This window comes from Abramis brama (genome assembly GCF_963993115.1).
Source record: "Abramis brama genome assembly, chromosome: 25".
Taxonomy (NCBI): domain Eukaryota; kingdom Metazoa; phylum Chordata; class Actinopteri; order Cypriniformes; family Leuciscidae; genus Abramis; species Abramis brama.
The window spans coordinates 5,070,246-5,214,424 of NC_139987.1; the positions used below are offsets into that span (position 1 = coordinate 5,070,246).

Below are 144,179 nucleotides of genomic sequence, written 5' to 3' on the forward strand. Positions count from 1 at the left end.
TGGAAAAGCTTTCATATGTGATGAAGCATACAACTAACATTTTACAATATGGGGTTTATTTATAACATGCAATTTTGGGGTTGTTGTGATATCACTGAATTATTAAAATTGAAATTTTCTTTTTTTATTGAAATATAAATAATTATTGAGTTATGTCTGAATTTTTTTTTTTTTACGTTTTAAAAAATGACATTGTACACTTAATCCGTGTTATTAAGTTATTTTTTCCTAATGTTATGTTTTTAAATTCTGTGCAATTTCATTTCACAAAAATGTTTATGTTTTTAAGATCTGTAAGAACTGAACTTGGAACAATGTTCTTCATTCCACACACTCTTTTACAATTAGAGGGTGAAGTCACACCGTTGTGTGTTACGGGTCAAACCATAAATAATTAGAGGCTGAAGTCACACAACGTGGTCCACGAACACAGTTTGGAAACATGATACAAATGTGTAATGCCGGCAGAATGTGACAGAGCCAGAGGACGCTGGATGTCGGGTTATCTGAACTCAGCGGATGGATGGGATTCTTGACCACATGAAGAAATTCCTCTGGGAATGAACTGAATACGCCATCACTGATTTCAGAATTGACATCTGTTTCAAATTAGGTCAGGTATTGTGTTCCTCCCTCTGCATACACATTGTTGATACAGGAATTAATGCTTCAGCAAACATAAACTGGTTTGCGTGACAAGACCTAAGGGTGCTGAGTGCTAACAGACAGCTTTTGCACTGAGAGGTCAAAGTGGTCTACAGTAAATGATAAAACCAAACTCATCTGTGTTCCACATGTAAGCCAGAATCCTCATCTGAGAATGGTAGAAGATATAAAAGAACTATATTTGAAGAAAAATGTCAACGCAAGCTATTTATTAAATACTAAACAAAACAAGACAGTATCATTTACTTCAAATATTTAGCCCTACAGCTGGATATAAAACAATTCCTGTGTGAGCAGCAGGCCTATGTGTGTAACATTTTTATCCAGTATTGTTTACTAGTGCCACCTGCAGCATTTTTCATTTCATAAACAGAATAAAATATTTGCTATGCGGCTACAGTAATGAAGTGAACGAGTGAATCCGTGAACTGTATCAAACATATTTTGATTTCAGGATGTGTATGTTCCCAAAGGGTCTCGATGGCCTGCTGCTTTCTGACATCGAGCAATTATTTATAGGCTTTCCCAGAACGTGACATGAGTGGAAGCATGAAATGTAGGGTGACAATTATAAAAATATATACCGTTTTATAGAAAAAAAGACTGCCTTAGTTTAGTGTTTTAGGTTAATTTAAATTAGGGCTGTCACGATATGATATCGCGATTATCGCATCCAAAATAAAAGTTTGTATTTTCATAATAAATGTGTGTGCACTGTGTATAATTATTTTGTATATTTAAATACACATGCGTGCATGTATATATTTAAAAATATTTATATTTAAAATGTTATTTAGATATACAATATTTATATTTATATAATATAAATTATATATAAATCTATAAACAGTATATACATGCAAATATTTCTTAAATATATACAAGCATGTGTGTGTATTTATATATAAAATAATTATACACAGTACACACACACATTTATTATGTAAATACAAACTTTTATTTTGGACGCGATAATCGTGATATCATATCGTGACAGCCCTAATTTAAATCATTACACAAAGTGATATCATAAATAATTATAAATAAAAAATAAACATATAAATTCATATATTTTAAATAAACAGTTGAGATTTGTTTCTTTCTCAATTTATAAATAATTGTGCGATTTGCACATTTTGGACCAATGAGATTTCACTGTGGGCGGGGCTACCTAGCGCAACCCTACTGTAATAAAAACAGAACAAAGAAACAGTTTACACAACACCATTTTTTAATGCGTTTTCGCCGTTCATTTGCATGACAACAGCATTTTGTGGGCCTGAAAATGCAAACTTTTGGAAATGGGAAGATTTTGAAAATTATTCCATTATCGTCTCAGAAACGTGAATTTGTGAAAACGGTGACATCGCCAACTACTGGCCTGGCAGCAGAATACAGCGTTTTTAACTGTTTTCGCGGATCCGTGGGAACGGGGATCGTTTTGACAACGTCATCTATACCCGAAAAGCGCAAAGGAAAAAACGTTTCTGTTTTTAGCTCGTGTAAATTGTCCCAAATGCTGTTTGTATGCGTCTGGCAGACGGCCGTACGCAAGACGACTTACACTAAAAGAGAAACCCTTGAACTTGACGCACAACGTAATAACGAACGCGGTTGCCCAGCCCTGTTTGAACCGCGGTTGCCCTCAAAGCTTACGCTACTACATCCTACGTCATACATCGTCGAGTGTTACTCTTTTGGCGTAAGTCGACTTGAGTACGGCCGTCTGCCGGAAGCTATTTTAGTTGAAGTTTTAAATATGGATATTTTTCTTACACGAATGCATCACTTCGCTTCAGAAGGCCTTTATTAACCCCCCAGAGCCGTGTGGAGCACTTTTATCACGGATGGATGCGCTTTGATGGACTTCCAAAAAAAGATATCCATTGACTAAGTAAAGCTTGGAAGAGCCAGGACATTTTTTTTTTTATACAACTTTATATATGTCATATACACCTAGTATGGCTTCAGGGTGAGAAAATCATGGGCTAATTTTCATTTTTGGCTGAACTATCCCTTTAAAGGGAGTTTATCACTGTGATTGAAGGACAGTGTGAACATCCGCTTACAGTCCGGAGTTCTTATATGAGAAAGTGACATCTGATCTGAACATTAATAACAATCTGCGTATCTGCAGAGGAAGTGTAATTGAGTCAAAAGCACAGACAGATGGTGCGGGTTGTTGCGGGATGGTTTGGGGGCAGGGAGGGTGTTTACTGGTGTGTAATCCGCTCTGATGTCACCGTGTGCTGAAGGAGGGGTCTGAGATCCGCTCGCTTAATCCCCGTGTGCTGATAATATAAGAACAACCGACGAAGATGAAGGCGAGCCGAACAGCTCTTCTTCATCGCTTGGGCTCATAACAGGTAGGAGTAACGGATGAGACTGTAAACTGCTGTCTGTTTGTCGTGTTTTACTGAGGACACTATAGCTCGCACAGGAGCTGCACCTGCTGGATGAATTCACTGGGGAGGGAAGATGCGTTTGCCTCAGCGCAGGCCCGCTACATTATCAAACAACACGCTTTTAACTTTTATTACCGACGGAAAGTTTTTAAATTACACCGTTAAATCTTATTTTGGTGTTTTACTGTGTGTTTAACTACAGAAAATCTTTATTTTATAAGGTTAGGAGCGACGAAATGTCCATATGGTTACCTGGAAGTGACTGACTGCTGCAGTCAATAAACAGAGACATTGAGACAATACAATCATTGCGGTTTTATGCTGAGGCGTTTCCAAGGTTTTAAAGTCGCTTCTGATATTAAGACGAATAAGAAGCAGATTGTTAGTGTTAATGGTGAGCTAACAATAAAACCGTCTTTTGTCCAATATACAGTGAAAAATACAATCGGTTTTACAGAACATTAAATGTAATTTACAACCTAGCCTACTGTTTATTGTTATTGATAAAAAGTATGAACAACGTTATAATTTACAGTGAAAATATACTGCTTTGACAGTCCATCCAACAAGACATGTGCATGCACTTTTCAGAATATGAATAAAACGTTGGAAACAATATAACTTAGCCTACAATTCGGCAGGCTTGTGATTTAGAGTGAAATATTTACAGACAAATTTGATGATATTTTATTAAAAAAGTTAGTTTATTTTAATTTTTTATCTCTTAGTGCACATTATGGTGTTTTATTTTACAAAGTTAAATTGTTTAGTTTGCATCTTTAAAATGCATTGTTTTAAAAGCTGTGGTTCATAAGGCCGAATAGGTTTTGATTAACTTCATCATGTGATTTTAAGTTTTACCACCTGTATTAATATGGTTATCAGTATTAAAGATAGTTGTTCAGTTATTGGTATTATACAAGATATTTACAGTTATGCACTATAAAATGTATATGCATCAAAAGGTCTTTCATAATGCTTGAAACATTGTCATTATAGTCTTTGATGAAATTCTAGCAACCACAGCTGTCAAGGTTTTTTTTGTAGCATTACAGGGTTTTACAACTGCAGTGGGATTTACATTTCACTTTTTTTTTAAATTACTCATTCATTAAACCTCCTGTGCCTTACTGTACCCACTGTACATTAAACCTATAATTTTTCTAATTTCTTACACAGTTATACTCTAATTGTAGAATGTAAAAAAAAAATATCATTGGGTGGCACCACTTTTCAACTCAAAGTGAGTGACACCACCTGCCACCGGAACTGCAGAGTGACCCTAATATGCATGCATGCTCTCAGCTGTAAACAATACAAAGAGGCTGCATGCATGGTGAAAGTGAAGATCTCTGTTTAAATAGGGAGGTAAATCCCCTGGCTTTGGGTTTTTATGGGAGGTTTGACAGATGAATCTGCTGAACTCCAGGACTGGTAGAGTATGCAGCATGACGACTGCCCACAGTGAGGCCATCTGTGACAGTGCTACTGCCATGATAAACCATGTCTCTGCACAGGAACAAGAACATGCAGTGTGTTACTCTGTCATTATACAGACACATTGCTTGATTAGACATTAATTGCATCTATAATTTACACTGCCTGGCCAAAAAAAGGTCAATGTTTGGATTTTGCTTTGGGATGTACTGGAGTAGACTTTACAGAGTGCTTGACTATAACATCACAACATTTACTTCCATCAAGAGGTGCATCAATTTTTGGTCAAGATCTTTTATTGACAATGCAAGAGTCCAGCACTCTATAAAGTCTCCTCCAGCACATCCCAAAGACTTTCAATGAATTTAAAGTCCGCGTGAACCGGAAGTTGCAAACGACTTTTCTCCAGTGCTGTGACGTATTTCCCAGTGAAAGGGAATATTGAACAGAGGGCAGGGTTTTACTCTAGTGCTCCTCCTCTCCATCTCTCACTCATAGCAGACTAACGGTTTGAGGGGAGTGGTTAAGTGTTTCCCAACCCAAGCCGTCAAACCTACATCATCAGAGAAGGAACGCCATTCCAGACCAGAAGTAACTTTTCAGACTTTGATTAAAGATTACGACGGCAAACAATTTTTTTCTGTGTATTAACTTGCACGGATTAATTTTTCACCACAAGACTAGTAATATGCGCTAACAAAGTAAACAGGGTCAATTTTGATTTCAGTTGGACTTTAAGGTCTGGACTCAGAGGTGCCAATTCATGTGCGAAAATGATTCTTCATGCTTCCTCCCAACCATTCTTTCACAACTTGAGCCTGATGAATCTTGACATTGTCATCCTGTAATATAGCCATGATGAACATGGTTGTTTTTTTTAAATAAAAATAAAAAGCTAATGTAGTGGCAAACAATTTTACATCACTGAATAAGAGACAAACATGGATCAATTGTCTTTAACAATTATTTATTCCCTTGCAAGGAAAGGTCAGCAGTCATACAGTCATTACAAAGTGCCTGCAGAGTGTGACAACGAGTGGGGGATATCCTTCATTCTTTATAGTTGTTCCTCCTCCAAGGTTGTTTTCCCGAGGCTACATCAAGATATATCTTAGCCATAACTAACATATTGTTTAGATTTGTCTATCAAACTTAATCATATTACACCCTTGAATGGAGACTCTCTGTCTCGGTCATACATTCAGTCACATTAACTTTTGTCCGGTCATATACAAGGACATACACATACATATATTAATAATAATATGTATCGACACCACATTAATCTAATTACCATCATATTTCTAAGATTCTATGAATATAATTGAGTGCAAAGTGCAAACATAATAGAACATTAAATTTCTTCCACACTACACACTCCATCTATTAGGGTTAGAGAAGTACTGCTGCCAAACATATAACATGTTAGAAACATAATAATCACTGCAATAATAATCCAATCATAGACTCTTAAGCATTTGCCAATTTAAATCCGGGCAGTGTACATGGATGGTACTTTTAGGACATGATACACATATATTTTCACGTTTTCACAAATATGTTGTAGGATATACTCCTCCTCTACTACCTATGATTTCTGTGTCATTCAGGCAGCAGCATCTAGACAATGAGCAGTGAGTGGGTGGAGCCATGAGCCATAGGGAGGAGCCAGAGGAGGCAGGTCCCAGAGGTCCTCCCCCTCATCGCAGCAAGCAGCCCAATGGGACTTCTCTCGAGGGAGGTCGCCCCAGATGGAGGCCATGCCAGCTGCACAATCCCGATGCAGAAAGCCAAGGCCACCACCATCATCGCCATCAACAAGCCAACCAGCACCCATCTGGATCTAGCCAAGCTCCACCACGCCACCGTAGGCGGCATGTTCCCGGTCAAGCACAGCGCAGGCGGACTGAGAGCGGAGACACAGAAGTTAGAGCTGGCCAACAGCCCAAGCTGGGGGCGTCAAGACATCGTCGGGGTGGAGAGAGACTCCATCAGCACAGATACAGACAACAGCACAAAGAAGAAGAACAACAGGTGGTCAAAACTCCTCCAAAAGAACAAGCTTCAGAAGCATTATCTCCAGAAGATTCCTCTCAAGAACTGCTGACTCCATCTCCTCAGGATGAACCAATCACTGATAGACTGGATGGAAACAGTCCAGATCTCTCCCATTCATCTGATACACAGATTGATCGTGATACAGATCCAGAACAGCCAGAGTCTTCAATGGAACAGTTGGAGGAGAAAGTTCAATGTGAAGAATCAAAGTTTGGCGAAGAGGAATTGGTGAAAGAGAACAAAGAGGAAGAGGACTATTCCAGGGAAACTCATGAACAAGACTATGTTCCACCTAAGATTACTTCAAAATGTCACCCTGAAAGTAAAAGAACCAGTCCGCAAAGAGTAGATGTTCCTCCGTTCGCCACATCTCCTCACAAAATGAACAAACCTTTTTTTCAGTCTCCACGAACCTTCCCCGAGACTCTTCGAAGCTACAACTCTGATCCCAAATCATACCCTACTCATTTTAACACCAGTTACGCTCATACAAACAAGAATAAAGGGTTTGATAGTCCCATGTCCCATGTTGTGGACCACCAAGATGATCTCTCAGACTCTAGTCCTGAAGCCCGCACTGATTCTTACCCTCAACTAAGCCCAGATTCTCACCCTGAAGAGACTTTACCAGAATATCAGACAGAATCATCCCAATGCAACCTAACAGATCCTAATCCAGCCCTTGAGGGTCCTCAGATGTACAAGAGGAACGAGAGCATGACCATGGACGAGTCTGATGACCAGTGCGACCCACAGGAGGACATGGGTCAGCTCAGTTCAGTGGGCTCCAGGCTGCACCACTATGATGAACAGTCAGAAGATGAAGCCGAAAACTCAGGGAGAAGCAGAGCCCAGGTCAGGAAGACATCAAGCTCGACTAGCCTATCACTGGACGTTCGCCCCCAAGAGGAGACATCGGAAAATACTCAGCTTTCACCTGATCTGCAGGTTGAAGTAGTGGAAAGACCTGATAAGTTATACACTTCAGCCCAAGATCAAATAACAGAGTCTTGCAGAGCTACAGGAGATGCTGTCTCTTTGGCCATCAAAGATATTAAGGAAGCTATCGAGGAGGTGAAGACCAAGACGGTGCGTTCTCCCTACACACCTGACAAGATCACGGAGCCCGTGTGGGTGATGAGGCAGGACGTGAGCCCTGTTGAGGAGAACCATCCTCAACCACATCCTCAGATTCACTCATATCCACAGTCACCATGTCAGCTATCCCAGTCTTCTCCACTGTATGCGGTGAGTGAGTTTTCCTGCATAATTAACACAATTCCTTATGATGAAGTTCCTTAAGAAACTTTATTTTAAAGTACCCCTTTTATGCTATTTTAAAGGCTTTCTTCTACAAAAGGTTTACATGCATCCAAGGTCAAAAAACACTTACATTTTCTCATAATATACATCGCAGCATCACCTCTTTTCTCACAGTGTCTGAAACGGTTCAGTCAAGGATTCGGTCTCTCTAAAACCCATCTTTCCACGAGCCTACTCTGCTCTGATTGGTCAGATGGCCCAGTCTGTTGTGATTGGTCTACTCTACTCTGATTGGTCAGATGGCCCAGTCTGTTGTGATTGGTCTACTCTGCTCTGATTGGTCAGATGGCCCAGTCTGTTGTGATTGGTCTACTCTACTCTGATTGGTCAGATGGCCCAGTCTGTTGTGATTGGTCTACTCTGCTCTGATTGGTCAGATGGCCCAGTCTGTTGTGATTGGTCTACTCTGCTCTGATTGGTCAGATGGCCCAGTCTGTTGTGATTGGTCTACTCTGCTCTGATTGGTCAGATGGCCCAGTCTGTTGTGATTGGTCTACTCTGCTCTGATTGGTCAGATGGCCCAGTCTGTTGTGATTGGTCTACCACTTACAGAGCTTGTCGGAAACCAAATTCAAATACCTGAATTTCAGCTCCAGAAAACAGCGTCTTCTCCATGTCAACAACACGAACCGAAGTCTTCCAGGCCTCAGCTACTCAGTGTTTGAGGGTCAAAATAGACGTTGTTAGTGAGCAGCCAATGTAGACATAGGCTGGCATTATGCAAATCTGTTACAAACCTAAGTTGGTTCGAGCAGTAAGACTAATTATGCTTGGATTTAAAAAAAAAATCATTTTCATAAGTGCAGTGTCTATAAAATAATCTTTATACAGTAATCATGAATGCTCGGAAAAGTCATGGAATTTCATTTGACAACACACTCTGGACAGTAGGAATAGTTATACATATACATATATACATATATACATATACATATACACAGAGATGTTAAAAAAGATAATGCAACTTCTGATATTTAATAGCAGTGTTTTTTTTACAGGCTCCAGTTCAAGATGCTGAGCTTCCTTTGGGAGCAGAATCCTCTGGAGTCCATCATCAGGACCAGGTTCCTGACATCAGTCCCTGTGTGTCATGTCAAGAGGTTAATTATTCTCTTTGACTTGCAGCTGATACATTTATGATTTATTCTTATACTTATTCCTTATGCCTTTACTGTAATTGTAACAATACTGTGTTTTTGGTTTGCAGCCTAGGAGAAATTTGGCCTCTTTCCCTACATATGTTGATGGTAAGTTTAAGGAAACCAGACTCTTATGATATGTGTCAAATAAGACTCATAAGGAATTTGTTATACTGCATTATCTTGTAAGATTGTAAGCCATTTGAATTTAAGGCTGTGACCCATGAAGCTTGTCAAGAATGTGTCCAGGATATATTTCACTTTTTCATTTTTTTTTTTAAACACGTTGGCCACAGTTATTGGCACCCTTTTATTCAATACTTTTTACAACCTCCTTTTGCCAAAATATCAGCTCTGAGTCCTCTATAATGCCTGATGAGTTTGGAGAACACCTGACAGGAGATTAGAGATCATTCCTCCATACAGAATCTCTCCAGATCCTTCAGATTCCCAGATCCATGTTGGTGCTTCTCCTCTTCAGTTCAGCCCATTCACTTCCCATAGGGTTCAGGTCAGGGAACTGGGATAGTCATGGCAGAAGCTTCCTTTTGTGCTCAGTGACACATTTCTGTGTTGATTTTGATGTTTGTTTTGGATCATTGTCCTGATAGAAGATCCAACCACGGCCCATTGTAAGATTTCTAGCAGAGGCCGTCAGGTTTTCATTTTTTTTTATCTGTTGGTATTTGCTAGAATCCATCAGAGGTGTAAAGTCCAGGTTCAGAAAGTAAAAGCCCTCCTCAGTATTTTGTTCCAATCTCCTGGATTTGCTAATTAGCACAGTTTTTCAGCCAGGAGATAGAACTAACTAGTGAAATCAGCTGGCTGAGTTCATGGGTGGAATAAACATATGGCAGGACTTTTACTTTCTGACCCTTGGACTTTACACCTCTGGAATCCACGGTACCATGTATCTGAACAAGAAGTCCAGGACCTCCAGTAAAAAAATAGGCCCTCAACATTAAAGATCCAGCAGTAAATTTAACCGAGGATATGGAGTACTTTTTATCCCTGTGTGCACTAAAACCATCTGGGTTTGCTGCCAAAAAGCTATTTTTTTAGCTTCATCTGACAACAGAATCTGGTCCTGTTTGAAAATCCAGTCGTGTCTTACAACTGAATATGCTGGAGTTTGTTGTTGGAGGAGCGAGGAAGATTTTTCTTGAAATCCTCCCAAACAACATGTGGGGATGTAGGGGTTGTTTGATGGGCTTTATGACCCCAAGACTCAACTAATCTCTGCAATTCTCCATCTGTGATCTTTGGAGAGTCTTTGGCCACTCAAACTCTCCTCCTTGCTGTGCATTAGAACGATATAAACACACGTCCACTTCCTGGCAGATTCATAACATCTTTAGTTGATTGGAACTTCTTAATTATTGCCCTGATGATGGAAATGGGGATTTTCAATTATTTAGCTATTTTCTTACATCCACTCTCTATTTTGTGACGCTCAACAATCTTTTGCTGCACATCAGAACTGTATTCTTTGGTTTTACTCATTGTGATGGATGATTAAGGGAATTTGGCCTTTGTGTTTCCTCATATTTATACTTAACAAGAAGTCATAGCTGGACAATTTCATGTTCCTTGTTACCCTGGTGTGCTAAACATTTTAAAAATGAATGGGAATATACTTCAGAAATATTTGACTCATACAAATTTCTAGTTGTGCAAATAATTGTGGCCAGCATATTTTGGAGAAAAACAATTATTTCATAAGGTGACCCCCCCCCCCTTCTATTAAAGGTTAGATTTTTGTAATTTATTTGAATGAATATTGGAAGGATAAACAATGCATATTATATTTTACAGCCATCTTTGATCATATTTACCAGGGGTGCCAATAATTCTGACCAACTATATAGACATATTTATAAAAATATCAACTATTAAAAACCACTAAAACACACAATACAATTGTTAAAACTTTTATTAAAATTAAAATAAAAACAGAAAAATATAAAAACTGATTCAAAATATTAATAAAAACTATAATAGTATCTCAATAATACTAAAACAACTCTGATAAATACAAACATGTTTTTAATTATTTTTAACACGCTTACATTTAAGTTTTTTTTTGCATATTTAGATTTGCATTTTGACATTATTTTCATGACAATTAAGCACATTTCTCCTCACTTTTCATTACCATTATGCAAAATAAATAAATGATTGTAAAGTATTTTTTCAACATATTTGTAATTCTGCTTTCATTATGAAAATAAATGATATTAAAAATGACAGGATGATTTTCATTACAGTATACCAGAACTCCAATGAGAATTAAACATGAGAGTAAAACATTGAGAGCATTTACAGTGATGCGAATCCTAAAATAATGCAGAGCATCAGGTTCAGTGTTCTGCTATCCCTATGGTCTGTCTGTTTCCACAGTTCCTGGCCCATGTGACCCTGAGGATTTGATTGACGGCATCATTTTTGCCGCAAACTACCTGGGCTCCACCCAGCTGCTGTCAGAGAGAACGCCCACGAAGAGCGCGCGCATGCATCAAGCCCAGGAGGCCATGAGCCGCGTCCGGGTGAGAACACACACCCATACACACAGACCAGATGCTGTTTCTCTGGTGGAATAATTATTTGATGCTCTTGTCTGTTCTCATTTTAGAGCATGCTCACACCAATACTTCACTCAATCACTAATATACTGATGCATCTAAGGTTATGTGAGGTTATGGATGAAAAACATGTCACATACATCTCTGAATATCTAGCCTCTTAACAAACAAATGTGAGTGACAGGTAGTTGATTCTGAGAGTCAGTTTTTGTCTCCGGGCCCGCTCATGTCAATCTGATCAGAGCTGAAATTTTGATGGTGTTTCCTAAAAACCTTCAGCCTATCACAATACCATAACATCCCACGCACCCCGTCCCCCCTTCAGCCAAATTATCCCGTGTTGTTTCATTTGGGCGTATCCATCTTTTCCAAACCAATGGCATTGCGTCTGAGCTGCCCACCATGCCCTTTTATGTTTGTAGGCTTTATTTGACCGTTCTCTGTGTTTATTTGTCCCTTGCCGAGCAGACAGCCCAGACACAGGCCAAAATCAGAAATAAGGTACGGTGTTTGTTCCTGTAGACATGCAGGTCTTTAGTAAGATTAGCACCTGCAGTATTTATGCTGTTCTTTTTCCTTTGTCTTAAATCAAAATGTGTTGTTTGACAGGCTTTTATATGATTACAAGTACCAAGGGATTTAAATGTAACAGCGTCTCTGATGGTGGACTAGAGAGTGGTGTATTTGCTAGTGCAGGAAGTGATGCGCTGCTTTAAGAGTGATAACAGTTTTTCTTGGCTCACGGTATCAGCAGGGCACTGAGAGCGGGCCGCCGTCCAGCACAGAAGTGGACCTCTTTATATCAACGCAGAGGATCAAAGTGCTCAGCGCTTTCACACAGGTGCAGAACACACTTTCATGCTGGTCTCACTTTGAATTTTCTTTTTAAAAATGCAGTGAACGGCTTTGCATGTCGTGTGCTAGACAGACTTGTGACGATAGGCGAACAGGCTGGTCCTCATTGCTGCTTATTCTGGCCAAGAAATGTAACGTTTTTACAGCATCATTTTCAACTAAAACGGAAAACCTTTAATGCGTTTTGGCCGTTCATCAACAGCAACGTTTTGGGGGCCTAAAAAAGCAAACAAGTGTTTTCAAAGTGCACGTTTTTGACAACGATATCGTTATCGTCTCCATGTAAACTACAAAAACGACAATTTGTGAAAACGGTGACATCATGCGCATGTGTATTACTTGGTCAATCTGTAGACGTTTCTTTACAAAGTGACATCGCCATCTACTGGCCTGGCATTAATAATACAGCATTTTTAGCCGTTTTCGTGGATCTGTGTGAACGGGGAACGTTTTGACAACGTTGTCGCATGCAAAGGAGAAACCTTTAGGTTTTTAGTACATTGTTGTTGTTTAAATGTGAAATTAGATAGTCTGAGCGACAAAAGTACATTGAAAATGCAATTCATACATGCAATGATTTAAATACATATCTTCTAAAGATGAACATGATTTATTTATTAATTAATTGTGATATTTTTATTGGAGCATTAAGTAAAAATGTTCAGGGTGACTGTCTTGGTATCATAATGAAGAAAAAAGCCTAATTAAAAGAATGAAATTCTAATTATTATTTTGAAAACTATTTAAAATATATTATATATAATATAATATATATATAAGATATAATATATCTTAATGTATGCAACCATTTTTTTTTTTTTTTTAACTATTATGATTTTTTTGGACATTTCTAAAAACAAAAGGAAAAAGTATCATTAAATGACTGGAAGTCAAATTCAGTGTCATGTGGTGCAACCGACATGCAGAAACAAACATTAAACAGGAAGTGATATCATAAAGAGGACCTGTCAACATCAGTAAGGGCTCATTCACACACAACGCGTTTTTCAAAGCAAAGAGACGCAGGCAGTGGAATGGGGAAAGAACCGAAAGGTCTTGAGATGCGTTTCTTTAAAAATTGAACTTATTTTAACTGGAGCGCTGTTTTTTTAGAACGCAATGTCATGCGCGAGACGCTACACAAGACTTAAGCGCAGCGGTTATACATGTCCGTCTAGCGCATTTACATGGAAAAACAATGGAAAAGTAGTGCATTGGAGAACAATAATTTGTTCTGTGTGAACAGAAGTCTCTTAAAATATCAGATATTTGGACCTTTTCATGTTAGATTAGTTGGGTAGTTCAGGTTGTAAAATGTCATGTGGTGTGACATGGCACTTTTTATTTGTTTATTTGCACAAATACATACAGCAGTGACGGGAATAAACCTCATTAGTTGTGATCAAATGTTCAGAAACACAGACTGACCTGTAGCATCCTTGTCTTGGCAGGAGACCATGATGGACCATCCGCTGAGGACCATCTCGTACATAGCCGACATCGGGAACATGGTTGTGCTGATGGCTCGTGGGAAGATGATTCGCTCTCAGAGCGCACAGGAGAACTTTGACACGGCAGAGATGCAACACACAAACCCAGCACGAGATGACCAGCGCCAGTACAAGATGATCTGCCATGTGTTTGAATCAGAAGATGTGAGTGTTTCAACTGTTACACCACGTCCTCATGGAAGGCTGAAAACTGTTGATGTTTGTTGTATTGCTCGGTTCTTTCTCTCTGTCAGGCTCAGCTGATTGCTCAGTCCATCGGCCAGGCCTTCAACGTTGCGTATCAGGAGTTTTTAAGAGCCAATGGCATTGATCCAGAAGACCTGAGCCAGAGAGAGTACAGCGACCTGCTCAACACTCAGGACATGTACAACGACGACCTCATTCACTTCTCCAAGTCTGAAAACTGCAGAGATGTAAGTTGACCAGTGGCCATAAAGTGACAGTCGTTGAGCAATATTTCTTTTTTTCCAATTTGTTTTTTCCAATGGACAATTATTTCAAATATGTGTGTCCAGCCCTGCAAAGTACCAATGGTTATTTATCGTTGCTAAGCCAAACACTGCAACTAAGTTGTTTCAACCCTGTTACAGTAAGTTTGAAATTCATAAACTTAAATTCATAAAGATAACGAGTCTCTTATTAAATCATGCATATAAAATAAAAATATAAATTCGATTTTCTGTTGATTTCTACACAAAACGTGCAATGACCATTCAGCCCTGTTACATAAAAAAAAATCTAACAGGGTTGAATATCAGTTATATAAGATTAAGATCACACTATACCACATTATTTTATATATATATAATTTGCAGTCATTATTTTTGCCAGGAAATGTATTATATATATATATAATATTGTAAGGACCATCCATTGGCCCAACGACAGAATCCAACGGCCTGGCGAAGGTTTAATGCGTGTATGTCTTTTCGGCGCTCCAGTGAAGTTCACTTAATTTATTGGAATTTAGTTTTAGTATTACTTTAGCTCTATGCGTAATCTGACTCCAATTTCAAATGATAATCAAATTTAGATCGTGTTTCTGATTAGAAAATAATCATAAATATTGATTATGAATTAATTTAGATCTTTGATTATTCTGGGCATCTCATAATTTCAAATATTCGTTCATTACGGACCTAGTGTCGCTTTGAGACGTCACGTCGCGAATGTGCGCTCACGATCACAAACTAGCCAGTCCTGAAATAGTCAGAGGGTGCAGTGCAAGTGTTTTACCCTATGCAGCCGCTCACTGCAGACCCGTAGGTGTAATTTTTTATAATATTTGCAGCGTACAACATGCTAAGTCAGGGAATAGTCAGAAATCGGAAGGTCTTCCTAAGATGTGCCCCATGCTCCATTCATAGTGCCTTCGGTTTGATCTATCCTGGACAAAGATTTGCGGAAACACCAGACTACACATTAATCTACTAAAATGAATGATTTCTAAAACTTCAGAATAAATCAAGATGTAACATTTATTTGTCAGGTAAAAATGTATCATGCCAATTACAGAAGTAAATGATTAAAAACCAGTTCAGAAAATATATGACATCATTTACTCAAAGATGACTCTAAAAGTAAGCAATGTTTTCCTGACAGAGACACACAGTAATGTGTGAGGGCTTTCCAACAGGAAAACACTGAAACATCACTGTGGGGGATGATCCTGGTAAAGAGTCCCAAAGACTGCTCTGTCCCCTCGCCTTAAGTACCAGACCAGAACAAAAGGGGTTATACAAATGTTGTTTAGAGTTGTTTGGGCCAATCCATGTACCCCAGGGGGGTAGCACCTGGTTTCAGGAGATATCGTAAAGAGATATCAGCCAGAGAGGAGAAACAGGATTCTCCTAAGTTCTCAATCTTTCTCATTAAACCAATGACTGCAATGAAATTAAGACCATTTTACCAATCGCACTGAGACACTTAAAATGATACCAAACATGAAAAGGAAAAAACAACATATTCACAAGATACACCATATGTGTTATATAGACATTCTTAATGAACTTTCAGTGACTTGAGGAGGGAGAGGGGGGATGAGTTGAAGTCAAACAAGGGGACAAGGAGAGATAAGTTTGGGCAGGACAAGGTTCTGTGCTCTGTCTTTGCTATCTGCTGTCCAGGGTGCATTTTATGGCTTTATTGCAGGGTGCGTTTTGTTTTAGCAGGAAAATCAGTTCTTACAATATATATATATAATATAAAAGAGTTGAAATATTAAGCTTTGAAAAAATGTAAAAGGTCAATTTAAACATAATAATAGAGAAAAACACCTTGATTGAAACATGGGAGAAATACTTGATAATGTCACTGTTTCTAATATAACACCAGTAGACCATTATTTTAAAAGGGGGAAGTGTATATGGAACAACAGAAATTAGAGACAAAAGCAGATTCTACATTTTCTCATAATATGCAAAAATTCATTTTAGAGGCAAGGCAAGGCAAGTTTATTTATATAGCACATTTCATACACAGTGGAAATTCAAAGTGCTTTACATAGAAGAAATTAAAATAATAAAAAGAAATAAGAATAATTAAAACAGTTTAGAAAAATAAAAAATAAAATACAGTACAGTACAAACAGTCGGACGAACATTGGCACAGTGCTCATTCATTAAATGCATAGTTAAACAGATGTGTTTTGAGTCTGGATTTGAATGTGACTACAGTAGGAGCACATCTGATCTCCTCTGGAAGCTGGTTCCAGCTGCGGCTGGCATAATAGCTAAAAGCAGACTCGCCATGCTTGGAGTGAACCCTTGGTATCTCTAGCTGATATGATCCTAGTGATCTGAGTGATCTGTTGGGTTTATATTCAGTGAGCATATCTGCAATGTATTGAGGTCCTAGGCCATTGAATGATTTATATACCAGTAATAATACTTTAAAATCAATCCTAAATCTAACTGGGAGCCAGTGTAAAGACCTGAGGACTGGTGTGATATGTTCATATTTTCTGGTTCTGCTCAGAATCCTGGCGGCAGCGTTCTGTATGAGCTGCAACTGTCTTATGGTCTTTTTTGGGAAGGCCAGTGAGGAGTCCATTACAATAATCCACCCTGCTGGTGATGAAAGCATGCACAAGTTTCTCTAAGTCTTGTCTGGAAACAAAGCATCTAATTCTTGCAATATTTTTTAGATGATAGTATGCTGATTTAGTTATTGCTTTGACATGACTACTGAAACTAAGGTCTGACTCTAGTGTCACACCAAGATTCCTGACTTGATGTTTAATTGTTTGACCCCTAGAGTGAAGGTATGCGTTCACCTTGAGAACTTCATCTTTGTTTCCAAATGCAATGACTTCAGTTTTGTCTTTGTTTAACTGAAGAAAGTTTTGACACATCCAACTTTTGACTTCATCAATGCATTGGCACAGGGAGTCAATTGGGCTGTAATCGTTAGGCGATAGGGCTAAGTAGAGCTGTGTGTCGTCTGCATAGCTGTGGTAAGCAATTTGGTTCTTTCTCATTATTTGGCTCATTGGGAGCATATACAGGTTGAACAGGAGTGGCGCAAGAATTGAGCCTTGAGGGACTCCGCATGTCATGGATGTCCACTCAGACTTATGGTCTCCTATACTCACATAATAACCTCTCCCATCTAAGTATGACCTGAACCATTTTAGGACTATCCCAGAAAGCCCCACCCAGTTTTCCAGCCTGTCAAGAAGTATGTTATGATCGACAGTGTCAAATGCAGCACTGAGGTCGAGTAGCACCAGCACTGATAATTTGCCTGAATCAGTATTTAAGCGAATATCGTTTATTATCTTTATGAGCGCTGTCTCTGTGCTGTGGTGCGGTCGGAAACCAGATTGAAAATTGTCAAAGTATCCATTCGAGCTTAAGAATTTGTTCAGCTGATTGAAGACAACTTTTTCAATGATCTTGCCTATGAAAGGAAGATTTGAGATCGGTCTATAGTTGCTTAATATGGTCTTATCCAGATTGTTCTTTTTCAGGAGGGGCTTGACAACTGCAGTTTTCAGGGAGTTTGGAAAACTCCCAGAGAGAAGTGAGGCATTTACCACTTCTAGAAGATCTGCTTCTAAACTGTTCAACACACTTTTGAAAAATGATGTGGGAAGTGTGTCAAGAGCGCAGGTTGATGTTTTAAGGTGCTGTACGGTTTCTTCCAAAATTTTGCCATCAATTTCTTTGAAGTCAGACATAGTAACTACTTTCTCAGGTGGTTTGATGGTCTGTCTAACCCCAGGGCAACTCAAGGATGTGCTGATCACCTTTCTGATATTATTGATTTTCTCAGAGAAGAAAGAGGCAAACTCACTGCACTTGTTATCTGAGAGCATTTCACTGCTCTCAGGAAAAAAATATGTTGCCAAAGCATATTTTATTTTCAACAAAAACAAAATGTAGTTAGAATTGGACTTTTTTCGATTCAGACAAGCAAATTGGATGATATTCCAAAGAATAAAAAAATAAAAAGTATTATTTCAAAATTAATTTTGCCATGCACACTTAACAGAGCTAAACTATAAAATAAAATGACTTCTGATTTGACCTGTAATCCTGTAATAATGAATCCTGTGTGTGTGTCAGGTGTACATCGAGAAGCAGAAGGGTGAGATGCTGGGCGTGGTGATCGTGGAGTCGGGCTGGGGCTCGATCCTCCCCACGGTCATCATCGCCAGCCTGATGCACAGCGGACCCGCAGCCAAGTCCGGGAGACTCAACATCGGAGATCAGATCATGACCGTCAACGGCACCAGTCTGGTCGGACTGCCGCTCTCCACGTGTCAGAGCATCATTAAAGTAGGACTTGTTTGTTCTGTTGTGTTTTCTGTATTTCTGATCTGACAACAAACATTTGAGCTTTTAGACTCTACACACACTGATTCCAAGGGAGTTTCATGTTAGCATGGTGCTAAGCTAATAGCTCAAAGCTGTAATAATAATAAAAATACATAATATAGAAATGTTGGGTAAAATAGTCTGTTTTTAAGTAAGTTAAACTTAAAGTCCCCCTGTGTTGAAAATCAAGTTTTTAATGTTGTTTATATGTCTATGTGGTGTTTTTTAATATGCTTAAAGACAAACCATGTACAAATTCATAAGTCGACACCACTGATGAGTATTTTCGAAAACACGGTTTGAAATCGCTGGTGTTTCTGATGTCACAAACTACCTTGTAACCAATCAGATCAACGTGTGATCGTCAATGAGTGGATCTCTGAGCTGGAGTGAGTGAGTGGAGGCGGGGCTCATTTGCATATTCATAGAACTGCGTATACTAATTGAGACAAGGGTGTAGAGTTACATTCAAGCTATTTTAAGGCATGACGAATATTTTTAAGGAAAATTTTGGTGATCTAAGATGAGTTTTAAGGGATAAAATTATTGACTACAGGGAGACTGTACTATTCGGGGACTGAACACGGTAATGTTACTAGGTCCCCAACCCGGCATCGATCCGGCATCAATCCCGGGTCGTGTTTGTGTTCACACAGAAGGCATTCTGGCAATTTGCCGGCAATTTCCCGGGTTCAAAGCGCTGTGTGAAAGGGGCTTTAGATAGATTTTCTTGGATACATTGTTTTTTATTCAGGTCAGTGTGGATTCTGGGATTGCCTCGTTCACAAATAGTATCTTTATAAGAATTAAGGTATGATCACGTTTACTGTGAATTTCCACGGGCGAAATCCAGTCATTTCAATAGGAATCCAGTGAATTGTGTATTTCGTGTGGGGGAGAGATTTCTGCACGCAGATTTGGCAAGTCGATCATGTGAATTTGCCGTGTTGACCAACAGAAAACTGGTTTAAACGTGACGTCTGTGTGAGCTTCATACATCTATTGACAACCCAGCATACAGGGAACTTTGGCTTGTGTTCTGGCAATGTTCTCTCAAAGTTATGAACTAACATTCTTCCAGGAACATTAATCATAAAACATTCCCATAATACTTGCAAAATTATAAAATAGAGAAAACATTCCCTCACAGCAAAATAATGTGTTTTGATTAGTGTGGTTGTGTGTTCAGGGGCTGAAGGCTCAGTCCAGGATAAAGATGAACATCGTCAGGTGTCCCCCTGTGACCATGGTGCTCATCCGCAGACCAGACCTTCGCTATCAGTTGGGTTTCAGTGTGCAGAATGGCATTGTGGGTATTAACATCAAAACACTGGTCAGTTTTGACTGTTTTACTAGGTAGCAGCTGCTAACAGAGTTGATGTTTTGTTGTCAGATTTGTAGCCTCATGCGAGGGGGGATTGCAGAGAGAGGAGGCGTCCGCGTGGGCCATCGCATCATCGAGATCAACGCTCAGAGCGTAGTGGCCACACCTCACGAGAAGATCGTCCACATCCTGTCCAACGCCGTGGGAGAGGTAAAGAGTGTCCTCCGTCAACTACGTTTGTGGAGTCGATTCCTCATCCTGTATTCTGGTGCCTTTTCATTAAACAATTGCTTCTATAGCTTAAAACGGTTATCGCATACCTTGAAGGTTTCCCAAAGATTAACACAGCAACAAAAGTCTAGTAAATTGTTTTGAACAAAAAAATCCTTCCTCCGCCAAGCAGTTAATCCACAGCGACATGCGTGAATGTTGCTATAATGTGTGAGACAGACACACACACACTAGATGTCGCAGTGATACCATGCTGAAAGTCTGAAGAGTCTCTCAGCTGTGTGCTTACAAAGTGTATTACAATGGCGTCGATTACAGCTTAGCCAATTATAATCAAGAACTGGAAGTGTTATTTTTGTCTGGCTATAGCATGAGACAAAATGAAGCATAATGCTGCCATCAAGGCAACGTCTTTTTCAGAGACGTCCGTTTATTTCAGCAAGATTCATTCTGCACGTGTTACAACAGTGTGGCTTCATAGTAAGAGTTCAGGCACTAGACTTGGCCAGCCTGCAGTCCACACCTGTCTCCTCTTGAAAATGTGTGGTGCACATGAAGCAAAAAATATGACAACAGACCCCAGACTGTTGAGTACATAAGGTGTTAGCGTTATAACAACAGTGTAAGTGTAACTGTAATTCAGTGCTGCATCAAAGACTACAACAGGCGAACAAATGAAATATTCTCTTAAACAGTGACCGTATGTGAGCACACAGCCAGACACTGCTTTGTTTACATTGCTGTGTCAGGGAGTGCAGCATGTGCGAGGAGTGAAAACCCGGAATGGAGTTTAATTTATATGGACTGTGAATGAGCCAGTGGACTGGATTTGAGGAAGCAGCAGCGAGGACGTCAAGGCTGTGGCTAAAATGCGGAGTGGAGTTTATTTAGTGGAGTTACATTCCTGAAGTGGAATGGATTTGACAGACAGCGCTCTGAAAAGTGAACAGACATGTGTTGAATTAGAGATGGTAAAAGTGAGTGGGTCCAATATCATTGGTCTTAAAATGTGGCTGGGTCTTGTCCAACCCATATACAGTGGTTCAGCCGGCTATGGTAGGAATAAAGATCGATCATAAACAACAATGATATGCAAGTGCCGTGACTAATCCCAGTTGGTCCAGCACAGTACATGTAGCAAGTGTGTTTATTTTAAATTTTTTATAGATATAGAATAGTAAGTGTTAGTAAGCAAATCTGCAGGACCGGGCCGTTCTAGCAATGTGTTCTGTGAAGTTCAGCTGATCATCAATCACAACTCCACGGTGGTCATAATATTTCAGCTCATTCTGTTAATGAAATCGCTGTATTGCCACTGTCACGAGTCCAACCGTGTCAATGTTGCTTCACTTACATTCACATGACCACTCCCATGGCCTCATGGGATAGCGAAGTGTCCATCATACTGACACTTCAGAATCTCACCAGATCATCCGAGTACTTTTCACCTACTGTTTTACGAACACTATGAATTCGGACATACTTCTACTTTCAAGTTAGCATGTTGCTGAGCTAATAGCTTAACACTATTACACAAGACTCATGTTGATGTCAGATTTCATTGATTTCAAATATGAAATTTAATCGTAAGCTTGGTGGAGTTTTGGAGAATTTGGTGTTTCCTCAACTGAAAAGATGCTGCACTCACATGACTGAAAGAGATGCCCGAGAGGCGTTTCAAAGATGGCCGCCGAGTGAAATGACTTGTCTTAAAGGGGCTTTGTTAATGGTTATCCAGTGAAGGTGAATACTGTAATCATGCGCATCTGTATTCCTCAGATCCATATGAAGACCATGCCTGCCGCCATGTACCGCCTGCTCACGGCCCAGGAACAGCCCGTCTACATCTGAAGCTCCATCACCTTTACACACGCTGACCCTGACTTATTATTTATTAATATATAACTGTTTACAGATTTATTTAACTGGACGTATTTATTATTCCATTAGTGCATAAACCAAACCGTTCCAGCAGCATCTGACCTGCCTTAATCTGTAGGTGATCTCTGACCGCCGTGATCGTTCCACTGGCATCAGTTCAGTGTTCAAACGTACCAAAGAGAACTGAGCGGCCCGACGCACGGCTGGACCTACACTGTCAGAGATCACTGAGCACAGGGACAGATTCACAGACACACACCTGAGTTACTGAGCTGTACTGTTGGCATCAATAAACAAAGTAAAGGTACAAAATATTTGCATATTTTTCATGTCACATTTTCCCGCACATTCGGTATGTTTTTGAACGAAGTCTCTTCTGCTCACCAAAAGCTACATTTATTTGATCAAAAATACAATAAATATCATGTAATACTGTGAACTACTATTATAATTCAAAATAACTGTTTTCTATGTGAATGTATTTTAAAATGTAATTTTACTCCTGTGCTAAAAGCTGCATTTTCACATGATCCTTCAGAAATCAGTCTAATATCATGCTCAAGAAACATTTCTAATTATCAGTTAAAAACAGTTGTGCTGCTTCATGTTTTACATTACAACAGCATTTAAAACAATATTAATCTTTACTGTTTGATACATTTAATGCATCCTTGCTGAATAAAATAATTCATTTCTTAAAAAAAAGTCCTGTCCCCAAACTTTTGAATGGTAGTTTAAATTTGCAAGCATTTAAACAGCAAAACTTTCTAGCATTAATACAATGGCACAATTGATAATAAATTATAAAAAATGTGCATTTTTTTGTAGACAAATTTAATAGTGACCATTTCAGACACTAAAACTATATCCTGTATCAGAACCCTGCTCTAAATATGGCTCAAGTTATTAAAAATAATGAGGCAAAAAGACAAGCAAAGCAGAAATATTAAAAGTCAGGTTTATTTATTTGTCTTTAATATTTAAAATTCCACCATTCTGTGTTTTTTTAGTGGTTAAACCCAAAGCACTGATCATAGACGCATAACAATAGTGTGAACATTACACATGATCTTATCATAAGCCAGTTTTAATCATAATTATAGCATAGTAATATGCAGTAAGCATAAAATAATTTTCTAAAGTTCAGTTAATACATGTTTGATCAATGACATTAAGGCACTCCAGCAAATGCTTGGGAAAATAACATTTCATTTTGGTTTATGGCAAATTTTAGTGGTGTTAATAAGGAAAGTGTAACGTTAACTCCATCTAGTAGCTTTCATTAGAAACAGTGTGGGAAAATAAAACTAAAGATGCACAAAATATCCTGGAAAAGAAATCACTACAAGAAGACATGAAATATACACTGAAATTTCATATAAAAACATTGCAGGTATAAAAAAATGCTGTTTTATAAATTGCACGTGGCGAACAATATCCCATCTCCAAGAGATGATTCCCTCTCACTCACACAACACTCTCTCTTCCTCTCTGATGACATGCGCAGGAGATATCCCAGCACAGATCCCGCTCCACTGCACATCACGGGGAGTTAGAGTTCAGTGTCGTTGTATTTCTTGGGATTGTAATAGCCTCTGCGGTTCTGGTCCACCAGGTGGCGTCGATACTCTTCCTCGTCCTCATCCTCGGCGCGGTAGTGAGAGCGGCTCTCTGAATACTGGGGTTTGGAGGAGCTCTGGGACTCAGAGTTTGAGCTGGAGCTGAAGGGAACAGAGCCATCACTGATGGGACGTGCCATTTAAGACACTTCAGGGATTTATATATGTGTTGAAATGGGAATCAGAGAAAAAAGGAAAGAGAGAGAGGGTGGGGCGAAAAACAAACTTACCCAATTGGTTGTGGCCTGTTTTGGTTTGGTTTGGGTTTGTGGGGAACTGCGTAAATATCTGGATGTTTCTGAGATATTTCCAGCTGTTAACCAAAAAGATGAATACCAGATACATAAAAAAAAAGAAGAAATACCAGCTTTTTTTTTTTTTTTACAGTTGTAAAAATTAAATGTCCAGGTCAAGGTTCACCCCAAAAATTAAAGAAAAAATATCTTCAATTTTATAATTTAATTGAATTTAAATATCTATCTATCTATCTATCTATCTATCTATACGTGTGTATGTGTATGTGTATGTGTATATATATATATATATATATATATATATAAATAAATATGTGTCTGTCTGTGTGTGCACACCATATGACATTTAAGCACATTTCCCACATTTCAATTTGATTTTAATATAATTTGAATCAAATTGAAATTGTGCTAATTGTGAAATTGTGGGAAAATGTGCTTAATTATGACAATAATGAATGAATGGCTTAATTTTCTTTATGCAAAATAAATCTTTTTGTTTTGATTTTGGTGTGAAATGTGAGATTTGTAATAGTTTAGTGAGGTTCTTTCTCTCAGATCTACAGCAGCTTGTGTAGTTTGTGTGATTGAGATCACAAACCCGAGCTAGTTCGGCCTCCTGGAGCTCCTGCATCCTTTTGGCCCGGGCCAGGTTGTCCATTTGCTCGAAAGCCTTCACCTTTCCCCTGAAGGTGCGGTTGGCGGGGTCCTCGGCGGGGTCGTTAGAGGTCGTGTCGTCAGCTGGGCCCGTCTTCACGTTGAAACTGGGCTTCTGGGCTACTGGCGGTGGAAGGGGTTTGGTACTGACAGGAACATCACTGCTGATTGTGCTGCTGGAACGGGAGTCGAAACTCCTGGAGTCGGCAGGACGGGGAGCTGACCTGACCTGCAGGAACACATGGGGTTTAACTGAGGTGCTGTCTGTATCGGGGGGGGGGGTATAAAGGAGATGACAGGACATCTGACCTTGGGGGGTTCAGGAACAAACGATGGAGGCGGGCTGGGGTCCCGCTGTACCTCTCTGCTCGCGGGCTTCTTTGAGCGCTCATGGGGAACAGGCATGGGCCTCTGAGTGGGTGAGAGCATTCATTCATTCAAAAACATTCAAAATACAGACAATGACTGTAACACCACCTAAACCACACTGAAAGCATGTCTATTGTTGAATGAGTGTTACAGACTCAAAATCGGAGAAAAACTAAAATAAGTCTACAATAAAAACTACAATACTTTATGAATAAAGCTTTATGACGGATTTTGGCATATTTCTTGTACTATTATTAATACTACTACTACTACTACTACTACATACACTACTATTTTTGGAAAGAAGTCTCTTTGATGCTAAAAAAACATTTCTGATTATTATCAATGTTAAAACAGTTGTGCTCCTCAGAGTTTTGTGGAAACCATGGTAAATTTTTTTTAGGATAATTTGATGAACAGAAGTTAAAAGAACAGCATTTATCTGAAATAGAAACACTTTGTAACGCTATAAATGCCTTTACTGTAACTTTTGGTCATTGTAATGCATCCTTGCTGACTGAATGCATTAATATATATATAAGCTTACAGACCAAAAACTTCTGAACGATAGTGTTAAGTAATAGTTGTGAAACAGTGAAAAGTTGTCAAACTATTATAAGCATCTGAAACAGAATATCATAAAACAGAAAATTATATCACAGAAAGGCCCCATATATTAAAATGACCTTTTTTATGACATTGCAAGGTTAGTTCAAATGGTAAAAAACAAGAAAACTTTATAATATTAATGCTTCATAATTTAAAATTCTTGCTAGGTAAATTAAAGGGTAATTTTTGCCATAAAAATGTTGGTAAAACATTTTTTGTGTACATTCACACAAAGAAAAAAGATTTTTACTTGATAATCACGCCACTTGACTTCTAGAGTCATTAAATCAAACCCTGTTTAAATGACTGAACTATTCAAAATGTGTGTTGGATGTGCAGTTTCACACGCGTCCTGTGGGGAGCAGTGTGCACAAAGCTGGATCCATGAACCCAATTTTCTCATCACTGATGCTCATATGACGGTCAGTGATAATGATAGCGATAATGAAATCAGGATGAGTGACCTTTACAGATTTTGATAATCAAATGACTCAGTGTTTCCAGGTAGTGCTAGATGTGTACGGCTGGAATCACATGGCCAACAGTGGTAAACGGACAGGAAGCCACACTAACCTCCTCGCTGACAGGCTCAGACGAGCGGCTGATCGCTGACATGGGCTGTGGCTCGTCGGTGGACTCGTCCAGTTCATTATCGGTGTACGCGCCGCCCTCATCCGCCGTGTCCTCGTAATCGCTGGTCAAGCGGCTGTCCATGCTCAGGTAGTCTGCGCTCATGGCCGACAGGTATGACATGCGATCGTCCTGGAGATCCAAGTCTTCCTCAGGTCCATCAAGCTGAAACCACACACACAGTTCAGCTCTAACAGGTCTGATCATTTGTTATTTCACATTTTAATAATAAAAAAAAAGTCTTATGCTTTATTATGTTTTCATGTTTCTTTAGAGTATAAAAGCTCTGTAAAGTTCCCAAAGTCCCTCCAGCAGGAGTTATTCTCTAAATCAGTATCGCCGTTTCTGAACTCTGAAACGACTCCATTGTAATCTTGAGGAATATTGTGACGTGTTTGTTCCCGGAAGAAAACTAATTTAAATAATCCACGCCCAATCATACGCAGAATAAAGGGACGAGGCCTGGTTGAGTTAGTTAGTATGTTGAAACTGGCGGTTATGGTAAGGGGCGGGGCATTTCCCAAACACACTCGAAGCGGCTGACCAATCACAACACACTGATCCAGCCGACCTATCAGAGGACACTGTGCTTTTCAGAAGGAGGGGCTTCATAGAGACAGAAACTAAACAGAGCGTTACTGACAGACCGGGAAGAGAGCAGGGCGTAAATCAGACATGACGATACGATCTGATATTGATTCTCTTAGCCAGCGTTACGTTATTTGCCGATTCCTAAAAAAAATCAGCAATACGATTTGATCCAGAGGTATATTGATCGACATATTGATATTATGTGCCTATCTTACACTCCCAGTTACATTTTTATTAACTTACAAATGCAACAAAAATATTAAGATAACCAAAATAGGGTCCACACCAGCGGTGTTTTGTGTTTGGTGAGCTAATAAAATATTAAAGCTCAAACTTCTGCGATAACAACTGGCTGGATGTACATTATCCCTTACGCTGTATACATTAAATACAGATTAATCCTTATTAAAGTTACAAAAGTTATTCAGACAAGAGCAGTGAGTGTTTTTATCCTTGTCCTTAGTTTACTTTTTGACCAACATTAATGACAAGCGGCAGAAGGTTTATTAGGCTGCTGTCATTTTAAGACCGAATGCACGGATCTAATATACTGTCACACATGCGCTTCCTTTCTTAACCGTTTACATAACCGACTGTGTTTACTAGGATATTCACCAAGACAGGCATTTTGACATAATTTTGTCTGTATTGGTCTATTTTAGGACAACTATCAGTGGGCGCGCTTTGGATGTGCGAAGAAAACAGTGCGCGATTTAAGTTCTCTTTCGTGTCTTGTGCTTGAATGCTTATATTGGCAAGGCTTAAAACACGTGCAATTGATGCATTTTCGTGCCGATTCAGCACTGGCCTGATCGGGATCTTTCACGCTCACCCCGGGCCATCCGGCTGTCCTTATTGTCGAGCCCTGACAGGCAAGTTTATTGTAACCGTGTATATTGTATTATGTCAGGAATAAATGCTTACCTTGCTTTCACAGACCCAGACGGCTTTATCTTGTTGTTCTCGTATGGCTTCCTTGAGACTTCCAAACCAGGCATCATGGGAAGAGTTCAGATCAATGGTAGCTGGATAAAGAATAAAAATGTAGACATTGATCATCTAAAATAGTGTATATTATGAGTATATTTTGACATTTCCTGAGGAACGGCTCATCAGACTTACCAGTGAACAGGTGTGAGCAGGTTTTCCGCAGTTTAACTGCTTGTTCGTAGAGCTTGCGTGAGCTGCGGTTGGAGCCGGGAACCAGGCGGTTTCTCATGGTCTTCACCCCCTGCTTGCTATCTGGGTTGAGGAAAATGACGATGGGATACCACTGGGTGTAATTTAGGGTGTCTACAGCCTTTGGAGTGACGTCAAGCAGAGCGTGTAGATCCTATGAACAAGAGAAAAAAGATTGTTTCTTAGATATTAATGAATTTTTACACCGAGATCCTGAGGGCTGACTGTGGGGTGTTTACCTGCTCGATGATCTGACGAATAGTATTGAGTCTCACCACACCTGACGGCTTCTCGGAGCCCGCGTCTTTAGGTTCTGTCTCTGTCACACGAAAAACATGCACAGATCAAAAATCTCATCCACACACCACTATATTTGCAGAGATCTTTTATAAGGTTGTGAATGGCTTACTTGCTACGATAAACTCATCTGGAAGATCATTGGCAAGTTTTTCATTGGCTGCGTCTGAAATGGGGCCGAATATTACGACGGGTCGTCTAAACCCAGCTGGTGGTGGAGAGACAAAGAAAGAAGTCTTAGTACACAAACACACATAAACGAGATCCCGCGATATTAAAACGAGGTGAGGTTGAAGTGAAGGTGAAAAGCTGTCTCGCGATATCAAGTTCACTAAGTTGAGTTTCTGGAAAATATCAGATTACTTGATTAATCGTCAAAATAATGAACCGACTACTCGATTACCAAAATAATAATTAGTGACAGCCCTAGGTTACTTAAAACATTTCAAAATGCACCTGCATTGTTTTGCATTTTGTGACTTTCAGTCGAATAAAAGGCTATTTTTCCAGTCATATATTTCATCACTGAAGATTTCTTAAAAATGTTATAATATCTTCTCGTTCTCGTGAACCCAATATCGTGTATAACCTCATCACATCCCTAAGGTTTTCATTTTTTAATTTATATAAAAATATTTTTATATAATTTATATAAAAATATTCAAATATTTATAAAACATATTGAATTGCATGTATAAAGAAAAAACAAGTTGAGTGCCTCATCTAACCAGCACTATATCGTAACGTATGTTATAATGTATTATATCTTTTCATAAATAATTGTAACCAAAGTTAAAATGCATAATAATATTTGCAGATTCCTTGTTGGGTCTGAAATTGTTGTTTGTCGTGTTATAATGCATTACACTTTTTAAAGGAGTAACAATGAATAGACAAGTATTATAATGTATTATAACTGGTTACAATTATCATGAAACCATAAAGTGCCTCATGAAGTGGAACAATTAATGCATTAAAATACTTTTATAAAGCATTATATTTAAAGGCTTTAAGTAAAGTGTTCCGAAAAATCTTTGCATTTTAATACATTTAAAAAAAATAAAAAGCACTAAATTATTCAAAAGTATGCATAAACTAACAAAGCATATTAGGTAAATCCTCCTGTAAAATAGAAATAATAATAAAATCTTAAGAAAAGACTTTAGACATTTTTATTTTTATTAAGCTCAAAACCACATTGAAATGTTTTTTTTAAATGCATATTATGTGAAGTAAAGCATGCTGGGCGTACCCTCGCGCAGCACCACTCTCTCGTAGGCTGGGAAGCGTGTAGTGACTGGTGTGGCAGTGAGATCCTCTCTGCTCTTGCGAAGATCTTTTTTCTTGACTGCCCTTTGACCTCTCAGCCTCCAGAAATCTCCTCTGTCATTGGCAGAGCCTTTCTGTGCATTCTGAACATTGGCCATCTGCTCCGCTCTGATAAACAAAGTGATCACACAAACACCTAACAAATAATGTGCTTTTAAAGTCAATGTCAAAGGGTGACTGTGACTAGGTGATGTCAGCAAATAGAAAATGTCATTTCAGGGGTTGGTTTTGATTTCATGTTAACATCAAGAGAAGTTGTCCTTCTAGTGATCCACATACATTCACATGATCTCACCTGCTCTTGCTGGGTATGATGCCTTTCTCCAGGAGCTGATTGTCTTTGTCCGTGCGGATGGCGAGCCAGTTACCCAGCTTTCCGTCGTACAGGGTGTCCACCACTTTAAATATCTCCCCTCTGGAGAAGGTCAAGCTCTGAGGAAGCTCTTTCTCGTACTCAAAATGAGTTCTGATGAAGAAGTTATCCCCTCGTCCAGACGCCAGGATGTCTTTATAAACTAAAATAAAACGAGAATAATTCACAGCACTTTTACTGCAGAGAACTACAAATCTGATTACACTTTAAAAATAAAAACACCTTTTTTTTGTAATATATTTTAAGATGTATTTTATTCCAGTGATCAAAGCTGAATTTTCAGCATCATTACTCCAGTCTTCAGTGTCACATGATCCTTCAGAAATCATTCTGATATGATGATTTAATGCTCAAGAAACATTTATTATTATCATCAATGCTGGAAACTGCTGTGCTGCTTCATATTTTTGTGGAAACTGTGATACATCTTTAGATGAATACAAAGTAAAAAAAAACAACATTTATTTAAAACAGAAAAAGTCCTTATCTTTTGATCAATTTAACGCACTCCTGCTGAATAAAAGTATTGATTTCTTTTTTTACTTATCCCAAACTTCTCAATGGTAATGCATCACAGTTTAAGTAGCACAAAATGTTAAAATATGAAGCAGCGCAACTGTTTTCAACATTGATAATAATCAGAAATGTTTCTTGATCATCAAATCATCATATTAGAATGATTTCTGAAGGATCATGTGACACTGAAGACTGGAGTAATGATGCTGAAAATTCAGCCTTGATCACTGGAATAAAATACATTTGATAATATATTCACATGGAAACCAATTATTTTGCATTCTAATAACATTTCACTATATTACTGTTTTTACTGTATTTTAAATCAAATAAATGCAGCCTTGGTGAACATAAGAAACTTCTTTCAAAAACATTAAAATAAAAATACATATAAATAAAAATACACACACACATAAAAATATATATAAATTTAAATAAATAAATAAATAAATAAATAAATATAAATATATATATATATATATATATATATATATATATATATATATATATATATATATACATATACATACATACATACATATACATATATACTGTAGTGACTACAGAGGGGTGTTTTGAACTACCATCAGGTTTGCTTTGAGACAAGATGGTCACATCCTCTCCTTTGGGAACCTCCAGTAAATACAGAACCGCATCTTCCCGGACCATTCCTCTGAAATCCATATTATTGACCTGCAGGGAAAGAAAAACACAAACGATCAGTCGATAATGTGGACAAAACGTATAAAGGATGAAGGCACGTAATCTTATAACGCAGAGCCAGTGGTGTTGCACCTTCACGATCTGGTCTCCAGTGCGGAGTCCCTCCACCTCGGCAGGGCTGTCCTCCTGAACGCCCGCCACAAAAATGCCCACATCATTTCCTCCAGCAAGACGCAGGCCAACACTATCACCCTTCAGAAAGCGCACCATCACAGTGTTGGGGCTGTGGGATATTTTTCGTTAGAATCACAAGTTTGCCTAAAAATATCTGTAAGTGGCAATAATCGGGATCCAAGCACATGGGGAAAGGGGATCTTTGTGTCAGGAGTGCAAAAATGCTAAATATTAAGGCTTAAAATGGCTACTGAAATTTAAATGTCCATTGGTTCAATTTTTGTTGAGATGTTGATTAGTAAACTGCATGCCAAACTTCAAAATCCCTTTATCAAATATGTTTTCACTATAGGCAGGATTAAATGAATAGCTTTTAGGTTTATCTTAAAATCTGGATTAAAAAGCCAAGAATCAGTCAAGTACAAACCCGTATATTTCCTGGTCCTCCAGACTGGGCCGCAAGGGAACTTTTGGCAGAGGTTTGGCTTTTACTGGAACACTTTTTGGAGCAACATTTACCACAGGATCTGTATATAAAAAAAATAAAAATAAAAAAACCACGTTCTCATCATCTGTCTCTTCTAGTCCAAACAGCCCTGGAGGCCATTGTGGAGTTCAGCTCCAACACACCTGTATGGAAATTTCTAGTGGTAAGACCTTGATTAGCTGTTCAGGTGTGTTTAACTGGGATATACCGATATTAACCGATTTTTAGACTATCGTCTCTATTGTGGTTACGCTTGCGTGACATTGCTGCGCTGCATGGTCACAAAAGCCTATTGTTTACATGCACTTTTTAAGCATATGGTATAAGGTATATGCATGTGCTGGCTGAGAGATAGTTTCTGGTTTCTGTCTGAGAGACGTACGCACATGAAGCCGATGAGCATGTGTGTACTGAACTGTTATTTTTGCCGCCTAAATGGACTTTAACGGTCAAAAACACACACTTATGTGTCAAAATTATCATCTTAGCAAGTAGCTTCATAAACAGTTATTTATGTCTTAAGTGAAGGTAAACAGTTGAGAAAGAAAGTGCATGTGTATCAGTAGGCTATATTAGATCAGTGCATTCGGTCTTAAAGTGACAGTAGCTCAATAAACCTGCTGCTGTCTGTCATTAATGTTAATCAAACAACAAAGAGTAAGCTATGAGTTTTTTTTACTTAGGCTAGTATTGTTTTTTTGTGATATTGAAATTGGTGACAAGAATTATCAATGGTATCAAAACTTTTGATATAAATACCTTATTTAAAGCAAAAATAACTATGTTGTAATATACATTGATTTATTGTGAAATAAAATACTCAAATGGTGATAAAAGATTTTGGTCATATAGGTTTGAGCTGAACTCTGCAGGACAGTGGGCCTCCAGGAGCGGGACCCCTGATCCTGATTCTACATGCTGAAAATGACCAGAAGATTGCATTAAATAATTCCATTTCTGCTGAATGATTGCAGTCTGGAGGAACTGTGGTACCTGGAGACTCGCTGCGAGGCTCGTCTTTCTCTATAGGTGGAGGTGGCAGATCCGCTGGCGCTGCTCTGAATGGAGTCGGCATCGCTCCCATTTTAGCCAGTCTGTTAGGAGGATCATCTCTGCCAACAAAAGACAGAAAACCAGTTTCTCCTTCTGCACCGTTATTAGCAACATTTCTATTGAATGTGATGTCAGTTCATTTGGAAAATAGTCTATCATGCTGTCAAATTAAATTATTTTTAAAATAAAAATGTATATTTAGTTTTATCACCAAGTTTCTGATTAAGTTAAATTTTAAATTAACAAGTACTTTAAATTAGTGAGAAAGGTTAACATGGAGCAGCTAAATCCGAAGCACAACCTAAACAAAGTTGTGTTACATTGTATACCTTTAAGGTCACACTGTTAGTTAATGCATTAACTAACTTTAAAAAACAAGCAATCTATCTGTTACAGCATTTATTAATCTTTGTTAACTGTTCATTGTTAGTAGTCATTAGTTCAGGTCCAATGAATAATATGAAGAAATACAATTGATTTTAATAATATATTAGTACATTTTGAAATTGACATTAACTAAGATTAATAAATGCTGTAGAACCTGTAAATTACTCTAATGTTTGCAAACAATACTTGGTCACAATTGAATTCTTAGTGTATGGTAGTGTATTACCTGTTTTTGTCTTGTAGCCTCTCGTTAGAGGAGTGTGACGAGAGGTCTGAGTGATGGCTCCGCCGATCCTCCTGAGGAGAATATGAGCGGTACGACTCAATCTCGGAGATATCTGCAACACACAGTAGATGTCATTATCACACTGCAACAGGCTTCAGGCATCATTCGTGTTTGCAGTGAAAACGGTGCATGATGGGTTATACACATCCCACTTTTATTTAGGGATTCAAATCTCTAACCCTGTGCAAAAGACAATAAGTTAATAATTAAAACCAGATTTGATTTCCTTCATTCTAACATCTTATATTATGTGATCAAAAAACCAATACGGAGGATTTTCAGAAAAACATAAACGACTTCCAAAACATGGGACGAGTCTCACTAGAGTTGGTAAAATGACAATTTTCATAAGCTTTGGATTATGGGTAGTGTTTATGTAATCCTCCCAAAATCAAAAGCTTTTCTCTCCAATCCAGTGTCAGTACAGCAGATCAAAAAAATAAGTTAAGAGGCCAGAGGTCTCTTAGAAATTCGGGCAAGGCATTGCCAAATACCTCACAACATCAGACACATCACAAGGTAATTACTGTATATAAATGCAAACAATAATTAATATGAATTATTGCTTATTAAATATTTGGATTAAATCAATTAAACTGATGCAAGGATCTTAAGTATTGATGCAATATACTGAGAAAATAATTTATTTTATGCCTGTATCAGCAGCCATAATATAGGGTCTCAACCTTAAAAATAAATAAATAACAGGGCCGTACACACATTTTTGTCCAATCAAATGCTCTGTATTTCCCCCTAATACCACTTCACACCAACAGCAACAACAATTAACAAATCATCATTCATGGCTTTGAAGTAAAGGCTACTGTCCCTTTGATTTGAACAGGAAATACATCAATGGCAAAGAGAAATCTGCTCATCAAGCCATTATTAGAGGGCTTTAATTAAATCAGAAATGTTGTGACTGATTATCTGCTAATGTTGCTCTGTTAGGGTCTGTAGAGCCGCTCACCATCCATCTCCGAGTCGCTGTCTGCCATGGGCGGGACTCGGATGAGCACCTGACTGCGATCCCTCTGCACCATCAGCTGCAGCTTCCCACGAGACTTCTCGATCAGCTTTCCTGCGTCGCTCAGAGACAGATTCTCTGTGACCGTCCCGTTAATCTGACACACCAAAACACACTGTGTTAATGAAGAACAAATGAAGCACTTCAAATCTAAGATCTTATGATAAACAGCTTCAAGTAACAATCATACACTAACATTCAGCAAGGGTCAGCAAGATTTTTTTTTAAAGAACTTTTAAAAACACACAAAAAAAAATCATGGACATGATTTGAAAGGGTTAAACTGTTCACGGTCAAAAATGATTGGAAGACGAATTTCATCTAGTGGAAACGTTTGGTACAGCGGCCAAAATGAATCTTACTGCAAGCAATTTTTTGAGATATCAACGTCAAATTTGGAGCACAACTTGTTTAGATTTATGGCTTTGATTTTCTCACAGTTTTAGAGTAAAATATGTTTTGGAAAATACATATTTCGTATAAAAATTGAAAATGGTATTTTTGTGCATTTTTCATAACAATATATATATATTTTAAGTTCATTTGAAAACTTTTTTTCAGTTCAGCAATAATCTGCCAAACTTTGTGCTCCAAAGCATTCAAGATTTATCCATTAAAGTTAGAAATTTCATTTTCAGGTCCATGCTCAAAAAGTGAATAAATGGATTATAACTACTGCATAAATATAAATTAGTACCATAAAATCCTCTAAAAAAAAAAGCGAACTCAAATATAGTACAATCATTTCATAGAGAAAAAAAAAAAATCTGTCTCCAAATAAATATGAAGCAGCAGATCAGAATCAGAAATGTTTCTTGATCGTCAAATCATCAGAATGATTTCTAAAGGATCATGCGACACTGAAGACTGGAGTATTGATGCTGAAGATTCAGCTTTGATCACAGGAATAAAATACATTTCAAAATACATTAAAATAGAAAATGGTTATTTTGATTTGTAATAATATTTCACATTATTACTGTTGTTACTGTATTTTTAATCAAATAAATGCAGCCTCGGTGAGCATAAGAGACTTCATACAAAAAAGTTTAAAAAAAAATCTTATTCTAAACTTTTGGATGGTAGTACTAGTGTATCATTTTTTATTTTTTACATTTTCTGAAGAGAATTAGTAGTGCATGCTAGAGCAAAACACATGAGACAAGGATAGATGCAGGTCGTAATGAGTGAGCCGAAAGGTACACAAGAACATAAATAACTAACCCCTAAGCCTACACCACACCCTAACAGACCGCTTTCGCAACCAAGAGTAAAGACCGGCACACCTATTACTCCGACCTGCAGATACCCACACTTGAAGGCATTCTGAGTGGTTGCTCCAGACACCTACTTTCAGAATAATGTCGCCTTCTTGTAGTTTGCCTTCTCTGGATGCCAGGCCTGTGCTCGTCATCTCTTTGATGAACAACTGACTGCCAAGACGGAGGCCATATTCTGGACAAACATGGGAAAACAGATTGTTAAGAGGGTGAGCTGCAGGTTGAAACTGGAAAACAAACAGGTAAAAGAACCCGATGCGCATCTACCATCATTGGGCCGGTTCTTTAGAAGAGTAACACTGAGCGGCTTCTCCAAGGGTTCGTGTCGTTGAGGCGCGGGCGAGACATCCAGCTGGTCTCGACTGTTACTCCTCTTCATGGGCTCGTCCTGCCGGTGCTCGTACCTCCTGCGCTCGTGGTCACTGGCTAAATTCTCTCTGCTGTATCCGCGAGCAGGTTCTGGCAGCCTGTGTGTGTCGGGACTGTGCGATCGGTCCAGCGTGCGGTCGCTGCGGTATCGTCTGTCTGGACTGTGCTCTCGGTCCAGCATGTGTTCGCTGCGATAGCGCCGGTCTGGACTGTAGTTGCGGTCCAGCGTGCGATCGCTCCGGTGATGTCGGTCCGGGCTGTGGTCGCGATCCAGGTTGTGGTCGCTCCGGTGACGGGGATCGGGGCTGCGCTCCCGGTCCAGTATCCGGCCGCGGCTGCCGTCTCGTCTGTACGGCCTCTCGGGGCTCACGCCTCTCTCCATGCTCCTCCCGCGACTGCGCTCGTAGTCCCGCTCGCGCTCGCGGTCCAGGCTGGCGCCCCGGTCAGGGTAACTGCGCCCGCTGTACACGCTGCGCCGGTCCTGGTCGTACTCGTAGTCATCGTTGTAGTCGCCGCTGAAAACTCTGTCATCTGGGGATGGGGCGCGTTTAACCAGGTTGATGGGAATTTTTCTAGCTCTCTTTATCGTCTGATGAAGGATGGGAACAAAAATGTATTATTCATTAAACCTTTGTTTTAACTGTCTACAAAAAAGTGCTTGGTCTTTATTGCAATCAAAATGACAAATAATTTATGTTTCACTCACGATTTTGGCTACTTTGCCACATTTGCGGAGAGTCTGCACTGCAAAGGTGTGTGGGGCACCGTCCATGACCACAGCGTTGACCTGCATCACTCTGTCATTTTCACTGGACATCATCATGAAATAGTATTAGTCCACGCTCTTGCACTTCATAAAGTGACTGACTATGTTCAAATCCAACAGTTGAGGAATGTCACTTTGGTGCTGACATTTAAGTCAATATTAACAATTGAACCATGAATTAAACATTAGAATAATTGTTGGTAGACAAAAAAAAAAAAAAAGACTTCATTTGTATTTTTGAGTCTATTGCTTATAAGAACACTGAAAACTTTGTTAAATTTTTCTTGAACATTGAGAAATATCTGATGGTTACTGCTTATATTTAAAAATTCTATAATATGATATGTAATTTAATGTATACGTTTATATTTATATAAATATATTATTTATACATTTAACTTTTCAAATAAAATTAGTGTTCATTAGCATATTCGTTTTCACTGTCGAAACTTTTTATTGGTATTCCTACATAAATGCTGTTTACGTCTTAATTTTCATATTTTCTGTGTCAGTGTCATTGATTGGATGAATGCTGCATGTGATATGTTTACATAAAGGCTCTAGCGCTGCGCATCCTTGGATAATATATTGCTGACCATAATATCAAGTTGGAATGGACTTTTTGGACAATAAAAGGTAAGAATGAAATGGTCTCTTCATTTACAGTTGATGCGTTTTCTGTCACCATTTGACATTTTCCCCTCAAACTCTGAAACGACTGTTGCTAAGCATCTAGTCGTACCATTCTAACACCGCTTCGTTTCACACTGTAATGCGAGGTTAACACAGCAATAACCCCAGGTAAAGAGGTGCAAACCCTGCTTCTAAATTACAAGTATGAAACATCCTATACAGAGGGTTAAAAGCAGGACTTATGATGATAACCCGGTAAGCACAGTGTGAAAAGCCCTTATGGGACTACAATTCTTATCAAAGGTTGTGATGCTTTAAATATTGTTTAATAGCTTACAATAGCAAGCCATCTGCAGGACCCCCTTGCAGCACATCAGATACGACAATTGCCGTGTCTCCACTTTCTTCGTTTGGGTTGTCCCGTCCTCCAGACACAGCGATGCCAAAGCCCATCTTGGAGTCCTATATCAAGGCAAAGTGTCCATTTTAAATGTCTTTGCTTCCATTCCTAGAAGCCCTTCATTTATTTACTATATTAAACACTTTAAATTCATTCAGATGTACAGGCAGCAATAACTATTTAATAAGATACCCCGGAATTCAATTTATACAACAGTTATATTAAAAAAAGTACTATGTGCGATTCAGTTCACCAGGTTGATGATGCAGTGCGTCTTCTGCAGCAATGGATGTATGCCACTGCACTCTTTAGATTACACAATAGATCTAATGCTAGAGGTGCAGAAAATACACACTTGATATTTAAGTAGGGTTGGGAAATATTTTATCGATTTCGATTCCAATTCTGCTTATCGATTCTGATTCTTATCGATTCCTATTTTCAATTACAATAAGGTAAAAAAAAAAAAAAACTTCGATATCATTTCACAGTTATTCTAAGTCTTTTTGCTAAATATTTAGTTGCAGCTGAATACCACGAACAAAAATCTTCAGGCTGAAGAACTCTTGGTTTTTAACAAAAATACTTCAGTAAAAACAACTAGCCTAACTATAGTTATATAGTATATTATATGAATATACTATACTATATTATATTATAATATAAATTTCAGTTAAGATCAGTGAGTGAATTTTCTCTTTGTCTTTTGTTGTTTGATTAACATTAATTATACAGATGTCAGCAGGAATATTAGGCTGCTGTCACTTTAAGACAATGCACGGATCCAATTTACTGTTACACACAATATACAATATACTGTTACACACTTTCTCAACCGTTTATGTTCCATTAAGACAAAACTGACTGTTTATGAGGATATTTTGACATAATTTTGGGTGTATTTGTCCGAATCGATAAGAGGAATCCAAAAAAATGTTTTTTTTATAACTAGTATCCGATTCCTGACCTTACGTATTCAAATCCAGAATTGGAATCGATTTTTGATTCCCAACCCAACATTTAAGCAACAAAAAGCTCCTATAAATACACCAGAATGCAAAGCTTTTCAGTGAGAAACAAAAAGGCTAGAAGTTAGCATTCAGGAGCAATCAGAACTCTGTTGCTCTCCAGACTAACGTCCTGCAGGATGAGGTACTCACCCGCTGTAGGGTCACAGTGTACTGCTCCCACACCGTCTCCTCCATGACTGGGTTCTGAAACAGAATGAACAGGCTTACATGTAGGACAGTGATGGACAGAGTCAAGTTACAGCAGATATCAGGGATATACTGAGCAAAATCTGCAGAGAGGTGCTGCCACAGTGAAAACCTATATGAGCACTTCTCTTCCAACGCAACTACATGAGGTAATCTGAAGACTCAATGAACTGAGGGTCTGAACTCAACAGAAATTGAGAGATCTGCAAAAAAACAACAACTGACTATCATTGGGCTACATGCAGACTGTTGGGAAATAAATTATTAACAAATGTATGGCATGACCCCTTTAAAAAAATAAGCCTACATTATTTGAAAGTAATTCTTTTAAAAGGAAGCCTGGCCATTGAGTTAAACACTATAAATATGGCCTTCAGCTTCAGTCTGAGAGCTACGTGACGTCCTCGCCGTGTTACCTCTTCATCCAGCCGTGCGCACAATGGGTGATTATGATTGTTGCTCTGTAATCTCCTCAGCAAAATATGATTCCCAGTATTGCCCTAAATAACTCTCAACTCACAATCCACATCTGATGCCTTTTAGCATTTAATGTATAAATGATTTCAACTTGTTTTTTCATGCTATAATCTAAAACGACATTATTGCACAAGTTAAATCAAACTACATTTAAAAGTTAAACACTTCTAAGCCAATGACGCACATAAAATAAAAATTGCATCTGCACGTCAGTGAATTAATGGAAGTGTGGGGACATGTTTGTTTGCATTTCATTATGTGATATATAACTAGAAATAATAGTGAAGTATGGATAACAGAGTGGAGTGTGCGAGTTGTGTGCAGGGAGGAAAATTACTAACAATCATAAACATAAACATAAATTCCAGCAATGGAACAACACTTGTTTTACAACACATGAACAAAATGAAAAATCCTGCTCAAAAATGATTATTTCACAGAATTTGATACATTTTACTGTGAAATATTTCACAAAGTGGTGGGGACAAAATCAGCCATGGCAAAAAGTTCCCTGTCCACACTGTACACTATCAGTATAAACGACGCAATATCACATTGAATAAGCGAAAGCTTATTCACATTTTATTTACATTTTTGTAAATAAACAGTTGCTTAAGTGTTTAACCACTATCATCACGGTAAACCACTGATTCTTATAGTTCTCTGAATAGGAAACACCTGTTACATTTACACATCTACCCAGAAAACAAACTATAACACCATCTATTAGCCTACATTTGCACATCTACCCAGAAAACAAACTACAACACCATCTATTTTCCATACCACCACAAATTACAGTGTGATAAACTTTGAACCCCTTCCTAAACCTTGGTTATCAACCTCAAAGCAAGGTCTACATCAAAGTATGAAATGCATCAGTGCATGTTAATGCAAATACCATAATAATAACCAACATTTTACAATTTTCAGTTAGTAAAAAAATTACAAATAGTAAAAGCCCTCCAGTTACAGGTAGATGTGTTTTACCATATTTTTCCCCACAAAAAGCAGGAACATTGTTACTCTAGAGTATACTTACACTTATATACCATACTTATACCACTACTAAATACTATGCCGTTACATTTAAAATCTAAAAGTCAACCTATATGGCAAAACTCGAATGGTCCTAGCCACATAAACAAACTAAAAAGTTAGATTCCAGCCGATCTGTCTAAGACAGGTGAAGTTGTGCAGGCGAGAGAACTGAACGAGTCCTTACGATGCCCTGGAGGATGCGGATGGCCTTGATGGTGTGAGCCCATTTCCTGTGCAGCGACAGGACCGTCTTCATGTTGTCGCCTCTCCGGTGAACACAAAGCGAATCACCCCTCAGCAGCACAATGCATCTGTCTGCCTTTGACGTAAGACTGAAGCCCGCTGGCCTACATTCAGTGCAAATCCCACTGTCCACAGCGAACCACGGCGCAAAAAAACGTGACAGCTGAGGAGCTGTCTACTGCTAAGGTATTAAATTAAAATTGCATTTAAATTCATCAAATGATACAGCTCTATCTGGGTTGACATTAAAAGCTTTGCCTGGCTTACGAAAGGAACGAAGCACCTTCATGGTCATGGGTTGGGATTTTTCTCTGCAAGAAGTGCAGGACAAGCGGGACTGGTAGATTAGCAGTGATTCCATCACTATAATTAAAATTTAGAAGGATTATGGGGTTTAGAGCACCTAAGCAGTGTTATTTTCTAAGAGCAAAGCCGTATAGAATTGAACACCATACATACTATAATAGTGCTATTTTAGTAAATTGCATGGAACTACATGTCATAAATGTTCTTTGATCTATAATGGCTTTCCAACTCAGCCTCAAATCTTATTCAAGAAAGGATTAACATGTGGCATATGAGCTGCCCTCAATTCTTTCTTTTTTTTTTTGCTAACCAGAACAGATTACTGAAGGATGATGTCAACGAACTGATTTCTCACTGTAACTGAGCTTGTATTGTTGCGTTGTACAGCAGCAGGTCTCCGAGCGCTCAGTCCAACACCACATCAGACTGACTGAGGTCACCTAGTAAAGGACCGGATTCAGTTTGGTTTCCTGCGCTCTTCATTAAAGAGATCAGAAACTCTCCATCAGTGTCTTTCAGATATAAACTGGACAAGACCAAGATCTCATACTCACCATCAAATGCCTTTAAAGAGTACCAGCTAAAAAGTTTGGAGAAAACTTGCAATTCATTTTTCTATTGTTCTTAAAGACCTTCTCATCTAAAGACTTTTGCTTGAAAATAAGTTTTTGTAGATAAATTAAACTGTGCATGTATGAATTTCCTCACAAAACAAAAAATTAAATTCCAGACATCTATGAAATGGATGAATTTTTAAGTAAAACAACAAGTAAAATTTGTGTATATATTTGTGTTATCAGTCATAGTTTTGGTAATAATTTTTTCCAAATCTGTACAAATATTTAAGAAAGAGTTTTGACTTGTACTTCACACTACCGTTCAAAAGTTTGGGGTTGGTAGGACTCTATCATGTATGCATTTATTTGATTAAAAATACTGTAAAACAGTAAAATTGGGAAATACTACCATTTAAAATGTTTTTGGTAACACTTTATTTTAATGGTCCCCAAAAGACATTCTATATGAGAAACTTTGAAACTATGTAACTTATTCTACTCAGCATCATTACTCCAGTCTTCACATGATCCTTCAGAAATCATTCTAATATGATGATTTAATGCTCAAGAAACATTTATTATTATCATCAATGCTGAAAACTGTTGCTGCTTCATATTTATGCATAAACTGCAATATATTTTTTTAGGATTCTTCAATGAACAAAGTTCCAAAGAACAGCATTTCTTTGACAAAAAATCTATTGTAACATTATAAATGTAATTTCAAAAAAAAAAAAAAAAAAAACTTGCAGAGATATGGTCACATAAGTATAGAACATTAAATATACAATCCACTTAGTTATGATATCTTCACTTCTCTTTAAGCAAAATGTATAGCCCAAGACTTGAACTTGGAAAGCAAGCATAAACAGATCTTTACACTTTCACATTATAAATACATTGCATTAAATAAATTACATAGGATTGCAGAATGGAATAATGATACTGGAATCAAAACAATTCATCAATAAAACACCATACCTTTTTTTTTTTTTTTTAATTGGGCAGAAAATTTTAAATCTAAATATATATACAGTGAGGAAAATAAGTATTTGAACACCCTGCTATTTTGCAAGTTCTCCCACTTAGAAATCATGGAGGGGTCTGAAATTGTCATCGTAGGTGCATGTCCACTGTGAGAGACATAATCTAAAAAAAAAATCCAGAAATCACAACGTATGATTTTTTAACTATTTATTTGTATGATACAGCTGCAAATAAGTATTTGAACACCTGAGAAAATCAATGTTAATATTTGGTACAGTAGCCTTTGTTTGCAATTACAGAGGTCAAACGTTTCCTGTAGTTTTTCACCAGGTTTGCACACACTGCAGGAGGGATTTTGGCCCACTCCTCCACACAGATCTTCTCTAGATCAGTCAGGTTTCTGGGCTGTCGCTGAGAAACACGGAGTTTGAGCTCCCTCCAAAGATTCTCTATTGGGTTTAGGTCTGGAGACTGGCTAGGCCACGCCAGAACCTTGATATGCTTCTTACAGAGCCACTCCGTGGTTATCCTGGCTGTGTGCTTCGGGTCATTGTCATGTTGGAAGACCCAGCCTCGACCCATCTTCAATGCTCTAACTGAGGGAAGGAGGTTGTTCCCCAAAATCTCGCAATACATGGCCCCGGTCATCCTCTCCTTAATACAGTGTAGTCGCCCTGTCCCATGTGCAGAAAAACACCCCCAAAGCATGATGCTACCACCCCCATGCTTCACAGTAGGGATGGTGTTCTTGGGATGGTACTCATCATTCTTCTTCCTCCAAACACGTTTAGTGGAATTATGACCAAAAAGTTCTATTTTGGTCTCATCTGACCACATGACTTTCTCCCATGACTCCTCTGGATCATCCAAATGGTCATTGGCAAACTTAAGACGGGCCTTGACATGTGCTGGTTTAAGCAGGGGAACCTTCCGTGCCATGCATGATTTCAAACCATGATGTCTTAGTGTATTACAAACAGTAACCTTGGAAACGGTGGTCCCAGCTCTTTTCAAGTCATTGACCAGCTCCTCCCGTGTAGTTCTGGGCTGATTTCTCACCTTTCTTAGGATCATTGAGACCCCACGAGGTGAGATCTTGCATGGAGCCCCAGTCCGAGGGAGATTGACAGTCATGTTTAGCTTCTTCCATTTTCTAATGATTGCTCCAACAGTGGACCTTTTTTCACCCAGCTGCTTGGCAATTTCCCCGTAGCCCTTTCCAGCCTTGTGGAGGTGTACAATTTTGTCTCTAGTGTCTTTGGACAGCTCTTTGGTCTTGGCTATGTTAGTAGTTGGATTCTTACTGATTGTATGGGGTGGACAGGTGTCTTTATGCAGCTAACGACCTCAAACAGGTGCATCTAATTTAGGATAATAAATGGAGTGGAGGTGGACATTTTAAAGGCAGACTAACAGGTCTTTGAGGGTCAGAATTCTAGCTGATAGACAGGTGTTCAAATACTTATTTGCAGCTGTATCATACAAAGAAATAGTTAAAAAATCATATATTGTGATTTCTGGATTTTTTTCACCGTGGACATGCACCTACGATGACAGTTTCAGACACCTCCATGATTTCCAAGTGGGAGAACTTGCAAAATAGCAGGGTGTTCAAATACTTATTTTCCTCACTGTATGTATATATATATATATATATATATATATATATATATATATATATATATATATATATATAAATAAATAAAAAATAAATAAATAAATAAATTAATAATAATAATAATAATAAATATATAATTTTTTTTAGACATGCACACGTATCCATATACTGCTTTGACACTAACAAGTTCTCTCCAAGCCACAGAAATACCAAAGTCAGTCAGTGTGAACTTAGAATGAAAGCACTGCAATTTCCAAGCAAAACCAGCTCATGTTTACAGAGACCAAAGAGGATTTCAGCAGATTTGTTAGAAAAGGTCAGCAGCACAAGAAAAAAGATGATTACATCTAAAATACAAACTGAGAACCTGCCCAGAACCGACCATGCAACAAAACAAGTGTGACTGTGAAGAGCCACAAGACAACCTTAAAAACATCTGACATGTGCAGAAAGATGACAAGAAGATATTCACAACTCCCCTCAAAACATGTGAAAGTCAACAGTTTGGAGGAACATTACTTAGTCTTATGACACTAAAAAAAATACTCTCTGAGCTGTGATACTATACACTCTCTGGCGCAAACAAAACACGGCATATTACACACTGGTAAACCACCTCTACAGAGTAGTGTGATGGGACAGAATCACACCGCCAGGACGTTCCTGTGCAGCAAGGATCGAAAAAACCCAACAAGACAAGAGGACGAAAGCCAAAATCTTCCATTTAAATAGGCCTACATAATCTAATAGGGTGTATACTTTTTATAGACACTGTAGATTACATTTTAAAGCATTTTCAGTTCAATCAAGCGAGGTATACCAGTTGTGAGCCATCAGAAAGCATACTGAAGGGAACAGGCACAATGTGTGCAGACAGAACTCCCTCTGCATTATAGATAAGCAGCTTTAGCTGTCTGTCTGTGTCCCTTCAAAAGAGCTGAAAACAGTGAACGACAGCTTTCAGTCCAAGTTTCTACTGAAATATAAAGTCTCATTTCAGGCGATGCATAACAGACACGTGATGAGCGTTACATAAAAAGCATAAATCCAATCCAGGTCTGGGTACAGCAAGTGTAAACATGGAAGGAGATTTTTTTTTTTTTTGATTTTTTGGCCAATTTTCTTTTCAGTTTGGTGTAAAATAAGAAAGACTAATGAACAAGAAAATGACCTCAAATTAATTTTAGATGCATATTAACCAAACAATTAACAACTAGCCTATAATTCCATATTTTGAAGTGTTGCAGATTGTGAGAGTATGATGCTAATGTAAAACTGGTGTGGTGGTCCCTCTGCTGGTGACAATTTAAAAATGTCTCAATTCATTTTTTTCTACATATTAAATAAAATAATGAATTATGAGTATATACAATATTAAATAATTCATAAAAAACAGCTTTCCTGTGCTTACATGAGAAGCCTATTCTCCCTAAAGCTGCTTATACAAAAAATACAAACATAATATTAATTGAACTAGTCCTTGACTTAATGTTGAACTATTAAACATTGTGGTAGTACTTTATATTTTTTGACGATAAAACAAATAACTAGTCTATTTAAATATTTGATAGTATATTTTATTCGTTAAGTGTCGCTTGTGCCGTCATTATTCTGATTCACAGACTTATACTGCTGTACTCGACACAAACTGATGATACATTTGATCGTGTTACACTGGCGTTAAGATACATTATGGTCATCGCTATTGTATTACTGAAGGAAGCAGGTGGATAAGTTACAGTAACACGAGCAACTGTGTTACTCAGCGAAAGACTAAGTTTAAGTTAAAACGTCCACTCTGTGAAATTAAAATGAGCGAACTGAAGGAGTTTAAACAGTAGCCTACTCACATGACAATAGTCCATAACCTTTCTGCTCAGAAAGAGCCGCCTCTCCATAACAACGGGCATCTCGCAAACTGCACTGATGCTAAACTCTGTATACTTAAAAGAATGAGTTTAAAGTACCACGGGCTGTGAATAAAACAAAGTTAATAACACGGAAACCTCTGTATAGCGACAACACGGGCGCCTAAAACATTCAAACTATTGTACTGTAAATCCCGACCGTACCAATAAATCACGGGGGGCGGCAATGATAGCCAGCGTATTTTAACCTCTATTGAATATGCGACTATTTTCTATCACTTCAAATTACATTAGCTTTATCTTGGCGTGCTTGCACGTGTTTTTAGGAATTAAGCAACGAGAAATGCTGCATTTCTTTCATTGCGTGTCCGACGAGGTACAATGGACGGTTCCAAAACCTCTTATCTATCGACTGTATTTGCATATTATCGACGGAGGCTTTGCTCATGAATATCAATTAGGCCGTGCTGGCATTGCTTAGCAACCGCTTCCAGACACGTATACGTACTCAAAAGTCAAGTCTTCCCCACAGTAGTAACGATAGGCTACTATTTGATTTGAGATGATAATTTAACCAAATGGCTAAAACTTTTGGAATTCCAAACTTACCAAAACCCTACTCGGACGGGATTAGTTTTACATGGAGATGTAGTGTAAGGTAATCATTACCAAAGCCTTCCGGCGATTTTAGTCTTGCCCGAATCGTAATTTACGGAAAGCGCGTTCACGTGGCGGTAAAGATTATAGCGTAATTTGCTTAGTATAACGTTATAGTTGTTCTTCCGTGCCATTAACGACAAAATCGCATGAACAAAAAGTGTTTTTCTGATTTTCCAAGTCTCTGAAATGGATTCATGAAAATAAAAAGAACCAACGCACAACTTATTAAGAAAGAGTATGGCTTTCCTAAAGTATTAAACACTCAAGCACAATGTAAATATAACTGGAGCCAAGCGGGAGAACCTGAGGTTTACATTTTCGCTACAAAATCGCCATCAAAGGCTGACTGTTAATATGTAACATCTTCACATTAAAAAGAGTGACCACACTAGACAAAAACGTACCATAGTATTACCATACAAAGTACTGCATTCAGTGCAATGCTGCAATTTGAATTACTTTAAAATCACCATGAAATAAAAATTGACAATTCTTATTTTTATGGAATAACAGTATTTATTATAAATGATTTATCCGTGCACATCATTATTTTTTTAATTCATGTGCCCTCATAATCTTTAATCAAAATAACAACCTTTAATCAAAATAACTTCCCCTCCCTCTTGCAGCATCTCTTCTCTGATCACATGGGACAATAACCTGTTACATGAGATCCACCAATAGCAAACAACATGACAAAGATTTGTCATGACAAATCGGGTCCTCCCTCGAAATCAGGTAAGCTAGTACATAAGCTTATTAATACAGACATTAATCCTCATTATAACGTAGTTCAAACAGAATTTATCATTACATGATTTTGTAGGACTTGTAATTAGGCGCTAAAGAGAGTACCTATTAAAAGTAATTTGAGCCAGTTGGATCGCTTGGGGTCCTAACAGAGAGGAGGGCCTGATTTGTCACCACACCTGTCCAACAAGCCGTTTCACTCCAATATACGTCACAATAGAGAAGAAAAGACTATCACAACTTGTTGCATAAATATGGTAATCACACACACGCATTTAAAGGACTCCATTTGCATTCAAAAGTCAATATAACTTTTCTACAAACACTGTCAAAAAATAAACCTTGTTTCTGCATATTTTATGTGACGGGGAGGATATGCTTGAGTAATCTTGTCAAGCACAACAAATTATAAATGTCCAATTAGACAAAAAATAGCAGATTTGTGTTTGGTGCAACTTCCTGAATGAATATAAAATACATGAACACAGGAGAGATAAAGTCTGGAAGTCAGCATGAAACTGAAGTTGCGATAGTCTTTTCTTCCCTAGGGAAACAGCTTCAGTTTTATGATCAGCAAATTTCGGACATGCGTGTTTTGTCCGTCATTAGAACAAGCAGAGACGATCCAAACTGTGTGCAGCACTTCATTCACGATAGAGTGGAGTTATGAGGACTTGATGACAGTTTGAGGAGTCAATGGAGTTATAAGGTTTAGTCACAAAATCTTTTTAATAATTTTCAGTGGTCAAATATTTGCAAAACCCACAGACAGATGTAAAGGGTGACCAAAAGTTATTTAAAAAACAAACAAAAAAAAACTAAATACGGAGATGCGAGGTTTCCGCCTGACAGCAATGTTATATACATTATGTATTTTATGATTACTTGCTTTTGAACCAATTATTATTGCCTCATTGTGGTTATATATGTATTTTAAAGACCCCCTGTGGTGAAAATCAAGTTCTTAAATGTTGTTTATATGTCCATGTGGTGTTTTTAATATGCTTTAAGACAAACCAAGTGCAAATTCCTAAGTCAACACCATTGCTGAGTATTTTCTCCTTAAAACTGCAGTGAACCAAAGACAGTCTCACAAACACGCTTTGAAATCGCTGGTGTTTCTGACGACACAAACTACCCTGTAACCAATCAGATCAACGTGTGATCGTCAACGAGTGGATCTCTGAGCTGGCTGAGTGAGTGGAGGCGGGGCTAATTTGCATATTTATAGAACTGTGTATACTAAATGAGACAAGGGTGTAGAGTTACATTCAAGCTATTTTAAGGCATGAGGAATGTCATAAATGTGTCATTTTGGTGCTCAACGATTTATATAATTGTTGCCTACAGGGGGACTAAGCCATTTTAAAAGCTATTGCTCACTTACGGTAGGTCTGTTTTTATTACCACAAAAAATATGATCCGATTACCGATGTAACTAATTGAGCGATTATGCAGTTACCAAAATAATCGTTAGTGACAGCCCTAATTGCAGTGTTTACATGAGGAGCGTTTGTAAAGTGCAATACCTGTAAAAGAGCTGGGTAGCTTGGAGCGGAGAGGCGTCGCAGACACAAATATTGAGCTTCGTAGGTCAAGGAAATCCTTTTCCTGTTGGAGCGGCTTGATCGGAATAACTCTATTTGGGCCGACTGGTCACTGTAACAAGACATTTTTTTGGTTAATAACACTGATCACACACACTCTGAATGTCAACAACAAATATTTATTGTGAAATTAGCTACATCTAGGCAGAATTTTCAGTAAAACTGAGAACGAACTACTATTTTGCTCACACAGCCTGAGTCCTAGTCACATAACCACAATAACGCAGCAGAGAAAGTCAGTATATGCACAGTAAAGCACTTATTTGAAAGTTGATCTGGTCGATCTGTTAATAGCTAAACATGTTTACTAAATGTTAGTGTGTGTGTGCATGTAAATAAAATGTCTAACCCTGCAATTATACCTGACCATGCAGTTTGTTTTGTTGTTTTAGCGAAGCCTGACAAATACACAGCCTAGCTTAACAAAAGTGCTATGAGTACATAAAGAGGCTGTGTTATAATTCACAAAACATGTCAGAAGTATTGCAGGAGTTAGCACCTGCTCTGAATGGAGTACACTTGATCTCTTTGGCACTATTCGGCATAACTGCTCAAACGTGTTCATGAGATCTTTGCCAGCAGAGTAGCCTGGAGTGATAGACTAACTATTGTTGCAGTAATGAGTGCTCAGGTTCAAGGGACTGGCTATCAAAGCTCATAAAGCTTCTTAAATGTTTAAAAGATAACTAGATTTCTGAATTGCATTGCCTGACAAAACTTGCCACTGATGTTTGATTTGGCTTGACAGCTTTTCATTTATTTATCACAACTCTTTGATGGTCTTGAGCTTACATCTGTCAGAGGGCCACAAAAAAAATGTGTCCCAAGTTAAGCCAAAATCCAAGTAAAATAACTGGTTTTAGTTTTTTTGTGAGTGTTTTGCATGTTTTGTGGGCCGATACTGCACTTGTGTACTCGTTAAAATGCTGTGATACCAACAACCGATACTAGGCAGCATGTGTACAGTACAGGGTTTATGACAAAGAAACCGACAACAGAGCAAACAGAGCAGAATGGATATATCAGAGAGAGAGAGAGAGAGAGAGAGAGAGAGAGAGAGAGAGAGAGAGAGTTGAAGCATCTTTATTGCTGTTTACTTGGCACATATGCGTCATTTGAATTAAAACTAAATCATGTGCAAGTAAAAACATGAACCGTTACATGATTTGTATAACGAGTGGTTCCCTACATTATTACAGGAAGGTTGTACAGTAATCACGACATTTTCAAAAAGTTTTCTGTGTGCAAACATCAGAAGCGTGTGCCTAGAAAGCTAATAGCCTATTAAATGTCTTGTGCTGAAAATTCACACACAATTGTGTCTAAATGCTTGTATAGGCAAGTATCCTTGTGAAACATAGTTGGTTATGTCTTAAGTGAATGTAAACAGTTGAAAAGAAATCCATGTGTAACGGTATGTTGGATACGCGCAGCTCTTAAAGTGACAGCAGCCTAATAAACCTGCGGCTGTATTTTGTCCTCAACAGAGGCGGACAGAGTACACAGCTTCATTACTTGAGTAAAAGTACAGATACCACTTGCTAAATTTTACTCAAGTACAAGTAAAAGTACTACAGTCAGATGTCTACTTAAGTAAAAGTACTAAAGTACTTGTTTTTAAAAGTACTTGAGTATCAAGAGTACAAGAGTACATTTTCTAAATATTGCATTACTACTGCCACAGTGCTTACATTGGTAAACACAGCAAACACTTGAAGCGAAAACTATCATTAACTTGTTCAGAAAATTGAAATAATCTGGCGATGTGGGGCCACAGGGAAGACTCATGAATATTCATTAGGGAAGTCATCCCTGATTGGTCTGATGACCTACCCCTAACCCCACCCCTAAACCTACCCGTCACTGGGGGTCTTATGACCTCCCTAACCCCACCCCTAAACCTACCCATCACTGGGGTTAAGACCAATCAGGGATGACTTCCCTAATGAATATTCATGAGTCTTCCCCTACCATCCTGGGAAAAAAAATACTCCCGGGATGGACCTGCTGCGTCTTCATCCATTGTTTCGTCCATGGTTTCGTCTCTTATCTAAATCTGACCATGAAGGCGGAAAGCTGAAGGTGATTGCTGATAGGCTGTCCCAATCAGTGGCGCCTGCACAATCCAATCACATTTGAGAGGGAAACAACAAATCGAGGGTTTCCGAGATGTTTCTTTTTTCCTTTTTTTTATTTTTTTTTTTTTATATATGAGTAATGGGTACTCAGTTATGGATAGAAATGTAGTGGAGTAAAGAGTACAATATTTGCCTCTCAAATGTACTTGAGTAATGTCATGAGTACTCCCCAAAAATTATACTCGAGTAAAGTACAGATCCCTCAAAATTGTACTTAAGTACTGTACTCAAGTAAATGTACTCAGTTACTGTCCGGCTCTGGTCCTCAATGTTAATCGAACAACAAAAGACAGAAAATCACTCACTGCTCTCGACTGGTTGAGCTCTGCAGAAGCAGCTCTAACTATTCACTGCGATATTAAATTAAACATAAAATATGATAGAGCAATAATATGAACAGTGAAAGTAACAGTAGGTCCTACAATACATTTTAACAGGAATAATTAGGCATGAAAATAACTGGGAAAAAATCAATTTGCTAAGCCAACTAATTTGATTCAAATTCTTTTGGTTTCTCTGCCCAATATTTTTACAAATTAAAAATGCAATGGACATACAGGTATCTGTACTTAGTATCTGAAAGTACTAAAAATAAAAGTATCGTATTGGACTTGTCCTGGAAAAAGTGGTATCGGTGCATCCCTACTAATTATATATGATCATGTATCACGATGTATTGAACCGTGACTTTCAAGTTCAGTCATAAGAAATAGCACACCTCTCCTCGACCAGTTAAACTTCATTTGCCAATCATTAGGGATGCACTGATATTTGAGGTACAGTATCACTCATATCCGCAGCATTAATGGCGCGAGGAGAGCTGTGTGTCAAGTTTAATACTTTGGGTAAGGGTTTAATGAGCACCCTCCATAATTCAGTGTTGAGGAAAACTGATTTGCTCAGTTACTACTGAACAACACAAATACTATCATTTGTAGAGTCATTTGCAGAGAATTGGCACACAGAGCAGCTATAATGGTACAGAACGAGCCACAATACTCAAACACATCCGATCATTAGAACCAATTTACCAGCTACGCCTGCCATGGGCACCATCAAACTTTCTTCTTCCTATAGTATCTTCTACATAACTCACCCCGAGGGTCTCCACAGCCTCCGGCCAGGTGGTAACAGCTCCCGCTTGTTGAGCGGCGCGACCCCGATGGCCGCTTGCATGATGGTGATGAATTTCTTGTACTTCATTTTAAAAGTTCTCTGGTTCTTCTCGGTTCCTTCGATCTAGAGAGGCTCTCAGCAACATCTAACCTCTTTGTTCACCAACTATAACGTCACTACATCACTGATGAAGCTGCGTATAATCTCATTCAAACCAGAAAAGAGTCATTCTGTCTAACAGACCCCTCGCCGCACACACTATCTGCATTAGGGAGTCTCTTGGTCTGTGGAATCTCACAGATGCCCATTTCGTTCTCCTCGTAGGATAAGAGGAGGGAAAAGAGAGAGAATACGACAGGCACGTGGGCAAGCTGGCAGAGCGTCGCTATTACATAATTCTAGAGATCTCAAACATTAGTCTAATGAAAACACTGTGAGGGGGGATAATTGTGGCACTAAGCCGTGACAGATCATGGAAGCACCCTGGCCCGTTGCTCTGTAATCCCTCAGGCGCTGCTGGTTTAGCCTCCACCCATTATCACCCATCCACCAACACACACGCACGTGCACATATGTTCAAGATTTGTCCATTCATAAACAGACCACCCAAGAGAAGATTTTCACCAGGTTGGAGGGGCGGAGTAACCGGGCTTCTCCTCCACCCAGTGTGCGATTGCATTATCATCCAAGTGTTTTGAACAGTGGATTATGGGTAGGAGGAGATTGCGCTGCCAAAGTGCCGGGGCTCTAAAATCCCCTCCACACTCCAACTCTTTCAAATCACCCAAAGCCCCCGTAATGAAACCGTCTATTTTTAGGTTTGGTTACAAACATACGTTTTGTTTGAACATGGCAGACTAGTGGCAAATGACCCGAGTTGGCATAACATGATAAAGTAATAGCCAACAAAAAGAAATTTAAACCAAAAAGCCACTGCAAATTACATTCTAAATCTTTAATCTAAAAAATTAATTATAATTATTATTAATATTAGGGATGTGCTGAAATTTAGGCTACCAAAAAAAAGTTGTTCAACTGTTTTGAAAGGCCAAAATCAATAACCGAAACACGTTTAATTAGTGTTTCGTGCACAAAACAGCTACAACAGTTAAACAACTCTAGCTCTAGACTGACAATATTAATTTATCGATTTAAATCGGTAATGATATGGTTTCTTAAATATAAAATCTTTTAGTCTGTGCCGTTTTCTGTTGATGCGTGAACAAAACCTCACCAACATTTGTGGCGCGCCTGCCATCCAATAATCGCAAACAGCTTTGTGCTTTGGTACTTTTAATATGAAGCAAAGTCTCAACTTTAAAGTTCTTTCAATTTATTATGAAATTCAATCAATAAATGTCGTTTTGGTGCTCTTTAATACACCGTGACGAATCGCTGTAGCGTCTCAGTTCAAGCGGGAGCGTGGATCAATCAAGCACACCTGAACCGATCATCTCATCCCCTCTTTACTACTAGTTACAGCACCAAATAAACATTTATGAACACCAGAAGATATCTTAAAATATACATTACAACTTACTGAAATGAATCCTGTCTAATGTAATCGCTCAATCAGTGTTTCAACCGGGGAAAGATGTCAATAAAACAGATTGTAGGTTATACAATTTACCTCAAGAAAGCTATTCAATGTGTATAAACTCATTCATTAGGTAGGAAAATAACTTTAGAGAAGAGCATATTTCTTAATTTATGCACTGTAGGCTAGCCTATTACATATTCATTATAATTTTACTTAGGCTAACCTGTTAGTGAGGTCTTCATTATTTAATGTATATTTAAATTACAGTTTATTGTCATTAAAATGTTTTTTTTTTTTCACCAACAAACTGGATTAGAAACAATTCTGTTATTAAAAGGTTGATATAAAAACTGCCCTATGTGCAATTTAAAAGTTTGTAAAACTCAATTTTAGATATTTGAGTGTTGATTATTAAATAAGTTTGAATGATTAATTGACTTTTAATTTATTATTTATTTTTGGTTTTCCGCCAAAGGGCATCCTGAATTTTCGGTCTCGGACCAGAATTTTAATTTCGGTGCATCCCTAATTACTATTTAATAATATTGTTAATAAATTCATCTTTTATTCAAAAGAAATTAATAAAATGTAAAATGTAGTCAAGTAGACAAGGAGGTTGCAGAACTGCCCTAATTCAAGGTTTCATTCACATATCTATCTCAAATATCTTATTAGGATATTTGGGTAGAATTTTTGAAAGGAACAGTGCTTCTCTGTGAATAAAAAAAGATAATATGTAATCATAAAACAAGTTGCCACATGTAAATGCTATCTGAAGATTTTTTTGGTAAACCAATAAAAAGTATAATAGCAATCCATCAAAGAAAGAAACATGAGTGCAAGCAACTTTCAATATCACCAAAAAAATGACTGAATAACTATAAATTCACCATTACATGCTGAAACCTGTCTCTGAACCTCACTCACACAGACATGCCTCCACACAGTCACAGAACAACCACTCCCATTACACACCATAATAGCTAAACCATACAACTGCAACTACTTCTACACTACAGCAGTTTAAGAGAACCATTTAACCAGGGTCGTAACCAACTGAGTGGGACAAGAAATATTAGAATAGAAATGGCCAAATATCTGATAATCTTGAAGCCGCTCCTCTGCACTCCATTACACACCGCTCTGTTTGTTGTTAGCATTTTTAGGCTGGTCTGCCTTAGCGCTCCTCAATGTCCAAATGATTGAGATGACCAATCAAATAAAAGAAGACGGGTCTTACCGTATGAAGACGAGTGCGATTTCCAACACGATGCGTTTTAGAAAATGAAAGAGTGCATAGTAAGATTGTAAATAGCAGAACATTTAATATTTGACAACTGTTTTACCATAGAAATGTTCAGCGACCAACAGTAATGTCCAGTGATGCAAACTACTATTTTTTTTTTCATGAAATATGAAAATATGGTATAATTTACATAAGGGGGTTTCAAACCTGTCCTGGAGGACCTCGAGCCCTGCACATTTTGTACGTTTTGTTCAGGTGTGTTAGATGAGGGAGACACAAATGTGAAGGAATGGGGGTGCTGCGTTTAACTCCACTTTTAGGGTATGTTTACACGACAACGATGTACTAAACACGGAAACGTTTTTCCTTTGCATTTTTCACGTACAGATGACAACGTTGTCAAAAGCGATTCCTGTTCACACAGATCCACGAAAACAACAAAAAGTGCTGTATTATGCATGCCAGGCCAGTAGATGGCGATGTCACTTTGTAAAGAAACACTACGTGCCTATAGATGGGTTTCCGTTTCTCGAATTACCCATTATCCTCTGCGGCGCGCCGCCATGTTGTGTGTCAAAGCTGTCAGTAAGCCACTGGGAGACACGGCTCATTCACTGTGCTGCATTAATAGAAAGCCAGTTAATATAAAGTATTTTTGACTCTTTTGTGTTGAGATAACGATGACAAATTAAGAAGAAGAAAGTCTCTGGAAGCATACAATTATTTTGTTAGAATGTCCGAGTTAAAATTTTATGTGGTCGCATTTGTGCGAGTGCATGGTCATACACTACTCAGTTAAATTCACGCATGAATTCTCCTGCATTGAACTTGTTTTAGCGCCCGCCAAAGTGAATTTTTGTCCCGCCAAAGTCTTATTTGATCGGTGAGTAATGTAGATGAACTGGGTGCATGTTTAACTGAAAGAACGAGCAGATAGAGAGAGAGCCGGTCGCGCGCGCGCACTCTCTCTCTCTCTCTTCGGAGCCAGGCGAACATGTAAACAAGACTTCACCGTCTCCAAACTAAGCGCTGTCTTGCTCTCTCTCCCTCGTGGAAATGTTAGTCTGGAGCCCTGCATTGACGGTTCACATCGCTGTAGCCAGACGGCTGATATCTGCACAGCCCTTATTATATGGTACATTTAGACTCAGTGTCAAGACAACACCATCTGGGTAAAACAACAACAACAACACAACGCTCCGAGCTAATTTAGTGTAACTTAGGAGAGAGATGGAGAGCAGAGGCACGGAGCGATGTGCTCGACCAGCTGATGTGGCCACAGAGAAAGTGATGAAGGTGGACAATCGTCAGAGTGTGCTTCTGCCCAGCCAACACCTCTCAAGGGCTGTGTCGATAGTAGCCGCCTGGGTACAGCGATTTGACAGCCGATTATAGCTAGCTAGCGCATTTAGCTAGCCCATCTTGGAAATGATTAGATAAAGTGTCACATCTCCAGAGCACAAAACCTCTAAATGTTCACAAGAGCAGCACTGAACATTAACTCAAGCCAAACGGAGAATAATCGTATGATTTTTATGTTCAGAATAATGCCGATTCAGGGTATTATCATGCTCCGTAACACAAACGCTTGACCCACTTGACACACAAGATGGCGCCGTAAGGAGTTGCGGGAGAAATGTGACGTCATCAGAAACCTATCTATAGACTGAACATGTAACACGCATGTGCGTGACGTCACCGTTTTCACAAATTCGCGTTTTTGTAATTTACATGGAGACGATAACATTGTCGTTTTCAAAAACTTGCTCTTTGAAATCGGTTTTCAATTTTTTTATATATTTTGTTAACATCTCGCAATTCTGAGAAAAAGTCAAAATTGTGAGATATTCTGACTTTTTCCTCATAATTGAGATATAAACTCTTCTGTGACGGAAACAAGCTTCCATATTGATTTGAGGAGAACATCTACTCAAATTGTACACTTCTCTTCAGGCAGATTCATAGACCACAATACAACACGATTGTGATGTAGATTGTGCTTATTTACCCCCACCCCACACAAAAGCAGGACTGCGCGCTACCTTACAGTTCCCGCTAGGGCTGAACGATTAATCGCAATAAAACTGCACGATTTGGCAAAGGCTGAGATTATTTTGTGCGCAGCTTGTCAGTGGAGCGCGGCTGATCGGTAGTAAATACTGCCCCATCTGAACGCCAGGGGGCGCTCTCATGTAAACAATAAATATGCCCCGTCGCAGAAGTACAATAATGCGCATCTTTGCAGGAAATCCCTATCGCTGTAGTTGAATAAACAGAAGATTGAAACGCTTTGATTAAACATGACTTATAAATACACGACTGCCTTATTCTGTGTAAGAAGGCACATCATCTCACAGAAGGAGGAGCTCAACTGTCGTTATGAAGTGAGTTTGGAGTAAATGCATGTTATTAAATGTTGTCTGTTGTTGGACAAGAGGTTCATAAATGCTTCTCATGTTTTGGAAAGATGTTTGATGCGTGTTGTTTTTTCAAATGCACGTTATAAGTGACTCAAACGATTTTAAAATCGCGATAAGCCATCTCGATTTAAGTGCGATTACATGTAAATTGCGATTAATCGTTCAGCCCTAGTTCCCGCTGGATTTCATCCTCTGAATTTAAGCTTAATAAAGCCTGAACCTCATCGTCGGTCAATCGGTCGTATTTTTTAAACGACATTGTTGATTCTAATAGCAAATAACTGTTAACCGCACACACCGCAACAGATAAAATGCTGCGTGGAATCAACCAATCAAAATGCGGTATGAGCGCAACCAATCAGAAAGTCCAGCGCCCAAGTCCCACCCATGAAAGCTTCTGAACTTTGAAAAAGTACTACCTAGCAAGCAGGGACTTTCTGAGGGGGAAATATTAATATTCTAGTTCCTGGGGAAAGTTCCTGCGGTGGAAACGCAGCTAATAACGTACATCCAAGTGAACGAGAAGCAGGGAAGATAGTGAGGAAAGATAGTGAGGGAAGGGCATAAAAATGGGACCAGCCCAGGACAGGTTTGAAAACACCTGCTTTACATGATAACTGAAATGCAACAAGAAACATTTAGCATTTTCAACATACAGACATACAATTAAGAGTGAATACATGCATGTTTTAAAATAAAATATTATTTGCAAATAGTTTAAATGGATGACTTCATTACTACAATTAGACGTAGAATTGCTTTTACTGTTTTTATTGCTACACATATTCCACAGTATAAGTATGTAGTAATAAGAAATACTACAGTATCATATCCTGCTGATAATGCATTGTTTAGTTCTAAACTGTTGACCCACATGAACAACTGAACTTTGTCCTTCAGTCTGACTCATGTAAAAGCTGCTCAGGCAAACTCAGTCCAGCCTGAACAGATTTTGAAATAAGCTTGAGGCACATTAAATAGCACCAGAATCAGACGTTTTCCAATAATATGAAAGGTTCAGATGTCATATAATACATATATATTCACCCCTGAACATGTTAATATGAACAATATTTGTAGAAAACACCAAAAATAACAAGATTCTTAAAATCTAGAAACGTTTGCAAGACTAGTCGATGATTTCTCTATGAACCCCCGTCTAACAGATGAAGACACTAACATGAATTCCACAGCATAATGTTTAGAAAATCCTTCAATTCAGCTCAAGTGGATTAAGAACTCAAAAGCATTACGAAACCAGACATAAACGCGGTTTCAGTTTTCTATTTTCAGTCTACTGATTCTGCCAAGCTCATATTAAATGTGAACAAACACCATCGTTTCACCAAACAGAAAAATGATTTTGTGTGTTCTCGTGTATTTCTCCTATTGTCCGAGTCGTTTAATGCCTTTACATAAGCGGCGTGTGGCAGCGTAAGCTAAGCTTTCTTTCCTCTTTCCCCATGTGTTCGGCTAATGCAGAATCAGTCGACATTATGCAATGCCAATGCACATATGTACATTCAATCATCAAATAAAACATGTCACATTTCAATCACACTCAGCTTCACAGAGTTAAACATATAAGCCTGTAATAATAACCAATGATAAAGCAGTTTATCTCAAATAGGCTTTAACATAAATTTAATGATGAATTGAGGATTTTAAGGATTATGTCAGGTTAAAGGGTTCTGTTATTCTGGGTTTATTTCCACAACCAGAAAGTATTCTTATCAGGAGAGCGCTGATTTCATCCGTCCCACTGCTGTCCTCTTATGAGAGAAACTCTGAGTCACAGAACAAAACTATGAGTCCATTACATTTCACACCTGGACATGAGGAATGAGAGTAGGACACTTGCATCCGGTTTCACAGACCAGGATTAAGATAGTCCCAGACAAAAATGCATGTTTGAGCTGTTTTGACTGAAAGCAACTTGCACTGGCATATCTTATCACTGTCATTGTTTTGTCTCAAGATGGACACCAGTAATGTTTTTTCTAAGGCATGTTTATAAAAGCGACTTAATGTCCTAATTAAACAAAGGCCTAATCCTGGCTTAATCTAAACCCTGTCTGTGAAACCAGGCCTAGGGGTGCGAAGTATTGAATAATGTTGTACTGCCACATACAGTTTCATTATAGATCTAGATAGATCAATAGACAGACAGATAGATCTTTTAAACATTGCACAAAATTTACAGCATTCATTTTCATTATATGGATACCTGTTTCCGTAATGCAATGCAATAAAAAAAAAGGTAATTGGAAAGCTTTTTTTCTCACAACTGCAAGTTTATATCTCACAATTCGGAGTTTACAACTCGCATAATTCTGAGAAAAAAAGTCAGGAGTGCAAGATATAGATTTTTAATTCTGACTTGTCTCCCCAAATTGCCAGATTATCTCACAGTTCTGACTTTTTTCCTCAGAAATGCAAGTTTAGGCTATAGGCTCTCTCACAATTCTGCCTTGTTTCTAGAAATTCAGATTTATTTCTTAGGATTGTTCGATTTGAGAAACATAAACTCGCAAAAATCGGTAATCATGACTTTTTATCTCACAGTTCTGACTTTTTTCTTGTATATGCAAGATTTTTTTTCATTAATTATATCTCACAGTTTTGAGGAAAAAAAAAATCTGAATTAAAAGTTTTAATCTTGCAATTCTGAGAAAGTCAAAATTGCGAGATAAACTCGCAGTTCTGACTTTTTTCCCCTCCTTTTTTCCTTGCTTCAATAAAATAAATTTTTTTTTTTAACTTAAAATCACTTTATATTTAAATGTTTATTAATCATATAAACCTTTCATAATTTCTTTTCTCATGAATTGCGCTGCTTCAAACAAAATTCAATAAAATAAATATACTTTTTTCTATTTTCTATTTTTTTTCTTGTAATTGCAAGGTATAAACTTGCAATTACAAGAAAAGTCAGAATTGTTTAATAAAAAGTCAGAATGACCTTTTTTATTTTATATTCTGTGGCGGAAACAAGCTTCCATATTTACACACAGTTTTGAGGGGAACATTAACTATGGAATAACATGGAAGCAATAAAAACATCTGATATTTTGGGAGATTTATTGACCTTGACACAGTCATGAGTGTCCTCTCTATGATATCATTTCCTGACTTTATTTAGTTTTTTTTCTCAATGTAAGATTAAGCAGATGAGTTCAAATTATTGAAAAGCAGTTTTGTTAACCTTTAATACATAAAATAATTTGATGATAAATTTGAAATTTGAAATTGATTGTAAAACTTCTTTCTTTAAAAATAACTTTATCTTACACTTTTTCTGGTTTTTAAATACGTTTTTCCATTTGTTTACCAAAAAAAATAAAAATAAAAAATCTAATTTTCCAAAGGAAAAAAAAGTTTAAAATACGTTTAGTTAGACGTCTTAATACAGCGTTATGACACGAAACCCAAAAGCCCGCGTGAGAGGAAAACACACTTTCGTGAGAAACACACAGGACAAAGTCAGAGAACACACTGGTCTTTCATGACAGGACGGGCTACTGTAGGCCTGAAGAAAAACGCTGCCAAAAACACGACAACTGCATTCAACGAAATTATAAAAGCACACACAAGTCCGTACTAAAGTTCACATTAATGTGTACATAATCTAACAGCAGCTGTTGAACGTTCCTGTGACATTACTTAGATTTTTATCAGCCTCCTCCCCTAAACAATAGACTACCGAAACCAGTGAACAGGGAAATGCGACCGAAACAACAAAACTGCTCCAGTGTGAAGAGCCTAACGTTACCTTTAGAGAGGCCGATACTGAAGATCCGTAAACTCCTGCCAGAAACGTGCGGGGTTCAGGGTGATCTATATGTGGCTGGAGTTGGACACTTCCAGAGAAAGTTTGAACACCTCGATTCAGTGTACAATCCCAGATTTCCTGGATCCTCCAGGTATGGGCGTGTCCGTGAGCGCGCAGGTGAGCCCAGCAGTGACTCAAACCACGTGACCACGCCGCTTCATTCCTGTGCATATCTGACCATTTGATTTAACCAGACTTGTTTTAAACAGTGTAAGAGTTACTCTTTCTGACATGTAGTGGTTAAACTTCTACCCTATTTTATTTTATCATAATAGTCAGAATATATATAAAAATATAGAATGTCGAAAAGATATCATTACGTTTAATAGGCTAAATGTTAAAATGTTTTTAGATGATTTGTAAAATCATATTCCGTGCAATAATCCTATCCATTTTGAGACACGAGCATGATTTTCGGTTCTTCTAGGTTATATGGTGCTGTTATTTGAGATGTTAAGAAAACTGATAAAAAAATAAAAATAAAAAAAAGAGCTGAAGGGGTTATTTTGAATAAGTGTGTACTTAAAATCACTAATATCTTGCCCAAATATGCTTATGGTGACAAATGATAATTTGTACATTCATAATTTCTTTTCACATGAATTGCGTTGCTTCAAACAAAATTCAATAAAATATATTTTTATTTGAGACTAGAAATAGGCATATTATCCTTAAAGAGGGCCTTTACCCCCATCCCATTGTAATATACATTTTGATGTAATAAATACAGTGCATAATATACATAATATATTGGTTTGATCAAAGAGCATATCCTACTGGGACAAACAACACCAAAACACCCCCTAGTGGATTGTTTTTGTATATTGCAAGTAGTTATTATGTCTTGCACAATATTATGGAGGACCAAATCTGCAGAAATAAATAAATAAACATGGAAATAAATACATGTGGCGATAATAAAATAATACAATTATATATATATATATATATATATATATATATATATATATATATATATATATATATATATGAAAATATAAATAAATTCAGGATTAAATTGAATTGAATTATTTATTTTTAATTTCTGCAGGCTTGATCCTCCATATTTTATAACTGCTATTTTTTTATTAAGTTAATTAAACATTAGAATAACTAGAACAAATAATTATTGGTGCATTAATATACCTTACAGCTCTTCAGGCATATTTTATAGACAAATTCATGCGAAGCAAAAAAAGTAAAGTTCTACTGAAGATGCAGCATTTAATAGCAACTAAAAACATTATACATAAAAGCACACTTAATTAATATATTACTCTAATCAGAATATATTTAAATACATATTTATAAAAAGTTTTTTAAAGATTGATGGTTTTTAACTTTTAAACCCATTTAAATCTTTACACAAAGTAACATAGACCATTATAATTGTGCTGATTGTACGTCAAAATCACATGACCAAAACTTATTTTTTGGTACTAGTCATCGTACTGTAATGATCAAATAAATGAATGAAATCATTACTCACACAATACAAGTCAGGAGTCATGATTATTATAGAATAAATTATACATTTCTTTGAATGACACATGCTTTAATCAGGTGTCACGCCTTTAACATGTGTACCGCCCGGTGCATTTATGAGACAGTTACAGTGCACTGGTCCAATGGGAGTGTAACTATTATTATGCAACAAACTTGTGTTTTCGAGTGGGTACAAAGTGCACAGTGTAAGGCACTGCAGTACTATAGTGTGGCAATCACTCTGCCATTGTTTCAAACGTGTAAGGCTTTTCTCAGTCCGTGTGAATTAGCAGCTAGAGATATCCATTGTGCAAAGTTGTGGAGCGGCGGGTGAAACAGCAATGTTTCGATGATCTGGTCCACTTCAGAAAGCCTTACGCATCACTTAAAGAGAAAAATAATATAAACCACAATCAATGATCTGGAGCGAATGACACAAAAGAGTTTGAGTTCCAGGGGAACTACAGCACCAGTCATGCAATGAGAACAGTGATATGTGTGCTTTGACTCGACTCTACTGACCAGGTAGACGTCCAGACCAGACTCGGGTGTGCCTGGAAGAGGAGGAGCGCTGTCGTCCAGAGCAAGAGTCGAGCTCGACGTTCTACACAAAAGAAGAAACAAAACCTTGATAAGTCAGACAGAAAGCTATGGTGCCAATAACACTGTATTTAAGTCCAAGTTCACAAAGACCTTTTTAATTAAACTAATATGTATATATTAGTGTGAGTAAGTGTGGGTGTGTGGTCCATGTATTCCCAAGTTATGAGGACCAAAAATGTGTGAGGAAAACAACTTATAAATCATATGAAATTACATTTTTTTGAAAATGTAAAAATGCAGTTGTGTGTGATGGGTAGGTTTAGGTTTAGGGTTAGTGTAAGGGGACAGTTTGTACAGTGTAGAAGCCATTACGTCTATGGAAAGTCCCCATTAAAACGTGTGTGTGTGTGTGTGTGTGTGTGTGTGTGTGTGTAAGTGTGTGTATGTAAGCGTGTGTGTGTGAGCATGTGTGTGTAAGTGTGCGCGTGTGTGTGAGAGTGTGTGTGTGTAAGGGTGTGAGCGTGTGCGTGTGTGTGTGAGCGTGTGTGTCAGTGAGCGTGTGTGTGAGTATGTGTGTGTGAGTATGTGTGTGTGAGTGTGTGTGTGTGTGTGCAAGTATGTGTGTGTGAGTGTCTGTGTGTGTGAGTGTCTGTGTGTGAGTGTGTGTGTGTGTGTGTGTGAGCGTGTGTGAGCGTGTGTGTGTGTGTGTGTGTCAGTGAGCGTGTATGTGAGTGGTTGTGAGCGAGAGAGTGTGTGTGTGTGTATGTGAGCATGTGTGTGTGTCAGTGAGAGTGTGAGTATGTGTGTGAGCGAGCGTGTGAGCATGTGTGTGTGAGTGTCTGTGTGTGTGTGAGAGTGCGTGTGTATGTGTGTGAGCATGTGTGTGTATGTGTGTGTGTGTGTCAGTGAGCGCATGTGAGTGTGTGTGTGTGTGTGTGTGTGTGTGTGAGCGAGCGTGTGTGTGTGTGAGCATGTGTGTGTGTCAGTGAGCGTGTGTGTGAGTATGTGTGTGCGAGCGAGCGTGTGTGTGTGAGCATGTATGTGTGTCAGTGAGCGTGTGTGTGTGTGTGTAAGCATGTGTGTTAGATAAACACCTGTTTTCTGTTTGCAGTTCAGTGGTCACATCATCTATAGAGTAAGCAGAAGGAAAAGTAGCCGCTGAAAAAGCTGGATCGAGTCTTGTGGAGCTTGGAATAACATCAGGTTTCTGAGAGGAGTGTGTATCTGTCAAACAACAGAAGTAGCATTGGAAGAAATTATCAAAAAATTGTATGGCATCCCTTGTAAAAATAGAAGTACACTTTAGTGTACTTTTAAAAAGAGTACTTATGGAAATACTATACTTGAAATGAATGTAGCGAATGAAATGACTTATGTACACCTTTATATGTAATCTCAATATGCGTGTCATGTATTTAAATATATTTGTAATTACACATTTGTGATGAAGTTGCAATTTAAAACTAACTTTAAATATAATACTGTACAACACTACCACATGTATGTTCTAGTTCCTGTACCTGTTTCCTTTGTTCTCATTTTGCCACCACTCGTTAGTTTCCTTTTTTACTGATTAAGTTACGCACCTGTTTCAGTTTGTGTTGATTAGCCTCAATTGTGTATTTAAGCCCTTATTTTACATTGTTTGCGCTATACGTGGTTGTGTATCTTTACTCCTAGTTATTGCTAGTTTTGATTAAAGACTGTTTGTTTGTTGTACTCCATTTATCGTGCGCTCATTGCAACCACTCAAATCATTACAAAAACACTACAGTTAAAACGATAATCAAGTACTTTGTTAGTCAACACATTAAATTAAGTGTACTTCTTGAAAGCATGACAAAAGACTATTAAAACAATGATTTAAAATCTACTTTAATGTAAAACTATTAATTTGGCATTACATACTTTTTAAAAGTGTACTAAAGTGTGTGAAGAAATAGTCATTACAAGCGTACACTGTTTAAGTTCACTTAAGTGGCCTTTTACAGTATTTGAGTAATACTATGTTATCGGCAAGACTAGTTTTTAAAAAATGAACTTTTATAATCTACAAGTGGACATTCAATAAGTTAACTTCTTTTTCAAGAAAAAAGAGAGATCCATTTTCAAATTCTATGATTATTTGCTCACCCTCATATCGCTCCAAAAATAACATCATCATACATGTTCTGTCGTTCTAAATAATGACAGAATAATTTTTCTTTGGTTGAACTGTAAGATTTTTAAATGTGTGTAATAGGGAAGTACTCTTCTAAGTCGGCTAACAAGCACCTGTATCATCGATGTTATCGAGTTTTTCGAGGCTTTGCACCCTCCTCTCCTCTTGACTCTCTTCTTTTACAGTCGACAGAACTTCCTGTGAGGCTGACCTACACTGGATAGAGTTTTTCTTCCTTTTCGAGGACGCACCACGAAGAGCTAAAAGTAAAGAAAGGGGGAAAGAAAGAGGGAGAAATGTGAGATGTTAAGTTTTACAATCATGTATTATTTTCAAATTTATCATCAAATTATTTTATGTATTAAAGTTTAACAAAACTGCTTTAAATTTCAAACGATCATATTCATTTAATCAAAATTCCATTGTAAATAATAAAGAAGCATTAAACTTACGGTGAATCTTTTTAAATACTGTGCCACCCATGAATTTCAGGAATCTGTCAGCGTAGAAATTAGGTCTATGGACAGATACTGTGTCCTAGCGTGCAAAGTTGCAAAGAGCCATAAATCATAATAATGTTCAAATAGTAGTATATAAGAAAATAATATTTCAGTGTAAAAAAAGGAAAAATACATACACCATCATGCACAAGAGCCTTCCACGAGTGTTCAACCTTCTTTATAAGTCTATGTATATAAGATAGAAATATTCAGTATTCAACATTTAATTATGAATATCAGTATTAGTAATTATGAAGTATTCATTTTTTGTCAGGTGTGTCACAGTCATGTGGCTGCAAACACACATGAAGATGAAGACCAGCGGGGTAATCCACAATATATAGACTTTATTTACCAACTCAAACTCACAGGAGATCACAAAGAACCACAAATTAACACAAATGTAATCTCAGACAAGAACTGACCAAGAGAAACTGAAACACAGGCGCTCCGTCCGAAATCGCATACAGTCTAATAAGTAGGTGCTACATTTGAATTTGAATTTACATCGCGACCGTTAAAAAAGTACGCTCTATATAAGTATGAATGTGTGTAGTATGAATGTAATCTGGACGTACTACAATTGCCATGTTGATACTGTCACATGACCTCCCAGCGTCAGTTGCGTCGCTTCACTGCCATTCACAAATCCTGTCCTGCGGCCTCATGGGATAGTAAAGTGTCCATTGAAGACACACTTCAGAATCTCACTGGAAGTTGTGGGTCATCCGGGGACTTTACACCTACTGTCTTTTCAATACTATGAATTCACACAAACTTCTCTTTTGGCTTACTGTTTTTCGCATACTATATAGTAGGGAAGTATTCGATTTTGGACGCAGCGAGGGAGTATAAATACTAGATACAAACAAAGGAAACTAAATGAAGAACAGGTGAACATAATCAATCAAACAATCAGTTAGTAACCATAGAAACAAACTAACAACGGGAACCGGAACTAAACACAGAAAGGAAACACAGGAACTGTAACATAACCGTTATAAGGAGACTCATACCTGTAGGACTGCAGGATATCAATAATCCCCAAAAAGATCAGCAACTTCTCTTCTTTGTGTTTAGCAGGGATGCCACCCATTCTAGAAAAAAACACATGATTATTTCAAAACTAATCCAAGGTCAGTCATAAAATCTATTGGAAATGTTTTAAAAGAACAGAGGAAGAATTTTACATTTTTTGACATTCTAATACCCCCCTTTTTTAGTCGATCAGATTCCCTGACAACACTATTTTTTCTATGAATCATTTTGTGTATTCAGATTAGCTGAAAATAATCAAATAATAAAATAATTATATATATTTATACCATGGTCTTTCTGAATACTCTATTCTGATTGGCTGGAAGGTGTGCAATAAAACCGTTTAATGCACAGGTAGTTCCAGTCAGTTTAATCACCGTTCTATATTTAATGCACAGTTTTTGTTGAATCGCACACACACATGTCAGTTGGAGATTGTGCTGCGCGCACGCACACAGAAACATTCAGGAGCACAGAAACTTTTCAATGCTGCCCTGCGACTTTTAGTAATAAAATAGCTTTGCAACTGAATCGCTACATTATTATATTTCTCAGAAACAAGGGGATAACATTGCTGGTTTTGAATTAAACAATCAAACAATCTTACAACAACAATCTCTCTCTCTCTCTCTCTCTCTCTCTCAATAATTAATTCAATTTAATTAATTAAATGTAATCTTGCGCATCACTTTATCTCAGTCTGATTCAAAGTGGACAGATCTACGAGCGGTAACTAAAATAACCGTCAATTTTACCCTTCCGGTCAAATAACTTACTGCAAACATCATTAACAGCTTTAAGTTGTCAATGCTGGCAAATGACCATGGTATAACATATATCACCAAGGCTGCATTTATTTGATCAAAAAATACAGTAAAAACAGTAACATTGTGAAATATTGTTACAATTTAAAATAGCAGTTTTCTTTTTTAATATATTTTAAAATGCCATTTATACCTGTGATGGCAAAGCTGAATTTTCAGCAGCCATTGCTGCCTAATATTTTTGTGGAAACTGCTGTATTTTTTTCAGTATTCTTTGATGAATATAAAGTAAAAAAAAATAAAAATAAAAACAACAACAGCATTTATTATCAATTTAATGCATCCTTGCTAAATGAAAGTGTTAATTTCTTTTTTTAAATGAAAAGTACTGACCCCAAACTTTTGAACAGTAGGCTGACAAGTCTTTGAAGGATATATTTTTGGAGAAAGGACGTGTGGTGAAAGTTTGCCAAACAACATAAATTGCTTACGGCATCTTTTATTTCTGTTTACTCTGAAAACGGAGCGATTCCACTCACGTGTCGTCATCGGCGTCAGCGAGAGGCTCGGCAGCTTTGCCGTCTCCTTGAATGGACTCGCGGGCTGTGGAGTACAGGACCTTCTGCCCACCCTGACGCTTACTGTCCCCTCGGCCTCCTCTCCCCCTCATCTTCCTGTCCAGAACATGGATTCCCAGCAGCAAACTGTAGTCCATGATTTTAAAGCTTTCCAGCACCTGAGGAAGAAAATGAATTGAAATCACAACCACAAGTCACTTATAATGCCAAAGGGCCCGATCATACAGCCGGCGCAATGCAGCGCCAGGCGCGACGCAAGGTTTTTTTGCTAGTTACAGCCCAACACAGTTATCATTTTCACGTCCTGCGCCATGTTGTTTAAATAGCAAATGCATTTGCGCCTATTTATGCGCCCATGGGCTGCTGGTCTGAAAATGAGGTGTGTTTTGGCGCATTGTTGGCGAGTTGCTATTTTGAGGCAACTGAAATAGATTGAACCATTGACCAACTGAAACCTGGTTTAAAGTCAATGGCGCAGTGTTTATTTTTTTGTTATTTAACCTTCATCCTTCCCTCGGGTCATTCTGACCCGGAATGTTTTTTGTGGTTGTCACAAATCAGGAATGAATGAAATGCGAGTAATGCTTCAGTACACATAGAAAAACCTAAAAATGCTCAAAATTCAAACTAAAAATGCTAAAACTTTACCAAAAAATGACTTTATAATGTCTACATGTGTATCTGAATGCATCCTTAAGAAAAACTGACTTTAGGACCCAGGGGAAACAGCTCATTTGCTCCAAATAGTGCTATGAAGGCCATATAGTGGCTGGAGTCATAAAAATATAATTTTTATATACATTTTTTTCCACAATAGATATTTTGAGCTGAATTAAAAGGTTTAGGCATACAATTGTGAGTTATTTTGAATTATAAGGTGAAAGAATGTGCTTAAATTACTATTTATTTATTATTTATTGATTAAATATAGTAATTTAAAGGTAAAAAAAAAAAAAAAAAAAAAAAAAAAAAAAAATTGCATTAAAAAATAGAAAAGATATTATCAGATTGAAATAAAATTGTAAGTATAATTTTTGGGCTTCGATCATTTTAACCAGCAAGGGAAGGATGAGCACATTAGAAATATGAGCCTACAGCAGCACACAAACATGTCAAATATTACAAATAAAAGGATTACAATGTAAAATATTATTATTGTGTACATAATGATATGGTGGAATCCGGCTTGTCCCGTAGATGGTCTGCTTGAGCTTAAACCTCGTGCACAAGCAGATCCGTTTGCTCTCTGGAGAAGCGTTCAGTCTTTCCGCTTGCAAATTCCACAAAAAAAATAATGCACATGTAAATAGCGAATCCGCCATGACGTGAGCGCAACTGGCTTTTAAAGGGAATGGGAGATGACACTCTGATTGGTTTATTGCACGTTACGCCCAAAACACACCCATTACTCATTAAGAGAATAGGGACAAAACTTTTAGACCATGCGCCGGGCACGCCGACCATTTTTCTCGTCATTAAAGTAGCAAAAGTGGATTCGGACACGACCTAACTGTGCTTGCGCCCAGCGCTTTAGACCATGCGCTTAGATCGGTAAAATAGGGCCCAAAGAGTTCTACAGTGTTCAACAACACGACTCACCCGACAATCTCTCTGAAGAGTCTTCATCAAGGCGCTGTACGTGTCTGCATCGAAGTAAAGACCTTCGTGCATCTCCTGGAAGTCCAGATCTTTAAAGGTCGGGGAAGATTTGCTGCGCTCCTTCCGTGACGCTCTGCGTTTGTAAGTGGAGCCCTTCAAGTCGTATTTGTAGTGCATTTTCAAAGAGCGAGGCAGAATGTTGTTCATCACCACCAATCTGATATTAACACCGCCACACTGAATGCAGTACAGCCCGTAAAACTTCGGTAAGAGGGTCCTTGGGTTCTGATTCAGATTCTGCAATCGAGAAGGACAGTTTTTCAAAATCGCTGTGAAAAATATGGTATACTTACTGTAAAATTGAAGATAGTGGGGGTTGATTGTTAACTGACTGTTTTATGTGTTTTTAATGTGCAGTGTAGTCCTGTATTTCTACAGTAAACAGGGCCATGAAACAGCAATAAAATGATTATCTTGAGTCTGCATTACTCATTTTTATATTTAAACATTCATTTTAAATGTGAGGAATGTTTTAGATGAAAAAAAGAGTATGAATAGTGCAGTTTCTTCCTGTACTATTGTTACTCTTGTGGCAGGTTGTGTGGCTCACCATGTAATATCCTGGAAGCAGCTTCTGCAGAAATTCAGCTTCTTTGTGTTGCACAGTCTTTATGATGAACTCATCATCACTGGTTAAGTAAAACCATGAGCTACTCGCTCCAGGGTTCGACAGCTCGATCAGAGGTTCTTTACAAATAGAGTACTGCAGATAAAAACATGCATTAATAATGCAGATTCTACAAACACACGTGCACTTTCATTTAAAATGGTCTCATTTATGTGTAGTTAATGTTCACTAAAACTACTTAAAATAATTGAAATAAAATAAAATATAAATATCAGATGGGGGGAAAAAACTTAAAATGAAATGATAATTATATGCTGGCTTGGCAACTAACCGAAGTTTATATTGAAGTATAAAATGACTACTAACTACTAAAACATACTAAAATGACTAAAACTAAAACTGAAATAAATATATAGATTAAAGCTTAACAGAAATATAAAAAACTAAATATATTATAGAAATAAATTAAAAATATATGAATAAATATTAGAATAATAAATAAACAATACGAAAATAACACTGCCTCGTTTGTGTCCCAATGACTTTGCAATGACATAATTTACAGGATGCTAAACTTTATTTTTCATTAGTTATTTATTATTTTTTGTCCTATTATTTAATATATTGACTGTTTAATGTAATGCAACATTTGAAATAAAACATTAATTTTGTTCAATTTAGTAAATTAGCATTTTAAGTTTAAAACTTTCAATTTTAAAGGGGCTATATGTAAGGATTTTCATGTATTAATTGCTTTTTTTTATTGCCAAAATGTGAACAGCTTGTAATGAAACTTCATAAAAAACTTCCCAGATATCCTACTTTGTCTATGAATGTAGACTATTTATTATGTGAAGGAGTCGGGAGATTTTCACTGGAAAAATCCAAAGTATGTGATGTTTACGCTCCCGAAAGCCTCTCTTCTGTTCAATGACACATGAAACAAATGCTTATACAATGTTCAGGATAATGGCGAAAGAGCTATTCCGTACTGAAATGTCAGTGTGTCATACAAAGAAAAGGGATTCATTCAAACTATAGCCTCACATAGCCAGATCTATATAGTCTAAAGTATCATATCAGTGTGATTTTAATGACCTCATCTGTCGACATGATGACAGGGACTCGGAGAACTGGTGCAAACATATCCACATCGCTACGATCAGATGCTGTCATTTTTGTTGTCTGTTTATTTTGTTAATGAGAGGAAAGCGCACTGCACATATTTACATATTCATCTAAACGTCGCTCTCAGCAGTGTGGATGGTGTCGGGATGTTCGTTATCAGTATATCACTGCAGAGGTATTTCAAACTTATTTTTACTTCTAAGCAAAGAACGAAAAAGAACTTTGCAGTGAGTATATCGGAGCACTTAATCACGTTCAGTATTGTACGTCACATGCGCATGAGGGCGAGCAAGAGCAATAGGTTGCTGGCTGCAGTTCACGTAACGGCCACCAGTGTCACTAATAACAAGGGTTTCTGAATTCTACATAAAGCCCATTTAATCTTTTTTTTTTTTTTGAGAATATGATTTTAGCAGTAAATTTGTTTAGATGAAATCATTTCATAAAATTTTCATGTAAATAATTATCTTAGTCTTACCAGATAATCGTCTGGTTTAATCCCAAAGAGCTCCCTAAAGTAACGGAAAGCCAAAGGAGCATAATTCTTAAAGCGAAAGTCAGGGTAATGATGAGCTGGGGTCAGATTACTGCCTTCGCTGAAAGACAAAAGATACAATATTCATAACTTTGTTATTAAAACAAAACCGTGTAGCACTATTTCAAAACCTAGTTACCCTATACAGCCTTTTTAGACATTGACCAATTACTGACCAATTGCAGTAGGAACTCAGCTGTGCTAATTAATCATGCAGAAAATATTACACAAGCTTATGTCAAAACACAACAGAACTGTTGACATTTGGAACAGGGCCATTGTATCTCAGTGTTTGAATAGTGAGTAAATGGCAACCACACATTACATCTGTCGAGTGTGAAGCTCGGTACATGTACGTTAATACTGTACCTTGGGAGAAAGGCACTCTCAACAACGTAAAAGTCTTGCATGAGAACATCTCTGTCTGGTTTGGAGGTCAGGTTGCCGACTGTGTAGCCAATGCCGAGCTGGATGGCTCCTCTCAAGGCTTCAGCTGTGGGCTGAAGAAAATGAATGAAGAAACAGGAAAACACTGACACGTACAGAAAAAATAATCATCACTGTGCAGAGATAAGGCCGCTCTTATCAGTACTACAGTAACAACACACATGGGAGGAAGTCATAGACAAGGAAGTTGAGGCATATGGCTACGTTTAGAGGGCATTTACAAGAAGACATTTATTTGGTATTACTGGTAGAATGTCACAATGTGAGCAAATAAATATAAAAATATACAGTATTGTGAAAAAAATACAGTATTGTGAAACTGTAATGCTCTTGGATTGTGATGGCAGCTGCAAAAAAGTGTAAAATCTAGTGTTTTATCAAACATATATAATACTAGTATAACTCTGAACCAACTAAATGTCTTTCACAGACTCAATTATTTTCACTTTAATTTTGGAAACTAATCCTGGACTTATAATTGTCACGGTCGATGCAGGGAAGAGGAGAGGCTTGGATCTAATTGCAAACAGTATTTTTTAAAGAAACAAAAAGGTAAACCATGCAAGGAAGAAACAAAGCAAACGTGAACAGAACAACTCTACAAACCATGCAAAGACAACAACTGACAAACACTGACTGAAACATGGGGGTATTTATACACAGGAAGACAGGAGGCTAACAAGGAACAGGTGAGGGTAATGAGTTACTATGGAAACTAATGAGGGTAAGTATGCAATCTAACAAGGGTAACTATTGGAACAAATAAGGCAATGGAAACAAAGGAAACAGGAACTAATAACAGGAAGTCAAACAGCAGGAACAATAGGAACAAGAATACACTTCAAAATAAGAGTACTAAGCACGAGACAAGAATCATAACAATAATGACCCTACTGAATTACAAAAAAAGTGAAAATAAGAAATTATATTTAGCATTTTTTTCAATGCAAATAAACACATTTTACTACCAATTTTTTTGTTAATGTAATGTGTCCAGACACATTTATTTGGAATTGGAATTTTTCCTCGATGATTATAATTAGATTATAAATACTGTAACACATTAAGGAAAATAATCTGGTACAGACAAAATTATTATTATTATTTTATTAAAGGTTTTTACCATAAATACTTAATGGTATTAATACTTTAAAAATGATAAGAATCATACTTATTTTTAGTCAGTTTAAGTATAATTACTTATTGCATTAAAAATAACTATTTTAATGCATTATTTTAATATGAAATGAAATATTTTATGAATATTTTTTTTGTGGCACTACAGTAATTGTGGGGAAGGTGGGCAAGTAGGTGCTTAATTTAAATGATAATCTTTGTTTTATTTATTTGTATTCTGTGATTTGGGGGTGAAAAGTGACCTGGACATTTTCCTAAACACTTTATGTAAGATGTATAAGTATTACAATGTATCACGTTCTGTGTGTCTTTTTTCCACGTATTCCTGCAGTCTAATTATTTCTGTCCTCGTTTGTTCCAGCTATTTCTATCCTGGAATTGACAAACATTGGCCCTTAAACCCAGCAAGCCATTTTGTGGGCAAACATCCAGTTCGCTAATATCCTAATATCCCTTATATCATGAGCCTCCTGTCCATGGTACACATTGCATGGCACATGGCTATAGTGTGGTCGCTTTATATAACAGTCAGTAGGAAAATAACATTTCAGACCATAAGTATGACAAATCAGATTGGGATATGCAAAGACCCAATCCTACTAAATCCCTTAAGAGCTCACAGCACAAACCCTACATTGTGCTACAGAAAAATATGTTGGGTTAAGCAAAAATTATGACAATTAATCAATTCATCCCTGATAAGTACAGATAAAACTTAACTTCTGTTATGCATTGCACACACACCTTTTTGTGGTCTTTCCCCCCAGTTTTCTGAGGTCTTCCACCTCCGGTCTCGTCTGTTGTTGAACTCATCTATTATTTACAGTAAATACACAAAATGCAAAAAAAATTACAATAATAAAAAACTGTCTCAAGGCCCCAAGAAAGAGAAAAACAATATAACAATACTGCACTATTAAAATTAAAAAAAGAATAGGTAGCTTTAGTTGTGAGCGCTGTGCACATTATCAAACAGGAAATGAAGTCATGTGATTTTCCTGTTCTTGGTAAAGTTCAAAGCTGCTGATGCAAGAGATGCAACTCTAAAGCAGCTCATTAGAAATCCGAGAATCATGTTTCCTCCTGACACAATTTAAACGTTTCGGTCGGACCGTACCTTTGTGATGCAGCATATGTGGTATTTAATCTCACAAAATTTAGAGAAGTTGCAGTTCTGCTTATTCACAGGAAAGGAGGAAACAAAGGAGGGAAAACACATGCAAAATTAAACACTTTTCCTCTTTATACAACAGCGCTCTATACAAATAAAGCTGCCAATGGCATCAGGGAAAATGAAAGCTGTTTGCCTCTATGGCCGAATGTTACAAAAACAAAGACAGATACTGTAGATAGATAGATAGATAGATAGATAGATAGATAGATAGATAGATAGATAGATAGATAGATAGATAGATAGATAGATAGATAGATAGATAGATAGACAGACAGATAGATGACAGACAGACAGACAGACAGACAGACAGACAGACAGACAGACAGATCGATAGATAGACAGATGACAGGCAGACAGGAAGACTGACTGACTGACTGATTGATTGATTTAGATAGATAGACAGACAGATGACAGACAGACAGAAGATAGATTGACAGATAGACAGATAGACAGATGACAGACAGACAGACAGACAGACAGACTGACTGACTGATTGAGATCGATAGATAGATAGATAGATAGATAGATAGATAGATAGATAGATAGATAGATAGATAGATAGATAGATAGATAGATAGATAAGGTTTTGTGAGATACATAAATCCATATGCTTGATTGTATTCACCAATCTGACCAATTTTGTGTTGAGACTTGAAAATGCTTTCTTCAGATGTAAACAGGTGAGCAGCACAAAAGGGTTCACACTTTCAGGGTACATATTACTACTCTTAACATGCTAATGTGCCCTTTTAGGGATGGATAAAGTGCCAAGTAGTCGCTTTAATGACACTGCCCCAGTATACAATCTGTTGTACCGCTATACCGTATGTACCGGACAGTATAGCGTTCTCCTTACCTTGTAAACCACTCTGTTGTTGATCAGAGGTCAGAGTCACCGCATATCCAGCCGAAAATGACTCCTGCCGTCTACAAGAAGACATAAATAGAACATGAGTAGGTGTCAGGGGTCTGTCAGTGACTGATACTGAAAGTGAAAGACATTAAGATTGTGCACAGGCAAAGGAAACAGAGTGCTAGTGAAAGTAAACAAAGATGGAAAGAGAAATGGAATAAGTGATAAATTAAAGCTATTTATACACACACACAAAAACACATGTGTGAGGCTCATTCGTTCCAGAAATGACAGATCGCATGCCCACACACCACTGAATGTTATGAAACCAACTCTGCAAGATATTCAAATCCAGCAGATGATGTGCACAGCCTATTTCCTGTTAATAAACTGATGGCAGCATTATAAACAAACACGTTTCTGTGCGATATATCCCATGTCTAAGAGGAATCGCTGTAAGGAGAAAGAGTAGTTAGAAAGCATGTTCCCATGTTAAAGCATTGCAGAGAACCATTGCCGGTTTTGATTAGTCTATACAAACATTATTAAATGTTGAACGCTCCTTCTTTGACGTCTATAGAACTCAAGACCCCATATTTGGCATATTAAGGTAAAAAATGAGAAATGAGTACATACCTCAGCCACACTAACTGCTACAAACCAACACGGTAACTAGTTGGGAACGTGGATTCAAGTTCTTACTGTAACTGTACTGGCTGGCTCCTCGCAGTATAGCCTCTAATATCAAAGCAAACAGATTTGCAATTAATCATGAAATCCTTTCTAAGACGGCCTGTTCCTCAACGTCCCTGCCCACAAAACAAGCAAACAAACCAAGCCAAGTACGTAAGAGTCCTGATTCTTCAGGCATGGCCGGTAAGGCAAGGAGGATATTGCTTAAGGCGCTATTGTTTTCACGGATTTGCTGATTTGTTCATATCTGTGTCAGTGCTGCAGATGATCAGATATACAGGGCACAAAGCTATAAACACTGCACTTTATTATACTTTGCACATTATAAAGTAACCAGCTTTTATTACCAACTTCATTTTATTTTGGTATAGGTAGCCATTAGAGTATTACATTTGTTTCCCTTTTCTCTTGAAAATATTAGGCCACATAGAGACAATATACTACAAATATAAAGATGCAAATAGAATAACAACAACCGTAAAAACCTATCAACAGTTATTAGTGCTGCTTGCTACATTCATAATATGAATGAAGGAGGGTCAGTACTATTTTTTTTATTTTTTTTATGTCCAGATATATTCATTTATACAGTTCATGTGCACAATGACTTGAATACATCTCTTCTATGATGAACAAGTTTTGAATTTTTTAATTAAAATTAATTTGGAGATTTTTGGGAGGTAAATAATGTTAAATTCGATGAGTGTTCCAACTTTTCTGGTATTATAATTAAGAGAAAAAAAGGATTATACTTAAATTCTTGAAGAAATAAATCCCCAAAATTGTAAGAATAAGTGTTTTTTTTGTTTGTTTTTTAAAAAAAAAAAAAGCTTTTTAAAATTATTTTTAGAAAACAATTATTATTATTTTCTTTTTTTGGGGGGGGGGGGGTATTCATTAATTTGAAATTCCATGGTGTTCCAACTGTCCTAATAATGAAGAAAAAAATTATTATTATTATTACTTAAATGTTACAAAATAAATAGCTTATTCATTTTTTAAAAACCTCAAAACAAATCAAAGTCATGTGGTGCAACCAACATGGAACAGGAAAAAAGCAACCACCTGAAATATGATTTTTTTTTACTCTGACCATATTATGCCCTAGTAACTGTACAGAACACCTTAGCCGACACATACCAACAGTTTTCAGAAAATATAAAACTCAGCTTCCCTATAAGTATTGCGTAAATGTCCTCACAGCTTGTTGTATAAAGCGTTATACACAAGTGAATGTGTCACAAGGTGTTACGGGTGCTGTAAGGTCATAAACAAGCAGTTTCATAATGACCATGGACTTGTTAAAGATCAGAATAGCTCAAGTAATGTTGCTTTACACAACAACAAACCAAAAAGATTTCGTTATATAAATATGACTCTCAAATCTAAATCAGAGATTTAACAGTAGTTGATATAACTGTTCCCAAAAGGTTTATTGTAAGAAAACAATTGCAGAAACGCAGCATGGTCCGAGGCTTTCCCAGTTTAGATTTCCCGACCCTTAATTCCAACTCCCATGACCCACTGTTATTGCGTAACTGATGACTGGTGAAGAAGCCAGTGCATTATATATATGGGTAGACTTAAAAAAGCCAATCTATAAATCTCTCACCACACAGCTGGTTAGACTGACACATAGATGGAAACTTTCCAGGACGGCCAATTCAAAAACTGGATGTTCTCTTCAGTCTCAAGGGTCTAATCGTGTTCTTCACACACGGAACAAAGGGTTTGCCAGAAATAAGGATATTTGCAAGTCAAATCACAGGATGGCAGGATCAGCAGGGCTGACATTTCCTCAAATCCTGCAACATCCTCAATAACCTAACATTTTTAACCTAACTCTCTCATCATCACTACAGCCTCACACCCGGCCTGGGGTGAAACAATAGGTCTTTATCATCGGGGAGAGGCGTGGATTCGAGCAAAGAAGCGGAAAGCCTGTTTGCATTTGGCGTGGAGTGAGGGGAACGCAAATGACACGAGTCATGACATAAACCGGTCACATGACCCGCTCAGATCGCCACTGTAAACACAGGACATCTATAAAACAGAGCACTGGGCTTACAACTAACTGGAGAACAGTAACTAACAAAGATGATACTGATGTAAACAATAGCGTAAACAGATGAAATTACAGCTTTTGGAGATCAACGTTTAGTCTATGTGATGTTTGTATTGTAAGTATGTCAAAGCATATAAATCAAACCTTAGTAAATTTGCTTTTTCCATACATTAAATACAGCGCTATCTTGGATCTATATAGATGTATAATACATCTATGAATGCTTATTGGCTTATTGAGATTATCTGCAACCGTTGACAATCATGCCTGTCCTTCTCGTTCACTGTAAAATGTGAAAACATGCAATTTTTACATTCGTTCTTTTTTTACCTGAATACAGCAACTGAACTGAAATGTTATGAGATCAAAAATGTTTTACAGTTGTGCATGTTATTTTCGAATATTTTGAAAACTCAAATTTGAGTGAATATTGTGGAAAATAACAGGAATTTTATATCCGTCTCATTGGCTATTATCACGACTAGTGAAAGACAAGCCAATTATTAAAGTCACCATGAAATCAAACATGACCATTCTTAATTTTTTTTATGGAATATTACCGTTTATTATATACCAAGATTTATCCGTGCACATCTTTATTTATTTATTTTTTTTGATTCTCATGTCCTCGTAATAATTAATCAAAATAACTTCCACTCCCTGCAGCATCTCTTCTCTTCTCTGATGACGTGTTTACTGGCACAAGGGCGGGACAATAACCTGTCACTCACATGAGATCCACCAATAGCAAACTACAACCATCCAACTATCCAATCAATTCCTGATGGACAAAATCAAGTCCCGCCCGACATTTGTTCTTGTTCAACAAGCCGTTTCACTTGAATATGCGTCAGAATAGAGTGGTGCAGGTGTGACATCACTGTAGGCCAAAGAACAGAAGCGAGTTAGCATTTTAGCATTTCCATCGTCCCGACGTCAATGTTTTTTTTTAATGGGATTTTGTTTAATTGGTTGAAATAAGGTCTGTGGTTAACAAGCTCAAGACACTTTCACGTTTTATTCTACGACTAATATTACCACACTCCTGAGCTTTTTTGAAGCTGTTACGCGTCTTGAAAAAGGCGGTTGCTAACAAGTGGCTAAATGGGACTACAGAAGCTGTCGGGGAGATTAAACGTCATCACGCCGAACAGGTAAACTCAGTCCGCTTTTACTCATTATGCTTATAATTGTGCTCTTAAACTATTCTAACTCAAGCGTTCTGGGAAAATGTTTTTAGATAAAAACTTAAGCGAGTTGTCAGAAGCTTAGGGATGATGACGTTGAATTCGTAGGGCCGTGGTGTAGTCCGTTTATAGCCTATTTAGCTTTTTACTTCTTTCGTCTGCATTCAGGCTTCAAAATTCATAAAAGTTGTATTCATCTGTGAAAATGATCTTGATGGATAAAACGTGCAAGTAGCCTATCATACATTTTCTTTGATCGCAGAGCTTGTTTTTTGTGATTATCCAAAAGCCTATCGGAAAATCCAATCGGGTATTTGTCGAGGGAACCAGTGTGATGTGAACTGAGTTGGCCTACAAAGTGACATCATACCTGCACCACTTCATAGGAAGAAAAGATTAATGCAACTTCCGTTTCATGCCAGCTTTAAGCTGCTATTACAGGGTTCTCTGGTAATGGTGCAAAAGTGTATAAATGACCATTGTTCCTCAAATGCAGCTGCATGTCACTCTTACTTTTTACATAATAAAATAATTTTACTGCAAATCAATATTTTTATAGGGTTCAGAATAATTTGATAAGCAGCCGTATCAAGTCAAGACATAAAGTCAATAAAAAATAAACCCCTGCAGGATGATTCAGGGTTTATTTTGTGATAACTGTCTGACTGAACATGATCCTTTACATATTGGGCTATTTTAGTGCTCATTCTGCATAATGTCATTTCAAAAATCGCTGTCAGTGGTGTATAATACAATTTGTGTGTGTGTGTGTAGGCTAAATATTGTGTGAAATAATTGTTTAAACTTAGATATTTTATCTGATTCTTGATTGAGTATTAAATTGTACCACACTGGCATTATATTAACCATCAGTTCCCCTAGACCTATTAGCATCGACCATTAAAAAACAGGTAGTGGTCGAGCACTAGTTTGAGGCCACAACCTTGTAATGTCCAGTCTACCATACAATAACTAACGTCAGCCCGTGATGCAGCATTCATTTCTTTAAAATTGTAGATGCTTGCATAACATGCAAAGCATCCGAGGCTTCGTGCGCAAATGTTGAAGAGCGTTTGAGGAAGTAGCGCTCCCTCCCTTTACTGTTAAACCAAACCACTTTCCCACAGAACAAAGTGCAGCCCAGTTTACTCATTACATTTTTAACGAATTGGTGTCAATAAATGTAGAATACGAAAAGACACTTACGCAGCATACAAATTCCGTTTAACCTTTTAATAAACAATTTGGCCCTAAATGTGCTAAGTTATTGTTAAACGTTATGAAGTGTTTCTCTTTACAATGATCATCAAACTGCTGTGTGTGAGAGCTCACGCATGAAATGTGAATGTCAGATCGTTACTACATTAAAGAAAGCACTATAAGTAATAGTGGAATAGGCTATGCTAGAAGAAGAAGAAAAACTTACCGTCAGTGATTTTCTGAAAAAATAAGCGAAGCTTACAAGTAATAAATGGATATCATTAAGCCATGGCTTGTTTCTCAGTGACATTTGAGAGCATGTCGAGCTTCAGGTTTTGACTGTCAAACTCTCTCCGCCCACGCGCACGCGCTCAGGTCCGTGATACGCGCTCACAATGTAGGCTCATACATATTAAAAAAAAATGCTTTCATTTTAACGGGAGAAACACTTTCAACGTGTTTTTGTATATATATATTGTAAACAATGTAAACATAAGCTAGGCTACTACAATAAAACCTGTTAATAAGTTAAGTTTTTTTTTATCCTATTATCCATCTAAAATACTTTCTCCCCTAATAATCAAATCAGTAATAATAATATATAATAATAATAACAATAATAATAATAATAATAATTTTAAATGAATCCTATACATTTATTAGTTTATTAAGAGATTAAGTCTTGTTTTTATAGAATGCTTTAAAGAGAATTTCTTAATGCTGGCAAGTGTAAACAGTATAATTTCTTTAGAAGAGGTTAGTAGCAGTGGCCATCACACCCAGAATTTGGCCTGTCACTGGCAACTTTTATATGCAACCTAATAATCTGTTTTTGACAGTTCAGTCTGACTAATCATGTAAACACTTCAAGCAATCCCACTGAACTCCATTCGACTGAAAGGTGTGGTGTAGATCTTAAATAATGCGTTAAATCCAATGTTTATTCCAACTACTTTCACAATCTGATTTAAAGGCCTACACTGAAGTGCCTTGAAACATGCAGCATTATTCAATGTGTTGATGTAATTTCCACTGAAACAGGAAGACAGGGCGGGACACCGGACAGCGTTTAGTTTATCACAGCTCGGCCAGAGCCGTTGAGCTCGGTAAAGCCGCAGTTTCCTCCTAATCTCCTCCATATCGCTTTAAAATATAGCATTCTGTGCAGAATTCAAATGGATCCGATGCATTTTGTAGTTTGCGTTGACTCGTGCGTGTCTCTGGACCGGTGTTCTGCTGAATAATGCTTCCAATCAGATTGTGCTACCAACACTATTGCATTGTTTTAAAGGTAGGTTTAGGGTAGAGTAGTTATGGACATTAATAAAGCCTCAAACCTCATGATTATGATGCAGATGGCACAATCTGACAGGAAGCATTTTTCTTGAATTGTTCTTACTGTTTTAATGGGAGATAGCAAAGACATTCGCCCCAATGGAAAGCATATTTGCACTGTCTGAATTGTTCCCTAACCCCTATATAGTACTCTGTGCCATTCACCATGTAAAAAATAGTAACGTTTGTGCGATGTAATGTGTGAACAAATTACCGATTTCAGCAGCAGCCTGTACTTATAGTGTAGGGGGCGGAGCTTCAGATTCTAGAGAGCATTTGATTGGACAGAAAATCTGATGAGAACATGAAGTGCAGAGAGATGTCATCAAAATCATTAATCCATATTGGCAGAAGTGAGAGGCTATGATTGAAAACTTCTGAATATCTTCTAAATGTGAATTTTGTCATTGTTTTGGAGCAGACTAGCTTATACAGTAAGGCTAACATATTCATACTAAAAGCCAAAAAACTCATTTTGATTTCATGGGGACTTTAAAAATATGGTGCAGTGGTGCATTCTCCATTTCTGAATGCAGTGAATGAAATACTGCATGCATTTAAGATTTGTTATAATAGTATAATAATGTCATCATATCAGTCCTAACCTGCTGCCTATATCTGTTACGTACTGCTCCGAGGATTGGGTTGGAGATCCTTTTATTGGGACAATCCAAAGTTGTAATCCAAAAAACAGGCAAGAGGTCACACCACAGGCAGTCAATAAAAAGTGCAACCGGGCAGAAAACACAGGCAAATGGGTAATCCAGAAGACAAGAAGAGAAACAAAAGACCAAGATAGTTGAAAACAGGATACCGCTCAGAATTGCAGTGCAACAACATACAAAACCTTGCAGTGAATGACAGAGTGAACCAGGTTTTTATAGACAGAGCTAATGAGTAACAGCTGTAGACAACCAGTGATGAAGAAACAGGGCAGAGGATTATGGGGGATGTAGTCTTTGATGGAATAGCAATGAACATTAGTCTGTGATGGAGCTGAAAAAGTTTTTGTATCTTTATTTTTTCATACTTCTCAGCAGCAAACCATACCAGAGTTCTCATGAACCGTACCCCAGACCAGTGTGTGTACCTGACTTAAGACAGCGTTCACATCATCCAAATTAACCACATTCTGATGTGAGGTTTTCCTTTGGTTGGTAGAATGCAACCTGTTCGCCTGTCTTCTCACAGACCTGACAGTGGAGCAGAACAGCAAGAAAAGCTCTGCATCCTGCATGACCTCGACTTCTCCAGTTGTTCCTAACAGACTGTTCTTTCAGGGCTGTTCTTTTTGAATTTCAAAGAGGATGTCCCAGATGAACCATGTCAATGTCAATACCACTTTGTTTATAAAGCACAATTAAAACAACAGCTGTCCAATGTGCCTTACATACTACTTGTAGTATACGTTTAAACCCAATACAGAGAAACACATCCAATGATTAAAAGCTATGAAAAACATAAGATTTGAGTTTTGATTTAAAAGTATCTACAGTTGTGGCAGTTCGAACACTTACTGTTCCCCAGTTTCAGTGCTTCTACTGCAAATTTTCAGTGGTCACATCTCAGTTTTAATCTGGTCCTTGGATCCTCTTATAGTCCTCAGTTTGAGGATCTCAGAGACCTGACAGGAGATCAGCGAGGTAGGATGCTGCTGCTAAGCCATTGAGATATTTATAAACCCATTATAAAAATCCATTCTGTAGTGGACCAGCAACCAGTGTCATGAAATTAGGGTGATATGTTCATGCTTCCTGACACAAGTCCAGAGCCTAGCACCTGCTTTTGTACCATTTGAATCTAAAGTGGTGATCTTTGGTCCCTCGAACTTAGCTAAAAGGTTTGCACTTCACCTTGGCCCTTTAGCCACCAATGTTTAACACTCAAGCGAGGAAGCTTGGTGCTTGTTGGTGCGGTGGCCAGACTGCTGACTGGCACGAGGAAACGCTTCAGTAGTATCTCCCAGTTGGCTTCTCTGCACTGCAGGCTTCCTGCTGATGTTAGAGTGCAATAGAAGGTCTTGTTAATGGTTTTTAAAGGTTTGCATGGTCTTGCTCCAGAGTATATTTCAAGCTTGTTGCAACATCACTGTGCTGCTAGACCCTTAAGACAGTCGCAGAGTTTTCTTCTAAATGTTCCTAAATCCCGGTTGGAAACTAAAGGAGACCGTGCCTTCTCTGTGGCAGTGCCACGACTCTGGAATATCCTCCTCCCACTACATATTAGATCCTGTGACTCGTATGAATGTTTTAAATCTATGCTGAAAACACATTTCCTTCAAAGATTTAATTATTTAAAACAATAAATATTAATTATAATACACTTCAACCATCTTGTTTTGTTACTGAGATTAAAGTTATTTCACCTTCGAAAAAAATATTAAATAAATTATTCAGATTAATACTTGGCACAGACAGCTTAATGTAGCCTACCTACCCACTGGAAAATTGGAATCTGATGTATCTTTACGTCCTGACCCATCTAGTGGGCACACATTTGTAAAAAATATGTTTTCTTTGGTTAATAATCCTAATTTACAACTAATTCAATATAAGATTCACAGAATACATATTACACAATATAAAAAATACAAAATTGGTTTCTCTAATTCACCCATTTCTGTTCAATGTAATCTTAATAGTCAAGATACATACCTCCATTCTTTATGGCATTGTAACCCCATTAAAAAAATTTAGTCAGAGGTTTTGGAGAAATTGTACATTATTCTTAAGATTAAAGTATCATTATCTTCTGTGTTTAGGAGATCTTTCAGAGACTGACACCACACCTCACTATTTAAAATTAGTTTCTATTGCTCTACTATTTGCTAAGAAAACCCAATTTAGACATATAATAATTCATATAACTATAATTCATTTAAGGCATGACTTTATATTTTAGGAATTCATTTCTGTATTTTTGAATGTGTAAAGTGTAGATTGCATTGAGTGATTGGCAGCTTTTTTTTTCTCCTCACTTTTTTCTCTCTCTTGTTTGTTTTTTGTAGTCTTTTTTTCCCGTTTGTTTTCTATTGTATTGTTGTAAAAAAAAGAAAGAAAGAAAAATAATGCATCAGTTCTTTGTTGCTTACAATTGCCCGTAGGTGTTTGGAGACTGAATAGTGATGTGTAATTGGTGTATTTCGGTCAACTTGTGTTGTTTTTAAATGTGCTTAGAAATAAATGTTAATTGATTGATTGTAGCCTTGAAAGAGAAGCCTGACTGATTCCTATATGAGTGATTTGCAATAGTAAAGCCTTGAAGTAATCAGGGCATGAATGGATATCTCAAAATTCAAAAAGGACAAAAAAAGTCCTCACCTTTGCGAGTGCTCTTCGATTTGCTCTAGATTTGACCACCGAACTGACCTGTATGTCAAATTTAAGAGCACTATCCAAATATACTCAAGTATTTTGAGTATAAGTTTTCCACAAGGTTTTATATATTAGGAAAGAGAAGGCAAAGGAGGTTCAATGCGGTCGTTCCTCGTACTTTAAGACTTTAAGACCGTCAGATTTCAGATTCTCCTCTTGCAACATCCAGGCATTTGCCCTCCCTAATGAATGAAAAAAGATATACATTCAATTCAAACTACAGGTTGTACAATAGAAACAGGATCAACTATAACGATGACAGCACAGAGAAACACTTTCGCTGGAATCCAGCTGTTGAATGATAAAAACATTGACAGCCAATCAGAATCCTTCCAACTTTAAAGAGCTCGAGAAATTAAAGTGGGAGACGATAAAACTGCAGCGCGTGCTTAGAATAAACATAACGATATCGTTCGCTGGTGTGGATGCTAATATAGTTATCTTTTACCGTTCTTGGTGTGAACAGGCCTTTAATATGTCATTTACCGGACTTTATTTTTTACCGCAATGGACACGCTACGTCTTCTCTTGCAACATCCAGGCAGTGAACTTCCCTATTCTACTGAATAATTACACACACACACACACACAAATAAAACTCAGGCTGGACCACACAGAGCAAATATGCTTGAGAAATATTACTCACCTGTGATTGTTTTCCCTTTTTCTGTTTTTAATCTGGTATTTAGCGCAATTGTATTTTACCTCAGCGGACAAGATGCAGTGTTTCTATTTGCAACATTCAGGCAGTGAACATCACTATTGTAATGAATGACACAATACAGCGCATATTAAACTTTAAGTTGTGCAAAGAAATGCCTGAAAAATATTACTCACCTGCAGTTATCATTTTTATTTTTGGGGTCTCAGTCTGGCACATACCAGTTTTTCCCCAAAGATGTTTCCTCATGCAGCATTCGTGTAGTGAACATTACTATTCTACAGAATGAAAAAAAAAGATACACAGTATCAACTGACCCTTCGCTAAGCCACGCCCGAAAACCACCACTGGCCAATCGTGGCTTAGCAACCGTAACTAGGCGCGGGAGGTCTGGCAAGCTTTGAGCGAGGGAAACATGCCGAAGCGTTGTGCGTATGGATTGTGCAAATCTGATACCTGGTATCCTAAAAGTTTGGACGGGGTGGTGGATTTTGTTCCCTTCCCGAAACCTAAAACCCAAGGGGAGAAATGCCGGGCGTCATCATCATTTATATAGCGCCTTTAACAATGTAGATTGTTCCAAAGCAGCTTTACATTGATAATAGGAAATTAAAAGTAAAGTGTTTTGGCTTTATAGCAGCTCTAGAATAAAGTTATTGTTCAGCTCATGGATCAAGTGTGATTAAAGGCAAGACGGAGGCTCACTGACATAACTTGCGTTACTTAAAAATATATTTCAGCATTTTGTTAATCGACGGCCGCCCTACCCCAATCCGATCGCGACTCTCCTTGTGTTAGTTCTAGTAACGTAAAAGTAAAAGGTAGTTAGTAAAAGGAGGGAACATCAGGGGGCTTGCCGGAGATCTCCAAGGAAAAGGTTGGTATGCAAACTTAATCAGTTCATAACAGTAACGTTAGTCACTTATGTGACCCACGGCGTGTGAGCACTGAGCAGTAGCCTGGCGCACTAAAAATATAAGCGGGAGAATGTTGTCATTGCAAAGTGGTCAGGCTAAGGTCTTGTGTTTATTCCACAATACTTATGGATAAGCTGTTTGATTTATAAATATTAGATTTTCAAATTTCACTCACCCTGCTGTGCACGAACATAGCTGTTCCCATTTGAATGGTAACAGCATATGAGGCGGCTGCTGCTTGCGCTGGGCTGGGACCTATAACTGTTAGGCTTTATAGCTTCAATTTTGATGAAATTATTCTCTAATCGGTTGCATATTATGTCGTGGATATATCCCTCGAATGCATACTGCAGTCCCTTTTGTCTTGCTCTCTCAGATATTTCACCTGTTCGCCAAAAATGACTAATTATCTCCTTGGGAATGTCTGAAACCAGTGCATACATACTGTACTAGACGTGCCAGGCGCAAAAGCTTGACAGGCGTAGCAACAGTAACTAAGGAGGGCGGGGCTTAGCGAAGGGTCAATTCAAACTATGGGCTGTACAATAGAGAGCATGGATGCTTTAAATATTACTCTTCTGTTCTTTTTATTTTTAATCTGGCATTCACTCAGTTGACAGGCTGTACGTGTTTCCTATTGTAACATCCATACAGTTGCCATCCCTATTAAGGAATGACAAAAATATGTATTGATTCAAACTATAGGTTGATAAAGAGCAGAAATGTTTGAAAGATATTACTTACCTGTGTTTTTCCTGTTTATTTTTGAGGTATTAATCTGAAATTTACCACACTTTATTAATTGTAACATTGCAACATTCAGGCAGTGAACCTCCCTATTCTACTGAATGAAAAAATATAAACACAAATCAAACTACAGGATGTACAAAAGTGAATAGAGATGCTTTAAAATACTAGGCTACTCACCAGTTTTATTTTACCTCAGTTGACTGGCTGTGTTTATCAAATCTAGTTGTTGTTGTTGTTACAGTTGTTAAGTGGCGGTTTAGCGAGGCTATAAATAAATGGTCTGACAACTCTCACATGTGGCGTGAGACACAAGCTTTCACTCTCTGTCTCACGGTGCTCTCTCGCCAAATTGGCATCTCTGTTTCAAATACGAATATAATACCGTTTTGGCGCACTTAATGCGGCATAACAGATCGCTGTAGCCAGAGCCGTTGAAAAACAGAGTTGCGACGTGCTTTGATCTCGCGGGCGTCGTCGCACGCGGTCACGTGGTTGATGGACAAACGGAGAGTTATGGAGAGGCCACATTAATGTTAATGTTTTTCTTGTATTTCATTTAACCCTCAGGCTCAGGTATTCCTTACGTATTGGTCACTCATACTCCTTGGTGGTCAAATGTGACCATACACCTTAACTATTTTTCAATTAAATAAATGTTCTATATTAGTTCAATAATATTTATTTAATATTTTGAAGAGATCTTTTGGTACTAAATACTATGTGCACTAATAATAGTCCATTCCTGACCACTTAAACAATATTTATATTACAAATAGTGTAGTATTTAAGGTTAAAATGGAGAAAAGTAGTTTAAATTCCAATGCAAAGAGGCAAACTAGAGACATTTGTCGCCGGAAAAATAATAATTTTAATTTGTAATGCCATCGTTTACCCACTAGGTGCCTCTACCTGTATGGCTCTTTAATAAATATACATGCATCTACTAGTAGTTGCTCAGAATCAAGTCATAACTGCTTAGGCCCTACTTATTTTTAGGTTTCACATTTAAATAAATAAGACATGGTCAAACACTAGATTTACTTGCATCCTAATATTTTAATGATACTCATATAAGCACACACAAGGGAATATTAATGAATGCAAGCAAATACTGAATTTAGCCCATACATTTTTTTAAATAGTGCTAAAAAATGGCAAACTGCATTCAACAAAATATTTTTTTTCCTTATATGTACAGTAGGCTATATACATATGAAATGATACTGAATCAAGATCGAAATTTGTATCAACAACGCGGGAACAGATGCTTACGACAAAATAAACCATAGCCTATAGAATATAGATTAACAGAATGTATCATTAATATAAAATGACAAAACTTTTGTGTCAATTAATTAACCAACATCTCGAAGTATCGTTAACTAGCCTGCTGTTGTGCGCATAAAGGAATTGGTTCCCATATTCAACACTAGATGGCCGAATGAGTCATCGTTTATTTCAGGCAATAATTTTCCCACGTGAAAGGATGGAATGGCATCCATTCACATACAGTGATTGAGAACTCAACACAATTCAGTGAATTCACCAACACATTTTTCCTCAGCCTGGCTGTGTTGGCATTTAGAATAAATAGTGTAAGAAGCATTGCCTCACCCCCTTATTATAGCCTAACTAAACCAGCAGAAATTAAGCGTTTCTTCCTCACACAAAAGACACACAATCCCTCCACATGTGAAGAATACAGCATAATTTCCATCTGAAATAGAAATATTAATCATATATAGGTTGCATATATGTGTAGGCCTACATCAATGACCGTTAAAGGAGAAATATGCTCTTTGCTGATGGTGTAGTAACAGTATCTACCAGCAGGCCATGCTAACAGGTCATGCTAACCGGCTGCTAAATCAAATGATCAAAGCAATAAGCTAAAGTGTTACACTGATTTATCACAGTTTTAGGTTCTCCACTTCAGGCCTAAAAACACCCTTTCCTGTAATAAAAGTCTTTAAATTTATTAAATTAACCTACTTTAAAAAAAATACCAGACATTAACTAAATGTAAGGAGTAACTTAAATATAGGCTACAATGATAACTAGCTAAATGACGAACAGGTGTATTGATTGCATGAGTGTCCAAGATTGGCGGGAAACTAGAACAAAGGAAACATGTGACTGAAGAGAAACAATCTAAAAGTCCATGAAAAATGAAACTAAACACCAACAGAACGTGACACCTACTTCCATATTCTGTGTAGCTCAAACAAGTGATAGCTTCATTTGAACATGTGCTAACATTCAAAGATAACCAAAGCTATTAAAATGGAAATAATAGGCTATACTTTAAAAGAATATACTTAAACCCAATCTGCATGTTTGAGCTGTTTTAACTGAAAGAAACTTGGACAGGCATATCTTCAAATATGTCAGTGCCATTGCTTTGTCTCAAGATGCACACTAATGTTTTTTTTCCAAGGCACATTTATAAAATATTTAAAATGTACTTAAAAGTAAAACTTTTCATTGACATTATTACAAAGTGCTCTTTTTAAAAGTTTACTGAACTGTCTTAAGAAACAGTCATGAAAATTAATTCTACTTAAGTACTCATAAGGGGCCTTTTAATTAATTAATATTACATTATCTGCAAGTACAGTTTAAAAAAATACACTATATATATATATATATATATATATATATATATATACAGTTGCAATCGAAATTATTCAACCCCCATTGCAAATCAGGTTTATTGGCAAAATTTACAGACTTTCAGCTGTTTGCAATGAACACTAGACAGCAGCTTCTGGCAGCGTTTCTGAAGAATCTTAGCCCATTTCTCATTAGCAATGGCCTCCAGTTCAGTAATATTCTTGGGCTTGCGTGCTGCAACCGCCTTCTTCAAATCCCTCCAGAGATTTTCTATGGGCTTCAAGTCAGGTGACTGTGAGGCCACTGTAGACTCTTCCAGGACTTCTTCTGCAACCAAGCCTTGGTGGAATTTGAGGTATGCTTGGGATCATTGTCCTGTTGGAAGGTCCAATGACGCCCAAGCTTCAGCTTCCTCACTGACGGCATAAATCCATCTTGCCTTCCACACACTGCATGTTTCCAGTGCCAGAGGATGTAAAGCAGCCGCAGAGCATCACGAGCACCAACATGCTGAACTGCAGACAGAGTGTTCTTTACAGCATAATATGCTTTACCTTCTTCCTCCAGACACACCGCTGATCCAGAGGGCCGAAAAGTTCCAGTTTTTTTTTCCAGTTTTTGTTTCAGTTATCGCTCCACAGAACAGAATCCCAAAACTTCTTTGGCTTATTTATATGATTTTGAGCAAATTTGAGCCGACTTTTCTTGTGGTTTTGGGTCAGTAGTGGTGTAGGTCTTGGAGTTCTTACTGTGCAGCTGAACCCTCAGTGCCTGTTGCCTCCAGGTCTTGCTGCAGGTCTTCTGCAGTCACTCGAGGGTTTGTCTGAACCTGCCTTCTCAGAAATCTGGTTGCAGCCATTGATAGTTTCCTTTTTCTGCCCCGTCCATGTAGTGTAACCACTGTTCCTATAACTTTGAACTTACAAACTTTGCTTCCAAACATTTAGTGCCTTCGCTATCTTTTTGTATCCTGTTCCTTGTTTGTGAAGGGCGATGATATCTTTTCTTAACTTTTTGGACCATTCTTTTGACCATATTTCTAACTTGCAGTCAAACGTGACACTCAAGAAACCTAGCCAGTTCAGATATTTTGTGTGTTCTTTTTCAAGCACACCTGGTGCAACTAATGAAGCCCTTGATCAGTTGCATCAGGTGAGCTTGAGGCTACACCTGTTTTGCAGATTTGCACTGTTGTGAGGGACTCTCTTCTGGGGGTTGAATAATTTAGAAACTGCAGAAGTCATTAAAAGTAACATTTTCAGTTTTTGTATGTATATATATATATATATATATATATATATATACATTTGTATATTTGAAGTAGACTACAAGTACACATTCAATGCAATTAGGGGCACAAGGGACCAGACGTGGTACTTCGCAGATACAATTTTCTAAAGCGATGTTTTCCTTATACATTTTATTAAAAATTTCATTGGACTGAAAGATTAGCCAACAGTTTTCAAGTTGGAAGGACTTGCATGGGCAGGGGCATAGTGCCAGGGGCATTATCAAGATGGCTGCCAAGTGAACTGTCCGGTCTTTGATAATAGTCCCTTCTGTGTCACCATTATAGTCCCTTCTATGTCGTGGTAGCAAATCTTCGATGGAACAGGGTTGAAGGGTTGAAGGGTTGGTGGCTCCTGCATCAGACATCTGGACTTTGTTATTTTAATGTGCCATGTGTTGAAATTGCAGGAAGGTCAGACTAACTACATTAAAGTAGACGTCCCACATGGCCTATCAAAGCAGAAGAGCAAAGTGCCGGTAGTGTGGGGCAATCCCATTAACTAGACTGGGGTTTTGCTGCATGCAGACAGACAGAAATGCTCTGTGATCCTTCACATGCAGTCAGCATATGGATGTTCCTGAAACATCTGTGAGGTTCTGTTTCTTTCTTTCCTTCTACATCCATTTCTCCCACCCTCTCCCAGTTATCTTTGATATTTATTTTTGGGCACGTTGGCTAGCCTTACATGGTCTGGCATTGGTTGCAGCTCTTTCTGGAAGACGCCCACTGGTCTGCGCTCCGTCTGTGGCAGTGGCAGGACCGGAATACCAGACGTTTGAAGTCATTTTCATTTTCATTGTGCTTTGGAGATATGAATTGCGTATATCGGTTTATTAGAACAAGATTTATTCCAGTGGCAAATTAACAGATCTGATTTTGTTCGTAATCCTGACATTGGAGTATACTCATCAAACGCTGGCTCTCTAAACAATGGAGATTAAATCTGTGTGTGATAAGCATTTTGTACACAAATGTAACTGCAATAACAATGAATGTTTGATGCAACTGGTATAAAGAATGAAAGGAACTATTTGCCTGGTACTCACTCAGGACTGTTAGAGAGGGAGAGAGAGACCGGCCAGAACTTCCCACACAGAGAGCGGGTGGTGAATAAGACGCATTGTGTCACATAGGACACAGCAACAAATCGCTCATTGAATTGTCGTGGGGTAAGATTAATGCACAACAGCACAATGCAAACTCATAAAGCCCAATTTAGAGGACGACACAGAGGCGTCAGGCGCCCCATTCTCCATTCACTGGTCTGATTAAGTCACTAGGTCAAGGTTTTCCTTATTCATTGTGGATTTCTTTTAAAGTAAATCTTCACATTTTTTAAATTTAATGTGATTTGTATAGGAATGGTAAGTACCAGTGTTTTGTTACCTTCTAATATAAAATGAGTCATATAGTTCTTATGTTCCATTACAAAATTACTTGAATTAAAGGTAAAAGTAATTTAAAAAAAATCATAAACACATTAGAAGTGGTCTAAATATAATTAAAAAAAATTACATATATCTTCTGTGTCATAATCATTGCACGCTGTCCTACCTGCCTGTCAGCATATGTATTTCCATTCCTCCGCGCACCTGCTCGCGCAGACATCACATGTCATCAGGCTGTGCAGATGCAGAGTTGTAGACAGACGTCAGTCACAGAGCGCCACATACGAACAGTAGCCATTTTACACTTCCTCCTGAACCAAAACAATGAGCTTATGTTGCGTTCACGCAATGCATAACCGTAATTACGGAAGATGGCAACCCATGACGTTCTACTGTTCACATCCTCATACACAGATTTATGTGTTTCTATGTCAACACTATCAACTCCGAAATGAATTTGCTGCAGTCAGGTGGTACAAGCCAGAGCTCTGTAAGTTGTTTATGTTCATTATTATGTGCTTTCAGACATGAGGTAATGTAACGCCGTCTCTCGTGGCGCTTTGCAGACTCTGCTGTGTTTGTTCATGTGTTTTGAAGGAGGCGTGGCTTTGATGATGCTCTGAAGGGAGGGTGGGATTTCATGCTTTCAAAGCTAGCTTGCTATTGCTAGCCTCTCTGAAATTACCTACCCTACCTTTAACCTTTGACCACTGTGGTGGTAATAAACCCCAGTACTTAAGGGGGCGATAGAGTTACCTTCAAATGTCTGTGCCATTAAACCAGATCTAAACACTGACAACTTCAACTAAATTGCTCAGCAAGATTCTTATCAAACTTTTACAAGTTGACCTGAAAGAGAAAACACACCATAGAAGATAATTAGACTAACACGCGCTAAAGCGCACATTACACCAATGCCGATAATGCAATGTGTATTTGCAATGCTTTATGAATTGTGCTCTGAATTATTTTATTATTCAACAATGTATAAAACTAAACTTGCGTAGCCAGAAGTGTCTGTGATTATGATGTACATGTTGTAACTATTAATTTATTTTAAAATACAAAATGGATTTTTTTTATACAATCACTTGAATGCATCTTTTCTATTATCAACATGTTTTACACTTCTGAATGAAAATCTACGTTTAATATTTTTGGGAGGCATAACGTCAACAATGTCAGGTCAAGGTCATACAACTGTTCTGAGGCAATAATGAATAAAAAAAAGGATCATTATAGAATTAAATTCATGAAAAGAAAACCTTGGGTAGTTTGGCATAATATTGTATGAATATTTACTAGGAAAAAGATATTAAAATATTATAAATACACTTTTGCCCATGTCATATGGTGCGACCAACCAAATAATGCGGTCCAACCAACATGCAGAAACATTAAGGATAAAAAAAACAAAAAACATTTAAAAGATACTATAGAGAGGATCCCTGAAGAACGCAGTTCCTGTGACTAACGTCAATAACTCAAATATAATGCCAGATAATTTGAGCTTTTTATATGTTCAGGTTGTAAAATATCATCACCCAAATCCGAAGTGGAGTCTTTTGACTTGGCCAGTAAACAAGCAACCACCCTAAACACCCTAGCAACCACATAGCAACACCCTGGCAACCATCCTCAGCACCCTATGATCATGGAGGCGCCATGAAAGCAAGTTTTGTAATATTTTTGGAAAAAAACATACACTGACTCTATTGTGATCCACTGAACTGTATTCAGGTGATGAACTGTGCTCTGAGGCACAACGTGGTAATGAATCCTCTGTTGGAGTATTCTCCTAATACAAGAGACTGTGAACAGGATATGATGTTACTGTGTGTCTAAAGGTCTTATTACACTTTGTGCACAGGATTAAGATCCACAGGATGACTACATAAAAGCAGGGATAAGAGGAGACGGTGAAGGCAAAAGTGCTCAGGTTACGCATTACACACATGATTAGGCTTCAGGCTCCTGCGTTAAGCTAGTTTTTCGTCACACTCCGGAGCACTTATGTTATGGAAGTGTGCTTCATAACACTTTTTTTTCTGTGGTTTGTCAGTGCAAAACTTACCACCAAGGTGCTGAGGTGTTTTGGATGGTTCCCAGGGTGTCGCTAAGAGGTTCTGAGTGGTTTCTAATGTGTTGATTAATGGTTGCTTACTGGTCCAAGTCAAAAGGGCTCACCTTAAATCTCTACGATATTCATGTCTCCAGGTATGGTTTGGGTCCTTTCTTCAAGGTAAGTCTATCGGATTTCTTAATCGCACACCTCTCCTCAACAAGTCTTATGGTGTATAATTCAGATCCGTTTCACAAATGGTGCAGGATGAGTTGCACACCGAAGTTTAATACTTACGGTCAGGGGTTTGTTTAAATCTCTAACCTTCGGAGAGGGAAACACAGAGTAGCAGAGAGAAGAAATGCTTGGCATCCAGCAGACAAAAGGGTGGGACTGGCAGGAAAAGCAGCGATGAGTAAAGCTCATGTTCTCCTTTATGAGCCCCTCATCTAACGGCCGCATTTGATTACAGTAAGGCTCAGAGTTGAGGAACTTTTACAGGATTACTGCCAGTTTCCTCCAGCACACACACACTGCTGGATGCTGGACCGTCTCGGTGAAACTGGAGTGGGGGAAGCTTTAATGAGGGGTATGAAGGGATGATGTTGAAGCCAGTCAGGGGAAACAGTGGGGAGTCTCCTTCGGATCGTACAATCCACTCGACTCATGTTATGCAGTTCATTCTGTTTTGATTCCAGTGAAGCTTCAAGAAACAAAAAGGTAAGGATTCCTTTTTTTACGATGTATGCAGATGTTTTCTTTTTATTTAAGAATCTAGTACTCAGTTATATCCCAGACGAAAGAAAAATTACAATCTGTTAGTTACTAGATAGCAATGAGATTATTTAGAGAGCAAGCTGAGACTTTTTCATGCTTCTCAGATTTTTCTCCTGAGGAAAAAAAACCCTAATCTCCTGAAGAATTCCAATGGGATCTTGACTGTCTTTCAAAATGTGCTCACAATACCAAAAGTCTGCAGTCAATTATGAACTCAAATCCCTATGTTCACTGATTTGTGACTATTTTTATTTCTCATAAGGAATTTTAAGGAGAAACATCTGAGACAAAGTTGATTAGAAACGTCTTCTAAGCTACGAAAGAACAACCTGAATGAAATTAAAATTTTCAAATGGGATTTTATGGCATATTCTTCATGTTTCCTATAATGTTGTCTGGAATTTAGATATATATTTTATATCTTATAAATAATTATCTAACATTTCGGTGTTGGATCTTCTACTGTACAAATGGTTATTAAAACATATTTATTTATGTAATTTTGTGTAAAATTTTTAATTTGACATTATTACAAAGTGCACTTTTTAGAAGTGTGTAAAGAAATGTCTTTAAGAAAACCTCATTACTCTTTCATATAGAGTTATATTATCTGTTGGAACATTTTTTGAAATATGCTTTTAAAATATGAAGTACACTACAAGTGCACATTCGGTAACACTTTTTTACAGTGTCCTTGTTACATATGTTACATGTACTTACCATAGTAATAACAGTAAATGATGCATAATTACATGCAAGTAGCCCCTTAACCACATCCTAATCATAACCTAACCTGTACATGTAGTTGCTTATTATTACTCAGTACTTAAATATATAATTACACTGTAACAATGACACCTTAAAATAAAGTGTAACCCTTTATTTTAAGGTGATGTAGTTACATTGTACTTACCCAAATAAGCACTGAGTAATATTAATTAACTACATGTGGTTACTATAGAGTTGCGGTTAGGGTTAGGGTTTGGTTTAGGGTTAGTTACTTGCAATAATGGATAATTTACTGTTTTTGGTGACACTTTATTTTATGGTGTCATTGTATATTTAAGTACTGAGTAATATTAAGCAACTACATGTACTTAGGGTTAGGGTAAGATTTGGTTGAGGGTTAGATGCATGCAATTATGCATAATTTACTGTTATCACTATGGTAAGTACATGTAACATGTAACAAGGACACTGTAAAATAAAGTGTTACCTTTTTTTTTTTTACTATAGTAAGTACATGTAACATGTAACTATGTCACCTTAAAATAAAGTGTTACCAAATCTTTTATGAATCTCAGCTCTATGAAAGGACAACATTTCTTTTTGCACTTTAGTAATATGAGTTCAGATGGTGACAAGGCCCAGGCCAACCGCACCCATTAAGACGGCATCCCACCAACACTTAAAACTTACAGCAGTGACGGTAAAGATTCTTTACCTGCCTCTTAAAGGACATAAAACCATTACTGAAGTCAAACTGATTTAAGACGTCTAATGAGTAATCTGGTCTGTGTAGAGTAAAATAAAGTCTGTGTCTTAATAAGTGTGTTAGTGAAAATAAGGTGAAGATATACTGTGCCACCCTAAATGTCAAGAGTGAAAGACTGCTCTCTAATTTAAACTCGCACCCTTGACTCGTGGCCAAAGAGGCAATGCTGTTTTTCTGCTTTGAACGAGGGGCCAAGTGCTGTAATCTCAGCTCTCTCACATGATAAGGTTAGGCTGGGGTTGAGTGAGGGGTCTGGGCTGTTAGTGGTCTTGATGGGGGTGGATCAGTGTTGTTTCTCTGTTCAGAGAGTGCATGGGCTGCACGTTCACGCTGTTAATGGAGGTACCGAGAGACGGGAGCAGTAATTTCTCAGATCATTTCCTACCACTTTGCTTTTCCCTCGGCCCCCCTTGTTCATTAGCAGTCATTAATTCCTCAGAAAAACCTCCAGTGAGGGTGGCGAGGGCCGCTGAAAGGCAGAAAAACAGCAGTGAGACAAAGGATCACATGTGGAGGTCATGCGGGGCATGTTTTGGGGCCCAGCTTGTTTCTTTCTAATCCAAAAGCATGTGTGAACAACTACTCATCAAACCATGGATTGAGCCTCACTGTGTCAAGTGATTTCTGTTCAAAGTCAAATAAGTTACAAAAGATAGGACAGATATAGAAATAAATTGTTTACCCTAAAATTGTTCATATTTTTTACGTAGAACACAAAAGGAGAATTTTTGAAGAATGTTCACGCTGCACTTTGACATAACGACTCACAGTGACCACATTAACAAATAAAAAAAAGCACATCAGAAAAGTAGTTCATATGACACAATATTGCACGTCTTCTGAAGCAATGGTTGAAATATTGTAATATGTCATTTTGTTCACCCCATAAAAAATATTTTTGTCTCTCAACAATGATCTCATCAATGTCTCAAAACTGTGCTCAAACGTTATAAAATACTAAAGTCTGCAAGATTTCAGAACTCAGAGTGTTCAATATGAACTTAAATATTTGAAAATCTTTTTATATATCTATAATCTTGTATGCCAACAAATGTTTCATTTGTTGCTGTTTTTACTTTAACAAAAAAAGTTTAGATATTGTTGAGATACCATTGCTGTGAACTCTTGTATGTCTCTTGAGCAACATTTGAGCAATAACATTTTTCTCCAGGACCCTAAACCTTTCTGTTGAAACTTGTGATAAATGCAAAAAAAAATAACATTGGCAGGCATAAATTTCATAATGTCATAGTGACTGACAACCGTAAAAATTGTCTGTATTGCAATTGCTCATAATTCGTCTCACACTCAAGCAATTCCCTTCATCACACTGCACAGCTAAAAAAAAAAGAAAAAAAAAAAAGAGGTAGAAAGTAACCAATATTAAAAAGGTTTCAACACAGCTGGGACTGGTGCTCAAACTGTAAACTGTTGCTTGCTATTACTTTTCTAACCGACTGAACGGTTTTATTTGGTAGACGAATGTACAGGTGAGGAAAACTCATCAATGACCATTGAAGAAGGGATTTATGACCCTTTTTTGACTTGCGTCAACACCTTAGTAACTGCATAGCAACGCCCTGGCAACCACCCACAACACCGTAGCATTGTGACATCACTTGCAAGAATGAGTCAGAAAATGTTTATATTTAGTTTGAAATCTTATACCCATAAATCTGCCTGAAGTTACCTCTAAATATCTATCTGATATCTAAATGTATATCAAGTCATGAAGCTATACTATACAGAAAGCTATAATCATTAATAATATAATTATAGCGAAGAGCAGGATACAACTGCATGCACAATGCATCATGTAATGTAATATTCCCCCAATTTGGCTGAAGACAGAAGGCCGTTTCTTCGCTCATGCCCCTCCACACACACATTACGCTGCACGAAGTGGAACGGAAGCAGCGTTTGATTAGCCTCTGTAATCAGGGTCTGTCCAGACACAATAATGACATTATTACAGATTCTTATCAAACAAAGCCCACAGGTCATGTCCTCAAAAAGACAATCTGGACTGTACTCGCAGCAACACAGATGAAGCACACTAACACGATTTCTTTCACGAGCTGAAGAATAAAAAAGCTTGGATGGAACGAGAATAAGAGAAAAAAAATTCAGAAAGTTGAACTTTCAGAAAATGTTGGTTGTCCACCTCAAGAGGTCAAACTAAAATATTATATGATCTATTATATGCTAAAAAATTTGGAGATAGTGTAACTTTTTAGCAATAAACAATTTCCCCAGCTCTTATACAGCTATACTGTATGAAAATTGTCAGAATATGCAGTGGGGTTAAAGGTAAAAACGTTGCTGATTTAGCATACATTAAACAATCCCTTAAGTTAGTTTTGTTTATGGTAAAACACTGCAAAAATACTGTTAATTGGTTAATAGTAAGTTCCTTTACTGTATACGGTGAAAAACTGTAATAAATCTAATGGGGTATTTCATGTAATTTGACAGTACTGTAATTTTACTGTGATTTACATTTTTTTTGGAAGTGAAAAAGAACTAGTAATCTTATCATTTAAAGTGAAAATCTGTAAATTGACATTCCTAGAATTCTCTGCGTGACACTTGACATTTGGTGGTTTTTCATTAAAATAACTCTTTTTTTTTTTTCTTATCAGTTACAGTACATACATTATAGGGTTTAATGTTACGTCTTATGTTTTCATGCATTATGCGCACCTTCTACATATTAGTATTAACCTCAGCTTGAGGAAAAGCTACTTGTTTCTTTCTCTTTTACAGTGCACTTTTCTTAAATGTTCCATTTCTTAAAGGAATCAACACATGGGGAAACTATTTTAGCTAAACATATTAGGAATTACTATTTTGATTAATTAGTATTTTTTCTACAATGTATTGAATATCTAAAACTGTATTTGTTAGATTATTTGAACATCCAGTTCTAATTTATATCCCTTTGTTTTGCAGCCTAACAACTGTGCTAGACTCCACGACTATCCTCCTGGCAGGGATCGCTGGATACTTCAGATGAGCAAGGAACATTAAGACTGGAGAATTACAGTCCTTCTTTGGAGTTTGTGAGGCTTTTGGACTGCACTTTATTTTGATAGAATTAGATGCAGTCTGTTTGATTCACTCACTCTTGTTTCATGTAGCACCAACCCTTCACACTTCATTCCCCACATACTGTAAAGCACAGTACTTAATTTAGAGATATGAGAAATATCAGAGAAAAATGCCAAATGAAGGACGTAATAGAAAATGGTTCTTTCAATGGCATTTAAAAATTTCACATGAGAGTAATGATTTCTTAAAATGATGTAATCATGTTCGCTCTACTTGGGTGGCAAGTAATAGAAATTAGGGGTTAAATACTTAACTGTGAAAGCTGATCAGCCCTCATGGCTGTGATTCAAAATGCTACACCACAAATTAGATAGCCTATGTTTTTGCGGACATGTCCCATGGTAATACTGTGGTATTCTTTGGAGTACCTCACCACGTTAATACAATTATTTATAACATGTCAGGATGGTGTTACCACCATCCTTCTAAAGTACATTTTTGCAAGAGCTACTGCAGATAAGAATCTTTTCCCCAATGTAATGAGAGTCAGATTTACATCTCTTTCTCACCTCACCATGAATTAATCTTATAGCAAAATGCAATAAGTGATGTTAACTGTTAATTTCAAAAGCCTTATCTTCTGTGCCTTTTTAGCGAGAAAATTGCATCAAGTTTCTTATCTGGGTGTAGTGGATAATTAGGGAAATACCTAGAGTTAAGCCAAGCATGGGAGAAGCAGGAGTCGGGGTGGGATGGCGGGGGTTACCGGTTTGTTGTGGCTGTGTGGGTTCCTGGCATGCGGATTTGTGACTGTAGTGAAAAATCACATTGCCAGGGATTACCACACTGCCATGGCCTTACCAGCAGTTCATGAGGAAATGGACAAAAATGGAGGAAATTTGAAAAAAGGGCTCCTGTCGTGGCAGAATGAAAAAGGGAAACTTCCTTAGGGTGTTTATACTCAAAAAGCAAAACACCTGCATTTGTGACGTCATTCTGAGCGGGTGCAGAGCTTGGCTGATTGGTGAACGTGCACGCTTGGTTTTGTTGTTCACAGTGGCTAAGTTCTTCACCTGAAAAGAAACTAAGAAAGTGCTGTTTTCTTTTGGAAAGACTATGCTATGTATATAACATACTGGTAATATATGAATCTTGTGGGAAAAAAGTACACTTTAGCATACTTTTAAAAAGAGAACTTATTATGGCGATAATATACTTTAAAATAATAGACTTGAGTCTGAACTGAATGTAGTTTTTGGACACTTAACTGCATTGCTAGCCTGGTTAAAACCAGACCATTCTCAGTAGTAACTGAGTTATGGTCTGGCAAAGCTTCATTAATAACTCATTTCCAAAGGGGCGTCACCAATGGACGTCGCTCAAATGCCTCTGGGCGCAATTGGATTGACCTAAAACCAATCAGAGCGATCGTCATCGTGTAAAGCCATATGCTGCGTCCCAATTCGCCTAAGTTACACTACGCCATAAAAGTATGTACTCTTTTTGTGAAGAAAAGGTATTTACTTTTGAATGTGTAGCAAAAAAGTAGGCAAGCTTTGGGATATACTACTTCGTCATCTTTATCGGACGGATCTGTCGCGTGCATCCTGTCACGTAAACTGCCCTGTCAATCATCTTGTCACAGTTAAAATCCTCTATTAAATCTAATTTAATTTCCTACCGTTTCGGAGAGAAATGTAGTAGCACGTTCATCTGCCAGTGGGTCTTTCATGGAGACTGTCCTCATGTGTTTGCAATTATATAATATAAGTAATGCATTAATATAAATATAAATATAAATATAAATATAATAATGCATTTAAAAGTTGAACGGACATCGCTCAAATGCCTAATGCGCAATTGGATAGACCTAAAACCAATCAGAGCGATCGTCATTGTGTAAAGCCCGCCCCAACGTTTCTGACTGGTGTCCTGATTTTGACGGATTAGAAATGGGCTTGAATGAGCTCTTTGCCAGACTACTTGCAGAGCAAATCTAAATTTGCCGGAAGTTGTCTGGGTTTTCCCAGGCTACTGCATTGCAATTAAATGAATATGTGTTATGGTTTAAATTTATATTGTGATTAGCTGGACTTTAGAGTGCTTTTTTAACCCACTTAAAAGACTTAAGTTTCTTTCTTACTTTCTCAAGTAAGACTTAAGTATATTTGTATAAGTATACTTCACAGACAGGGTTTAGATTCAGCCAAGATTAGGCATTAGTTCCATTGGGACATTTAACTAGCTCTTAGAAAAATGCCTTAGAAAAAAAACATTACTGGTGTGCATCTTGAGACAAAACAATGGCACTGACATATTTTAAGATATCAAGTTGCTTTCAGGTTCAACAGCTCAAACATGCATTTTAGATTTACTTACGCCTTGTCTGTGAAACCGGGGGTTGGAGTACATTAAGTTCATTGAAACTTGCATGTCATGACTTTAATTAAATATATTTGTAATTACACATTTGTAATGATGAAGTTGCAATTCAGTACATTTAACATAAATTGACTTTTAATGTAATATCAAATAACAAACTACAGTTAAAATTATAATCAAGAACTTAACATGTGCCTTTAATGTGTTAATCAACACATCAAAATGAGTGTACTTCAAAACACAACAAAAGATTATATAATATTTAAATAATTTAAAGTATGATAACAAGTAAAACTGTTAATTTGACATTACAAAGTGCAATTTTTAAAAGTGAATTTAAATGTTAAGAAACAGCCAAGTGTAAAAGTCTTTTGAAAATATACTTGTGCACATTCAATACAATTAAGTGCACCTATTTTTCTCCAGAGTAGTGTAATAATTATGGTTTTATTAAAGGAATATTTTACCCAAAAATGAAAATCCTGTCATCACTTACTCGCTCAAACAACAGATTTCAAACGACACAAGGTTGGGTAAACTGCTTACAGAATTTTCTCAGGCCATATTTCTAAATGTTAACGAGGAAGGTATTAGCATCAGACAAACATAATAAATAACAAACATATCTAAATTGAAGATAATAGATGTTCTGTGTCATAATCAAACACACATGGGTAATGATAAATCTTGCTTAAAAACAGAGAGATGTGCCAATATTGAAACAGAACAGTGCTCCCATGAGACTGTTGGCTGAAGCTTTCATTGTGAATGCAAATGTCTCATTCAAAGCAGATGGCCATTATGTTAAAGGTGAAGTGTGTAATTTCCGTGCCACTATAGTGCCACCAAACAGACCTGCAAAAATAATACTGTTTTCAAACAGGTTTCCCAAACACTCCTGTTTGCTAATGTCAAATCAAACAGCTAGCCGCGCCCCACTAACCCCATTGGTTGAGCTGTTGCTGTTGCCGGGCGGGTCAGGAGCCTCAAACAAGCAAAGCAATGTTTTGCTGCAGTATTTAGAGTTTTTGAGGGAATCCACCTACAAATTGTTGACTTGAAGTTCTTGCTGAATGTTAGGATGGGATAAGTGTTCTTTAACATAGTACTTCAGCTTTAACTAAGGATGCAAATGAACATGATTTAAAGTGTAATAATAAAATATAATAAGATAAGGCATGATCAAGAAATCACAATCCTGAAAAGGTAAAACTTGGCTTTCTAACTTGGTAATGTATTTCCATGCACCTGTATAGTTTTAAAAATGTCAAATGATAATCTGTGTGGAGTTACGTGTCTCATCAGGACCTGAGCTCCGGTGCCTTCTGAGCTGATATCAGTTGTAGTAAAATACTGGCTCAGTTCAGCAGGAACAGGAGTGTGGCCCAAAGAACCATCTAGAGCTTTCAAAGGCCTTTTGCAGAACCTAACCTAAAGAAACAAGTCTGTGTTTGATGTGTACTTGTCTCTAAACGAATGTCCTGAAATGCCCTAACCTTAAATGAACCAGGAGGGCTGGTTTCCCAGGCACAGATTAAGCAAAGTCCCACAATAAAAAGAATTTCCAGAGAGAAGGATCAGAGTTCAGGTGACTTGACTTGGTCACATTTGAATGACTTGAGAACTGTTTGAAAATAAAGCATTTATTTGTTATATGACTTGGTCTCTTAGTTGAATGACTTGGATTTACTTTTATTTTTTTCACCTAATTGACACAACAAAAACATGTTGTTTTTGACATATGAGGAAAACAAATACAATTTGGTGTTTTGTTTTAAATAATTGCTCTGTGGCCACATCATGAGGAACTGGCACCACACAGACTGCCTTGCCTGTTGAGCTTCACCAATGTACTGTATGTCCAGTATGTATCAGTGTAATGCCCTCTAGTGTTGAACCTGCGGTCTAAATTCACAAACTCTTTTATACTCTTTAGACTGTAAAAAAATATTATTGGTCTAACTTAAAAAAGTAAGTTACCTGGTTGCCTAAATTTTGAGTTAATTGAAATAAAAAAAAATTGAGTTAATACAATGAAGGAGATTGGTATAATAAATAGAAACTCAAAATACTATGTTATCTGAACCACATTAATTATCTAAGTTGATTTGACAAAAAATAAAAAGTTGTGATAACAAATCATGAAAATGTTTTTTTACAGTTTTTATATGTATATTATATGTATAATATATGTATAATATATTTAATTATGTGAGCAAGCAGAAAGTAAGCATACATGTCGAAAGGCTTTGAAGATTTTTTGAGTGAGCACAATCACTAAATAGAGATGATAAAAAAGTTCCGGATTGCTGCGGGACTGCAGCCCATTTTAACACTTGCTTCGTAAAATTAGTGGTTAAAACAGTTTACATCTGTTTTATAGAATATTAAAAGAATGTTTTGAAACTTTAAAAATAATTCAGATAATTAAATTAAAAATAATTGTTTTGGTGATCTGAAAAAAATATTTGTATATTGTTATATTGTATGTGGGATCTAACTCTGTAAACTGAGAGATTTGGTGATAGATCTTTCTTTATGGGGCAGAGTTTTATGAATGAATTATGTAAAAAGATTGATCAAATATGGTTGGACATTATATGGAATAAAAAAAATACATTACATAAAGAAAACAGTCACATTTTTATGAAAATTGTGTTCTAAATGTTTTGGATTTTGAAACATTAAATAATACATTTAAAACAAGTTAATTGGCTTGTAATGTATAATGTATAAAGTATAAAAGTATAACGGCGGACGAGGAGCTCACCAAAGTGGAGCAGGGGGAACTGGAAAAGAGAGCGCAGAAAGTTTAGCAATAGCCTCTTTGGCCTACACTGGACAGGCGGGGAGTTCATAGACTGCCTCAATGATCGTGTTAGGGCAGACAGCAAGTTCGAAAGCTGCTTCCTTGGTCATAACAGGGCAGACAGAGGGTTCAAGGGTGACCTTCGTGGTCTTATCAAGGCCGTTAGAGAGTTCAGGGATGACCTCTGTGGTCGTGTCTGAGAAGGTAATGAGTGGCCATAACAGAAAGAGGGTAAAGAGCATCCATGGACAGTCCACCATCACAGAAAGCACAATCGATGATGGAAGTTGCTCTGAGACCCCCAGACTTGGGACCACTGAACTTGGACTTGCATTGATCACCAGACTCGGGATGCTGGCTGCTCGCACTGGCATCAGTTGTGGGTCCACACTGGAAATCAGTCTCCAACGCCCAGGGGCATTCTTTAAAAACGGCTGGAGACTCTCGCGTGGCAGCCATGAAGGCTGATTCGGGTTTGGACAGGAGTGAACCCAGCTCCATGACCGTTGGAGCTGATGAAGAGTAGCCGGTCTGTAAGTGCGATTTCATCAAAAGGTCCCTGATATGAAAACTCACAAAACGGCTGGACGTATTCCTTATTCAACTTTTTCATTGCCAACGATGCAGTAATTGGTCAACTCGGTCCATGATAGATCTAGATCGGCTGCTGGATCTATACTTGGTGTAGTCTTCTGTTACGAATCACTGCTCCAAGACTTGATGGGCTATCCAAGTGCAGTCCAAGTGCAGCCTTTATTTAGGACAATCCATAAGAGTAGCCAAAAACAGGTAAATGGTCGAATATAATCCAAAATAGGGCAAAATTCAAGAAAACAGACCAAAAGCATGAACACTGGAACAGGGAACTAGAATATAGACGCTCAGAAATGCACCAGTAACATTCACAAAGAACTATGCAAAGAAAGCAATGGAGAAAAAGGCAAATTCAGACAAGCAAATGATCGACAGGTGGGAGAAATTAAACCCTAGTGAATACGGGGAATGGATTATGGGCAATATAGTTCATCATGGGAGAGAAAAGGAGTCAGGAGGAGTGCCCTCTGGTGGAGATCATGGGCAGTCCAGCAGGAGGATCTTAAACTATCTAGATGTTTATATGGTTGTCAATGAATGGGACGCTAAATATCGTTTTGACTTTAACAAGATTTTCTAAATAAAAAGGCAAGATAAACCTGGTGTCCTCCATGATTCCTGTTCTCTCTGACAACAAATCACTTGAATGTCACAAGCTCATAATTATGACTTCAGAACTGGGAAGTAGAACATTTCTGATAGCACATGAAGGCAGATATTCATTTTGATTTATTTATCATGAAGGCAGATCATTTATTCAAGATCCAAGACAGGACAATCAAGCCAACAGTGCCAGGTGTTACATAATTGGCAGCAGGTGCAACACACTTCTCAAACTCTTACTGTACACCTTTTTATAGGTACGTGTGAACTACCATGCCATCTCCTGAGAAGTACACATAAACAACAGATACTCAACAGAAAAACATTTGGAGTTCTCAGATTGAAGAAATCACTAGAAATTGGGGGCACATCATACTTAAATTTATTATTAACAAACCACACACAAACATCTACTAATGACTTGTTAATGCATTACTGTGTCATGATTTTACTTGAGGGGGCATATCATACTTAATTCATTAGCTAACCATACACCATTCAACATACCTACACTGCACTCAGCCAAAGTGTGACAACACCAACTAACATCAACTAATGGCTTGTCAATGCATTACTGTGTCATGACTTTATATCATAATTATTTCACTGTTAACTACTTATCAAATTCAGCTCATGATTTAACATAAACGTACTATGAAATACACATCCTACTAGTACTTAACTAGTATTCAGCCCAGTTATGTGTGTCTGGATGGAGCAAATGGTCCCCTGACCTTAGTTCATGTTTCCTGTTTTTTTTGGGGGGGGAACCGATTCCTTGGGAACTGTTGTAAGTCACAGTAGGTTGAGTTTGATGGGAAAGAGAATATCACAAAACAGATTAAGACATTTTAAGAAAAATTATTAGTGGATTTAGTATTTTCTATGTTTGATATGAAGGATCAGTGAAAATAATGACAGACTAAACCTGTGCCATTCAGTAATGTTTATGACGAAGCTGCAAATGTCAATAGTTTAAATTGAAAATAAATTGTTTACATTTATTTTAAAGTCAAAATATTACGTATTCCTTCCTACTGAGCCTGACTGATTTAGTTTACCCCTAAATGTTAATTAATGCATTAACTATCAAACATGTACTAACATGTAGTTAAGGCTGCTGTTATTCATGCATGAATCATTATGACTCCTGTCGTAGTTAAGGATAGCAGCTCTTCATTGCCTCATGATTAGTTCATATCTCCTATGTTCATGTTAAAGGGGTGGTATAATGCCCTTTTCACAAGATGTACAATAAATCTCTGATGTCGCCAGAGTGTGTGTGTGTGTGTGTGTGTGAAGTTTTAGCTCAAAATACCCCACAGATATTTTTATATAGCATGTTAAAATTGTCACTTTTTGAGGGTTAGAAAAAACGGTGTTTGTGTCTGGCCCTTTAAATGCAAATATGCTGCTGCTCCCGACACAGAGGGCGGGGTTTCAAAACACTACTGTGTAGCAGCCTATTTTTTTACAGTCTATGGTAGCAGCACCGATTACGCAGACACACACTAAAATGACAGAAACGGTTCTGCCTTTTATGTTTAAACGGAGTCAGACAAAGATGGAGAGACTCAAGAAGAAGTGACAACACGTAGAATGCAACAGGACGTCTCTGAATGGTTAGTTGATGAATTTATGTTGCTGATGTGGAGTTAACTATCTTCAATCCCTGGTGAAAAAAAAATATGTTAAGTATACTTGAAGCCAGACTAATTATTAGTATACTTCAAATGTGTTAATGATTAGTTAACTTAAAGTGTGCTATTTTGAAACAACTAATTTTGTACTAAGTATATTTTAGTAGTAATGAAGTTGTAGTAAAGCATAACTTTAAATGTATTTAGTGTACTTTTGTGTACTAAATTGGAACAACTTTAAGTATATTTAGTATATTTTAAGTATATGCCTGTGTAGGGACTAGTTACATACTTGATTAGTGTATTAAAGTGTACTTTATTTGTGTTACAAGTACATTACAAATTAATTACAAGTGTCTTCGAAACATACAAGAAATATACCGTAAATTTATTAAAAATATATACTAAGTATACTTGCAGCCACACTAATTATAAGTATACTTCAAGTGTGTTAAGGATTAGTTAACTTTAAGTGTGCTATTTTGAAACAACTAATTTTGTACTAAGTATATTTTAGTTGTATTTAAATTGTAGTAAAGCATAACTTTAAGTCTATTTAGTGTACTTTTGTGTGCTAAATTGGAACAACTTCAAGTATACTTAGTATACTTTAAGTATATGCCTGTGTAGGGACTATTTACATACTTGATAAGTGATAATAAAGTGTACTTTATCTGTGTTACAAGTACATTACAAAATCATTACGAGCAATATACAAGTCTATTATTTTTGAGTAAAAATAATATTATTCTCCGTAATACCTTTGGCTTAATCCAAATACTACAAATAGCACACTTTGTCTTCAATAACAAATGCACATTAATAAACAAATATTACTTAGCTATACTTTGTACAATATACTTTAAAGCTATAGTAGGTAATGTTGGAGAGCTAGCAAGATTTGAAAGCGGCACCTCTTCTAAGCTCCACCCCCTCCCGTCAGTACTCCGTCCAAAGCTACGCCCCCACAAACATGAACGCGCATCCACAGTCGGAGTCAGCTGCAGGTCACAGGAAAGCAGAGTATTTTTGTCATGTTGGAATAAATATTTTTAAACGATAAATGCCTTTCCTTTACCATTTCAGCATAAACAAGCTATTACTTTTCTTACCTCCTTACATGCTAAATGAATAATGACAATGAATGTTGTATAACACTTTTTTTTTTTTTTTTTTTTAAACGAACAAGAGAGACCTAAGAGAAATACTTTTTTACACAAGTATCTGTACTTTCGCTGCTTTTGATTGTCATAAACAATCTGTATTTACATATAATAAATAAGAAATAAATATATATAAGAAAAGGAGTGTCCAGGGATGGCTGACAGGTCAGGCTTTGGTGAGGCGTCGTCTGCTGTGGTGATCTACTCCTTTGGCAGTGATTTACCTTTAGGAAGAATATCACAATTACACATCTGACAATAATTACTGCATATCAAAGACACACAAAGAATGACAACAAAACTTTGTTTCCATTTCACACAGTAACAAACATTTCTTCTCGTAGCTAACAAAACACATATGCCACATCACCACAGTTGTCCCGTTTATAAGCAATATTAACGTCATTTTATCACAATTATAATGCAGACACTTGCGACTATGGCTGTGCAATATGTTCAAAATGGCATGTCCTAAAAGTCAGATAAGCAGACCTGTAACGCAACTGGCTTACACCGACAGAGAAGCTAATGTTAGCATTGCTAGTTAGCACTAGCTACAAAAGTAGCTACGTGGCCTAACGTAACATATATCATGGAAATAACAAATCCCCCCGAAGCAAAACAAATAATTACCTGTTCAGCAGAAAGAACGCAACCTCGGCATCGCTTTTCATCACTTTTGCTCCCTCAGTTGTCTCCACCATTCAAATGCTGCAATGTTGACGCAAGTTTGTTCTCTGGCTTTATCCAGTGCCTGTTTCGTTGCAGCCTTTTCTGCCTCCGATTTTCTTTTTTTTAGGCTTTTTATCAGGGCGAGCAGTTACCAGCAAAGCTGGCATTGGTAGATTTTGCTGCATTTTCTCTTCCATTGTGCCGCAAACTCCTGCTTACTCGGTGTAGTGAGCTGAATGTTTCCGGAGCGGTGACATGTGATGAGTGCACGCAGGGCAGCGCACGCAGTGGTGCTCGGGCACGAGACATGAAGGCATCTGATTGGTTCTTTACATTCGCACCGAATGGCAGTGATTGGTCAGAGTTTTTACTGTCCTGCAGCTGCTACAGAGGTCTGATTTTTTTCATTCCTTTTTCTGAACACATAATGTATTGACTACTCTCAGGATGGAAGGACCATTTCACCCAGTATAAAAAAAAGTGTTTCTGAACAGGATTACCTACCCTAGTGAGTGAACTTCCATTTTTGGCCATGCAATATAGCCAGTGTTTACTTGGCTGCATGTTAAACGGCCACTTGTGACATCACAATCCAGTAGCTGCCACTTTCTGTACAGTAGAAAACACATTTTCTTGTGTGTTCCAATGGTGTGATTGTTGATGTAAAATTTGTAATGGATTTGTGTTTATTGTACATTGTGCCTATCTTTAACATTGTATAAACTTAAATTAAAAATACTTAAATCACAATTACAAAAGTAGCCATTTGTACACTGTATACTCAAATCTATTTTAAGTAGATCAACATAAGTATGTTTTCTTTAAATACACAAAAACTTAAAAGGACTTGTAGTGAACTTTTTAGAAATATGTTAAAAGTGTGCTTGTTTTTAGCATATTTCTTAAAAGTGTAATTAATCATATATTTATTACCAATGTACTTATAGTGCACTTGTTAGAAATATATTAAAAGTATGCTTGTTTTTAGCATTTTTTTTTAAAGTGTATTTAAGCATACATTTATTATCAATGTACTTATAGTGCACTTGTTAGAAATATATTGAAAGTATGCTTGTTTTTAGCATATTTCTTAAAAAATGTAATTAAGCATATATTTATTACCAATGTACTTATAGTGCACTAGTTAGAAATATATTAAAAGTATGCTTGATTTAAGCATATTTCTTAAAAGTGTAATTAAGCATATATTTATTACCAATGTACTTATAGTGCACTTGTTAGAAATATATTGAAAGTATGCTTGATTTTAGCATATTTCTTAAAAATGTAATTAAGCATATATTTATTACCAATGAACTTATAGTGCACTTGTTAGAAATATGTTAAAAGTATGCTTGCTTTTAAATATATTTTTAGAAAATATACTAAAGTACTATTATTTTAAAGTGTGTTAAAAGTTGTATTATAAAAATAGATAAAAAGCATGATGCTAATATACTTTTAATATATTTAAAGATAGTATATTTTTTTTAAATATATTTGCAATGTACTATTGAAAAAGGGAATATATTTCAAATATAATAAAGTATACTTTTTTTTCACCAGGGATTAGCATATTCTGTCATGATAATCTATAAATCGCTCGTATAGGAACTGCTGTGAGATGCACACCGAGTGACTTTCTATTGTATGTGAAAAAACGGATGCTACAGTTTGAGCTGACTCACAAATGTGCTCGACAGGGACGTGCACAAGAATTTTGAGGGGCAGTTAAAATATCACCAAAATACACATGAGAAAAAGAGTTCCTCATATTATTGTTTATTGTTTTTTTAATTATTTTTTTATTTTATTTTTATTATTGTTTTAAATTTGAAAATAAATAATCTGGATTGAATTGACAGATGGGGAAAAACTCGCTTCTAATAAAAGCGAGTAATATAAAATAAATAAATAAAAACGCTTAAATTTCGGGAAAAAATACAATCCTTTTTTAACCTTTTGGTTTCCCGTACATTCAGTTGTGCTTCTTGCTCGTATTCAGTTCTGATGGTACATATGGTAACTGGGCAACTATGCATGATTTGTAGTATGATTGCATGCTACACCGGTCGCGTGCAGCACTGCAGCCAGGTAAACAGAGTTTGCCCTTCCCCTACTGACTTTCACTTTCAGTGACCGAATGGAAGTGAATGAGGCTTTGCGATTTTTTTTTATTTTTTATCTAGGCCTACATGAAATTCTTACATGCATTGTACGATTTATTTATTTATTTTTCCCCTCGGAAGGGCAACGTGAGTCGAGAAGGGCATATGGGCAGTTGCCTGGGCAACCTGAGCAACCCCCCTGTGCACGTCCCTGGTGCTCGACTACAACAACTCTTCCTCATAGACATTAAAAGAAATGGACACAGTGACCCCATTGGATTCAACCAGGGGGCCAATGTTTCGGGAAAAACTGAAGCTTCCCCGGCGGCCGCCATTGATTAGCAGACCCCCACCTGCTGTTAGCAATCCATTAACTCCCATTCATTTTGGCGTCACTTTGACAGCGAATAACTTTACATCTGAGGCGTTTAAAGACTCCATTTGTCCATTATTTATTTCTAATGAATGCTAACAGCAGGTGATGGTCTGCTAATCAATGACGGCCGCTGGGGAAGCTTCAGTTTTTTCTGAAACATTACCCCCTTGCTCTTCCTCTTCTCATCAAGGACTACGTTCCCGGAGGCGGGGTTTATGTAAATCTTAGGGTTAGTGATGTCACTAACCCAGGAGGAATGTTGTGTAGTCCCTACCAGCCGTTTGTTGTAGTCCTTAAAAAGCAATTTCTTTAAAAGCAAATATCTCCCTTTGCTTTGAACTTTGATTGTGAACTTTGCAGATGTTGTTTATGCTCAAACAGCAACATTACACACTAACTAAAGTTAGAAAAGTGAAATCATACTCAACCACCCCTTTTAAGTAATGATTAATTCAGGCATTAGTACATGATTATTGTAAAGTGTTACCGTTATATGCCTATAGCATATGACAGACTCAAATATGTTTACATTTCTAATGAGAGTGTTTGTGGAGAGTCTTCCACCTATGTGTGGTAACAGATCAGACCAGTTATATTTGTGAATCAACATCACAAAATCAGTCTCAAATGTTATCACAAAAGTAAAAGTACATTTATATACATTTTTAAACAGAGTTCAAAACTATTTAAGAAAATGAAATTAACTAAAACTATGTAAAAATCATATAATGATGTGTAATGGAAAATTTTGATTTTCATTGATTTACAGTATTGATTTTCATTTACTTTCAGTAAGACATTGAAGTGACCCTCTGCTGGACCGACCTTGAGTGGTCTGCCAGCTTTAACTGACTGATGTGTGTGTTTTTCTTAACACTGGGTAACAGGTGAGACGTCAGGGGGAGGCAGATTGACCCTTATGGTCAGAGGTCGTCCAATTTAGAACTTGTGAGTTTGTAAGAATAAACTCAGCAGGATTAGATCACTAGCAGAGAAACCTTCCCTTGTTTAGATAAGAGCCTGTAAGCAGAAGACCTTGAAAGCAGTATAAAGGCTGCTCTGCCCTCCCTCCCTCGTCGCACTTGTTTCACAGACTGTACGGGTGACTTCTGTGTGGCAACTGGGCCTTCTTGCAAGAATAAATACCTTTTAAAAGACAGTTTGACTCAGAAATGTCTCTTACGCAGTGATGATTGTTTAATGAATATTTTTTGCCACAACAGATGCAAGATAATATGAATAGAAGATTCATATAAAACTACAAATCATCACATGTATTCTTACAGCACAAAGTCCAAAAGAGTTCAGCAGTGGATCTGCTGAGTTCAGGATTCCTGATCAGTCTTCTGTGTTTCAGTGGTGTGTGTTTGGAGGTGTGTTGACTTCACAGTTTCAGCGCAGTCTGTAACATCATCCTCCCAGGTGCTTCAGACAGCTGATTCACGGGCTTCACATTAATGCTTCTGAATCCTGTATTTTGCAAGAGCAGGAGTCATTCCCAATCACCCTGTGAGAAGTGTTTACTGCCAATGCAAAGTCGTCTCCTCAAAGATGTAGTGCTGAAGCTCCTCCAGCTGCTCCTGTTTTTGCAGTACATCTGAATGTCTTTAAAAACTGTCCAGTGAATTCCCATGTACGGAGTAGGGAAAGCTGGAATCCATGATTCTCAACATGTTCTGTGGCTTTGTCACTTTGAAGGCATTGCAAGTATTTTAGAATTACTTTCCAGGAAGTTCCATGTTCCGCGAGTAGATGACGTCACTGCTGTCACGTTCTCTCATTCTTTACTGTGTTGTAGTTTTCTAAGGAAAAAACAGAGTTTAACACAAACATTCATGGGAACATGTGATTCCACCACAGTGGTCTGAATCATTAAAGAAACACATACTCTACTCTATCTGTTCATTCATTCTAGTTCATGTCAGTTTTTTCTGAACACTAAATATCTCACCTTATCATGGATCTCTTCAGATATATCAGTTTGACTCTGCTCTGGACCACCAGAATCATGAGAAACTGGAACAAAACATTTGATTCTCTTTATATAGTTTATATGTGGTGAACAGACATTTCTGATAACTTTATGCTGGTCAGATTTTTATCATCAGATATAGTGAAGAACACACAGTGTCTGCTTCAGTACGGGAAGAACAAGCTGTCTGTCATATTTTGCAACACTAACTGTACAGTATATAAAATAAAATATTTTTTAGAAAAAATACGTATCATATCAAACTAGAAGCAAATAGCATAATGTAAATTGTTGTATTGTATTATAACTTTATAATATACTCACAATTTGGCCGTTTCTCAATGCTCTCCCGTTTCACCAGTCTGTGATTACCAGGCTGTGGTCTGGATGAGCGAGATCGTTCTTCTCTGCTCTCCATTTCTCTCCGTTTCTCCTTTTCTCTTCTCACTGTTCTTGCTCTTCTGTGAGTTGATGTATCTCAAACTTATGACATGAAATTGATAAAATACTATTTCATAGATTTTTTAATTGTTATAGTGTACAGATAATTTATTTTTCTGTGTTCATGCAAAACAATTATTGCAGATTATAGATTTATTTCTTACCTTATGATTGACTGTGAGAAGAAAAATGGAATACAGAAAATATCTAGATTTCTTTTGTCTCTGTATGTAAAGATTCCTATTATCCAAAATAAGATCTGAGTTCTGAGTGAATAAGCATTATAAGACTCTATATATCTGCTATACATATTCCTGATGACCAGCCCCCTTTCTACAGCACAACCCAGAGGGACGTGTTGTTCTCTTTAAACTTGTCAAACAGGGTGAGATGGAATGCTACACACACACACACACACACACACACACACACACACACACACACACACACACACACACACACACATATTTATGTCATGATCACATTTCTGCTTTTCTTGAAGGGTGAATAGGAGAAGGAAAGCCTATTAAACAGAGAGACCCAGTTCAGTGTGTCAGTGGGTGGGTTTGGCTGAACTTTGGTGGATCAAGTGTCTCATTTTTATCCACATAATGTCAGTAAAGAAACAATAGCAAACTGAATGCTGCAGAAACGTGATGTAAGGTATTGCATCAGACATAATGACCCCAATATGGACAAAGGGACATAATTCATAATGATTACAGTGAAAATCCCTAATAGTTTGAACAAATTGTGAAATAAAATTAAGGTTTTGGTAAGTATACAGTAATAAAGTACTTACAAATCATCAACAAACTATTAGTTTAAAGTTAATAATTCATAGTTCATAAATTGTAGTCTCTACATTGTTAATGTATTAATAGGATATATATACAAATAGGGAGTTCTTCATTCATTGTCACTGTAATTTGCACAGTTATTATTGTTTAATTGGCTCGTAGTAAGGAATTGTTTATTAGTTATTATAGTTAATAGTAATAGTAAATAGTTCTCACTTTAGATTAGGTCAAGGAAAATGTAATTAAGTACTTTAAACCAACCTTTATTGGACATTATATATTTACCATTTTCCATGACCTAAAGTGAGAACTATTTGCAGTTAATAAGTTGTTAACAAAGCATAAAAAAAACATGATCTAACTCTTTACATATGAGCAAATTAAACAATAATAATTATGTTAATTACAGTGACAATGAATGGAGAACTCACTATTTGTATAAAGCTTTTTAATATTAACTATAACTTTAATAGTTTTCAAATTAAGTACTTTATTTCAGTATACTTATTATAAATTCTTACTGAGTTTTTATTTTATTTATTTTTTTACTGAGTGGAGGGATTGAAATTTGTCTGGCTATTAAACAACCTTATTGTCCAGCCCATGCACCAAAATACACAGTCATCAGAGAAGAGATGCCATTGAGGGGAAGGGGACATTGTTTTTTTATTAAAGATTAAAAGGACATATTTTATTATTAAAGGTGCTCTAAGTGATGTCATGCATTTTGTAGGCCGAAACATTTTTTGTCACATACAGCAAACATCTCCTCACTATCCGCTAGCTGCCCGTCCCCTGAACACACTGTAAAAAAACGCAGTCTCTGTAGACAGCCCAGGCTCCACAAACGGCAACAAAAACAAACTGGCCCAGCCTGGACCACAAAACATAACAAACAGTTTTCCAGCCAATAACCGACAAGAATGATTTGGGCATTGGGGTTGGGGGGTTAGTGTGTGTGCACATGAAGGGGGGTGTGGGGAGTGGAGGAGAGATGTCTAGGCAACGACTAACGTTAGAATTATATTCCGATGAACAAATAGCAAAGAAGAGGGAAAAGGAGAAGGAATGCGCGAAGTCCCGAATTGAGCTGGGAGGGTCGAGCTAGCCTCCGTTTTGTTTGACAATACTTCGAACGTCAACAAGAAGTGACGTCACCCGACACCGCTTAGAGCAGCTTTAATAATAATAATAATGATGTGCACAAATAAGTAATTTATAATAAGCACTACAACATTCCATAAGAAAATAAGAATGGTCCAGTTTGATTTCATTGTGACACTGACATGTAATAAATGCATAGAAATTAATTTCTAGATCCATGAAACCCCAACAAAAATTTCTGAGCTTCATACAGTTAGTTAGTAAGAGATTGTTAGGAAGCAGACACACACTGGATGAGGATAAAATCAACATTGGGACTTTATTGTAGACAGGTGAGAATAACACGCCTGAAAAATGTAATGTAATGCGGTCAGTCAATACAGGGAAGATCAGATTGCAGTGGAAAAAAGGTGAAGGCGGTAAACCAACACAGGCAAGTATAAACCATGATGGGAGAAAGAGTCTGTACACCCAAAGGAGACTAGACAATGACTGCCTCACTTTGAAGGCTACGCCCTGCAAGTCGCAACTGTCGGATGGATTTATCATTGAGTGTGTCATTTCAGAAAGTAATTTTACAAATTAAGAAGGAAATTACCATAATTTACACCTTTCTTTCTTTCTTTCTTTCTTTCTTTCTTTCTTTCTTTCTTTCTTTCTTTTATAAGGACAATCACATTAATCAATATTTCTGTAAATGTGCCAATGCTAGCCAGCTGGCTCATTTTCAACTGCAGTCCTTTGGCAAGATGTTTTTGAAACCTTATAAAAAGTACTTTACGAGGACCTCACAACTCCGTAAAGACAGCAATAACATCAAAAGAAGAATTCTCAGCACAGACACAAGCCATGCGAAGCAACAAATGAACGGCAAAACATCAGCATCTCCACACAAATAGCCATACAAGCAAACAAAGCAACAACACAGGAATAAACAATAAACATATGTAAAACACAGCCAACAGCATATCAATCTTGATAAAATATTAGAGACACAGTTACGGGTTAATAAAATGGTAACATGCATATAAGTTATAAAACAGCACTATATAAGAACATACCAGACTGTTCATAAAATAAAATACCATATACCCAAGCCACGCTGCTGGACGACTGGCAATGAGCAAAGGACATGGAACATTTTAGCAGCAGATTAAATAACAAACACAGTAGGCTAATAGTTAAATAAGCAATGAACTACAGATATTAAAAATGATCACATGTCTGATTTTCTAGAAGCCAGGCTTTAAGACTTTGAGTAAAGGAGTGATATGTGGCACAGTTTCTTATTTCAGTTGGAAGTGTGTTCCTCAAGTGAGAAGCTCTTACGGAGAAGCATGATTGGCTAAAGGAGGTGGACCTGAAGGGGATTACACAGTCCCCTCTCTGTGCTGATCTTGCAGAAGTGGTGGAGGAGCATTTCCATTTAGGATCTTAAACATCAAACAGGCATCAGTGTATTTTGTCAGATTTTTCCAGCTAAGGATATCATATTTGCCCAAAATATCACAGTGGTTGTAAGTATTGGATTTTCTGTCTAACACTTTATAGGCCTGCTTATACAAGGAGAGAATGGGCTTCACATTTGTACCTTTAGCTAGAGAACAACTTGTCACACAGTATGTTAAGTGAGGGATAATCATTTCATTTAAATATAATTTTGCTGCTGTAGTTGTTAAGACAGTGTCTTATGTAGCTGAAATTAGCCAAATTGTATTTAGTTATTTGCAATACTTTCTTCACTTGTTTTTTAAAGGATAATGTGGAGTTAAGGATAATACCAAGATATTTAACATAAGAGACTACTTGGATGATCTCTCCAGACACATAGACTTTGGGATCACTGTCAGTTGCAGAGTGTGTCTTTGTGAAGAACATACAAACAGTCTTCTTGACATTAAACAAGTGTGAATCAAACCATTTGTTAACATTTATCATTGTTTCATTGAGTTTAAGAGCTGCTTGTTCTTTGGTTCTTGCATGTACATACATTACAGTATCGTCTGCATACATCTGAACCTCACACCCTGTACACACCGAAGGTAAATCATTTCTATATAAACTGAACAGGAGGGGTCCCAGGATGGATCCCTGAGGCACACCCATTTCATTGCTCAGAAAGGGTCTCACAACCCACCCTTACACACTGAACTCTGCCTGTAAGGTAGGACTTCATCCAATTCAGCACGCTAGGGGAGAAATTACAATTAGATAATTTACAGATGAGTATTTGATGGTTGACAGTATCAAATGCCTTCTTTAAGTCCAAAAATATGGCACCAACAACACCTCCTTTGTCCATTTTTAGCTTGATGTTTTCTAAGACGAAGCAATTTGCTGTCTCAGTAGAATGGTTAGCTCGGAAACCAAATTGCATTGGGTGCAGTGTGTGAGGGCTGCTATTGAGAAGAGTGGTCAGCTGTTCAGCAACACATTTCTCAGCAATTTTAGAGATGACAGGTAAAATGCTAATAGGCCTATAATTACTTGACTCAGTCAGGTCTCCTAATTTATGAACTGGAACAACGATGGCTGACTTCCAGTCCTTCGGAAACCTCGCTTCTATAATAGAGGCATTAATTATCTTTGTTATTGGTCCAGTAAATAAATCTGCATGCTTTTTAAAAAACAGAGACTACATTAGAGACAAGGCTGATTGAGAGACGTCTATCGTGATGGGTCCGAAGTTTCAGTTTGATTAAAATAACACTAGGAATGGACTTCCGGTTTGGTAATGCGGTGTTGAGACGCACAGTGTCGAAGCTCCGCATTATTTCATGTAATCTCTTCAGAATACACCCTAATTCATCAGGACATCGTATTCATTTAATCCTTTTTGTATGTTTGAAACATTCCACCTTCGGAATCTTTCACTTAAAATGAGCAAGTCTATGAGGACAGGAGTTAAACAACAGACCCAAGTTCAAGATGCACAGGCCTGTCAAGAAAGCAGCAAAATGGCAGAAAACGAGCTCATATCTGCATAGCTCACAATCGAATCTCTAGTCAAAGAGCTCGAAAAATTCAGAAAAGACATGACTGGGGAATTGCTCTCTGGAACCAACCGATCTTCAATCGAATCGATTGGTGCGAGCCTGACAACACAGGCAGTGACCATAAGCGAGATGGAATCGGGTCTCTCAGACCATAGCGAATAACTCGAGCATGATGTAAACGCTCTTCAATCAAAACTGACGACCATGGAACAGGAAAACACGGTGCTTAAAGCTAATGTAGAAGATCTGATTTCTCGCTCGAAGCGCCATTACATACGAGTGGTAGGCCTTCCTGAGGGCCTTGAGGGGAAAAGTGCAAGGGAGTTCATGACTAACCTGCTTTCTGAACTTCTCTGTGACTCCCTTACAGAAACACCTGAGCTGGGCCACCGCAGCCTGAGGCCTAGACCTCGCACAGAGGAATCTCCACGTCCGCTGATTATCAGATTTCACCAATACATCGTTAAGGAAACTGTCATGAGTTGAGCTAAATCTCACAAAGACATTTCTTACAAGGGCCACAAAATCAAGATGTACGAGGACTTCAGCACAGAGTTGGCAGGGAAACGAGCGGCTTTCAACAAGATCAAGAGCCTACTTTACCAGCAAGGAGTGTGTTTTGTAATGCCGTACCCTGCTCGCCTCCGAGTGAGTCATAAGGGCGGGGAACGGATCTTCAATTCCCCTGAACTCATCAGAACTTTCCTAATTAAGTTGTGGACAAATACTCGTTTCCGAAACGGGATGGTAAATTCAACAGGTACAAGCTGCTGTAAATAATTTAAGGACAGTTTTAAGCTCTCACGCTACTTCTGATTGGCCTTGAGGGAACATTAGACTGTCACACTATGAGTGCCTCTGTCTGCTTTATTTTGATGTTATTCACGCATCCCCAAATTATATAGTTTATGTGTTGCACATTAATGAAGCTATTCGGTTGATGAGTTTAAATGTCATACCACTTGATCCATGTTGGCAGTGCCATCTTGTGGCGGATTGCTTATATAACTTGCCAACTTTAAATATTTTTTGTTTAATGTTTTCTTATTATCTTCTAGTTTTTTCCTTCTCATAGTCTCTCAGCACATAACTAAGCTTTGATGGCTGTTTTGGGTGTATATTTAAGTTTTAGGAGTTGACAGTTCTACGTGGTTAACCGGTTGTGTGAATCGGTGTTCTGGCTACTCGTCATGTTCAAAAAGATGAGCATCAGAGTTGTAAGTATAGGTTTGTAACACCCCCCCCTTTTTTTATTATTATTATTTTTCTTTTTCTTTCCCTCCCCCTTCCACACCCTTCAATTTATCCGTCTCAGACTTTTTTATTTTCTTTTATCTTCACTATAATATAAATGATTAGTCCTAAAGTGAACACAGAGGGGCTGGCTGGTCATACTGTCAAATCTGTTACTTGAAATGTGAGGGGTCTAGGTGGTCAAATTAAAAGATCAAGAGTGTTCTCGCACTTAAAGAGCCTGTTTTCAGGATATAAGTTGAACTTTGTAAGTTGAGTGTTGAGTTGATAAGTTGAGTGTTTTCCCATAAATTAATTAACAAAACAAATTCCTCCAGCTATGCTCCCTTCCCACATGTCCTCTACCTTGGGGTTACCTTGGGGTTCATATTTCAAACTCATTCAAGTCATTGCACAAAGAAAATTTTACAAAATTAATGGACCGCATTAAAGCAGATCTTCAGCGTTGGAGCAATCTTCCACTTTCTTTTGTAGGTAGGAATGAATCAGTTAAAATTAATATTCTACCACAAATACTTTTTTTTATTACAGACTATTCTTATTTTTCTTCCTAAATATTTTTTTAAATCATTCGACACCATTATATCCTCATATATTTTGGGCTGGTAAGCCTCCGCATGTACACAAGTCAACTTGTGGGGGTCTCGCTCTTCCAAATTTCCTTTTCTATTATTGGGCAGCGAATATTCATAAAATATATGCATGGTGTAATTCTCAGAATATTGATTGGTGTATGATAGAAGCGAACTCCTGCTTATCATCCTCGTTATCGGCATTAGTTTTTGATCCCAATTTGCGACACCCCTCTAAATACAACACTAACCTGATTGTGCTTTCATCGGTCAACATTTGAAAACAGTTTTGTCATAATTTTAAATTAAACACTTAAATTAAACTTTTGCACAGCTCAGAGAGAAGGGCCTAGTACTGTTTCATGATTTGTTTCCTGATGATCATGTATTTGCGTCATTTAATGATTTACTGAGTAGATTCAAAATGACTAAATCCAATTTATTCCACTATTTTCAATTGCGTGACTTTGCTAAAGCACACTTTGCTACCTTCCCTCACTAGCCAAAGAAAACTTGAATTGAAGACATAATGTCACTTCTGAAATCACATAGCCATGTCTCCTCAATGTATGTCCTGTTACGCTCTTCGCAGTTCCCTCCTCTTTTTGCACTCAAGGGAACCTGGGAGAGCTAGGACAGGAGCTTGACGAGGGGCTGTGGAATAATACTCTAGCTAAAAACTGCATCTGTGCTCGCTTGAATCTTATTCAGTTTAAAGTTGTTCACAGAATTCATTTCACCAAAGCAAAATTGATGAAACTTTCTTTCAACAACATTTAAACAACACACGCACTCTTTTTGCTACTGTAGAGAGACTGACAAACCCCCCAAGCCAGATTCCCAGTGAAATGCTGTCAGAGAACAAGTGCAGTTTGCTTCTTTCTTCTCTGAGAAAATCAGTAATATCAGAAAGGTGATCAGCACATCCTTGAGTTGCACTGAGGTCAGACAGATCAAACCACCTGAGAAAGTAGTTACTATGTCTGACTTCAAAGAAATTCATGGCAAAATTTTGGAAGAAACCGTACAGCACCTTAAAACATCAACCTGTGCTCTTGACACACTTCCCACATCATTTTTCAAAAGTGTGTTAAACAGTTTAGAAGCAGATCTTCTAGAAGTGGTAAATGTCTCAGTTCTCTCTGGGAGTTTTCCAAACTCCCTGAAAACTGCAGTTGTCAAGCCCCTCCTGAAAAAGAGCAATCTGGATAAGACCGTATTAAGCAACTATAGACCGATCTCAAATCTTCCTTTCATAGGCAAGATCATTGAAAAAGTTGTCTTCAATCAGCTGAACAAATTCTTAAGCTCGAATGGATCCTTTGACAATTTTCAATCTGGTTTCCGACCGCACCACAGCACAGAGACAGCGCTCATAAAGATAATAAACGATATTCGCTTAAATACTGATTCAGGCAAACTATCAGTGCTGGTGCTACTCGACCTCAGTGCTGCATTTGACACTGTCGATCATAACATACTTCTTGACAGGCTGGAAAACTGGGTGGGGCTTTCTGGGATAGTCCTAAAATGGTTCAGGTCATACTTAGATGGGAGAGGTTATTATGTGAGTATAGGAGACCATAAGTCTGAGTGGACATCCATGACATGCGGAGTCCCTCAAGGCTCAATTCTTGCGCCACTCCTGTTCAACCTGTACATGCTCCCAATGAGCCAAATAATGAGAAAGAACCAAATTGCTTACCACAGCTATGCAGACGACACACAGCTCTACTTAGCCCTATCGCCTAACGATTACAGCCCCATTGACTCCCTGTGCCAATGCATTGATGAAGTCAAAAGTTGGATGTGTCAAAACTTTCTTCAGTTAAACATAGACAAAACTGAAGTCATTGCATTTGGAAACAAAGATGAAGTTCTCAAGGTGAATGCATACCTTCACTCTAGGGGTCAAACAACTAAAAATCAAGTCAGGAATCTTGGTGTGACACTAGAGTCAGACCTTAGTTTCAGTAGTCATGTCAAAGCAATAACTAAATCAGCATACTATCATCTGAAAAATATTGCAAGAATTAGATGCTTTGTTTCCAGACAAGACTTAGAGAAACTTGTGCATGCTTTCATCACCAGCAGGGTGGATTATTGTAATGGACTCCTCACTGGCCTTCCCAAAAAGACCATAAGACAGTTGCAGCTCATACAGAACGCTGCCGCCAGGATTCTGAGCAGAGCCAGAAAATATGAACATATCACACCAGTCCTCAGGTCTTTACACTGGCTCCCAGTTAAATTTAGGATTGATTTTAAAGTATTATTACTGGTATATAAATCATTCAATGGCCTAGGACCTCAATACATTGCAGATATGCTCACTGAATATAAACCCAACAGATCACTCAGATCATTAGGATCATATCAGCTAGAAATACCAAGGGTTCACTCAAAGCATGGCGAGTCTGCTTTTAGCTATTATGCCAGCCGCAGCCGGAACCAGCTTCCAGAGGAGATCAGATGTGCTCCTACTGTAGTCACATTCAAATCTAGACTCAAAACACATCTTTTTAGCTATGCATTTACTGAATGAGCACTGTGCCAATGTTCGTCCGACTGTTTGTACTGTACTGTATTTTATTTTTTATTTTTTTCTTAACTGTTTTAATTATTCTTATTTCTTTTTATTATTTTAATTTCTTTTATGTAAAGCACTTTGAATTGCCATTGTGTATGAAATGTGCTATATAAATAAACTTGCCTTGCCTTGCCTTTAACAGAAGATGATATGTGCAATAGATGTTCGCTATCCCCAGCAGACCATACTCATACATTTTATACCTGTCCTAAATTGTACTCATTCTGGTCTTTTTTTTGCTACACTGTCAAAGGCTCTTAATGTCTCTGTGAAACCCTGCCCAATAATTGCATTTTTTGGAATAACACCTGTTGAGGGCTTGTACAACAAGCGCCATGTTGATATTATTGCTTTTGCTTCACTGGTAGCCAGAAGACGAATGCTGTTGCATTGGAAATCCTCATGCCCCCCTTCTAATGTTTCTTGGCTGAAGGACTTAATGTCCTTTCTACACCTGGAAAAAATGTAACACTCACATTTAACACTTTTACATCAGAGACTCTGTTAACTCATTCTATAAAATGTGTAATCCTATCCTTTCCTTTGTTGAGACTGTACCTTCATTGGGGATTTGATTTTTTTTTCTCTCCCCTTTTTTTCTTCTTCTTTTTTTTTCCTTCTGTTTATTTTTTGTGGGATAATTTGGGATGGGTAGAGTTAAGAGTGTTCTCTATATTTGTATTATTTTTTTTATTCATTTCTATGGATGTTAAAAAAGAAAAACAGTAGGTTGTGATGTTTTTCATATATGCCATGCACATATTGTCACTTAAACTTTTTTAAACTTAAAAATATACATAAAGAAAAAAAATAACACTAGAAATAACAGTAAATTTTACAATGGCTACTTTTCTGAAATTAGACAACCTTTGATGACATATGTGACCCCTTCGAGATGAGACACAGACAACTGAATTCAGAATCGCATACTAACAGACTACAACTATTTTTGCCATAGAAAGATATAGGAGAATAGTAAGAGTATGCTAGGATGGAGTCCCAAATTCAGCAGCTGAATGAGGGAATGAGTGAGGTATATACAGTGCATGCATTCCTTGATTCAATGTCTGTTGCTTGCAGATGGAGGTGATTAAAAGGAGGTTATGTTTTAATTTATCAAATCATCAATGATGATCATTAAATGTTGACTTAGAACAGTGGTTTTCAACCTGGGGACCCACCACCGCTCTGCACATTTTGTATGTCTCTCTTATCTGACACACAATTCAGTTCTAGAGCTCTCATGATGAATGACTGAATCAGGAGTGTTAAATGTGCACTTCTCCCCAAATTATATAGTTTATGTGTTGCACATTGCACGTTGCATGCGTTGCAGTTAAAAGAAATACAAAATGTGCAGAGCGGTGGAGTTGAGTATCACTGACTAAGAAAATGGATCAATAGAGCATCATCAAATGATTGTATTTTGTAATACAAAAATTCATAATTTAAGATCAAATGTTCATAATATACTTAGAAGTTATGTTGAATTTGGCAAAAAAAATTAGCATTTTTTGCTGAATGTATTTGTTGTGTTACATGTATGGTCCCCTTACATGGTGTGTCTCCATTTCATAGTGTTTTTGGTTTAGTCCTGTGACCCAGTTTCCCCCATCTGTCTAATTAGTCATCTCCTTCACCTGTGTCCTGTTAATTATCTAATTTAGTTCCTTTTGTTTTCTCTGTGTATTTATACCCTGTGTTCTCCCTCAATCTTCGTCCGTTCTCGTTAATGTTTAGTGTGGTTTTCTCCTGGTTCCTGAGCTTTGTCATTAAAGACTATTATCTTCAGCCGTCTTCATGTTATTTCCACTACCATGTTACGTAACATATTGTTTGTCACAACATGTCTATTTAAAATAAAGTGTTGACCGGACAGTTTTAAAAACAGTTGTCATTGCTAATGTTCATTCACCTTTGGTTGTAAAATTTGCAGGACGTTTTAGATCTCTTTAAAAATCTAAATCATTTAGATTTTAGGCAACTCTATCCCACATATATTGTAAAAGGAATAACAATTACTTGCAGGAAGGAGGTGTTGGAGGCTACATGCAGAAGACATTAAAATTCCAAAGACCCAAATGTGTATAGAAGTTTGATATATCCATGCTTTATAATACATTTTATCAATATCTTTAGATGATTGTTTTAATGGTGGTGACTTTGTTCAATTGTAGATGCATTACAGACAATATATTATTAACAATAAAAGTTACAGAACAACTCTGATGTCGGTAACATTTATTCAGGTTACACTGATTTCATCAGATTGGCAAATGCTTCAAATATTAATTAAACTGATCCAGATGTCAGCAGTGTTGTGACCTCACTAATACAGACATGCCTGTATATGTCTTAACAGAGTCACAGAACAACACTCTTAACAGAGATACATTCACAACACAAATCAAAATCAAAATCAAATTCACAATCACAAACATAGCTCAGAAAAACACCTCACAGTTACAGTACATGATTAAAAATCAAAGAGTAAGATTTGAAGCTCAATATTTTTCTTTCGAACCTTTGAAAGAAAATCTGTTCTAAAATAAGATGTAATGAATGTCAACAAAACAAAAGAATTCATGCATGTACAGGTAAAATAATGATTTGTCACTGAGAGTATACCACAACATTCGAATTAGTATTACAGGTTTACATATAAAATAGGAATAAAACACTTAGCTTAGTTTAATTATTCTTCATGTTTTCTTATTACAAGGCAAGAGCAAGAGCAAGAGCAAGCAACTTTGTGTATAATGGCACTCATGCATTAGTCAGGATATGCTATGATTAATACTGAAACCAGCAGGGTTTTTTTATTTTATTTGTTGTCATAGTTAATATTCATGGATACTTGGATTTTAAGGTGTGAGTTTTAAGTTTTCTTACCATCATACCAAACTAATTTAAACAGAGGTCAGAGAGGTAGTTAATTGATGTTTAGGCTTTTCTCTGCATCTGCTTTTGTGATTTTTCCCCAGGGTATTTCTGCAGGCTTTGCTTTGTACTCCTGTGCAAACTGCTCATTGAATTCTGCCATCACATATTTCCAGTATGCTGAGGCCTCTATGCTGGGGTCTGGATCGATTCGCCAGTCTGGATAGATTTTGCTGTAATCTTTATATGGATGCCACTGATCGTTGGTGTCTTCGCACTTAAATCTTGTGTTGCTGTGCACTAGTGATGAGCAGATGTCGGTCACTAGTTTCTTAGAATCATTAAATCTGCAGCGGCCGAGACCTTCTGGTCTGTGGATTGAGACAAAGTGTTCAGCGTGAGCGTCTCCTCCAGCCTCACATGGTGCCTGACAGAATGGACACTGTTTCCCACAGCCATTCACTCGTTTGAACAGCAAATCCTGTGGTTTGGTTTTAAGACTACGTATTTTCTTTTGAAAATCTCTTTCTTGGAAACTTGCTTTCAGTGATTTATCCATGTCCATTACAGAACATTGAAGGCATTCAGCAAATGTTTTTGGATTTGCATTGTTCAGTGAACTGATTTTGTCCACTGCGTCCTTGGGAGAAACAAGCCTATTAACAAGTTTATTACAAATGTTCTCAATAAATCCCTTGATGTCATTTATCTTTGGGTCTCGCTCTGCCTCTTCAATGGCCTGTTCAATTTCACTGATGACTTTATTGACAAGGTTCTCCTCCAATGTGAACATTCTGTTCTCTGCTGAAAAGTGCTTTTTGATTTTGTCCAAAATAAAGGCTTTAACAAATGTTTCATATGACGAGATGAAATGCAAATATCTAACAAATTTAGATTCATCGAGAAGTTTTTTCAAGACTGAAATCTGAAATGTTGTCCTTGATCCGAAAATTGCTGAGTTTTCACCAGTCACCATCTTGTCTGCCATTTTCATGCCCAAGTTCTCTGAAATATATCTTTCCAATGCAGGTTTTAGGCAGTTTCTCATGAATTCATCAGCTTTCCTCTGACACTGGTCTCGTTCATAGTAAAGGTCAATGAAGTCAGAGCGGTATGTTTGTTTGAAGTTCTCCAAGGCTGTTCGTGGGTTGTTTTCCTTGATGAATTGATTGTGAATCTCTTGAAATTCTCTGCTTGCAAAGCCGCATATGTGCAGTTTAAGGGACAGCTCAAAATCTCCCTTTAGCTCAAGATCTTCATGAGCCTTAAGTTTCTCATCAATCATGTGAAGAACTTCCCTGATGTATGTGTCATCATAATCATCATTACATTCCCCCTTTGATTTAGCAAATCCCCAACAATCTCTGATAAGGTTGTTTGACATCTCTTGAACCCTGTTGATCTTCTGATTCCAGAATGCAATCTTTTGTTGAAAGCTTTTGTTGACAACAAAGTTTCCATGGCCATGACTGTTTAAATCTTCAACTTTGTCTAAGTTTTGAGCCATTGAACTTCCTCTAGAATGAAGATTTATCATCAGATGATGAAAAACTCTTGTCCTGATATCTTTTTGTTCGAGCCCTGTGCATGCCAGTGTCCTGACAGTCTCCTGCCACATTTTTTCAAATGCTTCATCCAGCATGGAGTCTGACATGTCTGACTTGTTCTCACGACAGTCTTTCAGCAAGTTTAGCACTTTATTCTCCATTGTGTCCATGTATGTCTTTTGGATTCCTTCCAATTTGATCATTCCACTTCGGCGTGAAACAGCTGCATCTAGTTTGAATGTGACAGAATTTGAAAGTTCATTCTTCAAAGACGTGGCAGAGTTTATAAAGTCTTGTCGATAATTTTCCACTAGTTCAACATGACCTTCTCCTTGTTCATAGTATGATTTGATCTTGTCATTAATTTCATTTTGTCCTTTTAAAAGCTTAGCTTCATTTTGCTGTAGTAAATGACAACAAACATCTTCAATGGTGCACTTCTCAGAGTTTTCAAATTTTCCATGGTTTAAGATCTTGGTTTCAGCTTCTAACGCCCATGTGTGCATTTGCTTTCTCAGTGTCCAGTCCCATCTGTTGTACTCTGTGCACAGTTTCATGTATGCATCAGCCACCAGGCTGTTTCTGAAACTGAAGATGAATTTCTCAAATTTCACAGCAGTCCACAAGTCTTTGGTCCATTTAAGAAATTCATTGATGTTATAGGACTCGTAACATCTGAAGATTTCCATTATATGCTTTTTGAGATCATACACAGATTCACTATAGCCAATACTCACGGGTGCCATTGGGGGGTTTCCATGCCACAATCCAGGGATGTAGTGGTCACCCGTCTCAGTGTCATAGTTCATCACATCTGTGAATTTGCTGAATTCCAGTTTGTTCTCCATTTTGGCTGCAGCTTGTGTCATTTCATCCAGTTGTTCCAACAGAAATTTACGGTCTCTCATGTTTGAAACATGAGCCGAGACATCAGCAACATTCTGGTGTACAAACAAACATGTGTGTTTCTTTCCTATCTCCTTCATCCTGAGGAAGGCGTGAACAATGATCTGTAAAATGTCTTTCATCTCTGTTGAATTCTCCATGGCAATGTTGACAATTGTTACATCACTCAGTCCAACAACAAGAGTTGCCAACTCATTGTCATGTTCATGGCTGTTGTGCAGTTGTGCGAGCTCAGGGGATTTCAGTCCTTCAGTGTCAATTATCACTATATAATCACAATTGAGTTCTGCTTGGCGATCATCAGCTACTTTAATAAGCTGCATAAAGGCTCCCCTGGTGCACCTTCCACTGCTTACTGCAAACTGAACTCCAAACATGGTGTTCAACAGCGTTGACTTTCCTGAACTCTGGACCCCCAAAACTGTGACAACCATAATCCTGTTTTTGGACTCCACCAGTGTGTTTAATTCAGAAAACACACTAGAAAGCCATTTCACAGGGATATTTGAAGAATCTCCATCCACTAGGTCAAGTGAAAATCCATCCAATAGTAGTTCAGCACAGAGTCTAGGTAAGTGTTCCAGCTGTTTTCGGTTAGGTGTATCTTCTGGAAGCGAGACTGAAGCCTCGTAAAGCTGGCTCATCTCTCGAATGAAGTGCTCCACTCCTAAAGAACTGTTTGAAATCTTTTTATCAAGCTCAGCAATTTCTGCCTTGTTTCCACAAACATCTTGACATTTCTGTTTGTACTGTTCTCTGAGTTTAGGCAGTACTTCATGTGATCGATTCTCTAGAGCGATTCTCAAACATTTTAAGAAGTAGGCCCTTTCTGGTGTTGATATTGCACTGATGAAGCAGCTCATAGTGGCAGACATGTTTTTGCTACGTTGCTCTTTTCTGAGTTCATCTTTCTGCATCTCAAGGTCCTTTTTGTACTTCTCAATATTCTTATCCCCTACTTTCTTTAGTCGGCATTCCTCCTTCTCTAACTTGGCCAATTTCATCAAGATCTCTCCTTGCAAGGGCAGCTCCTCCTTCTTGAACTGCACTATATCCATTATTTTTGATGTGATTTCATCTGAACTTTTTTTTGCACACTGACATTCTTCACCATCCTCGTCCACCAAGATTCCCAGATTTCGTGCAATCTCAGCTAAACGAACAACTGAGGTTTTGTGATTGTTGTTATTAATTGCATCTTGTAACTTGCTCTGAATTTTGTCAACAAAGTCTGCATCATTTTGCTTGGCTTTAAAGATGAAATTGCTTTTCTTCAGCTTGAGCTTGTTGACTGTAGCTTTTATGCTGTTGTTGTTGGAGTCCCCCACAAAAAATAGCTGAGGCGTAGGTTTCTGACTGAGCACTGAAATGAACTGTGTATCTAAAAACTGGGATTCAAAGAACACAAACACAGCAGTTGAAGCCTCACAAAGAAAAGAGTACTGTGTTTCAAAGTCCTGGATGTCACCTCTCAAGTTTGCAATGGCTATTGGCTCAGGAAAGACGTCAGTGTTTTTATTTCCACAAGAAAGATACCAGGCCATCTCAACTAAGCCATTTGATATTTTCTTGTTGATGTTTCCACAATCCATGTTGAAGTGCACAAAGGTATCAGTGTATTGCTGTGAATTGCTGAGCAGTTTATTCAGAATTTCTGATTTGGAAATGTTGCACCTGCCAAGTCTCACAAAAGACACTAACGGTAGGTCTGAGAGAACAATCCTTTCTTCCACAAATCCACTTGGATCTGACAGGGAGTGTGGTCTGTATTTTTTCACAATATCTCTCATTCCCCAAAGCATAAGCGTGATCTGATTGTTATCATTGTTTGGAAGCAGCAGAGGAACCGCAAACTGACACATGGACATTTTCATGATCATTTCCTGCTGAAGAAAACTGTCAGAACAAAGAAACACAGCAGTCAAAACGTCTAAAGGGTTTACTGACTGAGGACAGTCTGATTCAGCACTATCCTGATCATCATCCCACTCTGAATCTTTTGACTCATCTGATGGGGAACACTTAACACTCCTCGCTGTCCTTTGTAGCAACATCAGTCTCTTCAAGAACAGCCATGGCAGATCTGAAAGGGACTGGACAGGCACATCTGTCACACTGTTCTTGTTGATCTGCAGCACTGTGTGTAGAGTGAGTTTCTTGCCATAATACTCTGCCAAACCCAAATTTTCCAGGAGTTTCTTCATGATCTTCCCTGTAAATTAGAAGAAAATGAGTTACATTTTAAAATATCTTATTTTGTGTTCAACAGAAGAAAGAAACTCATACAGGTTTTGAACAACTTGAGAGTGAGTAAATGATGACAAAATGTTCAGCCCTTACAGACAAATCACCAAATCATCCTAACTGAGAGCAGGCAGCACATGATAAGAGGTATAGACACAGGATAAATGGGAATATGGGATAGCCAGCATGGTCAAAATAGATCATTGAATTATTGAAGTAAACAGCCAGTAAATATAAAACATAGGCAAATCAAAAGAAATAGGTCAAATGAATACAATAGAAAAGATACAAATGAAATAAATATAAAATGCCTTGATATGCCTTAATATTATTTTAATAGGTTTCTTGAGATTCACATATAATGTTGGTCCAGTTTTTGCACATAAAGCAGTTATATAAAATGAATATTTTCTGCCCTAATTTTGATCTTCTGTCTGAAACGCTCTGTATTAGTTCTGAGTGTCATTTAAGACAGCCACTGTTACGACTGGCTAACTATAACACCACACCACAACAGCAGATGAACCCAGGAGAGGCAGTTTCACGAGTTCACTCTTACATCAATTAAACAGAGTAAAGATTCTGCGTATTTGGCGTGCTGTCCGGGGGAGGATATTTTGCCCGAACCCAGTGTTGTAAGAGTATTTAGGACTAGAAGTGAGGAGATGGGGTGTTGGAGGGATGCTGTTAATCTGTCAACAAACGGAGGTAAGTTTGCAGTATATATATATATACACCTCTTACCTCGTTGATTGGAGTGTGGTCCACTTGTGTCTAATTAGGTTTGATTGTCTGAATTTGCTCCACATGTGTTTATTTAGGTTTAACTTTGTTAATAAAACATAATTTATTACAGAACTGAAGTACAAATGAGGTGAGTATCACAAGGTAGGCAAGTATGTAGATAAGCAAGTAGGCATGCAGAACACACAGGCTGTGTCCCAATTCAAAGGGAATGCCATCGAAGGCCATGGGTCAGACTGAGCTTTTTCCATGCATACGAGAATTTGAGATGCAAAGACACTGTCCATGTTCGTCTGTCCATTGTGTGAGGAGGATTCCAGCGGTTAACTAAAAAAATGTTTTGCCGATGTGAGAGCGGCTAACAGTAAATATCTTTGTTGAATGGAAAAGGTAAGGTCCCTAAAATCGTTTAAAAAAAATGGTGTGGGGTCAAACAAATGTCAGTGTCCAACAGATATGATAAGTCCTGTGAGAGCTGGGCCCAAAAAGGTGAGAGAGAGGGACACTCCCAAAAGAAGTGCAAGTACGTGCCTAGAGATCCTTGAGAACACAGATTACACTTGGGAGAGGAGGATAGATTCATATAGAAACGTTTCATAGGAGTCAAGTAAACCCTATGTAGTAATTTCCAGTGTATCATTTGATGATTGGGGTTCTTTGAAGACAGTTAAACATCCTCCTTACCTGATCCGAAAATAAAACATGCACATATTCATTAAGATCCTTGGCCTAAACAGTTAGATAAGGGTTTGAATGAATGCTCAAGAAGATACCGATAAATAACCGAAACAGAAGAGGGAGATCTCTTAGAAGGAAGGATTAATTTGCGCAGTGGGTGAATAGGTAAATGGGAGTCCCAAAGCACCCCATATGCCCGAAGGGCCGATCTTATTCGCAAATACATTTTAAAAGATGTACCTTGTAAATTACAGACTGAGCATTTGGGCGATACCTGAGGGACAGACCAAGCGGGCTCCGCCGCATCTGGAGACCTGGGGGGCTGGGTGGTAACCTAACCCTAACCCATGCAGAGAGAGGCCATATCCTTAACTTCAAGACCCACAAGACTGTGTTTGAGGTATTATCATATTTAGTCAACCTTGTCCTAGTTTTGTTTAGTAAAGTTTTAGTCAACTAAATGTCTGAGCATTTTAGTCTAGTTTTAGTTAATGAAAACTAAGCCACATTTTAATCATGCTGCATATGGTTAAATTGATAATCCTGATTATTTTGTTCAAAATTATAATAAATTATAATAAATAGAAATTTATTTTTACATTTCATTAGAATTATTATGGTTTCACCTATAAGCAGAAAAATCAAGAGAATGTCAGTCCATATGAATGGTTTATTTTACCATCTAACCACCATCTCATCTAATTTCCTGATTTATTATAGATTTATTATATCAGTGGTTTTCAATTCTGGTCCACCTGGGGACCCACCTCTCTGCTTGTTTTGTATGTCTCTAATAACTGACACAGTCAGTTCAGTTTACTGAGCTGTAATGATGATCTGAATCAGGTGTTAAATAAGGGTAAAATACAACATGTGCAGAGCGTTGGGTCCCCAGGAGGACCAGGATTGAAATCCACTGATCTATACAAAGATTGTAGAACAACAACAAAAACAACAACAACAAATTAAACTAATAGTACTAATAGACAGAAAGATAGTACTAGTACTTACTCTGCACAGGGAATGCTTCTCTGAGGTCTGCAGGTGGCTGCACTTTTCTCTTTGATTTTCTATGAAATATACGTTTAAACAAGAACATGTTGTAATCATCCAGGTAGAAGCTGCAACTTGGTGGTGGTTGAAGAGATTCCCCCTTCTGTAAAGCGCTTCGAGTACCCAGAAAAGCACTATATAAATGTAAAGAATTATTATTATTATTATTATTTTGTCTTTTAGAATAAAAGACAAATCTAGACTTTCATTATTACAGACAATTATCAAAATATAAGAACATGTAGCATAATGTAATAGCTGCACAATGTAAGAAGTGTTACATTATTATTGTAATAAAATGTTCATATTGTAATAATCTTCTCAAAACGTAATAAAATCTTGAGCTCACAATGTAATAATTTTTACATTATGAGAAATGTATTATATTATAAACTCACCAGAAACATTTCATAGTTTCATAATTGTATTAGTACTCCCTTTAACCAGTGTGGATTGGAGAGATCCTTACCAGGGTTTTTTTCAATATGGCAAGTGTAGTACGAGAAAAAATAATATTCTTGACAAGTGTTATGGTAATATTAAGGACGCTTATGTAGCCAAGACCAGACCCCCCTTGTTAATTCAGACCACAATGCTGTTCACTTGCTCCCTACTTACCGGTCAGTTTTTAAGTCCGGCAAACCAACATCTGAGGTTGTAAATGTGTGGTGCAGTGACAGTGGAGAGGAGAGGAGCTGAAAGGATGTTTTCTTTGCACTGGGACAAAGTCTTTTTCTTTGCACTGGGGCATTTCTTTTTATCAGAATGCAAATATAGATATGGTAACTGAATCAATTATGAAATATATTTCCTTTTGTGTGGATTCAATCATACTTCATAGAGTCGTGAGGATGTATCTGAACAACAAACCGTAAATAAAACGGGGAAGTAAAGACTGCATAAAAAGGAAAAAATCAGCCTACAAGTCTGGGAACATTGTGGGACTTAGGTCAGCACAAAAGGAACTTAACCAGCAACTGAGGTCAGCACAGACACAATATAAAGAATGGGCTGAACAACCTGTTGAATCTGTCAAAATCAGATACAAAAGGACTGTGGAACTCAGTTCGGGGAATGACTAACATGACCCCAAAAAGGAAATCAATGTTCGCCTGCAATGAATTTGATAGGGAAAATAACTGAACAATTTTTATATGAGATTTGAGACTGATACGTTTAATGAATGCTGTGAAATATTAAGCAAAGTAATCTAAATATTTGTAATGACAACTGTTCTTTTAAAGTCATTTGCTGAGGAACTCACCCCAGCCTGACATAGCCTTTTTCAGCTTTCTGTTGATTGCATATACAGTGGGGAGAACAAGTATTTGATACACTGCTGATTTTGCAGGTTTTCCTACTTACAAAGCATGTAGAGGTCTGTAATTTTTATCATAGGTACTCTTCAACTGTGAGAGACGGAATCTACAACAAAAATCCAGAAAATCACATTGTATGATTTTTAAATAATTAATTTGCATTTTATTGCATGACATAAGTATTTGATCACCTACCAACCAGTAAGAACCTGTTAGTTTCACAGACCTGTTAGTTTTTCTTTAAGAAACCTTCCTGTTCTCCACTCATTACCTGTATTAACTCTACCTGTTTGAACTCGTTACCTGTATAAAAGACACCTGTCCACACACTCAATCAAACAGACTCCAACCTCTCCACAATGGCCAAGACCAGAGAGCTGTGTTAGGACATCAGGGATAAAATTGTAGACCTGCACAAGGCTGGGATGGGCTACAGGACAATAGGCAAGCAGCTTGGTGAGAAGGCAACAACTGTTGGCGCAATTATTAGAAAATGGAAGAAGTTCAAGATGATGGTCAATCTTCCTCGGTCTGGGGCACCATGCAAGATCTCACCTCGTGGGGCATCAATGATCATGAAGAAGGTGAGGGATCAGCCCAGAACTACACGGCAGGACCTGGTCAATGACCTGAAGAGAACTGGGACCACAGTCTCAAAGAATACCATTAGTAACACACTACACCGTCATGGATTAAAATCCTGCAGCGCACGCAAGGTCCCCCTGCTCAAGCCAGCGCATGTCCAGGCGAAACACACAGCCAGGGCAACTAAGGAGTGGCTCCGTAAGAAGCATCTCAAGGTCCTGGAGTGGCCTAGCCAGTCTCCAGACCTGAACCCAATAGAAAATCTTTGGAGGGAGCTGAAAGTCCGTATTGCCCAGCGACAGCCCCGAAACCTGAAGGATCTGGAGAAGGTCTGTATAGAGGAGTGGGCCAAAATCCCTGCTGCAGTGTGTGCAAACCTGGTCAAGAACTACAGGAAACAAATGATCTCTGTAATTGCAAACAAAGGTTTCTGTACCAAATATTAAGTTCTGCTTTTCTGATGTCATGCAATAAAATGCAAATTAATTACTTAAAAATCATACAATGTGATTTTCTGGATTTTTGTTCTAGATTCCGTCACTCACAGTTGAAGAGTACCTATGATAAAAAATGACAGACTTCTACATGATTTGTAAGTGGGAAAACCTGCAAAAGCGGCAGTGTATCAAATACTTGTTCTCCCCACTGTAGTACCAGAGCTTTGGAAAAAATCTATCATAATTCCAACTCCAAAAAATTCATATCCGCTGGATAATAATGACTGCAGGGCCTGACATCTAATGCCATGAAATCAGTGGAAAAACTTATTATAGAAGACTTGCGAAGGCAAGTGGAGCCATCCTTAGATCATTATCAGTTTGCGTACAAGAGTAACCGCGGTACTAATGATGAAATCTCTACACTAATGCACCATGTTTTGAAACATCTGGAAAGTCCGGTTGCCTATGCTAGGCTGCTTTTTATCGATTTTAGTTCTGCGTTTAACACGATTCAACCACATACTCTGCTGGAGAAACTAGTTCTACCAGAAAGACTCGGGAGAATAAATACTGTGACAATTATACATTTATTAACAGCCCAGCAAGCAATAAAGTTCTTTGGCGTAGGCCCCGTCCGTAGCTCGCAGTCTGAGGGTCTGGACTCTGCATATCCTGCCTGAAGACAAAGGCAGGGGCGCAGCCGACCCCCTGTGAGGTATGGGAAGGGACCATCCTGGTGGTGGTGGGGAGGATGGAGGGATGGAGGGATGGATCCGTCTTGGAGGTGGTGGGGAGGATGGAGGTGAATGGAAGCGTCAGCATCTGCGAATTCAAACATGTGTAAGTACCAATCTTTTATAGCACGAGTATTAGAATGTGATTGGATAGATGAGAAGGTAAAATGACATAACAATTGAGTCTTCCCAGCAGAACTTATGCTAAAGCTTTCATTTCATTTAAAGGTTAATCCTTCTTTGATACATTGGTATTATTCTTTTTTGACAAATGGGACGCAACAAGTAAAAATGAACTCAGTGCTGTCTGATGTTACAGTGAGCAGCACGGGGTCCCCACAAGAATGTGTTAGTTCGCCATTTCTATTTACTTTTTACACAAATGACTGTATTAGTAATCAACCAAATCAAATGTATTTAAATTTCCGGACGATACAGTAATTATGAACCTGTTAACAAAGGATTCCAGCATTGATGAGTACAAAGCAGCTGTGGAAAGGCTTGTCGGCTGGTGTGATGTCCATCACCCCCTGATCAATGTCAAGAAAACTGAAGAAGTTATTATAGATGCCAGATCAGTGGGCGATAGGAGCTCTGTTGTGATACATGGACAGGATATTAAACAGGAGGCTTTCTACAAATATTTGGGAGTCCACATCGACAGTGAGCTCAAAAAGTTTTTGACTACATTTTTTAAGAAGATTAACATTATATGGAAAGTAGCAATATTATGCATTTTTTTTACAGAGCCACGATAGAGTCTGTCTTACGCTACGGAATCATCATTTGGTTTGGGTCAACGGTGTCAACGGTGAAAATGAAAGCTCAAATAAGTAGCTTGGTCAGGGTAGCAGGAAAAATTATGGGAATACAGACACTCAATTCCTTACAAGATCATTTTGAGATGTCTATGATACAGCATGCCAATAAGATTTTATCGGAAACATGCGTTGTGTTCAGAGTATGTGTGATGAACTCTGGTAGGAGATACTGTACAGGGTCCCGCTATGCAAGCATAATCACTACAAACATCCGTTTGTTCTATTGTCGACAAAACTGATTAATAAGCAACTCCAGTAAGGTGGTGATATAACTGCATGTACCTCTACGGATTAGAGGTAATATAAATACAGGAGTTGCATGCTTTTTAGGGAATTTATGAACTAATAGTGTTTATGTTTTGATTTTCTTTATTTAATAATGTTTTTATTTAGTTTAGGGAAGAATGCTTAATGTGGAGTGAATATTAATGTTTGAATGATGGATGTTTCTGGTGGGTTGATGTTGCAGCAGTTCTCTCATCTAAGACACATTTCTCCTACAGGAGAAAATAAAAAAGTACCTTGACCTACCTTGACTTCTACTTCTACTTCTCACATACTGTATACATTTTTAAAAATTAAGCGTAGTGTCAGTTCTGGCATGTCACGTTAGTCAACTCGCATCAGCTGACTCTCAGCTGATCCACGTCTACCTATAGGAATACGACACCTATCATAAGCTCCTCAGTATTATCAGTACTATGACGCTATCGCGTTTATTTAAGGAGCCAATTAAAAGCCAATTATCCGGTTGCATTGGAAAAATGCTCGTTCTTGATTCTATCCGATTATTGCAACATGAAGTGTTAAAGTAGCACATGCTTGTGGCTAAAGCTAATCTATATTATCGGTAACATACTTTCACCGTTCACCACAGAGATCTGTTATTCAACACTAACAACATCGTAGCTTGATGGTCCTGTGAAGGAGTGTGGAATCATGGGAGTCATCATCTTCACCTCCAAAACCAATGGAATTCAGTACGACGGGAGCAGAAATCATTTTCAGGAATGAGGAAGCATACTGTACTTCATTGCTTAGCTGCACACGGCATATGACTCCCCTGACCAGACTACACTAGTCTTAATACTAGTCCTATTGTTATATAACATGCTTGTTGTATCAGATTTTGTTGTCGCTAGTCAGAGCCATTGCAGTATGTTTCCCCTGCCAAACTACAATAGGTTTAGCAATAGTTCTGTGATATACAATATGCTTGTTGTATCAGATATAGCTGCTGCTAGGGGTGTAAGCTTCCCCCAACAGATCCCATACACTGGCTACAGCAACACGCTTGTTACAATGTGTCCTTGCTTGCTCCAGCTTGGGGTGATGCTTCCCACATTATATTGGATCTGTAGTGCTCAACATATGTGACTAACATCAGGATGTAATAACCATTCTATCAGCATCAGTCGTGTTGGTAGTGTGTAAAAATAAAGGCATCCAGAATTTCGCTGTCAGTTTGTGTTTGGGGATATTGGCATATGGTTTTGTTTCGGGGGGTTATCACTGCTCTCCCTGCTCTTAGCCATACTAGGCTGCATGAATGCGCAGAGAGTTCTTGCCCAGAACAGAACCATAACGCCAATCCAAACTGAATGCTAATAGTCAATCGTATTTGACGATAGTGGTCCTGACAGAAATTTACTGTAATGGAATACTAATATTTTTTATGTTTTAAAAGCTACTACAATTATGAAAAAAAATATGTTTTTGGTGAGTTTATAATGTACTGAATTTCTCATAATGTAAAAACTGTTATTACATTATGAGCTCAAGATTTTATTACATTTTGATAAAATACTACATTTTGTGCAGTTTTTAAATTATGTGCAGTTATTACATTATGAGTTGCTACAACATAGTATACGTCTCTGTAAAAATATATTGTTTTGTTAACAAAGACATTCTTAGGGAAAAAGTATTGAAGTATTGATGCACTCTTGATTAATTGATTTATCTCAGTGGTTCTAAACCCTCTTCCTGGAGCCTATTTGTAAATGTAAGGATATACTTCTAAAATACAACATACTAAAACAACAACAAAAAAAATATAAAAAGCAGCTCATCTTAAATCCATTCTTCATGTTTATTATTTAGCCTGGTCTAATTTAAATTTCATCAGTGAATCTTGAAAAATTACGTCTCATTCAAATCAGTCCATAATTCTTTCCCCAAATCACACACTGCCATTTCTCCACTGATTGTTTACAGAATATCCAAACACTGAATATCACAAGCAGACATGAATATAAATCAGTAATACATCTGAAAAGAAACAGATACTTACCCTGAATTGGAAATGTTTCTCTGATGCCTGAAGGGTATGAGGAGGACCAGCCGGAGCCCCTCTCTCTTATATCTCCATCTCTGGACTGTACCAAACAACAGAGGGGAGGGTGGTATGATCTTAGTTTCAAAAAAGAGATTACATTAGGTCCCCATAATGTCCCCATAAGGCCCTATTGTAGTGAAGGATTAATGTGCAATACTTGCTATTTCCGTAAAATGAACAATAACAGTATTTTGAAGACTTTCCACTTTCAGTTTCATTTTTACTTTCAGTTTTATTTTTCCTTTCAGTTTCATTTTTTCCTTTCAGTCATGTGATTTGCAGGAACTTGCAGAGTTCAGAGTGACAATGCAGATCTGGAAAGCTGTCCAATTTCCCATCATCCTCTACTTTGATCTTCAGTTGGGCTGCGTTTCCCGAAACCTTCTTAACGCTACGTCGTTCTTAAGTTACACCTTTAGCTGTACCTTATCGTTAATATGTGTTTCCCGAAACGTTCTTATTTAAGTATACCTTCTGTAAGTCATACATTCGGAAGGTTGGTCTGGACCACTCTTTACCTTATCACTGTTGCAGGTCTATACGAATATAATTCTGAAGTTTTAATACACCCAGACCGGGTTCAGTTAGGCTAATTCAAGTGTTTTCATGCAAAGAATAAAATTATCATTACACTGATTTTTGTTAGAATTTTAATTATATTATTATATATATATTATATTATTCGTGTTAGTCGTGATTTGCAGGAACTTGCTAAATTAAGAGTGACAATGCAGATCTGGAGAGCTGTCCAATTTCCCATTATCCTCTACTTTGATCTTCGGTTGGCCAGTTCTGCCAAACTATTAAAATAACTTTAAGCATTGGGACAGAGGGCTGTATAAAGCTGTTAGGTATGAATTCAAGAGATCTGTCTGGCTAAATGAAAATGAAAACACAATTTAAAAAAAGGAGAAGAAGCAAATAAGAAGATTGTCAAAACATGGTAATAGATACATTTTTGTTAATGTCGCCATTTATGTCACACTCACAGAATGCAATATATTCTAGCTTATTTACAATGTTGTGCTTTTCTGTGACCGCCACAACTGTAATGGCAGAAACCTAAAGCTTAACTTTTACTGGATACCATTCACACACAATAAAAAAGAAAGAAAGAAAGAAAGAAAGAAAGAAAGAAAGAAAGAAAGAAAGAAAGAAAGAAAGAAAAAAAATAGTTTGAGGCTAACCATTTAGCTTACATCCAGAAGCAATACAATCACAACTGAACTGGCCATAATGCAGCCAGTAAATAAATATAAAGCGTTCTGCACTTTTCTACAGAGGAAGTCCTGGTAATTCTGTAAGACTTCATAATCTACTGTCAGCCTCACAGCTAACATGTGGTTTCATTTTTATTTGCAAGGGGGCCCAGAATCTCTTTTTAAAGTAGGCCTATATTCAGACACTAATTAAAATCATTTCTAAGTGATTTCTGTGGGTTTTTTTTTTTTTGACATACAATAAATATTGTATTTACCTCCTTTAGAAACAAACACTGCTAATGGGTATTAACAATTAAATTGTAAAGCATCTGCATGAAAACAAACCTGGAAAGAGATGTGAGGTTTTGGGGAGAAAAAGGGCCAGTGTCCCGCCGGCGGGTTACTTCGGGGTTAAGGGGTTAAATCTCTTGACAAACTAAAAGACGTAAATTACATTTGTATGTATTCTAAATAAATAACACGGGTTGTACTGAATGTCAGCTTGCTTATTTTGCTAAAGATAAGGATTTATTCAGTCTACATCTCATGTAAACTAGAAACTCTGCTTCTAACCACAGCTCGAGAGCTGTCGTTCCAACCACACAAGTTTGCGATGCTGTTTGCGAACGTTCGTTGGAACGATGGTTTCGGGAAACACCAAATCGTTGAACTATGCTGATAACGACGGAACTTGTGACCATAGTTGGCTAACGATGCTTTCAGGAAACACACCCCAGACCAGTTATATTTGTGAATCAACATCACAAAAGTAAAAGTGCATTGATGTATATTTTTGACCAGAGTACAAAAACAATTCATAAAACTAAATTGACTCAAACATGTAATCAGTTAATAAGTAACTGTAATCTGATTATTGGCATTTTAAAATGTAATATAATCTAATTACAAGTACAGATTTTTGTAATCTGACCACATAATCCATATTACATATAATTTGTTACTACACATTATTCATTGATATGGGCCTACACATATTCCAAATAATATTTTTTATCTACAATGCGAAAGGAGTTCAAAATAATATGAACAGAAGAAACTACAAATCATCACATTTATTCAAGTTAATGAAATAACATGAAATAAGGTGTTTATATAGCGCTTTACTACTTCTGTACACCCAACGCGCTTTACAAGTCTCCCCTCAACCACCACTAGCGTGCAGCATCCACTTGGATAAAGTTACGGCAGCCACAGAACAATGGCGCCAGTGCACTCACCACACACCAGCTATAGGTGGAGAGAGAGAGAGAGAGAGAGAGAGAGAGAGAGAGAGAGAGAGAGAGAGAGAGAGAGAGAGAGAGAGAGAGAGAGAGAGAGAGAGAGAGAGAGAGAGAGAGAGAGAGAGAGAGAGAGAGAGAGAGA

At 37.5% G+C, this 144,179-nt stretch overlaps 4 protein-coding genes and 1 long non-coding RNA gene across 14 annotated transcripts; 1 reads left to right on the forward strand and 4 right to left on the reverse strand.

Moving 5' to 3' along the window:
* Positions 1-2,895: 2,895 nt before the first annotated feature.
* On the forward strand, positions 2,896-22,544 carry apba1b (amyloid beta (A4) precursor protein-binding, family A, member 1b). 4 transcript variants are annotated; one of them, XM_084103634.1, is made up of 13 exons: positions 2,896-3,032; positions 6,119-7,814; positions 8,888-8,989; positions 9,097-9,136; positions 11,429-11,574; positions 12,079-12,111; positions 12,362-12,451; positions 13,917-14,120; positions 14,210-14,389; positions 18,545-18,757; positions 19,986-20,105; positions 20,190-20,330; positions 22,131-22,544. In XM_084103634.1, exons 2-13 carry the CDS (start codon positions 6,159-6,161, stop codon positions 22,200-22,202), a joined length of 2,997 nt encoding a protein of 998 aa, XP_083959760.1. In that variant the 5' UTR covers positions 2,896-3,032; positions 6,119-6,158; the 3' UTR covers positions 22,203-22,544. The 4 variants fall into 4 exon arrangements, with proteins under 4 accessions (XP_083959760.1, XP_083959761.1, XP_083959762.1 ...); XM_084103635.1 differs by having other exon boundaries at positions 12,365-12,451; XM_084103636.1 differs by lacking the exon at positions 12,079-12,111.
* Positions 22,545-23,169: 625 nt separating this feature from the next.
* On the reverse strand, positions 23,170-61,895 carry tjp2a (tight junction protein 2a (zona occludens 2)). Of its 6 annotated transcripts, none has more exons than XM_084103630.1 (24): positions 61,741-61,895; positions 49,431-49,560; positions 39,338-39,391; positions 38,115-38,239; positions 37,085-37,187; positions 36,277-36,967; positions 36,081-36,184; positions 34,673-34,826; positions 33,643-33,754; positions 32,970-33,088; positions 31,917-32,016; positions 31,448-31,598; positions 31,237-31,345; positions 30,059-30,278; positions 29,687-29,871; positions 28,547-28,642; positions 28,377-28,456; positions 28,081-28,291; positions 27,883-27,983; positions 26,311-26,532; positions 25,069-25,170; positions 24,704-24,988; positions 24,082-24,164; positions 23,170-23,953 (listed from the first exon to the last, which is right to left on the reverse strand). In XM_084103630.1, the coding sequence occupies exons 3-24, from the start codon at positions 39,380-39,382 to the stop codon at positions 23,785-23,787; spliced, it is 3,567 nt and encodes a 1,188-aa protein (XP_083959756.1). In that variant the 5' UTR covers positions 39,383-39,391; positions 49,431-49,560; positions 61,741-61,895; the 3' UTR covers positions 23,170-23,784. The 6 variants fall into 6 exon arrangements, with proteins under 6 accessions (XP_083959756.1, XP_083959753.1, XP_083959757.1 ...); XM_084103627.1 differs by lacking the exon at positions 61,741-61,895 and adding an exon at positions 52,743-53,048; XM_084103631.1 differs by lacking the exon at positions 49,431-49,560 and having other exon boundaries at positions 61,741-61,887.
* Positions 61,896-62,999: 1,104 nt separating this feature from the next.
* On the reverse strand, positions 63,000-81,874 carry pip5k1ba (phosphatidylinositol-4-phosphate 5-kinase, type I, beta a). 2 transcript variants are annotated; one of them, XM_084104687.1, is made up of 16 exons: positions 81,742-81,867; positions 77,007-77,108; positions 76,374-76,444; positions 75,088-75,156; positions 73,129-73,259; positions 72,703-72,820; positions 71,079-71,231; positions 70,469-70,765; positions 68,831-69,027; positions 67,506-67,586; positions 66,627-66,675; positions 66,442-66,526; positions 66,103-66,249; positions 64,923-65,052; positions 63,808-63,889; positions 63,000-63,669 (listed from the first exon to the last, which is right to left on the reverse strand). In XM_084104687.1, exons 4-16 carry the CDS (start codon positions 75,154-75,156, stop codon positions 63,667-63,669), a joined length of 1,542 nt encoding a protein of 513 aa, XP_083960813.1. In that variant the 5' UTR covers positions 76,374-76,444; positions 77,007-77,108; positions 81,742-81,867; the 3' UTR covers positions 63,000-63,666. The 2 variants fall into 2 exon arrangements, with proteins under 2 accessions (XP_083960813.1, XP_083960812.1); XM_084104686.1 differs by lacking the exon at positions 77,007-77,108 and having other exon boundaries at positions 81,742-81,874.
* A 32,876-nt stretch (positions 81,875-114,750) lies between these two features.
* LOC311077062 lies at positions 114,751-116,279 on the reverse strand. Its single transcript, XR_014604740.1, has 4 exons — positions 116,154-116,279; positions 115,873-116,031; positions 115,528-115,592; positions 114,751-115,378 (listed from the first exon to the last, which is right to left on the reverse strand). It is a non-coding gene; the product is annotated as an uncharacterized lncRNA (long non-coding RNA).
* An 11,863-nt stretch (positions 116,280-128,142) lies between these two features.
* On the reverse strand, positions 128,143-135,379 carry LOC311075918 (up-regulator of cell proliferation-like). Its single transcript, XM_084103626.1, has 2 exons — positions 135,316-135,379; positions 128,143-132,850 (listed from the first exon to the last, which is right to left on the reverse strand). Exon 2 carries the CDS (start codon positions 132,840-132,842, stop codon positions 128,238-128,240), a length of 4,605 nt encoding a protein of 1,534 aa, XP_083959752.1. The 5' UTR covers positions 132,843-132,850; positions 135,316-135,379; the 3' UTR covers positions 128,143-128,237.
* Positions 135,380-144,179: the final 8,800 nt, after the last annotated feature.

Excerpts from the sequence above, each read along its gene's own strand:
- apba1b (XM_084103634.1), top strand. The coding sequence starts at position 6,159 with ATGAGCCATAGGGAGGAGCCAGAGGAGGCAGGTCCCAGAGGTCCTCCC. Across the intron at positions 14,390-18,544 it reads AGTCTGAAAACTGCAGAGAT|GTGTACATCGAGAAGCAGAA; the intron begins GTAAGTTGACCA and ends TGTGTGTGTCAG. Across the intron at positions 18,758-19,985 it reads CGTGTCAGAGCATCATTAAA|GGGCTGAAGGCTCAGTCCAG; the intron begins GTAGGACTTGTT and ends TTGTGTGTTCAG.
- pip5k1ba (XM_084104686.1), bottom strand. The coding sequence starts at position 75,156 with ATGAGTTCAACAACAGACGAGACCGGAGGTGGAAGACCTCAGAAAACT. Across the intron at positions 70,766-71,078 it reads TGCTTCCAGGATATTACATG|AATCTGAATCAGAACCCAAG; the intron begins GTGAGCCACACA and ends TCTCGATTGCAG. Across the intron at positions 69,028-70,468 it reads CTCTTCAGAGAGATTGTCGG|GTGCTGGAAAGCTTTAAAAT; the intron begins GTGAGTCGTGTT and ends TTTCTTCCTCAG.
- LOC311075918 (XM_084103626.1), bottom strand. The coding sequence starts at position 132,842 with ATGAAGAAACTCCTGGAAAATTTGGGTTTGGCAGAGTATTATGGCAAG.
- tjp2a (XM_084103627.1), bottom strand. The coding sequence starts at position 52,849 with ATGAAGTACAAGAAATTCATCACCATCATGCAAGCGGCCATCGGGGTC. Across the intron at positions 34,827-36,080 it reads AAGGCGACATTATTCTGAAA|ATTAACGGGACGGTCACAGA; the intron begins GTAGGTGTCTGG and ends TTGGTGTGTCAG. Across the intron at positions 31,346-31,447 it reads CTGGAGACCAGATCGTGAAG|GTCAATAATATGGATTTCAG; the intron begins GTGCAACACCAC and ends CTTTCCCTGCAG.